Below are 139390 nucleotides of genomic sequence, written 5' to 3' on the forward strand. Positions count from 1 at the left end.
TGTGACTTTTTTTGTCCGATTTTGACGCCTTACTATACTATGACGTTTTTTATGACTTTTGGAGGTCAAAAAAAATTTTGACTTTTTTTGTCGGATTTTGACGCCTTACTATACTATGACGATTTTTATGACTTTTTGAAGTCAAAAAAAAAATTTACTTTTTTTGTCCGATTTTGACGCCTTACTATACTATGACGTTTTTTATGACTTTTGGAGGTCAAAAATTTTTTTGACTTTTTTTTGGCCATGACGTTTTTTATGACTTTTGGAGGTCAAAAAATTTTTTGACTTTTTTTGTCGGATTTTGACGCCTTACTATACTATGACGTTTTTTATGACTTCTGGAGGTCAAAAATTTTTTGGCCGATTTTGACGCCTTACTATACTATGATGTTTTTTATGACTTTTGAGGTAACATTTTTTTTTGACTTTCTTTGTCCGATTTTGACGCCTTACTATACTATGACGTTTTTTATGAGTTTTTGATGTCAAAAAATTTTTTGACTTTTTTTGTCCGATTTTGACGCCTTACTATACTATGATGTTTTTTATGACATTTTGAGGTCAAAAAAAATTTTGACTTTTTTTGTCGGATTTTGACGCCTTACTATACTATGACGTTTTTTATGACTTTTGGAGGTCAAAAAAAAATTTGACTTTTTTTTTCGGATTTTGACGCCTTACTATACTATGACGTTTTTTTGACATTTTGACGTCAAATTTTTTTTTGACTTTTTTTGTCCGATTTTGACGCCTTACTATACTATGACATTTTCTATGACATTTTGAGGTCAAAAAAATTTTTGACTTTTTTTGTCCGATTATGACGCCTTACTATACTATGACGTTTTTTATGACATTTTGACGTCAAAAATTTTTTTGACTTTTTTTGTCCGATTTTGACGCCTTACTATACTATGATGTTTTTTATGACATTTTGAGGTCAAAAAAAATTTTGACTTTTTTTGTCCGATTTTGACGCCTTACTATACTATGACGTTTTTTATGACATTTTGACGTCAAAAAAATTTTAGACTTTTTTTGTCCGATTTTGACGCCTTACTATACTATGACGTCTTTTATGACTTTTGGAGGTCAAAAAATTTTTTGACTTTTTTTGTCCGATTTTGACGCCTTACTATACTATGACGTCTTTTATGACTTTTGGAGGTCAAAAAATTTTTTGACTTTTTTTGGCCGATTTTGACGCCTTACTATACTATGACATTTTGAGCCATAGTATAGTAAGGCGTCAAAATCGGACAAAAAATGTAAATTTTTTTTTTTTAGCTTCAAAATGTCATAAAAATGGTCATAGTATAGTAAGGCGTCAAAATCGGACAAAAAAGTCCAATTTTTCTTAGCCTCAAAATGTCATAAAAATGGTCATAGTATAGCAAGGTGTCAAAATCGGACAAAAAACGTCATTTTTTAGAACGGCCTCAAAATGTCATAAAAATCGTCATAGTATAGTAAGGCGTCAAAATCGGACAAAAAATGTCATTTTTTATTTTGACCTCAAAATGTCATAAAAATGGTCATGGTATAGTATAGTAAGGCATCAAAATCGGCCAAAAAAAGTCATTTTTTATTTTGACCTCAAAATGTCATAAAAATGGTCATAGTATAGTAAGACGTCAAAATCGGACAAAAAAAGTAATTTTTTATTTTCAGCTCAAAATGTCATAAAAATGGTCATAGTATAGTAAGGCCATTTTGAGGCCGTTCTAAAGTATGACTTTTTTTGGCCGATTTTCGCGCCTTACTATACTATGACGTTTTTTGACATTTTGAGGTCTTACTATATTATGACTTTTTTTTCCTCCAAAATACAAACAATGAATTACCACACAAGGAAGATATTACCACAAAGTATATATTTTAGGCCAATTTCAAAGTATCATATGAAGAAAGATATAATGTAACAGAATTTATTGTTCTAAAACACATGCACATATCTATCAAAAAAGTAATAGATCATTACCGAATATAAATCATTTCATGTGCATTTAGAAAACTCTAAATACAAAATCCTTTAACTTGTGTGATTAGTTCTACTGCTACAATGACAGTCAACAGCTAATATGCTCTGACAATTACACACTAAGTAAGCATAAAATCAGGTTTGTGTGACAAAATGCATCATTGCATCAAAATGTAGCCGTGCAATACAAGCACTGCAGTGTACCACTCATTTAAGTTGCATTGTTCTCACCAACACTGTTTATCCATCTTAATCTGTCATCAACACATGATTTAATGATCAATAAAATCAAAACTACGAAAGATGTTTCTCACACAAAATAAAAATTTTTTCAAAATTCATTTTCTCAGATCTAAAAAAATTTGTTCCATCAAGTTAACGCTACCAATTAAGTATTGGTTGGCAACAGAATCATTGTGACATCCTGCAAAGCCTCAACCAAAGGCAAGAACAGCAGGCTGATTATTCAAAGGTTACTGCAGTAATTAAAAACTGTAATGGTGTAAACATCAAAATAATGTGATTATGAGAGAATTGTCAGTGAGTTGTCTCAACTGCGGCTGAAGCAGTTTCTTACTCAGAGTGCATGTAAACATGTGAGCGCTTATAGAAGAAACACTTGCTTCTGTTCCGAAACCTCATCCTTGAATCTCAGGGTAAGTCACTCAAAACAACCATCTTGTCTAAAAAATAGAAAGAATCTCTTAGCTAAACCTATTCAGACATGTCCATTAACACTTAAAACCTACATCATTTTCTCATTAGCTTATACAGTTTGTTCATACAGAGGTCGATCTACAGATCATACCGTTTCTGGACTCTGTGAAAATGGAAGCAAAAATAAGTGTTGGTGTTACAAATACATCTTTGGAATCTGCCACAACAATTCCTGACTGAGATAAGAAGTGATTGTTTCTTAATTATTCCACAAAAAAAAAAAAAAAGATTAACAATCCACATAACTCACCGCTGTCAGTCAAACCCTGGCCTTCTACATTACCCCTCGACATGACTCTTAAACCTGCTTAAACTTGTCCAAACTGTAGTCCATAAACCCCTCATTCCAACACACAGCACAGCATCACGCAGAGGGGTTCAGCTCCCTCTTTAGGAAGACGGTTTCAAATATTGTCACACTCATATACTGTAAGTTGTCACAAGGTGTAATTGATCAAAGAGCTATAGTTTGTTTAGCCAAGAGATCTGCCTTTTTGGTTAATGTTTAGGAAAGATAGCAAAAGCTGCATGTGATCAACAAACAGTCACAATTAAATGTATATAGTAAATCTGAGACGAGATGAATCAGCAAGGTGGTTAAAAAAAAAGTCAAAACAGAATCAATCTGTGTCTTGGCAGACTTCATCTAGGTGAAGCGAGTTGCTGTAATAACAGTTGACCCTGTTAAATGTATAAATTCATCTATGAAAGAAATTAAAAACAAAAGCAAAATGCCATTTGATCTAAGCTATCATACATATGTAGTAACCTAAAAATAAAAGAATACTAAAAAGATAAAACAAAGAATGAATCATGGATTAGGCTTGGATAAGACTGATAAAAAGAAGTTAGGGTTAAAAAAAAAATCCCTAAACCCCCTTATAATGTGTTTATAAAACAAAAATACAAATCTGATTATTGAACATTAGCTAGAGGAAAGTGTGGCTGATGTTTATGATTAATACAGCCTATTGTGTATTGCTGCATTACAGAAAATTGTTCATGGTGCTCACGTCTCAAAAAATACAACTGAAGGCACTTGATCTATCAAAGGTTTAACTTAGACTTGCTGGCACAGCCAAGCAGCAACGTAGTCGGTCCCCAGGCACAAACCCTCGCCCCACCCCACCCCCAGCAAAGCCAACATGTCCAAACTGGGCCTCACATTACCTTTACTCCAAATCAGTATTGTTCTTTATGCTTCAAATACATCATTTTTGGTTTCTCAGGCTTGTTGAATATAAACAAAAAAAGGAAAAACTTCCAAGGCCAAATATAAAGCTACTTAAGCTAGATGCAATAGTCCCAAACACAGTTATGTAGTGCTGCTTCACGCTATACTGCAAGAAAAAGAGGCACCAGAGACTCCAGGGGATAACTTGTGTGGGCAGTCCTTGCTGATGAGTACATGGACCTGCCCAGCTCAGCTATGAGGGGAGACCAGGGGAAGGAGCAACTCTTGCTCTAGGTAAAGATACCCTAGATTCACTGACAGACCTGTGAAAGATTTGGGGACCCTTGCGTAATTGTCTGTTCATGGGCCAGCCTTGAAGACACAGACAAAACAGAGATAACACACCAGTAAAAAGAAAAGAACAGAACAAAATAATACTGCCTCAAAAGAGGTTGGCCTTACACGCCAAGACAGAGACAGAAGTCCAGAGAGGCTCGCTGAAATGTCTTGTAAAAGCATCTATGAATCCTCCACAGATTAGAGCAGGCAGCAGTTTAGAGTGTAGGGAGAGGAGTAATGAGCACCCCGCTCTGGTCTTCTATAACCATGTGAGGAAGCTCTCCTTGTCAATCTTGGTAGCTGCCAGCACAGACTCCATGTCGTTGAGAATGTCAGAGCTCAGGGCCTCCTGCAGACTGGGCATCAGCTCTTCACCTTCCACCGCCATGCTCTCACCCTCCAGGGTGCCCAGGTCCACATCTGTTCCTGGGATGGTGTCCAGGTAGTCGGGGAAACGACTGGGCTGTGTCCCCATGGAGGGTGGAAGTGGGTCCCCTAAAGAACAAAAAAAATATTTAAATTATGTGACTGTGTCAACTAGAAGCACCATTAACACTCCTATAGTTGACTCAGCTAGGGAGACTCACCAAAGAAGAGTTTGGTTACATCTTGTTGGTTAGAGTTAGCAGGTAACCATCTTGCAATAATGATCCACAGTTGTTAACAACAGGACATTTCCCAGATCTTCCAACATCAAGTGAATGCAGATTTATACACACTCAGCTGGCAGTTTATTTGGTACACCTAGCTAAAACTATGTACTGCTGAATTGTACTGCGTTATACAGACAGGTCTTTCTATTATTTTATTAATCCATTTTCATCAGTGAGCATAAGCTAAATAACAGCAACGTGTCTCTGTATAATGCAATACAGGCCAACAACACCACAAACTACAGCTGCCAAACATATCACACAGCTGAATCAACACCTCTCTAAAACTGTTTCAATAAAAATTGAACATTGAAGTCTTCATAAAGGCAGGATGTACTGCAGGACTGCATGTATTAGACTGCATCAGTTTTAGCTAGGTGTTCCTAACAAACTGCCAACTGAACGTACAGTAAAAATGGGTAGTGATCTGCAGCAGTGTGCAGCCACCGTGGCTCAAAAATAAAATAAATAAATAAAACAGCAAACAAAGCACCATCTACAGAAAATGTAAGTGATGATATTCACTGTGCTTCCTGCCTCACCTGTGTCCATCTCATCTACACTGTTGAGGAAGTCATCTGGAGTGCGAGGGACGCTGTAGCTGCTCATACTCAAGCCGCTGTCTGTGCTCTCATCCCTGGAGTGGTAGGTCCCGCTGAAAATACATAAATAAAAGACATCTGAGCTAAAAGCTCCACAAAATTGCAAAGAAATATGATTTTCAGCAAACAGAAGGAAAATGAAAAGCTGTTGTGTCTCAGCAGAGTTTTGGGATGACCTTAATGACCTTCACTATGCTACTATGAAACTGAACTACGTGAATCTAATTAAACAATCCCACAAAACAAACACATGCGGTTATTAAAAGCACACAGGCTGAGAAGTAACAGTGTGACCTCAATTCCCTCAGGGACCTTCTGCATACATGCACGTTTCAACAGTTATATCTGTTTGAACGACTATGGTGACTAATTCACAGTGACACCATTGAAATTGAGCTACACTTTTTCACCCTCTATTGCAGAATATAGGAAAAAGAGCAACGATGAAAGGGACAGAAGAGACAAAGAGAGAGTGAGAGAGGACATTTGACAAGCCTATACTAATTAGCAGAGGAAAAATATGTAGGCAGAGTATGGCAGAAGCAGGATGAATGAGGCCATTGTGAAGCAGGGGAGTGGAGGCAACAGGGAGGAGGGGAGATTAGGTTGGCCTGTCTACTGACTGGACCACATGTTCTCATGGCCTGCTTGCTATTCAGCTCTTTCCTCACTTCGTCCCCTTACAGAAGAACTAGAGCTTGAACTGCTAGGAATTATTTCCCAGACTGCCATGAAGCAGCTTTCACGGATAGTGAGAAAAACCTCCTGTTCCTTCCTGATCACAGCTGTTCTCACATTTAGCTTCAGTCCATCAGGTTTTGCGTCTTCACTAATCAAGTTGTGGAAATTCTGTCTCCACTTTGAATTAAGAACGGTCTTATGTAATTTTCCAGGGTTACACCACCATTTAGGTTCTGGTTGCCTTTATTGCAGCACTTGTACACCAGAGGTCATCATCGTGCAGTGAACCCCAGCACAGAGCTGCTGGTCTGAATGAGTCATTACCATGTGAAGAGGGTTAAGCCTAGAGACTGGCCTTCTGTTTTTACTACTTGTATAACTCAGGGAGCTCTCACCAGAGCTCCGACTCAAACAGCGAGCACACACACTCCCTCAAACAGGACACGTTCAGTCTGATGAGCTGAACCAGAGAATGGGAGCCCTCTGCAAATACTCTGACATCACCCAGTGCAACTCAGCTGCAATTGTCCTGTACTAGGGGGAAATTTCCTCCATTTGCTCAACAGGAGGACATCTGGGGCTGCTCCATGCATGAAACCAACCTGTTGAGGAATGGGTCAGAGCTGTTGGCAGTCATGGTTCGGGCATCTTGGGCCATAGGGGAGGACACAGGGTTTGTGCTGCCATCTTGATCCATACTGGTAGGCAGCTGATTCCTTAAAGCGAGCTCCTGTGGACGATAAAGCACAAATCCCATGAGCGACACAATCAACCCCACCCCTAACCTCAGAAGCTAATTATACACAGCTACAGCTTTGTGAAAATATTTTAGAACAGGCTTATACACCCACTGCTCTGCTGTCACTGCATAACATGTTAAATTAAGGAATTGCACACAGACAGCCAATATGGTGCTCTCTATTTCACTCCATACGGAGTGTCAAATTACACGAGGGGCCGACCACAGTTGGAGACAATTGTTTTCTACACATGCTGTATCAGATAAGGTTGAGGATATGAAGTCATGTTGTTCTTTTTCACCTCCTTCCCTCCAAGTCCTTGAACAGGAAGCTGAAATGCCTTGACTGGTGTCACTGTTTTTGAAATCTCATTAAAATTTTACAGGGTCATAGATGACAACAAAGAGGCAGCCAATGGGATGTGACGTTTTTTAAAACTGCTGCTGGACACTAAGTGGTTAGTAGCTTTTGTTGGCTGAGGAGAAAAGGACACAATGTTCTGAGGCAAAAGGATGGATAAAAAGCCCTTAATTAGCCCTTCATACAGTAATAAGGTGTTTTTTCCCTTATTTCTGTTTTCACTCCAGATGCACTGGCAACAGTGCTTGAAGGTGTTTCCTTCTCGAGATCTATCCCAGAATCCCATGCTCACATATAAACAATCTGGTTTTGATTAACAGGGATTATGAGGGTTGTGTACTATAAACAACCTTTATGGTTTTATTGGCTCTCTTTTTGTGCTTGAGTGAGCAGCATCAGTGCTCGACTGCTACCATCACGTCCCAGACACTGCAGCCCGTACTTCATCACAGTTTTGCCATGTGGAATACATTTGGGCGTGTCAAGTTTTGCCCCAAAGTTGAACTCCCTACATAAGCATAAAGCCTGCACTATTACACAATTTCCTCCTATATTCATGCTCTACAATATTTGAAAATACACTGTGGCACCCAAAAAAGGTTTTAGGAATTTGGGTTTTACTGGAATCTAGCATGATAGAGATGCTCTTTGAATGTTTATAGCCTGGTCTGCAGTCTTTTTCCCACATTTTATTTTCCATTACACTCCTAGTTTAATTGGCAAGTGTGGATATCTGAGGTTTGGATAACTGAGCTGCTCACTGCATTATCTTTAGAACTGTAATGCTTTCCTTGCATAATTCATTTTTTTATATGCCACTATTTACATGTACACAAGACTCTGGGAGAAATCAGACAGAAATACAGGAAATAGAGAAAACGTGCACTAAAATAACCTGGTTACTCTAAAACCTTTGTGCAGGTGCATGAAGTCTTTGTCATGCACATATGCGCTTGTAAAAAACACAAGTTAGAAACCAATTTTAGGCTTTGTCTCACAGCAGGATCAGGATTCCCTGGCAGAAATCAATCTGCGCTAACCATGTTTTTCTTAATCCCGTGCACCATTATGGAAACCAGATTTCTCCTTCATATGATGATTCACAAAGTTGACAATAACCAGGTTACTTGAGCGTACAGGACTTTCAGTACAGACAGTATAAATTATCTTTTTTTTTTCAACTCACTCAGTTTACTTCCTGCAGTGTGACCTTTAAACAACCCATTGCCAATGTCATGGTAAACAAAGTCACCAGCACTGTCATTCATAATCATAAAGCTGTGTTCCTGGTGTTGTGACACAGCCTTGAGTAAACTGCTGGACTCGGCTGCACCACCCTGTGTGGGCGGCACTGTGACACATCACCGTTAGGAAGTGATAAAATTACCACAGATGACTCACAGGACTTCATTGCAGGGTGGTGTAACAATAAAGACAGATCAAAGGGGCTTAAGATCCACCACTATACCTATGAATGATGACTCATATTTAAAGGGTTATTTAAGATGTGTATTATGTTTTACTACATAAACAGTTTTCTGTTGCCCTCATTCAGCAATTGAGCAATTAAGGGTCCAGTGTCTTGCTACTACACTGATGGACTGATCAACACAAACTGAAAATATTGACCTTGTGACCTTTTTTGATACAGGTCAGCTGTTCCTCCATGAGGCCAGAGTACTTCTCAAAAGGCCTCTGAAGATTTTTGAAATGCTTTAAATCTGATTCCTGACCTGTGGTCTCTGGCGAAGCAGCTCCTGTTGCTTCAGTCTCAGCCTTTCCTTCTCCATCTGCAGTCTCATCTGATTGTTGCCTCCCATGACTCCGCTGTGGGTGCTCGAAGGCAGCTGCCCCCCCTGCTTCACTGGAGCACTCTGGGAGATTCTCTGCTGGTTCAGGGCTGCAAAAGAGACAGGAATTCAAATCTGTCACTACTGTCATTATAGTATGTAGTTCACAGACACCAGTGCTCATTTAAAATTTAAAAAACGGTCTAAATGGCAAATTTAAACTTTGTAGAAATGGGTTGTTACAACTTTATATCAAAGAACCTATAGAGGACATTGGTCTTAAACTGGTGATTCCAGCTTTGTCTAGAACAAACTATACAAGATAACGGTGCATTTTTTTTTTTTTGCCTTTTGTAGGGAAATGTCAAAACTTGACAACAGAATTTCATTTGGGCAAACAGGGAGAATCTGCTGGGTCTCAGTTAAGTGGGATAGGACACTTTTTTCTTCTCCTTCCCCATTCTATGTTTGGTATAATAAGATATATGCAGTTTTAACAATGACAATTTCCATAATTGGATGTAAAAAAAAAAAAAAACATCTAGCAGTCTAGAAATACATTACCGTCTCTGCAACTACATCTTTTAATGCTTGGCTGCACTTAAACGCTGCTTAACAAGCCTAACAACTTGAGGGTTTTGTCTACATGCTGAACTTGTTAAAGTGGAGCCAGTGCAGCAGGTTGTGTAGGACAAGGGAAGTCCCAGCACAAGTTTTCCACCTAGTGTCTGAAACAATCACTATTCCTGTAAGACCTGATCCCCTCCCACTCACTGAGTAAGACAGGCTTTGTTAGTTTTGTACATTGCATCAGTCGTGACTTATCCTTTCATTGTGTGTTTTTTTTCCTTCTAAACAAATCGCAGATTATCCCTCAAGACCGACTGCCTCCTTACCCTGGCCTGATGGGTCCACTTCAGCTGATTTAATGAATGCAATCTGAGCACAGTATGCAGATCAGACAAATTCATTTAAAATAGACCTACATCAAGTTTTGTAAACACTGTACCAATCTAAGTTTAGCTTCAAAGTTCTTTCACCTAACAAATGTAATTACACTGTGCACTAACAAGCTAACTGCATGTTTACAGTATCAGAACAAATGCGTGTGTGCTGAAAACACAGCTGTTCCCCAGAGAAATCTTTGTTATTCTTTACTCTGGTGGGGGGGGGGGGGGTTATAAACATGAGTATAAGGCAGCACAGCAAATGCTGCGATGTATGCATGCAAAGTAGGTCACACGTTTTATCACAGTAGTAGAAAAAGAGAAGCAAATGTGCTTGACCACAAGGGGTGTAACAGTAATGGAACCAATGAGGAGCGCTGTTTGCTTATGCACTTGAGGCACCATCCAAAACAAAGCCTTGACGAGGGCACAATTTTCATGCGGGGCTGTCTCTCCCTGTGCTGTCCTGCCCGCCTCGGCACCTTTCTCATCACCATTCAATCACTGTTTACACTATCTCACGAGCTGAATGGACCGTGGCTCAGGGCTCTCCCTGGGAAGCTCTGGAGGCCCCACCCTGCCCTGCCTTTCGTCTCCCCCCGCCCTCCCTCCCACTCTCTGTCCACGCTGTCTCCCCCAACAACCCCACCCCAGCACACACTCATGCACACGAAAACACACACAGTGACAGAGCAGCCTCCTCTTTCCCACACACATCAACTGAATCCATGGGAGGGTGTGTCACTTCTTATCTTTGGCAGATACTGAGGCCTTTTGTGGCTGGATCACTCCACCATCAGGGCACCATTAGCTGTTCTCAAAACAGAAGTACTGCACATGGGCCATGTCAGCAGCTGTAGATCTGCTAAGGCCTGAGCTTTGAAGAAGCCTGAGCATTAAAAGTGAGCGGAGGCATATGGAGACAGATCCACTGATAAACAAGGCCACACATTAAAGTAAAAAAAATCTGGTTTCAAGAAGAAGTGAAGAGTTGCTGTAAAATTACTGCCTAAACTGTCCACTGCAAACACCCATCAAAATTTACAGACTGTGTGGTTCAACTTTGACCTACTAGACTTTCCATAATCATCTGCAGTTGTATGTGCACAGTTATCCTGTGCAATTATTATTTTAAATGACATTTTGGGTTCAGTTTTACCTCCAAATGAAGTGGTTTAGATAATCTGGATAAAATACCTGTCGGACAGTCTGTCTGCTCATGTTTCATACCCTAACTGATTTATTTTATTGATACCGCCATGTTCTCAGAGTTAAGCATCGCTGTGGTGAATACAATGTTATCATAGCCCATAGAAACAATGACCAAAACTATGTAAATAAAACTCAAGTTGAAATTAAGTGGAATTTAGATTTTTTTTTGAGTTTTGAAGAACAGTATGAATAAAAAGTGAGGGGGCATATGGACCGAGATCCACTGGTAAACAATGTATGTTGATGCATGCAGTCTTACAGCTGCGTGTCTGCTGAACCACCAAGTCAAGGACTACCTCACAGACCAGACAGCTAACAGTAACCAATGTTACTGGAGGAACTATGCACAAACAATGAGCATATCGAAACAGGGAATTACATCTGCGGGTGAGATATGAGCAAAGGACAGGTTCAGCTCAGGGCCAGAGTGATAGCTTAAAAGGAGGCCAGTCCAGGCTGAGAAGACTGTGTATATGTGTGTGTGTGTGTAGTGTGTGCGTGTGTGTGGGGAGGGACTACATATACGGGCAGCAATAGCTGGTGGGCCAAGCAGATAAGAGACAAGTTAATGCCGTCTGCCTTTTGTCTTCTTCACGCACTCCTGAAACACAACGAGCCAGCAACACAGGCCCTTATCAGGCGATCACACTGGCAGGCATGTTACACCACAAGATCACCTGGGGCAGTTAAAGTTGAGGGTGTGCCAGCTGTGGGAAGTTCTCTATGTGACCAGGGCAAAGCACCTTTGAAGGCTTGGTAAATATTTGTCTGCTGTCAATTTAACACGTTTTTAAAAAAAGGCCCCTTGGCAAGGTGTTGTGTTTCTAGCGTCAAGATAAGTAGAGAAACAGTCTGGATATGACACAAACATCTTATACTCCAGTAAGGTCTGAGTAAAGTCAGTCTGTGTTGACCTTGCTCTGAATGGCAAGGAGATGGAAAAAAAACTAAGTCAGTTAGGCAATATCAGCAGTGTAGAGCAACCTATCAGGGAGTTATTTTAATACACAACAGGTTACAATTGTGGTGAATTTATCTGTTTGATTAAAGTACGATCATTCTGTTTACAAAATAAAAGGTTATAGATTAAGCTGAAACACAAATTTAGTACTGTGACGAGTTTTTTCGTTTCTCTAACTCTTGTTAAAATCGTCTGGAAGGTGTCCCTGTTAAAGGGTCAGTTCATCCAAATTACGAAAAAAGTTCTTAATAGGAACTATGTCTTTGGTTCGAAGCAGTTCCAACAAAAACTGTTAAAAGCGAGGACTGTGGATTATCCAAAGTAAATGTGACATTGCTTTTCAAACAAGTTGCTGTAGGCTTTTTCCTTTGCATCAAAAACAAAAGTGAGCTCACCTCCATTGTTTTGGACTGGCTGCAGAAATCTCAGATGTTAAAATCTCAAAAAAAAACAAAAAAAAAAAAAAACAAAAACTTGACCACATGGACGGATACCTCTAGAGGTAAGTGAAAATTAGCTGGCTCATCACACTGAGTATTTCAACATGGTGACACTGATAAAGGTGCCTACTTTTCTGTTGAAGTACTCTGACAGCAGAGGCAGAAAAACATCACATGACAGATAACATGACAATATGTTTGATAAATGGCATACATTAAGGTTTCAAAAAAAATATTAAATGTGTCGCTTTGTACACACAGGTATCCCTCTAGTATGTTTATCCTACTGTCCCTTCCAGAGTAGTATGCACAGAAAACAACATATCCACATAGGCCAACCCCTTCTTGAACTCAGCCACAGTGCACTCATGGCTTGTTCGCCGCTCACCACCTCCTTGGATCTTAAAGAGGATGCATGCTTATCCCGTCGGCATTTTCCCTCTGTTCCTCCGTTTTTCTTTCTTTTCCTTTCGCCTTGCCTCTCCCTGCCCCCCACCTCCCCTCTCACATTGGAGTTCTTTGACTGAAAAGGTCTGGAACAGATTAAGAGTTGGACCACAGAATAAAGAGGCCTGGCAGAGATTCAAGTCTGTCTGGAGCTACAGCAGGATGGGGCTGTGCCTCCACTGGGCCTCACGCAGGGGAAAGCCAGCCGGCAACAACCCTCAGTTAAAGGCACTCTGCTGCTTTTCTTCTCAAAGCTCAAATTAGCCTTCATTATCAAAGCAGCTGGCTTATGATTGGAGACCTACATAGCAGCAGTATAGAGGTTTCTGATGCAGAGGAGCCCATTTCTATGCACAAAGAATAAAATTAGGGTTTTTCTCAAGCACAGAACCATATATCAAATACCAAGTTGTTTGAAGCGCATGACACTTTGAAATAATTCTAAAAATCTAAATGATCAAAAAGAACAAACAGCAGATGAGCAACAACAGGTATAAATGTGTCTTTAGAACTATGCAGTAAAGGAAAGAGTTTAACTAATGTGGAACAAAATTATGTTTGATGGCATATAATGAGTTAACATGGTCTCTTCCCCCCTCTCACTCGCTTTCAGGGGCCTAGCAGCTTTGTGTGTTCAAGACTTATAAATCTTCAAAGGGTTTTGCCGATCAGAGCCGCCATCTCTTCCCAACTGCCCCACTCCCCTTACAACTCTGTTTTGAACTTTCCTGCCTGCCTACAGAGCAGGATACACAACTGCTTACAGAAACACTGCCCTTTAAGTGCCCGGGTTCGATAAGAAGTAATGCTAAAATTAAACAGGATAACAGGCTGCATGCTGATTCACACATGTTGCCTTTGTGAACCAGGGTGAGCTACCCTGGGGAACGCTGCTTTAATGAAGGGATGGCACCTGAAGCGTAAATGAGTCAGAGTGACATAAGCAGGAACCTTCATCTCTTGAAGTCTTCCTGGCACACAGGAGGATTAGCTCATTCCCATGGCCACAGAGAAGTCTCAACACATGTACACGGTCCTGTCACTAATTCACAAACCCTGGCCACCACACACTGAAAGCTAACTGTCAAACTTTAGCTTGGCCTGGGGGATTAATGGCCAACTCAGCTGTTGCTCCAACACTAAAATGGCTGACAAAAGGTTAGGTGCAGATTTTGAGGGTGGGGTTTATGTGAAATCTGGTTTCAACAACCAATACTACTGCTAGTCACTGCAAAACAATGTAGTGCAGTGAACTGAACTATGAATCATACACAACTGAACTCTAAACAAAAACTATTACAATTGCGGTGATATGTCCTTTTTGGATTAGGTTAAGCTTTCTACTGGGGAAAGTAAACTGCTGTCACAAAAACCAAATGTTTAAGAAACTCTTTACTGCAGATATAATTCCAGGCTTGACTCCTTTGTTTAAATTTTTTATATAAAATATGAATATTATTATAATTTTATAGTAACAATGACTTTGAGGTACCTAATAATAAACTGTATTAATGAAGGAATTGGGGACAATTTTTAAGTGATCAAGAGCTAAACAAAAAAAAAAAATCCCCACCTATGCCAAACTTACCATAGCGTTGGTCCAGTCGTGGGTCCAGCCAAGATGTAGTCTTGTTCTTGTGGTTGATGTAGTAAATTTCTCCCTCTGATGTAATGGCTTGTTCCCAGCCCTCAGGGAGAGAACCTGAAGGATGACAGGTAAAAATAATGTTGGAGAGATGCAGGTGGTTTAATCACTGCTCACTTTCTCTATTGACATAACTGCACAACATATAGCAACATTACATAACTACCATATGTAACTGGGCATTATTTCCACATGATGTAGTTATAGATAACTAAGTAGAAGCAGTAATCTCAGATATATATGCCAAGGTGCACATGCTAGGACAAAAAAGAAGAGGCTACATGTGCAAAAGATATCCAAGACATACAGCAGTGTATTATATTTCATCTCTAGGTCTGTAATAAATCCTTGTCATCCACCACTGAAAACAAATAAGCCTTTTCATCAGTATTTAAGGTTATTATTATTTCTCTTATATACTCACAGGTTGGCTTTAAACTCTGATTTGAGAATACAGAGATACTACTGTAAACTCTGTAATCTGTGAGTCACGGAGCTCCCAAACATGTCAGACAGGACCTGTCACGTTCTACCTCAGTCTTACCTCACCTAGGGCAAATTCCAACTGCACAGACAGAACTGAGGTACACTGAGTCTTAGTGACATGTAAGAACTAGACTAGACAGCCCCTGACTTCTACTATATGTTGTATGAAAGTAAGGAAATGCATGGAAATAACTTCAAAAGAAATTTAATGCAATTGTGGTGAAGAAATAACAAAGTTAATGCCAAAAAACCCACAATATGATGAATGTAATTTGTAATACATGTCACATGTTGCTTCTATAGTAAAACTAAATGTAATCTAAGTCAACATGTACATACCACTAGCTGGGTTCATAAGGTTCTGTTGCGGGACTGGCACTGAACTGGCCGGGGCAGCCTGGTTCATCTGGAGCAGGGCTTTGCGAGGATCCTGCCAAGTGGTGGTTTGATCAATGTGGCTGTAAGGAGACAAGATAACCAAAGGAAAAAGAAAACAACAGGTAAGAAAAATGACCATCAATGTGTTTCTACCAATAATCAGTGGTAAGTTCAAAATAAGGGCCATTTCAATGGGGGAAAAAAGCAGGTCACATGCAGGAACTGATGACTCAGAGCAGTTTCAACAAGCTCTTTGATGAAAACACTGGATCTAACCCTTACTTTCTGTAAATGATGACTCTTACAGGAAGCCAAACTCAGCTGTGTCTGTTTGGACCCAGTGTGAACCCACAATTCAATATAGGTTCACACAAGGCTTTCATTCTTAGTTTGGATGTGACTAAGATATTTTTTTCTCATAATTCACATAACATTGTATGCCACTAATCAGAAGGGAGAAACTGCACCTTGTTTTGAACTGAAATACAGTAATAAATAACTAACACAAAACCAAAGAGTGAATGGCAACTAAAAATAAATCAAGTCAGACATCTGTGACTGTAGGTAAGCAGAAAACGTCTTCTTGAAAATGTCTAGGAGGCAACGATTGGTTTCAAAACAACTATTGTAACATCAAACAATGTTGCTCCATCTATTTTATGGCTTGTCTTTGCTGGGACAGGAGTGGGGAGCGGGGGAGGTGGCATTGTGTTGCATTCTGTGAAGGCATTGATAATTAGTGCTTTGTTGGTACTTGTTGCTTGATTAAGATGGAAAGCTAATACAGGAAGCCCTCCTCTCCCGAGCAGGACCCTCTCTATTGAGGGAGGGTCAGTCCCAGGGCTCAACGCAGGGGGTCCTTTTTCCTGGAAGCGGCTCGGACACTGTGGAGTGTCAGGGGCTTTAACAATCTGGCGCCACATTTACAAAGCTTTCACCTGCTTGACAAAGGCACAGACTGAGCTACGACCTAAAACCCCACTATTCACTTGTTCTTTTTTTTTTTGTTTTGTTTTTTTTTTAACCATCCCATTTAAGAGACCCCCCTCATCTCAAACAAATAGGCACCAAACTCCAGCAGCTTGTTTGTGCAACACCATAACTCTTACATTTATGTTGTAGCAGTGGCTGAATGATTTCAGTACACATGACAAAAATAAATTGTTTGTTCTTAATGCAATTAAATATTACCCTCAGCAATCTATTGACAGCCTCCTTTAACAACTGTGTTCTGGATGTTTTCTTCCGCCCACTGTGATTCTTTACAACTCGCTGTTAATTTGATCCAAAAGCGCCATTAGCCCAGATTTTGGAACAGCTGGGTTAAGTGAGAGATTCAGAGAGTTTCTCTTGGCCTCTGTAGTAATCCCAGCCTGCCTGTCTGCTCTCTATCCCAGGCCAGAGAGCGAGAGGGCCTGACTCAGCACTCCCCCCCACCCCATACAATGCAACCCATTTTGAAGCCCCCTCTTGTTTATGCTTTACTGATCAAAGGAGCTGCCAAATCCCCTACCAAACCCTCCCCCAGCCCTCACACACTCACACACACACGCACACACACACACACACAAACACCACAAACCAAGCAAAATAGCTGGAACTGCTCAGGCTGGAGGGGCCCCTTGAGAAAGAGGGGTCACAATGAGCGGGGCGAGACAACTACAGAAAAGAAAAAAAAAAAGAGTGAAAGAGGAAAAAAACATCTACGGAAGAAATCCCTCTGAATTCCATTGGCTGCATGAGTTGCTGCGGTCCTGTTACACTCCAAGCGCCCGCCCTGCCCCCTTCACTGCCTCCTTCCCACTCTGGAAACTATGACATTTATTATAGAGGGGAGGGGAGAACAGGGGAGGAGACTGGGAGACAAGCACTGGGATGAGGGAAGGGAGGCTTTATCGTAAATGAGAGGCCTGCACATCCTGATACACCAACTCCAAACAGAAATGTTACAACTGGAAAACATGGATGGAAATATACAACCTCAAAGCTACCAAGATGTCTGATTATAAATTCTTCTCTGTCCTCCCCCCAACTCAGCTGTGCTTCTCTTAGCACAGATGAAAACACAAATATTGAATTTTCTATCAAACAATAGCTTGAGATGCTAACTTTTGTAGCACAAATCAATCAAAACAGTTGTAAACAAAGCTTCAGTTCAAAACAGAGGAGATGATAATGAAAAAGCCTGTGATATAATCCACACGCTAAGAGAGCTTCCGAGTCAGCGCTGCACTGTATTCAAAGAACCGGTAAGTGGGAACTGAGAGCGCTGGTAAATGAGTTACCAAGAGCCAGTAATTCATCACCAGGTTTTTAAACTAAAAGATAATCCATTCACTCGACCTGTCCCGGACCCTATATGGCCAGGCCTATGCACCGCTTCCTGTAGGCGAAACATAAAACAAAACAATGTCATGGCAACTGTTAGGACGGCTGGAGGCCACCAGTTGCTGTTAGGAATTGCTGATGATCTGCAACCTCCACGGTCACAACTGCTCAGTGTTGTCTTTACATGTCTCTGACACCACAGCGAGCTCAGCATGACAGCCACCGCACCCTCCCCCAAACTGCGTCCCTGGGGCAGGGCAGTGGACACAGAGAAAAATGGTTGTGGGTCAGGCCTCTTCCACACAAATGCTGATACATTTGAAAACACGTGTTTAAATGGTTCACACGGTTTTGCAACCACACAATCATTTGGGTTGTTGTCCAACCTGACATGTCAAAACATTACAAAAGTACTTAAAAGTACCATTCTTTTGAGTCTCCATAAAGAACTGTGGCTGTGATTAGCTTCAATTCAAGTTGATCACATACTGAGCGCAAGGATCAAGAGAGGAGAGCTGGATTAGGATGCAGGGGAGGTCACTTTCCTGCTGCCATTAGAAATGATCACCATTAGAATCAGTTGTAACTGACAGAAATCAAACTATGCTGCTATTTTTCATGAGGGAGCAAGCTACAAACCAACAGCCACCGTCCAAGTCTTCACAGATGAAACAGCTGCTAAATATCACTTCTATCAAGTGGTTTCCATCATTTTAAAGCACTGTTTGTTCACAAAACAGCCATAAATCTGTGACATTAGACAGCATCTCCAAATTAAGAATATGTTTTTGGTATGCTAACATGCAGTCCTATTGGGGATGACAGGACAAAATATAAAAAAACAAACAAACAGACAATGTATCTGTATTATTACGGACATGGGCTCAGTGTGATTGTTTGGTATTCTGTTGTGAACCACCAAAGACAAAATGTAACCCATCATTATGTTCCTCAGGGGAAACTGTCTGTAAATGGCCAGGTACTGTGGCAAAGGAGAGCACTGTGGTTCAAACATGACCCATTATCAAGTCGGTTGACTGTAGTCATCTGTAGGTGCTTTACTTGCTAATTTTTGCTCAAGCTGTCATCATGGTCGATTGTGGCTTAGCAGAGGACAGAGTAGGACTCTTGATCCACCCAGGCACTTGACATCTCCTTGACTGATGGCCCAATTATCAAGCTGGTGTTTATTGTGCCAGCGTTATTTATAATGTGTCTCGCTGTGGAAAGGGAAGGGGGGCCTTTCGCATAAAGGCTAAACTTGACTTTGTTTAAATGCAGCTTTTCTGTTCAGTTCTGATCACATGGAAGCTAGTCTCCATCGACTTGTGTTTCTTTTTCTAATACCAAGATCATTGAAGACAGAACTTATCTCCTATAGAGACATCTATACTGAAAAGACTGCAACTGAATTGTGACTTAATTACAAGTGTTTGCTGGATTCAGCTTCAAAGACTTAGCAGAGGTTCAACACATTTAAAGAGATCCCAGTGAATAAGTATGAATACTGCACTTCTTGTTTCACTGACTTCATTTGATTACAGTAGTATGACAAACTTCCTTACGCACAGATGGCCTGTTTACACCCATGAAAACTGTGGCGTTTTCTCCTGGCTTAAAGGAGAATGTTCTAGCCAAAAATAAGTGAGCTCTGTGGTTTAAATGTCTCTGAATAAGCTCCACTACCTGCCAAAACAGCAGATCAAAGCTAGATCTGAGGCCAGACTGACTGTTTATTCCACTGAAATTGTCTCCCTTCGAAGCCAGATGTCAAAAACTGTGTTTCACTGGTGTAAAACAGGGGAGTGAAGCTATGGGGAGTGCAGCAATGATGAAACACACCCCACAGCTGAGTTGTCAAATGTTAAAAATGGGATCCTCAAGCCACAGGGGCTCCGCCCAGGGAGTATATGCTTGGAAGGTGGTTGAAGCCAATGACTAAAGAGCGCACTGAGGGAGGCCAGATGTAATCAGGCCTCTAAGATGAGGATGACCATCTCCACTCTGGTTGACTTGGGATGCCTGGCTGCCTCTCTATCAGTAGGGCATCATCAAGAGAGATTATTGGGGTGACCTCTGTGACCCTATTGTGGCTTTAAGTTTTCCTTTGAAGGACTGTTTATATCATCACACTTCCTAACGAAGCAACTAATTCACCAGGTACCAGGACTGAGTGTGGCTCAGACGTTTCAGCTGCTTATTTTACAAAGACTAATTAGATAACTAGTTAATCTAAGGTGTCGTTTTTTAATGGAATGCCACATGGTTTTTAGCAGAAATTGCGGCTAACTACGTTGACTGTTCTACATGGGCACCTCATTTAATAGATTAGTAGACTCACTATCACACATAGATTTAAATAGTAAAAACAGTTATAACGCATGCATGATGCAACTGACAACATGAATACAAATGTTCCCCTAATCTGTTATTCAACCACTATTCCGCTGCCATGAGTTGCTATGAGTTTGAGTACTTTTGGGAACTCTAAACCCCACCTGAGAGGGTCCACTTCTCAGATACTACATCTCTGTGGTGATGCCCTCTGCGACAGTGGAGGCATTGATGTCTGGGACAGAGGTGTTACATCAAGACTTTGGTAAACACTAGCCTGACTTTCTCACAGTCCCATTTGTGTACTGAGCTGACAGGCCCCAGTTGAACAGGAAGGGTCTTGTCTGTGTGTGGTCAATAAACCAAAAGTTTGTCAAACACAAAGTTGCTCCAAATGAGTGCTTCACGCAGGCTTACAGCCTGGGCTTCCCAGCACCATTTGGGAGTGACCGAGTGGCACTGGTTCATGACAGCTTAGTTTGAAATCCAATTTGAGCATTTATCACTTTGGGTAAATTAGATGGCAATTGATAAAGAAAATATTTATTATTGATGTTAACACTAGATGCTAAGTATGAGGCCAGTGTTCACCAAATTATAAAACCATTTTAGATCAATTTTATAAATGGAGCAGACAGTGTAACACTGCTGTGATACAAGACATGGATAATGTGGAGTAAACACAAAAAGCAGGCCAGGTAACTGATAACTTCATTTTACACAGCATAAAAACCATCATCATCTGGACAATATTAAATTACTATCAGGTAAAACTGTCTCCTGGAAAGCTCATAATCTTATAGTCAAAATCAGCACTGCACAGATATATATACTGCAAACAATAAGAGCATAAGGTCCAAGTAAACACTCTGATCTTTCCTGCTCTAATAGGGGGGCTCTATTTAGTGCAACAGATGTTCAGGAAACCCTAGATAGTGTGCACTGAGGCTAGAATAGCTATCAGTGTTTAGTGTTCCTGGTTGATTAGTGTTCCCGGTTATCCAGGAGCATGAAGCTATACGGTGTAAAAACACCAGAAAGGATTGATCAAATCTGGTCACAGTGAATAACTTAATAATTTATAATCACTGTTAAATTAGGCATGGAAAGATACAAGTCAGCCATTCTTGTTGTGGGAAACCAGACTCATCAAAACAGTTTAAAATCCAATTGAGAAAAGACAAAAGTGTCCATCAACACACAGCTCTACCTGACCCTGAGGGCAGACAATAGATACTCCCCCAAAGCTTTCCTCTGCTTAGGGCTGACTTCCCACGGACTAAAAGCTCATTCAAAGCTGCATTTAATAAGCGCCCGGAAACAGTGATTACCCCTCCTAGTTCACCGGTGTGTCTAAATTAGAAACCTTCATTAGTTTATGACCCAGCCCTGGAGACCGGCCCTTCCCCCATCCCAGCACCAAGCAAGGTGACCCAACCTCCCTGCCCCTGCTGTCATAAATCAAAGGCCACAGCAAACTGCTGGAAGAAAGAAGAGGAAAGGTCAACAGACTTTGTTGACATTCTCCCAGTCTTCTCCAAGCTTAAGGGTTTTGTTTTTTTATGTAACAACCAAAACAAAAGGGATATATATTTTTGCAGGACTGTTCATATATGACTCCAATTTCTATTAGTGCTCCAATGACAAAATTATTTCCAATGACTATTTAATCTTTAGTTGATTAACATTTTCTCACAACATCCCTAAGCCTAAGACTGCAGTGACCTCCATCTGGCTAACAGTTTCAAATCTAAATTTATGACAGAAAATGGCAGAAAAACTAAATATCTATATCAGATTTGTTGGCAATTAATTTTCCAGGGATTAAATAATCAAATCTGCTAATTATTCCAGCACTAATCACTATTCAAAGAAGAAAAAAAAACACCAGGCCAGCACAGTTATACTTGCACTAGGTCAATCACTTCTTATCAGTGATTATAATTTACACTCCTAGCCTGACATGAGCTTAACATTTCAGGTGTGAAGAACATGGTAAAGCTCTTAAGAAAGCCACTGCCCTCTCTCCCCGCCATCTTCAAACTTCATGTCAGCCATTTGTCTATTTTGGGAAGGCTCACATGAGTCTCAACAGGCCTGTGGTCTGAATAAAGATCACTGTTTCACTGCTAGGACAAAGGGAGGGCCGGAGTTTCTCTTGGCCTCTCTTCTAGTCATCTCCACATGGTTGCCATTTAACTCCATTGACACAAAAGAGGCACCATCACAGCGCCACAGCTCCATTCATTCCAAAACGAAGCCTGGCTTTTAAAGGGAGTGGGACATCGGCATCCGCAGAGCTACTGTGACTCACAGAGGCCAATCATTCCCAACTGTATAATCCTATAGATAGTGTACCAGTAAACAACAGAGCAGGGAGGAGAAACAGATTCTTAAAGTAAAAAAAACCTTCCACCCTGAGTTGATATATCTAAGGACAACAGCGATCAACTGAGTGAAATGTGAGCCCCTGCTCTCTGCTCGGCTCTGTTAGCTGGTGACCAACTCCCCACCCCCACCCGTCCATCCACCCACACACACACTCTCTCGCTCTGCTTCACTCCTTCTGCAGCACGTCTTGGTCAGACAACCCCTGTTTATAAATAGGGGAGTGTCTTTTCCAGCAGCCCTGCCGAGGCTGCCTTTATTCCAGATCAAATATCTGAACCTTGATGTGTGGTGTATGGAAGATGTCTCCTTAAGTTTTCCTTACTTGAACACAAACACTGTCTACTACTGGCTCTTGTTGTACAACATGTGCAACAGTGGAAACACAGGCCTTCACAGAGCTACTCAGCTGTTTTTCCAGTTTCATAAGACTACATCAGTTTTGCTTGTTAGCAGAAAGCTACAGCAAACCCACTATAATCTGAAACCACCACAGCAGTTGTAGGTTTTGCGTCTTATACCGTTAACCAATCAATCACAGCAATTCTCTCTGCTTTCCTTCTTTGGTTTCAGTATAAAAGCAGCAGAACAAACTCAACTCAAACTTCAACAATCACTCAATTGTTATATAACAATGAAAAAAAAAAATCACACATTGTTTCAATTTTCAAAAAAAATAACTGACGTATTCCTATGAACAGCAACAACACTGAGTAGCGCAACAATTGTTTGAACTATAAGTTATACAAGACTGGGCTTTCCAAACTAAACTTTAATTTAGTTTACAAAATTGCTTCGTTGTCTGGAAGGGCATTAGATCAGTCAGTTTCCAAACAACTGCAGTGATCCTGGGAGAGTCGAAAGGATAGTGTTTTCTCTCTCCTACCCCCCAGTCCTTTTGTACAATTTTAGAAGAGCCTCCTCAAAACGGGCCAGATGTTCTCCAGATGTGAAACTTTAAAACATCTGGTACTGAAAGCTCTTTTTTGATCCAAGTAAATTTGAGGCTATCATGTTTGTTCAGACTCTGTGTGAGAGAATAATATTTCCTAGAACTGACAACGTTTCGTCTTTAAGAGGGGTAAGAATGACGACTTTCAGTGTCAAATCATCTCTAAACATGAGCAGCTGAGCATTTCATAAACTTTGGGACATTTCACAATGATTATATTAACATAAATTGCTGACAAGGACATCACATTTATGAATAATTCAGTCCATCTTTTCACAGAACTATAGAGAATGAATGCATTACAAGACCAATACATATACAGGAAAGGAATAGAGAAGAATAACAAAACCCTCACAACCCAAAAAATTACCGACAGACACTGTGACAGGTCTAAAGGGTTCTGGTATACCTGCTACCTTCTATTTTAGACGTTTACTTTGGAGATCTGCTGGGTAGCAGATGAGTTTTGCAGAACTGTCTGTCCTTTGCTGTCTGGGGCAGCCACAGTGGTCCATTGTTTCTACTGAAACCTGAGACCAAGTAAAGGAACACTACATACAGCAGCAGTTCCTCAAAAGACCTCTCTTGTTTGCAGAGGCCACCAAATTTAATAACCTACAATTTAACTATTGCAATTGTCTTTTTTTGAGTACGCTGGGCACCATTGCGCACTGTAGCAGATTTGCAAATTATTGTCAGCATAATGTACAATGAGAGGAGTTGTAGTGTGAGAGTATGATCTCAGGACCACTTCTCAAATAACTTGGATTTGTCTGGGCAGTTGCTGGAAACTAAAGTTTTCCCTTCTTAGCTAAAAATTGTAAAATAAGTTTTCATCATGTGCCTCTGATTCTTTGTAAGTTGCACACTGAAAGGTTCAGTTACATGTAATGAACCTTTAGAAGATCCTCAAATATTATTTTTATTGTACAGACTGTATGTTATTGGTCTTTTTTTTGTCTTAGGTAGGTCTTGACCACTTTGAATACCATTTCAGTGATTTTACAGTGACTTTACAGTGACTCTTCTCAACTCCAGGTTTTTAAGCAGGTTTCCCACTCGCACAAGAAAATCAGGACCTTTCTAATGAATAACATGGTCTTAATTAGTAAAATGAAGAGACAACTTTTCCTAACAGACATAAAATAGTTGATTGGTTAACATTACATATCACACACGCCACACGCACACACATTTATTCCTGATGTTTTCTGGTAAAATTAAAGGTTTTCAAGGACTGTTTAAAGCAAGAAAAGGTCTCGACATTTGTTGCCAGCATACTTACTTGAGGAAGTATCTCTGGCCGGAGGCAGTCTTGGCCATCTCCCACCCTGGGGGCAGGGGCACGTCATCAGGAATCTCATAAGAGGACTGACGGAGATGTTGAGGGGAAGCACCTGCTGAGGCCATGCCAGACAGGGAGCCACCAGAAACAGCCCCCAGCTGCAGGGAGGCCGGGGACGAGTGTGCACGGACATGGTGGGGGGTGAGCGCTCCACCGCTTCCAGCATCAGTGCTGGCCTGTGTTGGGGTTGGAAGAAAGACATCATGACTGCAGTCCCACAGTGTTTCGTAATAATGCAATTTCCCTTAGGGGCCACTTAATTTGACCAAGTTTCATCTTGTATTGTTATGAGGGGAAATATGTCTGTTGAAAACCCAAGTTACACAACTGGCACAACTAAACTATTATAAGTTTTTACAAAAGAATATATAATTGTAAAGTTTCAAAGAGCAACAGGATACACACCATAGAAGACTAGTGATTTTTGTGGATTTGTGTACATACATTATGCAGATGTAACATTTCAGTCAGCTCTCACACGTTATAACTTCACATGTATGTTAGGAAGTTCCACTTATGCTTATGTGTAGGGGGGCAACCCTGTGTGGGACAGAGGAGAGCGCAGACTAGCTGCACAGCGACACATGCGCACTGGTGATAAAACTCCAGAGAGACCACAGGCAACAGTTGTGGGGGGGGGGGGGGGGGGGGGGGTAAATAGGACGAATTCAACAATCATATGATTCTTTTTTTCAATGCAAATCATCATGATGACAAAAACTTAATTTTAGTGACTTCACTTGATCATTCCCACATGCTCGCCACCCTTCTACAAATACACAGTCATCAATCTAACCAAAACATTTACACTTAAGTTTAAATTGACTTATCCAGTGTAGGCTCAGCCAGTCTGATAACTAGTTTTAAGTCTAATAATATTCGCATATCTTCTAGGGCACTAGCTAAGGCCAAACAAATGACTTTGGGAATATTTTGGTTATTCTATAACTTTTACGCACAGGCCTCACGGGAAATGGTTCTTCGCCAGTGATTTTGAATCAGAATAACTTTATTGCTTATCTAATTGTAACTTGTTGGGAATTTTCACTCAAACATACTGTAATAAAATGCATTCGACAGGAGGGTAAATGAACACGTTTTAACCCTTAATGAAAAAATAAACAGTGCATCCTACATTTAGGATGCAACTTCAAATTCCCTATCAAGTCACAGCGGTGCCACAAGATAAAAAAGACAACAAAGTAGGATAAAGTAACTTTTAACACGCTGTACCAGTCACGTACTGTAGGCCTGAGCTCACACAGGATGGGCCTTAGCTTTAATCGTGATTTCTGGGAAGGGGCAAGGGAGAGACAGGGCGGGCTTACTTGTCTGGAATGGGACTTTGGTTCAGGGGGCTTGAAGAAGGAGTCTGGCAGCTTCCTCATCCTCATAGGTACGGAAGGGGGCACGATAGTGTTTTTCGGGTTCATCACGGCGTTAAAAAGCGCCTCCAGGTCGGTCTCAGAGTCTCCCCGTACATGGACGATTTGGTGTCCGGCAGGAGGGTTATGCTGGCTCGGATCCATTGTCCCAAAACAGTCTGCGAACTTTACGTGTCCGAAAATGTCGCCTTCAGAAGTTCACAAAAAAGAAGTTTGAGCCAGCCCCAAACTTTTTTTCTTCACGCAGCAGGAAATCTGGAAATCTCGACGACACTCAGTAAAAGTTATCCCGAGTCATTCTAAAGTTTTTACAGTCGAGTACTTTGTTTTCTTCCAAAGTGTGTTAGCTGTCGAAATCTGTAGTGAAAGACAGCGCTTTCCTGTTGTTCCTTGCTGGCATACTTGTGAATGTAACAAAGCGCATATACTCCACACTGGAATCTATGTTGTCGTCCGACCCCAACTTTTCCCAAAAAAAAAAAAAAACCGCAGACGCAGACTCAGCCACAAAAGACGAAAAACACAACAAACGCTTGGCTGAAAGAGTCCCACTTTTACTGTGTTTCGGCCAAGCTGAAGGCGTTAGTGAATGTTCTTACAAGAAAAAATCATGGTTCGTAGGACAAATCTCAGCAGCTCACTTTCTAGAGAAAAAAAAGTTTTGCTCCAGTCGCGTCTAAACTTTGGGCAGGACATCAAACTTTATGACTCATGGGATGTCTGCTCCAGAGGCGGGGCTTGGCTTTAACTGGGACAAGAGTCTTTAAAGGTACAGTCAGCGAAGACCAAGGCCCCGAGAAGATCCATGGGCCTGCAAACATATTTATGTTAGTATAGTTTTCACTATTTACATCAACCAAACATTACCCTTTATTAAACACAATTTGAACCAAAAAAGACCCACATTTTATAAAATATATGTCACAACTTTTTAATATGACAATCTCCCTCACCTCCATTTGACAGGAGTTTGACAGTCTCCGCATGGCATAATGACTTTTATTATTTTTATTTAATAATGGATGGACAGCTGAACAGTCATTCTCACACATTACTCCGATTACTTCGATTGTTTGATTACTTAATGTAGTATCTATTAATTAAAGTACCCTATTCCTTATTTTTTGGGAACCACTTGAATAAGACAAAGACCTCAGCTGATCCACTTGGGAAAACACTGACTTATGGCTCATTTGTAACACAAGATGTAGAAGTGCCAGAGTGTTAAATTCATAGGGGAAAAAAAACAAAACAAAAAACACCATAAACATGCAAGTTTCATCAGCTATACTGTCCTCACTTTTAGATCCTAAAAATGCATGTGCAGAAGGAAAATTTGTGAGTTGAAGCAACAGCAAAACTTCAGCTGAACAGTTCTGTCAAAACAGACTAATTACTTCACATTGTTGTTCTTTTAATGTGTACAAGTTTATTTATTTTTTTAAAAAGTATTTTCATGAGTTACTAGCATGTTTAGGCTACTACTTTTGGAATATGTTTATTTAGGACACAGTGTGTGTCTTTAGACTTTCACAACTCAAAGATTTAAAAAAGAATTAAAAAACCACACTTTCACTAATAAATGTGTGGTACTGTTTGTTTCTCTCTCTCTCTCTCTCTCTCTCTCTCTCTCTCTCTCTCTCTCTCTCTCTCTCTCAGTTGTTTATTTTTTTATTTTTTTACAGTGTTAATGAAAAAGTAGATCCATGTAGTTCCCACAATTGTTATGCTAATGAGGCCCCTCTTCCATTGAGAAATCATTTTGTCAAGATCCACTCTCTTTGGATACAGAGGCTCTGTTTCAAGCCTTTTTCCCATACATCTACTGAATGAATGATTATGAAGCCCTATTAAATACCCACAGACACTGTAAAGCCCCGATGAACAGATTAAAGAGCTTCTCTCTGCCAGTCACATACAAGTTCGTGTTTCTAAGCCATTTAAGTTATGTTTATTTTTAATTTATTTTCAACTTTTGCAACTTTGAAGCATCACAGATGAGCAAAATAAAACTTTACACAGTTTTATTTTGCTCATCCGTGATGCTTCAATGCATACACAGCATGCAACAGGTTTTATAATAAGGTGTCCTGGTATTTTGGCACTGAAACCCACCATACTTCATTCTGCTTATTCTATTCCTGTATCACTATAATATTCTTATAACTGTCCCACATGAATTCTGATTTGTCCTGTTATTTTTTTATGTGTCATTAGAATTACTGATTCTTACATTATGTGAGAACTTTTTAATGTATACGTGCAATGCTTCATGACTGTACTATAAGCCCACATATTTTGATGTATGAATGAAACCTTATGTGCACACATGCTGCCAGCCAAGAGTTGTCCATTATTTGGGTGAAAGTGGTTATTTTCACATCATTGTAACGCACTCAGACACATTAAAGAGATGGACTGCAGTGTCCCGGAGGCCCTGAGAGGACCACCCACTTAGCAGAGTTTGGTCACTTTTGGTCAACATCTCTTCATCCTTCAGGAGCGACGCAGTCTCGCTGGGGTTTGATTGGATCAGCAGAAACGATTTCCTGGGTCCTTTTTTCACTCAATCAACCTGAACCTGCTGAAATGCAGCGCGGCTAAAGCAAGCGTCCCCTGTTAAAAACGCTTTACTCTGGTGTTATTATCGGATATAGTGACGCACGGTGTTGCTACAGGCAGATGGGCAGATGAGACCTTGAGCGCCCCCTACAGTGTTTATGGGTACATACAGTCCACGGGTTATAGATCATTATAATTAACCCAAGCAAACTTTCTCTCCCTCTCTCTCTCTTTTTTTTACATGCATCCAAAAAAATTATTCAGCTTAATGGAAACTGAGCCAGACCAGACACCCATTCATTTCATGTTAAATGAACTGCAACAAAACATGACAAAAGACTTTAAACTTCACAACAGACCAAAATACAAGCTTGAACTTGCACCTGTGGAAATGTTTTCCCTTATTTTCAGCACTCTTGTCCTTTCATGTTGAGTTTCTGGGTGTTGTGCTGGCAAAGGCTTAAGTGTCATTAAGCTCACCATTCTATGGTATAATGACTCTGAACATTAACGGCAGTAGGCCAAAGGGAACAGATTTCAGAGCAAACCTGCAGTAGAATTTTGAGTAAAAGTTTGGTCAATACAGTATGGATAGTTTGCACAGATGAACATGTACTGCACACGATTTCACTGTTTTGTTTATCTGTGCATGTGCATTCAGATTTATCCATCCACCGATGATGAAATGAGGGTGGAATTAATGAACAGGATGCTTTTTTGTTGTTCCGTAACAGAAGGTAAAATATCAGCATTGAACTAATCAGATAAAATGTCAGCTTTTTGTTCTCTCTCATCACCTTATGCCCATTGGCTTAAAAGTGACATTAATGTTCTCTCTCAAATAACCGCAGTGGAGGATCTCTTTACACACAACCCGTCAAAGGGCTTCTGCTGCTGCAGGCATCATCATATTTTCTCTCTTTGTTTGTTCTGTTTTGGTGTAAGATAACATGGAGGTGATGCATGATTCTACATGGCAGAGAGACACCAAAGCCACATCACTGTTTACAGCCCCCTGTTGAAACATTCAAGAATGTGTGCATGCACAGAACCATAAACCTGCAGTTAAACCAAAAAAGGTTTCATCACGGTTGGGAACCTGACTCTTCAAATGAGCTTGGGCTTCCTCCACCTCTTAAAGCAAGTCCTAGCAGGCTGACTGAAGGGCAAAACCAGACACGTTGGAGAAGGAGGGGCAACTGAACCCACATCAATAATCCCTGTAGCTATTTTCTCCCTGATGCACCCATTTTTTGGCAAGGGAGACAGAGAAACATTTAATCAAACACTCTTATTTCACTCATAAACAATGCAGTAGCTGACAACGAAAATTAAATAAATATAGTCTTTAGTCTACTGGTGTTTCTATAATTTAAGGCCATTATTAAATGAAACAGGACTTACAACACGAGTAAAGTTGATGGCAGATGCAACTGCAACAGAGGGCTGGAAGCCCTGTGGCAGAGGCTTACCCTGTTGAGCCAGTAGGTTGAGTCTAGTGTACAAGACATAATCACCCTTTCTACAGCCATCAAAGAAAGACAAACACACCTTCAACGTTGCCACACTTCTCTTTATAAACCATTTCCGGTCCTCAGTCCATTGACTGTGCCATGCATGGCTGAGGAAATAATGACAAACACACCGCACCCAGTCAGTTTATCAGTCCACTGACAATGAGCTTTATTCAGTTTGCTGCCATTATGGTCTCAAAATAGCTTCCATCAAATTATATTTATAATTATATATAATAAATACAGAATGAGGCAGCTTTAAAAAATAAATATTAATTTACAGTGTATATTTTGCAGTGAATTCTGGTCATGTGTCAATTGTAAGAAGAAGGGCCTATTTGCATTTGTAAAATAAAACAAGTTGAAGCCACTATCATTTTCACAGGCGCAATCAGAATTTGTTTGCTTAAAAGCAAATGGCTTATCAAAAGCTAGAGTAAGTTTTTGGTGGCTATGTGTTCTTGCCTAAGCAGATGGCGAAAATACAAAACTAATTTCAACACACCAAATAAAAAATGCAGTTTGGTCAAATTTTGTGTTTATTATGTCTATGGGCCAATATGGCTGGTCTCTTCAATCCTGAAGACACTCCAGTAGGCACGTTTAGTTTTAAAGGAGGCTAAATCCTTTTTACTGGGTAATAAAGTGCTTGGTTACACAGTATGACGCACAGTAGGACCTCACACGCTTTCTGTCAGAATTTCTTCAGGTATCGAGAGCGGTTGTTAGCCGAGGAAGCACGGTGCTTGTGATGGTTTGTGACTTTCATTTCCTTTGTCTGAAAACAGTGAAAGAAAATAAGGAATAAAACATGTTCAACTAAATCACCTTATGTGCTGAGGCAAACAATGAACCCCTTAGAAATTCATACTTACAGAGGGTGCATCAATGAGTGCGAGGCCTCGCGTGCCTGTATTACTCCCAACATGCTCCCGCACACCTACAAATAGTAACAGTCAGGAGTGATTATCCTGCACTGAAATGACAACATATAAAAACTTTTTTGTCATACAAACATCACTCTAGTCCGTCAGCTCTGGCCCGATGCAAAAAACATTTACAAAGTGCTCACAGTGCAGCTGGTGGTTAAGTCTGTCCAGAGAGAGAAGGATTTTCTGCTCTTCCAAGGATATGGCGGTGAGTCCCTGCTGTTGGCTGCGCTGGTGCACTGTTCCTGGAGCCTGTGTTTGGGCTGTTTCCATGACACCTACAAAATCTCTTTCTTCCAGTAGGCCTTCAGGATGTACATCAGCCAGGTGTAACTGGGCCGCGCTCTCCAACCCTCAGAGCACAGGCAAAGTCACATCAAAGGCATGCATTCTCACCCGTGTCCAGTTTACTTTTGTTGTTTATGCATTTATGTGTAAAACACAGCTGTACTGTCATCTTTCTAAATTTTTGAAGTCCTCTTTGTACTTCTAAAATTATTGTGTGTTGTACTGGCTCAGTATATTAGTTTTGCTTGGATATTATCTCTATGTATTTTGATTTCCAGTATTTTGATTTTTGGTTGCTCATTTAATCACATACAGGGGGGAAGTCTCTGACATTTTTGTAACATTGCTTCTTATAGAAATTAAAGGTTTGTTTTAACTATAATAGAAATCTAAATGTAGATATACAGTTAACACAATACCTTCATTTGTAAAGGCCATGTTGCAAGTACTGGAAAACATTCTGCCTGGTCCTGTGGACTGTTTTGGTGGCTGCACAAAACAAAATGAACACATTGCATAATTTATGGCTTAGATTAACCTTAGATAATAATTATGTAGCCTACAGTGTACTGCAAGATTTCTAGGTGATGGGTGTAAAGCACAATAACAGGGGAAGCAAGCTGAAAACAAAAACACTATGCATCAACGCTTGTTTTTTTATAAAACACTGCCAAGTCAAGTCCATCCGGAAAGGCTCGTCTTGTGAATCATAAATCGTGGCGTCTACTCAGTTCTTCTAACAGCATGAAAGGGACTGCAAAACCAATTTAACGAATTCAAACACACCCATTTACTGATCTTCAGCAATTATTCACAATCTTCCTCCCCACAGGGCAACTGCATGCATGTACCTGAGAAAGCTGAGGAAGCGTTCTGATCCCTGAGCCAGGAGGCTGTCTGCTCTGTTCCACACAGGGTTTCCTCACAGCTCGCCCACTCTCCAGGGCCTGTCTTCTAAGCATGTTTTTTTCTGAAAGAAGACAAATTTGCTGGAATCATTAAAATAACATAAAAAAACAAAACTACATCGGCATAAATGATAATGTTAACTAGTATGTGGCGACTCCAGGCCCTTGTAGTCCCCTAAAGAGAATACATAACCAAATAGTTTCCACTTGACTAAACATCATGACAGGCAATGTTAACCTTGCGAATAAGACCTGCATATATGTAGTATTTTCCCAAAGTGTTACAGAACAAATGGAGTAAAACAAATACATGCTGACTCCAAGGTCAGCGAAATTGAGAAAACAGACCCGAAAGCCAACAAAGTAGATTTGTTTTTGGCCTAAAATGCAATGTACAGGAAAAGATACCACTTAATAACACTGCACTGTAGGTGTTGTTGTTGCTGCTCTCTCTTTTGTTAGGGCCCTGTTTGTCCTGCTAAAAGTGATACCGCAAGCAAAAAATGAATAGCTTTATGTGTTGTGGCCCAACCTGCATCTGTGCAGCTGTGCTATTTTAAATAGCAGTGTGTGAATGTAGGTAAGAGCTCAAATTATGACAAAAGGAAATTCTTAACAGTGTTGTCTGATGCAATGGAAGACTATGGTTTAGAGTCACTCAGGTAGAAGGGGCTGATAACACTATTACCAATGATGGCGGCATGGGACAGACTGGCATGGGTTTGGCAGACAATAGCTCTTTGTGAGGCAGGAAGTTTTTTTTTTTCCAGGTATTACTGGCTTCCTTTTTTCTAGATAAGTAATACTGACTTCACTGACTTCTCAATGTCAAAACTTGAGATGACACCAAAGAACAGTGTGTCAGCTTTCATATGAGTCAATTTCAATAAATAATAAATAAATAGTAATCAACACTATGCAGCAAAGAAAACTTTGCAAACTTTGCAAACTGGCAGACACACAAACACCACACAATGTGATTATGTGAAGACAGTTACAGATAAAAGTACAGATTAAACGGGTCATGGAGACTGTAATTGTATGTTAAGGATAAAGTATAAAATGGAACATTGTACAGTACTGTAGCTGGGACTCACAATGTTAACTTGAACTTTCAAGTTTTATAGCTAATGGGTAGAAACAAATGGGCTTGAGAGAAACTGAATGCAAATTTAAATGACACATCTCTGCAGACACACAATCCAAGCCTAACTTGTGTGAGGGGCTGTCAGCCAAAATATACATTACCATCCTTGGAGGCTAAGGCGCTGCGGACACTGTGCCAGAGCTGTGAGATCTCCTCATCTGTGGGAGTGCAATCTAAACAGAGGCCTTTTTCATTGAACACCATCCCTCTTCTTCTACTGCATCCCTGAGATTCCTGCTGTCCTGAGCTGGGTGTGCCCTTCGTGTTGCCCTCTGCGACGGGGCATGTATAGGAGGGTGGCAGTGGTGTGTACATAACAGTATTATCTGTTCTGATTACATGATGCGTGTATGGTGAGAAAAATCCTTCTGAGTTGTCCTTTTGCAGGGCCTGCTCTACAGTCAGGGCTTGTTTACAGCTGACACTAGCATGATCCATGCCATATGGAGCCATAGTGATATATGGTGTCTTTTCTTCCACCGATTCTATCCGAGGAGGTGGGCGGGGCACCATAAGCCCTTGGATTTTCGCAATCTGACTCACCTCGGTGGCAGATTGAGGTCGTATGACAGTGCCCTTTCTAGTCCGTGAGGAAACAGGACCTGCTCCCACTCTGGCAGAGCGCTCTCTCCGAGGGACCTTGGGGCCACTGGTCCTGGTGCTGCCCCACAGTACCTTGACCTCGTCTGTTCGTTCCTGGGGTAAGCTGACTTGAACCCCAACATCTGCCCACGCTTGCTTTGTAAATTGATAACCAGTGGAGGCTGGAGGGGTCATGCTGGGTCCATGCTTGGAGGCCCCTGAGATTGCAGTGAGACTCAGCTGGTGGTCTTCTGGGTTTTTCTTTAACTGAGAAAGATTGGAAGACTTGCCTTTCATCTGTTTCACTATGTTCTGTTCTTTATCCTCTTTTTGCACATGCACCTCATCAAACCAACGCAGCTTCTTTTTAATGGTGTTGTTGCTCTCCACATCCTTAGTCTTTGCCCTTGTCAACTCAACACTATCTCTCACTGCTAAAACCACTTGTTCTGCAAAAATCAAATGCCCTGAGCCATAGACACATGTGGTATCTCCTGATTTATACTTGGACTGCTTTTTAAGAATTCCTTTAATGAATCTGACCTCACATACTGAATGAGATGTCCCCACTGAAACAGGCAACTTCTGTGCTTCCTCGTCAGGACACTTAAGGCACTTAGGAGTATCTGATTGAATGTTAGACAAGCATGCGTGTTGCAGCAGTGGTGTACTAATAGGCTTCTCAGTTTTGGGTTCTGAGTTTGAAACTTTATTGAGGTTGTTTATGGAAACACTAGGATCTTTCTGGGATGACAGATAGTGGCTTTCTTTTCCTGTTTGTTGAAGAGTTCCTTCTTGTGAGGCATTTTCTGTTGCGCTATCATTCAAGAAAATATTTGGCTTTGGGGGAGCCCCAAACAAAATCTCTTTGCTGTTGCCATTTTTGGCAGGCAAAAGAATTTCTGTAGCTGACGGATGTTTTAACTGTCTGTCATCATGGACCCTCTGCTGTCTGAGATCCAACAGAGCCTCTTGTTTCAGACATGAAGACTCAAGTGCTGCGTTGTCGGGAGAGACTCTGACAATGATGTTGTCACTGGGGCTCTTTTGTGGGACGTTCACCTCAAAGTGCTCTGGGTCTGCACTAAGAATGTCACAAAACGTTAACAAGTTGCAGTTGTGCAGACCAGGTTTGGTCTCAGTCGCCTGCTCAGGTGTGGACCCCCAAGAAACTTTAGAGATGTGAATCGTATTGTTAGGCCTTTTAGAGTCCTCTTGCTTTTTCTGTTTAGGCTCATGCAGTTTTTGTGATTGGGTTAAGTTATCACCAGGAAGCAGCATTTCTGATAAAGATAGGTCTGATGCTGGAAAGAAATCATTTTGCTTTCTCAGATTTGGAGGGGGCTTCTCTGAGTCAAGCAAGAATGATGAATAGGAACACTGCAGATTACTTGTGCTTTGCTTGGGGTCCTCCGTCTCCAAACTGTCTTTACTTGAAAAGCTTTCAGAATTACAGCAATCAGACAGGTGGATGTCCTGAAATATGGAAGCAAAAGAGGATGTAAATAGAAAATAATAACACATTTAATATTTTGATAAGAACCTATGAAATCAAATTTTTGTCTTTTATGTTTCTCCCCTCAAAAAAAGAAGATGAGAAAAGTGATTAAACGTGATTATAAGAGATAAATCTTGATTGTCATTGCACAATCATACTTTGTACAAAAGTACAACGGAAGTGAGGTATTGTCCCACATCAGTGCAAAAACAAAGCCGTACAAATCACAGTATAACAAAATAAAATAAAATATATTAAGGATAAAATATACTGTATACTTTATCCTGAATATATTTTAAATATATTTTATACAGAGTATATACAGAAAGAGTGGACATTGTTCATTGCACATGGCCTGCAGTCAAAAAAGGTAGCTAATCAGATAAGGTCAGGTTAAGTGTTTGCATTGATTAGGGCTATTGTCCGTGCCCTCAGCGCCCTGAATCTCCTGCCAGAGGGCAGCAGCTGAAACACCCAGTGTCCTGGGTGTGTGCAATCCCTCAGGATGCTGCGTGCTGTGTTAATGACCCTTTGTAGTGCCTTGTTATGTGCCATATGTGATATATGGTATTTGCAATTGCTAGGCTGTAGCTGATGTGCACAGAAATTGTTGCTGTAAAAAGGTCAACCTGGGTAAACTGACCTAGAAACCACCCTGGTAAATAGCAGGTTTCAGGCTGGTCTTCTTGGTGACCACTTTTTTTTTGGACATTTTTAATCATATCTGACAAAGACTGTCAGTGGTGGGGGCAGGGATTTTTTTCAAAAGCAAGTCAAGGAACTGTAACAATTAACACAATCTGAAACAATACACACACATTTCACCAGAGGGTGCTGAAGCTTGTGTCAGCCAATAGCGGTGTTACGGGTGCAGGAAAGGGCTTGTGTCCCACTGCTGCACCCTAGGGGTCTACTAGTGTAGGATAATATACAAAAAGAGGCAACTGAACTGCCCAACATCCTAAACACTATGAAAAACAAACAACAAACAATTCTAATGCCTTAAAAAAACTAACCGGGGAGAGATAACACCTCTTTGTGAGAATGCCAGAAAAATGTTTAGTTTCCTGCACATTAAAACGAAATAAAAAACATACTTGCGGACTGTGATCTTGTTGTTTTTCTTGTGTCTCTTCAGTTTCTTGAGTTTTCTTGACGCTGGTCATGCTCTGCTCCTGAAGCAGTTTAGTGTAGGCCTCCAAGGCAGAGAGTGCTTGACGGTGGGAGGATTTAGAAACTGTGGGAGGCTTAGGACAGGGAGTGCAGCTTCTTTAAGAGAAAACAGAAAAACGTAAACAAAATGTATGACATCTCCAGCCGTTAGAAAAGTCTACATAAAAAAAAATATTACAAATCTAAATTTGTGAACAAAGATTTCAACAAAATTTGAGTAACGGTATAAGGTTTTAATCCAACAGCAGAGTTATTTTTAGAGTGCAGGGCACATGAGAATGATATATTTATTAAAGAGAATTTTTTACCTGCTAATGTTAGAGTTGCTAGACAAGAAAGAGGACTGCTGGGTGTAAGAACTCAAGCTGCCTTGCAGTTGACTGAGCACATCTTCAATATTTGGGACATGTCTCCTAAAGGCTAAAAGGAAGAAAAAAACAACTAAAATGTTTCAAGATTGTTGTGTGTTATTTCTCACTTCTAAGAGGCATTTGTCAGATATATCACTAACACTGTCTGCGTCTCTGAGAAGGAGGTAGATGGGCTCTTTGGAAGCGCTCAGTTGCATCCTGCACTCGCTGCCTGCGTTGCTGTAGGATGCTCTCTCTTAGCCGCTGCTCCTGCACATCCCACTGCTTCCGTCTTTCCTCCAGAGCCCTGAGCCATGAAAAAGAGCTGAGCATGTATCTGATGCACATTTTAATTGATTAAATCTAGACTGGCCATGTTTTAGATACAGAAACCTGAGTCTGTTCCTCTAGATGTGTTTTCAACACAGTCATTAATAAATTAAAGCTACCCCTCACTACTGGGTTCACAGAGTAAGCCACTGTAACATGAACAGGGTCAATCAAGTTCAGCATCAATGTTTGTTTGTTTGTTTTTTTAACTGGCAAAAATGTTATTCAATGACAACAAGAGCAGTGACCATTTTTAATCAATGTTGTGAATCAGAACAAAAAGTAACTCAAACTTTTAGATAACACACTACTGTTCTATTAAAATAAAATAAAAAATCTTTATTTTATATCTAGTATCCAATATCTTATACGTGCGTCTTATTGGAGATGAAAAGTTTGAAATTCCATTGTTTAGATTATGGTATTAAATTTGAAATTAATTAGGCAAACACAACCATGTACCATGAAGAGGTGGCACATTAGTTCTTATATTTTGCAAACTTGTACCTAATTACTCGTTTTCACTGGCATGACAAGGAACAAACAAATATGAGCATTACTTTACAGTCAAAACATTTTCAAGTTCAAATCTTGCATTTTTGCTTATCCGATACTATTAACATTATCGGCTGCCTTTGTAAAACCAAAACCTGTCTCTGATATTACATAATACTTGCATTAACCTACTCCTTCAAGCTCTTAGTTTAAAATCAGGAACACCCACTTTTAGCCACTGCTGATAACTACAGAAGCACAAATTTAGAGAGTTATTAATATCTGTAAGGGATTTGTGCTTCATACAGGGCTGACCTTTGAAGCTTTAGTCTTCAGAGAGGTGACACTTCAGTCACTGCTCTGGCCCACAGTTACCCTCTAGGCCAACAGATCTATTTCCAGGTCTAGACCGGTCTAGACTGCAAAATCCTGTCAATACCATCTATCCCTCAAAGGTGCTAAGCCCAGGGCAGAACCCTAAGCTGTCTATTCAGGAGGCGCATACTATCCACTAGCTAAGCAGCATCTGCTTTCAGGAAGAAATGGAAAATTTTGCTCATTTACAAGGAACCGGCCACCTGGGCATGTTAGGACTGCAAAAACTGATCTGAGATGACACACATACCCGTTAATGTTAAAACAGAAAACCACAATAGTTATATTGCTAACCTCCTGCGTCGCTGGGTTTCCTGGGAAAACTTGCGAGCTCGGGCTTTGCATAACTTCTGTTCCTCAACCAAAAGTTGTCTCTCTTTTTCGAGGCCTCCATCAGCTCCAAACCTCGAATTTCTGGACGTGAGCAGATAAGGAAAGGAGTTTGTACCATCAAATTGTACCATCTAGATATGTGTCACCTAAACGTAAGCTTTGACTCGACTGAGTGAACAGAAATTTATTATGAAATTCTTGTGAATTATACAGGCTGGTCATACATACTACAGGTTTTGTCATGATAGCGATTCCCAGGTTAACTGCTTCTCTACATTTGCTTCACATAAATGTAAACATATAATACACATACTGGATAAATAACTAAATGTATTATAGCGACCCTGCAGTAATGTTCATGTTAAATTGTTATGTTGTTCAGGAGATACTGTACGTGGTTACTCGCTGTTTGGGGATGCACTGTATGTGTATGAGAGGTGTGTGATTGGATGTGAAAGGCAGGGAGCTTGATGAGTGTGCGTGAGGTGGGAGCCCGCGGGTGTATGTGCTTGTGTGTGTGGAGTGGGAGCGAGAGAGAGAGACAGCCTGAGTGACTGACTGAAACCTGTGGCAGCTGTATTGGAGTGGTTACGGCTGGCTGGACGCTACAGTATGTAGAATACGAGTGGTAGAAGAAGTTAGCAAGCAGTTAGGTCAGTGCACTTCTGCTGCCCTTAAATCTTCTATTAGTTTGACAGAGTGTTTTAATATCTTGCTTTGTGGGCTCACCGGGCACAGTTATAGAAAATCAAGAGAATTAAAATGAGATATAAACAGTTATATCATCTCCAAAACTGGACCCAAACGTGTTCAACAAATCATAATATCCTGCCTTACAAAACATACCTTAACGCCTGCTAGAAAACCACCCACTGGGCAGCGCCAGATGAGAGTACAGTCTGACAGGTGGGAATGAGCCTGACATGATTCGCTTATACATGAGGTGCAGTTGGTCGCTTTTGGACACAGTTTTGGGTTCTAACGACTTATTGAAATGAAAGTGAAGTCTTTTGGTGAAGCAGTCATTGGTTGAGGTGAGTGAACCATCCTATCACTTCAATATTGCTGTAAAACATAAAACATACACACTGAAGATAGTGAATGTCCTTATTGCCTTATTGCTGATCCTGCAGCATCCCATGTTTTGGCACTCCTGTTTTGCCTCTCCTTGACATATACACACTGATGTCTTCTTCTGGGTTGCCTGTCCTGGCCTTTATGTACTGGATAGCACCGTCAATAAGGTTACTTTCGAAAAATACATTGTTCTAACACACACACAAGCTTTTGACTTTTGTTTTAGAAATCATTTTGGACACTTTTAACCTAGCTAAAGGGAGGGTGAGCATTGGATTTACATTTAACATGATTCCAGTATTGCTCTGTGTTTGTTGGATATTTAAAAATAATGTTAATTTTTGTTTGTGTCTGCCATGCCCTTACTTCTCTCAGTTAGGGAAACTCATGTGTGGACCTTTCCTGAAGTTTGTGGCCCATGCTGTTTCCTTTATCATATTTCTTTGCCTACTGGTCCTGAATGCAGCAGATCGTTTTGAGGGAACATCGCTGCTACCTAAAATGACCACCCGCGACCACCCTTCGCAGCTGTTTTGTATGAAGACCACCCCTTTCACCTGATTCGATTCTCATCATATCCTGGGTCACCCCACTCTCTCCCTTTCCCATTCATGTATACAATCACAACTAGCCATCAAATATTTTCCTAAGTTAGTATATTTTTTTATATTATGTTAAATTATTCCTCTCTCATCTTTCTGACACTGTCTTTTCTTCTTGTCAAGATTTAAGTCAGGCTCTTACACAATTACATCACATCAGTCAGTAAGGAGTTATAAACTGCAAACAGCTGTCTTGCTAGAAAATTACCCACATAGATAATTATGTATTCTTACCACATGTGCCATAATAAATCAGACATGTAATGACTTCCCAAAGATGAAAAAGGCAAGGAGACACTTTCCCTAAGTTCTACAGGTGAGCCTTTGGAGCCATATCACACACACTATGCCAATAGACAGCAGCAGTAAATCTTATGTGAACTGACCATCAATTCAAGCCTTATTTATCATGTTTATACATGGGAAGATCTGGGAAGAATATAAAGATATTTGGTCACAGGACATTCGGGAATACATCTCAGAACCTTGGAACCTTCTTGGCTTTAGTATTTTGTCCATATTTATGACCTCTTTCATTGCCAGATTAATGGCTTCCTGGCATGCATATTCTGCCCAGTGTTATGTTGACAAGCACTATACGGACCTGTCCAACAAGACCTTACCCTTTGAGATACAGTATTTTCAGCTGGGTAAGTGGGGAGCAAAGAATTCAAGTACTACAAGTAGTAATTCAATAATTGAGTTTTTCATATATTATAAAATTAACTTTAAAGCCTGAGTGACTGACTGAAACCTGTGGCAGCTGTATTGGCGTGGTTACGGCCAACAGTAACCATTAAGTTCTCGCAATAAACGGTCTGTTGACGACCCTCTCGTCCCTCCCTTCATTACGTCCGACTGGACGTTACAGTATGCAGGATACGAGTGGTAGAAGAAGTTGTCCTGAAGAACTTGCATCCTCCCAGGCTGCTGATCCTCACTGACACCGGGCAAACATACAGGTTCAACTCCCAGCAAACGGCTCTTAACAGCTAACTTGGCTTGTTTTTAGCTAACGTCGGCGGGACTTAGCGGTGCTAACACGTTCAACATATTCCCGGCGAAGATAAACCTAAACAGGTAATGTCCGCGACAACTTCTCCTGAAGAATGACAGCCTCTTTGGTCGTTTAAAATAATGTAATAAATACTCTGTCTACGTTGACGCTTCTCATGTTGTTTCACCTGAGCGTGTCTGTGTACAGTCCCTCCATGATAGCAACTGGGGACGCAGTTCCTTGACAACGGCAACCGTGGTGATTATACCCGCCACGTCCGGCAGAGGGCTCGGGGCTCCATTCGTGCTGCTTTCCAGTACACCGGAAAGTGTCGTAATTTAAACACATCTACAACGGAGCACTAAGAGCGAAACATAATTAAAAAAAAAAAAAAAGGGTTAAGGGAAACAACAAAAAAGATAAACACAAAGAGTAATTCTATTAGGTTCAGACGGTGTTAGTTTATAGTTTAAATTTTATGGTAAAAATAAAGATTAGGAAAAATTATGCGTATGTGAAAGCACCGTTTGACTTGTAATAGTAAAGTATAAGGGTGGCGATGGTATTTTTTTTTTAATGACAATCGTAATTTAGAAAAGCTGTTGATATCAAAACAGTTATGCCCTCTCATAAATAATATAAATTTAATTAAAATATAAATAGGTTAATATAAAAGAAATAAGTAAAATTTTAGAAAATCTGGCAGACTTCTAGTTTAAACATATTTCCAGCCATGCATGCCCAGCATATTCATTTTTAAATAGTTTGAACACTCTCAATTATTTTTGCATAGCTTTTATCTGCTCGATAATGATGCTTCTCATAAAATATTGTAACGTCCAGCCGGAAGTAATGAAGGGAGGAACGAGAGGGTCGTCAACATTTCGTTTATTGCAGGAACTTAATGGTTAGTCGGCCGTAAGCACGCCAATACAGCTGCCTCTAGTTTCAGTCCGTCCCCCGGGCTGTCTCAGTCTCTTGGTTCCGCGCCACATACACACACGCACACGCACCAGCGGGCTCCCGTCTCACGCACACTCATCCAGCCCCCTGCCTTTCACATCCAATCACACGCCTCTCATACAAATACACTGCATCCCCAAACAGTGAGTAACCACGGAACTCCTGAACAACACAATTTAACATGGACATTACTGCAGGGTCGCTACAATATAAAGGTTATTACCTGTTACATTTAATGGCACTGTGAGTTAAGAGGATTTACGAAAATCTGCTTTTTCCAGATTGTTTATGCGGTCCTATGGACAGGGGCCACTGCATCAAATAATCCATTTTCAGTGTGTCCAACACCATATAGAGTATTAGAGGTGCTACTGGTTGAAGCCTGCGTACAGACAATCACAAATAGTTCGTAAGAGAATAATCCCTTAGCCTGACTGAATTTATGGCGCAAGCAGTTAGGTCAGTGCACTTCTGCTGCCCTTAAATCTTCTATTAGTTTGACAGAGTGTTTTAATATCTTGCTTTGTGGGCTCACCGGGCACAGTTATAGAAAATCAAGAAAATTAAAATGAGATATAAACAGTTATATCATCTCCAAAGCTGGACCCAAACGTGTTCAACTAATCCTAATATCCTGTGTTACAAAACACACCTTAAAGCCTGCTAGAAAACCGCCCACTGGGCGTGCCTGGCAGCGCTGTTCGCATCAACGCCCAAGGTGGGACGCCGGATGAGAGTACAGTCTGACAGGTGGGAACAAGTCTGACATGATTCGGTTGTGCATGAGGTGCAGTTGGTCGCTTTTGGACATAGTTTTGGGCTCTAACGACTTACTGAAATGAAAGTGAAGTCCTTTGGCGGAGCAGTCGTCGTTGAGGTGAGTGAAACATCCTGTTGGACGCTTTAATATTGCTGTGAAACATACACAAAACATACACATTGAAGATAATGAAAGTCCTTACTTCCTTATTGCTGATCCTGCAGCATCCCATGTTCTGAATCTCCTGTTGTGCCTCTCCTTCACATATATAACCTGTCTTCTTCTATATTCTTCTACATGTCGAAGGAGTAGAACCATTCCTCTTAGTACAAAAGTGTGTTAATATCACACGCACATGCTCACAGCCCACTTAAAGAAGTTACTTGCAGAACAATCATACAGTGCATCTTTAAAGTAGTGATGACAGTAGTGTAATTTATCCTGCCACAACAATGTTTTTCTTTTTCATCTTTTAGCTATCAGTGATCCAGCATTTTGTTTGGGTCACATCCCAGTTGGCTGTCTCAAGAAGAGCAGAAGAAAAAAAATGAACAAGGCATTCTCACAAATGTAGGCAGGAAAGTGCACATGCTACCTGAGCCATTTTAAAGGCAAAAAACTACAGCAAATTTGTATTTTTGTATTTGTATTTTTTTTATGATCATGATCATGTCACTTCTATTTAGCTGGGATTTTCTCACTAACGTCATGGCACTATGTTCATTTTATCTTGTCTCGGCTGATACAGACTAAATGCCAAAGATGAATAACTTGGTTTGCATTGAAAGAAATTCAGTATACAATACTGCGTGCACTCATCGGTTTGCTCAGTTATGTAAAATTGTGTTAACTCTAATTATGATTGAATGAAGGGACATTTTGATCATTTGTTATCATCTACCCTGAAGCAATTAGCTCTAGAGATAACCATGTTATTCAAATGTAATTACTGAACAGAAAGTAGATTTACCCGTTTGACACTGACACAAAATATAATTAGTATTAAAAATGGTCACTGTTGTTTGATAGCTTGATCACAGTCTAATGAATGGAATTAACATCATACTTGAATCAGAAGATTAAAGTTTACCATGATTAAACACAGGATGGCATTATTGTAAAATATTCCAGAAATGCAAAATAAGTTTGGCCAACTATCAGGCTGAGCGCATGGACAGTGCCAGGCCATGAAATGAAGGAGAGCAGATGATGAGTCTGAGGGTGGTGTCACACATGTAGTGTGAGTTATAATTCAGGTGAGACCAGCTGTCCATTGCACATTGTTGTCCATTCACTGCTTGAGTTCTCAAGGCGTTTTTCAGAAATATAGATGGAGGTTATCTTCATATGTCCAAACCAGTAGAGTACATAAAGTAATGTATCTGCTTAGTAAAAAAATGAATAGTAAACCTTACTCATCCCAAAGCTGGTGTAATTTGGATGTGGGAGTGAAAGTTGTGTTTTGGCTTGCATTAATAATTTTACATATCTAAATTACTAATCTGTGTTTAGATGGAGCAGTGAAGGGAAATCCAGGATGCTGCGGAACGTCATGGCTAAACCCCGGAGACAAGCTTTGCGGGGAGCTGGTTACCTGTTTCATGCCCAGTCCTCCTCCTGCCTTTCCATGACAGAGGAACTTTTCTTAGATGCTGCAGAATATGGCAACATTCCTGAAGTGAGGCGGATGCTTGAGGAACAGCCAGATCTCAATGTCAACTGTGTAAACTACATGGGCCAAAATGCATTGCAACTGGCAGTTGCCAATGAACATTTAGAGGTAGCTAAGCTCCTACTTAGGAAGAAAGACCTCGCTAGAATTGGCGATGCTTTGCTGTTAGCCATCAGTAAAGGCTACGTACGTATAGTGGAGGCCATACTGAGCCATCAGGCCTTTGCAGACAGTCAGAGGCTCACAGACAGTCCAAGCCAGGCGGACACTCATGATGACTTCTTTGCCTATGATGAGGATGGCACACGTTTTTCTCACGACATTACTCCCATCATCCTGGCTTCCCAGTGCCATGAGTATGAAATAGTGCATATACTTCTTATGAAGGGGGCCCGCATAGAGCGGCCCCATGACTACTTCTGTCAGTGCAAGACCTGCAGCGAGCAGCAGAGGCATGATGCTTTCAGCCATTCCCAATCCCGGATCAATGCTTATAAAGGTCTGGCTAGTCCGGCATATCTGTCCCTCTCCAACGAAGATCCTGTGATGGCAGCTCTGGAGCTGAGCAATGAGCTTGCAGTTCTAGCCAACATTGAGAAGGAGTTCAAGGTACAGTTATGTTAAAAAAAGCAGATGATAGCTTTACATCATGTTGATTAAAATATTGCAGGCTATGACTGGATTTTAGGTTCTGACAGTTTTCGTGCTATTAGTGATTTTGAAAAATATAAGAACAAGGTGCTATAGATCTTGCCTTTCTCTGTTACAGAATGATTACAAGAAATTGTCCATGCAGTGTAAAGACTTTGTGGTGGGACTCCTGGATTTGTGTCGAAACACAGAGGAAGTGGAGGCTATCTTAAATGGGGACACTGAATTGTGTCAAAACTCTGAAACCTGTGGCAGACAAAGCCTCATCAGGTTAAAACTTGCCATAAAATATGAAGTAAAGAAGGTAAGCATGTGAGCCTTGCACTTTAATTTTTTAGGTTTAGAATTGATGCCCTTGTATTCAAGCTGAACCTTGTGTTTGAATACGTAATATGTAATCCTTCCCTCTCTCTCTCACACACACCCACACCCACACACATGCAAACGCACTTACTGCCAACTGAGCAGTTTGTTGCACATCCAAACTGCCAACAGCAACTCCTTTCCATTTGGTACGAGAACTTTTCTGGACTACGCCAGCAAACCACAGCAGTTAAACTCCTGCTTGTCCTTGGGGTAGCTGTTGGGTTGCCTGTCCTGGCCTTTATGTACTGGATAGCACCTTCAAGTAAGGTTAGTTCCAAAAATACATTGTTTTAACCTACTAGTTCATTGTCTAACTTTTTGTTTTGGAAATCATTTTGAACACTTTTAACCTAGCTAAAGGGAGAGTGAGCATTGGATTTACATTTAACATGATTCCAGTGTTGCTCTGTGTTTGTTGGATATTTAAATAGGCGAATGCTTCTGACATATTATATACATATCATAACTTTATGAGGCAATAAAATGAGAGGACTATGGGTTTGCCAGCTTGTTGTGGAGTTTTTCTGCTCCCAAGCAGCCAAACAAGATTAATACAGAAATGTCAGAAAGCCCTCTCAGACCTGTGTTTATTCTCCTGGTTTGGATGACCGGTTCAATCATGGTCATGTGTCAACACTCCCTCTATAGAAGAGAGTTTAGTGTTTTGACCTTAAGTATTGATTAATCACTTTGTGTGCAAAGATAAAATGATCTACCCACTACATGTTAAATTAAAATTGAAGAGCCTGGAGCAGCTTAAAATAATGTTAATTTTTGTTTGTGTCTGCCATGCCCTTACTTCTCTCAGTTAGGGAAACTCATGTGTGGACCTTTCCTGAAGTTTGTGGCCCATGCTGCTTCCTTTATGATATTTCTTTGCCTACTGGTCCTGAACGCAGCAGATCGTTTTGAGGGAACATCGCTGCTACCTAACATGACCACCCACGACCACCCTTTGCAGCTGTTTCGTATGAAGACCACCCCTTTCACCTGGATGGAGATTCTCATCATATCCTGGGTCATAGGTCATCAGTGTGAACATGCTTTCCCTCCCACTCTCTCCCTTTCCCATTCATGTACACAATCACAACTAGCCATCAAATATTTTCCTATTAAGTTAGTATATTTTTTTATATTATGTTAAATTATTCCTCTCTCATCTTTCTGACACTCAGTATTTTCTACTTGTCAAGATTTAAGTCAGGCTCTTACACAATTACATCACATCAGTCAGTAAGGAGTTATAAACTGCAAACAGCTGTCTTGCTAGAAAATTACCCACACAGATAATTATGTATTCTTACCACATGTGCCATAAATCAGACATGTAATGACTTCCCAAAGATGAAAAAGGCAAGGAGACACTTTCCCTGAGTTCTACAGGCGAGCCTTTGGAGCCATATCACACACACTATGCCATTAGGCAGCATCGGTAAATCTTATGTGATCTGATCATCAATTCAAGCCTTATTTATCATGTTTTTACATGTTCAAATCACATCAATCACAATTTCATCTGAGAGAGAAACAATCTGACTGTCAACTAAACATGATTTTTTGTCCTTACAGGGAAGATCTGGGAAGAATGTAAAGATATTTGGTCACAGGACATTCGGGAATACATCTCAGAACCTTGGAACCTGCTTGACTTTAGTATTTTGTCCATATTTATGACCTCTTTCATTGCCAGATTAATGGCTTTCTGGCATGCATATTCTGCCCAGTGTTATGTTGACAAGCACTATACAGACCTGTCCAACAAGACCTTACCCTTTGAGATACAGTATTTTCAGCTGGGTAAGTGGGGAGCAAAGAATTCAAGTACTACAAGTAGTAATTCAGTAATTGAGTTTCTCATATTATTTAAAACTAACTTTAAATATTGTTGTTAAAGAGGATTTCCTGATTCAGATTTTAGGATTCATCACTCAATACTGATTTTTTAAAACTATTTAGTTGATAGGCAGCTATGTAAAGAGTTTTTTCTCATTGATGATTTTGAGACCCAGAACCAGAAATCCACAAACATAAAAGAATCATTTTCACCAAGTGTTGTCAAAGCTTTTTGACTACTTGATTTTATGGCTAATTGATTATGAAAACACACACAAGCTAAATTTAGTTCCTTGAATCAGGAATCCTTACTCAGGTACACAGGTGCTGATCTTCATAGAGTGAAAGTTTATTGAATGAAAACTGTTCTCATTCAGCATTTGTTTATTTTCAGCTCGGATCAGCTGGATGCCCTCTGACCCGCAGCTTATTTCTGAAGGCCTCTATGCAATTGCAGTTGTGCTGAGTTTCTCTCGCATTGCATACATCCTGCCTGCCAATGAGAGCTTTGGGCCTTTGCAGATCTCTCTGGGAAGAACAGTAAAAGACATCTTTAAGTTTATGGTGATTTTCATAACAGTTTTCGTGGCTTTCATGGTGGGAATGTTCAATCTGTACTCATACTACCTCGGAGCCAAGTACAACAATGCATTTACAACGTGAGTGTCGACTATAGACTGTTGCATTAATGCAGTTTGCCTGAAAAAGCTTGGAAAATTGAGCCTTTGGATACAATTTGTGTTGAATTAATATGATGTAAGACCAACACATTAGTTGCACTACACTGATTTAATTGCCATTCCTGCATCCCCCCCCCAGGCTTGAAGAGAGCTTTAAAACATTATTTTGGGCCATCTTTGGCTTGTCTGAAGTGAAATCAGTGGTCATCAATATCGACCATAAGTTCATTGAGAATACTGGCTATGTGCTGTACGGGGTGTACAACATCATCATGGTGATTGTGTTGCTGAATATGCTCATTGCCATGTTCAACAGCTCCTTCCAAGAAATTGAGGTATGTCTGAACCATCCACAATTCTAAATTAGATTTTTTGTGTTTTGTATATTGTAAGCAGTGATAATGACTATTTTGTTGTTCAGACTATAATTATATTGGAATTATTTCATTTGACACAAAATGTTAGTAGATGTTATGATTTACTACTGATTCATGCCAAAATTGGCACCTTTCAGTTCAGTTTTGTATTCCTGCTGTATATTTGGTTTACACAATAATACTGCAAATAAAATGTAGATAAGAAGGTGGAAGGTGCACATCAGAAATCTAAAATGATTAATTTTCTGAATAATTACCTGTTTCTCATCAGATGTTTCCCCTGGCTTCTACCCCTTCTTATGCTTTCCTCTCTGTTGATGCAGGATGATGCTGATGTTGAGTGGAAGTTTGCCAGAGCTAAGCTCTGGTTCTCCTACTTCGAGTATGGTGGCACACTGCCTGTGCCCTTCAACCTTATACCGAGCCCTAAGTCTGTCATTTCCCTCCTGCTGGGCATAAGGGAGTTTCTCTGGGCTGTACCTCAAGGCAAAAACAAAGAAAATTCAAATGATGAGATGGAGCTTAACAAGGTGTGGCGTCATCTGCTGACACAAATGATATTTCAAGCAAGGAAATTACCAGATTCATTTTGTTAAATTTCAATGAATGGCTGTACCCATTTTCAATACTCTTGGTAAAGTTGACCTATATTCTTTGATAAAGGTCTACAGGGCCCTCTTGTGTCACGTTTATAAGTTGCAGTTTGAAGTGTATCCCAAAAAAATTAACAGTGCTTCTTCACTTTTTTTCATTGTTTTCTAATCTTAGTTGAGGCAACAGGAAGATCTGAGTGTGGAAGCATCACTTTGTCCAACCCGCCACCAAGTAAAGTAGTTTTTGTTTCCTAATTCTCATTAACCAGCTCATAACTGAGCTGCTGGCCTGACAGCAACCTATCTTTCCTGGGTGAAATTTTATATACATAGACAAGCATGTCATAGCTAGAGGAAATATTAAGAAAAAGGAGAATAGCTGTATATACAATTGCCGAAACAATCAGTCAGTCAGAACCATATACTGTTTAATAAAACATAGTCACCGATCAAATTGGCAGCTGCACTTCTTTTTCCTTAACCAAGAATGTTAAAGAACAATTAGCTCATCAGTTTAAGACTCAAATCTTCTGTTTTTTATTACAGAAGATAATGAATCGCCTCATCAAAAGATATATCGTAAAAGCACAGAGAGATAAAGACAGTGATGAAGTGAATGAAGGTGAGTTCAGCAGGTTTTCTGGTTTCAGTATATATCACCAAATCAGAAATCATTATTTGACAGCAAATCAGAAAACACAGTTAGCTGTTTCACTTACTGTCCTGCAGGTGAACTGAAAGAGATCAAACAAGACATCTCCAGTCTCCGCTACGAGCTTCTGGAAAGGGAGAACCACGACATGGAGACGCTGGCAGAGCTCATCAGGCAACTGGGAGAAGTCATGCATGTTCGGCAGAAAGAAGAACAGAGGCACAAGCTGGCTACACATTTGGAAAAAATGTAAATATTACAGATGTATTTACTGGACACACTATTCTCTTCCCATTACTGGAATAGGGCCCTTAGGTGCAGACTTAACATACATTTTTGGACAAAAACTTACCTGATAAAACTGGATATTCTGTATTTTAAACATAAAAATGTCCTGTTTTTTTCTCCCCCTTTGTGTAAACGTATCCCTTTGGTTAACTCATCCAAATCTTTTTGTTCCTGTCTCTTTCCCTGTACAGTTAACCACATGGTGGCACTAATGGAACTTTTTTCTTGACGCAAAGGCCCTGTTACACTGATATGCACTACAGGCTGCTAATGTATGATGTTTATACAGCTTGATTTAGGGGTGATTTTCAATCATAAGCAGCAAAGAAGTTCAGATAAAAAAAGAAGTATATATTTGGATGTGTCAGTGACAGGTACATAAATCAGACCTAACATAAACATAAATGATAGCCTGTTGGTAATAACAGCCCCGTAGCTTTTTCTGATTCTGAAGTTAAGAGATAATTTTTCCCCTGTAATGTACCTTAAAATCAATCAAGGGGACTTTGAGGTTTTTTTTTTATACTTGACATTAACTTTGTTAGCTTTTTTAGAATTGTGTTTTATTAAATTGTCTTTCACTTAAGCATAATGAATATAATTAAAATTGATGTTGCATTTTCACCTCATGGAGTACAGAGGGTTTATGGGTTTTTAAAATCACTGCAGCAGGTGCTGTTGTGCTCTTTCACGCTTGCTGTGAAGCAAGACAAATGTCTGAGAACAGTCTGACCTGTCAGGTAGACAAACAACTCGCCTCCATCTACACTCAGGCCAGGAGAGTGAAAGCTACCAAGTCAAGTCCCTGAATAGAAGTACTTTGAAGCATTTATAAAAAGGAAAAGAAAAGGGCAGACATGGCAGCTATTAAAGCAGCAGCATTAATCAAATAACCACAAAACTTTTATAAGCAGATTCTTCTGCTTTGAAAAATGTGCTGCCCCATGTGTCTTCAGTATTAGAAATTTGATTTTAAGAAGTACCACAGGATGGTGTTGCACAAAAATTGAAAGCTGTTGGTCGTCACCCTGAGCGATGAGCATCACTTTTACAGATTAAAGTCTTGTCGGAAAGCTAGGCCATTACAGCATTTGAAGAACACATCATGTTGATATGAATGTGAAACTGTTATCCAAGAATTATGTAGGCCACAGCATGAGAATCCCCTCTGATATTGCCAAACACATGACGCAGGAGATAGGGCCAAGGACTGTGTGTGCATCATCACTACATGCATCAGCAACATCCATACTCGACTGATTAACTTGAATAGTAAAAGCCTCTCTGTTATCTAACCAGGATAACAGAAACGTAAATTAGATGAGTACAAAGGAGGTGAGGGTGCTGTTATGACACAGAAATGAAATTCAGAAAGGAAATCTAGAGGACCACCAAACAGAAGACTCATAGATAGATATTCTTCACTTCATCAAGGACTGTTCACGTTTGCTCACAGCTGTTAAGGATAAAAATGAGTTTTGGAATAATTGGTATTGTAGTTTGTCTAATCTTTCAAAGGATCCAACGTTTTTTTTCTCACTTGGCCATGTTGTACCTCATCCATGAACAGTAGGGTGGAGACTAATGGCCCTCGACACTGAAGTGATCCATTCTTTATTCTCCTCATTGGCTGACTATTTCACTGCAGGTCTGCTGTAAAAGTAGTATAATACATTTCTCTAGCGTGGCTCTACATTGATTCTTCCCCTGGCATCTGTTGGAGAGTTGGCTAGTCTGAAGAGACTATTGGAAATCTGTGAAAAGGGGAATGAACCTCCATTCAACTTTGAAACAGGACACCCACAGGAACAAGGAAATACACTTGTAATTTTCTAATAATAATAATAATATGACACGATTTTCTGAAAGGGTCATATTTGCGCACTCTCAATCCTTCTTGATCAACATAGAAACTAAAAGTTGATTTTCCTTTCTTTTCTGATCAGCTGTCAGATTTCATGGAATAGACTCTTATGCGAAAGAAGGCGAAGTCACAGCCTTTCTCGACAGGGAGGAGGTTTACAGGAAGGTCTCTGAGCCACAACTTATCATACACCTTCCAGCCTCCGGACGCGCTCCACTCTCTGCTGTGCGCTTCGCGGTTCAGAAAATGGAAAATAAGATAAACGGAAGAATGAGCACCATCAGTACTCCGATGGCTGATTCTACCGATACAAGAGTAAGTGATTTGATTGAAGCTGGGTACAGCAATACTAAATTATCTAACGAGTCACAGTCTCAAACTTGCATGTCCTCCTCCGTGCGTAATTTTGGAAACGCCGGCACACTGATCCACGGGGTACATTCAAGTGGCGACGGCGCAGTTTTCAAAGAGTGTAACATACTCGATGGTTCACTTGCTACAAAACACTTTTATGACCGTGGCAGTGAGTATCTCAAGTGTGACAGCGTGCCTTGGGAAGATCTTGTAAAAATTCAGAGGACTAATGTGGCTACATCCGAAAGTTTGCCAGGAGCAAGTGTAAGCCTCTCCACGACAACCGGAGCGTGTAAGTTCATCAAAAACGAAAATGAGCCTTCTGTAATTATGGACACCCCCTGTCCCAACTTTGATCCGTCATCGGAGATACCTGCGCTTGATACCTGCTGTGACACCGACAGGAAGCAGCAGATGGGTCTTAGTGACGGGGAGTCAACGAGCTTCAGGTCAGCCACGGCGGCTCCCCGACCGGGGCTGGAGGGTTCTCCAAACTTTCTGATTGACCTGAACCAGTCTGAGCAGCTACCGGCTCTGACCCAGATGAGGACTGACTCCAGGTGTGGTTTGTCCGGGAAGTCTGTCCTCAACTTTGATGCTAACGCGCAAGCAACCTCGCAACAGGCGATGTTCAAAAACGAGGTTCCCCGTTGGCAGATGCAAACGTCTCCGGCTGATCCTCAGTACTGGTGCCAGTCCACAGGCGTGACTGAGGACCCGTTCACACACAGTGGCTATGATGTGATCCAGAACCAGACCCTGTCCCAGAGGAACCCGTCACCTTTCTCTGCATTCCCCGGGTAATAAGTTTACTAGTACTACAAGCTTTCACACTGAAATCACTAGCGAGATGGAATCAGACCTTTTTAATCAAAGTCAAATAAATACATTTTGAAAGTATGTTTGCAAAATGCTTGTGTGACAGATGGAGTTAAAAGAAAGTAAAGACGGTTCTGTCAGATCGGACTACATAAAGTGATAGCCATTAAGTAATTAACCGAGTGTGAGAACAGATTATTTGTCAGTGCGCAACAATGAGCTATTTATGAGTCAGTCAGGTTATTTCTGCGTCTTAGAAAGTGGAAAAATAAACTTGTCTGATAAGGTGTCACTGCTGTCATCTGTCTCATGGAAACGTTCGGAAACTTGTTTATTTGTATTAAAAACAAGTAAGAGTGAATGATAACATCTTATCCCGTTTGGTCTTCCTCAGGAAAAAAACAAAAAACTGTTCTGTCACTTTGGGACAGCAGAAAGCCCCTAAAATGTTAAAAACCCTTTTTAACCACTTCTTACTTTACACTTATATGCCTTTATACAAAGGATCCTTAAGTTTCCTTCAGTCTTTTCTTACTCTGTAAACATGGGAAAAGGGCCCCTTAAATAAGCTTTTAAATCACTCAAGGGTTAAACAAGCCAATCCTTAACTTACTTAAGAGCAGACTGCAAAATTAAAGCAACATTTAGTTTTTGCCTTTGATCTGGTAAGGATCAAACTTGTATGAATTTAGATTATCAGATGAGATCATTATTGCATGTTTACATGTTTTCCCCAGTATGCCACCTCAGAGACTGTGTGTGATCTGTGGTGATGAGGCATCTGGTTGCCACTATGGAGTCTTAACCTGTGGGAGCTGTAAAGTCTTTTTTAAAAGAGCAGTTGAAGGTGAGCACATTTTACCTGCTTCTGGACATTGACATTGATTCATTATTTCCAGTTCATTTCAAGTATAAGATCTTTGTTTTCTTTCTTTCTTTTTTCTTATCTTTTTTTGTACACATTCACAGATCGGTATTTTCCGGGCCACAAATATTCTCTATTGGGACTGTTATAAAAGGGAAAGACCTAAGTCCTCAGCTACCACTAACAGTTTGACTGTTATTTTTTCAGATTTTATTCTATTTCAGGATGCCCTTAACATCTGGTCAGTGACAGCAGATCAAACGTGCATGGCTGTTTTATCAGGCCGCCATGTTTGTTTTTCATCTCTTTTTCATGTGTAGTTTCATGTCCACTGTTTTTGCTATATTCCATTATACATACTGTATAATGTGTAATTGTTGATTTTTAGGGCGACGGCAAATTAAAGTTTCCCTCCTATGCTAACTTATTTAGTTTTTCTGTTGATCATTGGTCATGGTTCCAGACGAATAAACTAAAAGATAAAAAAAAACAACAGCACTGAGGGAGGGATTTCAGGCTGTAGCAAAATATCAGTCTCTAATATCAGCTATCATATGTCCCCAGTGAATACTGTGGTACACTGAAAGTGTTACCACATCAAAATTGACTGACCTTCTGTTGTAGTTGTTAAAGGTCATTAGCAACGGTATCACACTGACTAGTGTTCACCGTGTTCTTCGTCTTGAACTTGTTTTTCTTGTTATCTTGCAATGTGAGATATAAGAACCACTGTGTCTCACCATGGCCGTGTCACTCTGTCCTCACAGCCTTGCCTCTATCTAATTTTCTTCTTTAGATCTCTCCTCAAAATGCTGCCTCAGTGTGGAGTGGAGTAGCCATGCTAATAGTCAAGAGCCCTTCCACACTTTTTCCCATTATATGCCTCTCCGCCTCCTTACATATTTGAAAATAAAGCACTGTTAAAATTGTGTGCATTTTCTGTACCCTTTCACTCAACAGGCCATCATAGCTATCTCTGCGCTGGGCGAAATGACTGCATTGTGGACAAAATCCGGAGGAAAAATTGCCCTGCATGTCGCCTCCGCAAGTGCTATCAAGCGGGAATGATGCTCGGAGGTAGAATTTGGTTGGATTTTTTTTTTGCACAGAGCAAATGGTAGAAACTAAAGTGATTGGTTATTTAGCACCAAGTCACACTTTGAAATCACGATTAGCATCAAAGAGAATGTTCAAAGTGTTTAGATCAGAAAGACAATAGTTAATATTAAAATTAAAATTAAACAGGAGCCTTTTGCAGGAAGAGGTATTGAAGTCCTTTTTTAAATGCAGTTTTGAGTAACTTTACCATTGAAATTTTGAGCTTTCTTGACATAGAAAGAAAAACACTGAAGCTCTGTGATGTGTTATGGGCACAAATTGTCCTCTTCATTATCAAACCTAACTGGGCCTTGTATTTGTGTCACAGGCAGGAAGTTGAAGCGTTTTGGAGCCTTGAAAGCCTTGGGTTTGGCCCCATCCCTGATGTTCCAGTCCCACTTGACCATGTCCAGTGACAGTCAGGCCTTGACCTCCATGTCTTGCATACCAGGCATCCGTGAGGTGCAGCTCACCCAACAGATCATCAGTATCCTGGAAAACATTGAACCAGAGATCATGTACTCTGGTTATGACAACTCCCAGCCCGATGTTCCCCATCTTTTACTCACCAGTCTCAACAGGCTGTGTGAGAAACAGCTGCTGTGGATCGTCAAGTGGTCCAAGTCTTTGCCAGGTAACGGCTCTCTCAGCTCAGGGTCACCAGTTGTCACCATGGGGACCTACTGACAGGACTCGCTGCAAGTCTCAAGCTTAAACACTGACTGAGATACAAAGCTTTGTGACGCCATGAATACTGGATATGAGAGAAGTGATTCCAAGTAATAAATAAAAATGAAATAATTTGATTGTCGCAGGAAATGTTACAATTAAACAAGATTTTGTAAAATCTGGAAAACCAATGTGCTTCATCACCGATGGTGCATTAGTGCAGAGGTGTTGCGATAAAGGTTCTATCTACTAATTACTCTAACTAATCTACTAATTAAATGTATTCTAATACAGAATTTTATTTTCTGTCAAAGGGTTTCGCAATCTTCATATCACTGATCAGATGACCCTCATCCAGTACTCCTGGATGAACCTTATGGTGTTCTCGCTTGGGTGGCGCTCCTTTCAGAACGTCACCAGTGAATATTTATACTTTGCACCTGATCTGGTTCTTAGCCAGTAAGTGACCATCATCACACAAGCCTCTTTTGATTCACAATGATTTCTAATTAAGAGCTGTAGACATGATACATTAACCGTTTTTGTTTTTGTTTGTCAGGGAGCAAATGAGGAGATCTCCAATTTATGACCTCTGCCTGGCGATACAGTTTATTCCTCAGGAGTTTGCAAATCTTCAAGTTACCCGTGAGGAGTTTCTCTGCATGAAAGCCATAATCCTACTCAACACAGGTAAAAGACAGGGGACTTTCTGAAATCTATTCAAGATGACTCACTTTTGTCCTCATGGTGACCTCTTTTGATTTAAAAGCACTGAGTACACAGTGTTGCAAACAATGAAACTATGATGTCCATCTACTGTAGAGCCGCACAGTAAAGGGAGTATTGTACAGGGTGACTGGACCTTGACATAATTTATGTAGCAGCTACTATCAAGTCCAAGTTTTACACAGACTGATAAACACTGGTTTTAATAGCAGCATGCTACTTCTAAAACTATTATTGTTGAACGGCACATATGTTACATTTTCTTAATGTTTGTTTAACCTTTAAAACAGAATCATTTTTCTACATTTTAAAAAATATTATCTTTGGAGAAATTATTTTTTGAAACTACTCGTGTCCTGTTTGCTCTGCTCAGTGCCTCTTGAGGGACTCAAAAGTCAGGCAGCATTTGAAGAAATGAGACAAAACTACATCCGGGAGCTGACAAAGGCTATCCACATGAGGGAGAAGGGCATGGTGGCCAGCTCACAGCGATTCTACCACCTCACCAAACTGATGGACGCCATGCATGATGTAGGCCCCCTTGTAGAGCTGAGTACAACAGCATTAATTCATGTCTTAATATAACTGCTGCTTTGCTGAGCACCAAGACAAACATGGATGTCTGTTTTCTGACAGATAGTGAAGAAGGTCAACCTGTTCTGTCTGAGTACCTTCATCCAGGCAGATGCCATGAAAGTGGAGTTTCCGGAGATGATGTCAGAGGTCATTGCCTCTCAGCTTCCCAAGGTCCTGGCTGGCATGGTGAGGCCCCTCTTATTCCACACCAAGTGACAGTGCCGGCACAGACATCACGACTCTGCGGAGACATCTTGTGACTGGATTATTCGCCCCACAATTACAAATGTAGTCAGTTATCTTTGCCAAACTGCCTCTAACACTCTTCACGAGGTGAACTAGAGTGAACATGCTCCTTAAAAATATGCATCTTGAATATTATAAATTCAGAGGCATCAATCAATAAAGCTCCTGTTTAATTCTGGTGTAGCCACCCTTTCCCATCCTACAACTTGTGTACAGATGGTACTTACTAACTGATATGCAGTAGGTTTTGAGAACCCCTAGAGATACTGATATTTTTGTACTAAAGCTGTAAAAAAAAAAAAAAGAAATCAAAGATAAAATTCAAATATTGAGTGTGTCTAACCAGAATTGTGTTCTCAGTGAAGGAGAATTGCAGGAGACACTGAAACCTGCGCTTAAAAAACAACGCACCTACTTCAGGGAGAAACTGGGAAGACAAGTATCTTTAAAACATATAAAAAAGAAAAGAAGAAAAGAATTGACAGTGGGCTCAAGTGATTTTTAAAGAACTCGGTTGGTGCACACCTGTGCCAGCACTACACAGTGCCCTAAATGAGTTATCTTGAGTTATTATATAACAGATTTTAATCTGGATCTGCATCAAAATACACCCAATGGCAGATGTTAATAGGACGCATGTAACAGATTTCATTCGAGTGCAGCAGTTCATGAAAAAATGAAAAAAAAAAAAAAATAGCAAAAGCATTCAGTGTATTTCACAATGTTAAGAACTCCTTTAAAAATAATTTTGGAACAGCATTCAGATGTGTACCAACAACTAATCGCAACTACTTTGTGCCATGGTCTCACTTTACATCTAAGTCTATTTAAGTCTATTAATAAGTTAATGAGTTCTCTAGCTAACATGACAAATGGGAAACAAAACATAACTGCCTGGACATAGGTAATAAAAATGTGCAATAAAAACAAATGGAACCTATTTCACACTAAAAGATAAATATATTATCTGTCAGTCTATTCCTAGATTTATTCAGTAAAAAAAACAAACCATGTCTGCAAATTAGGGACACAGAGAGACAAATGCCTTTTACTTTCCAACAGTTAATATACTTAAGGGACATTCTCACTCTCAGCCTCTTTTACGTATTGAATTTATGGTTCCTCACTGCAGTGAGCACAAGTTATACACACTAACTGTGACAAAGGATTTGGATCACAGGTCTAATAAATCACTCTGTTTATTCATAGACATGTCTATGCACCATCAAGATACAGTAGATGATTGCAAGGAAACAAGCTTGCCATACAAAAAACAGATGCCTAATGTTACATATTCAGGATATGAATGTCATTTCCATGATATGGCCCTCTGAAGGGAGTATTATTCCAGCATCACTGTTCAAGGCCACTACGCATTCTTAAAAGATGTTAATGGAAAAGAACATCCTGATCTTGGCAAGCGCGAGATATCAAATGCCTCCCCAAATACATTTTTAGCCACCCGAGAAAGTCTTACTCTAGAGTGATTCTTCAGTTTGTAATAACTGAGGAACAACAGTTTTTTTTTTTCTTTCAACCTTTTCTGAAGTAGTATCAGTTTTTGGTAATCATGGACTTTGGAAATGTTGTGACAGTGATAAAATATTAAATGGCATTTTTATCATAATATAATCTGATACATGTCTAGTTGTCATTACTAGCACACCAGTGTACCAGTGAGTACAGTACCACAAACAGGTATTAAAGGTGAAGGTTCCACCCTCATGGACAAAGCATTCATGACATTATAAAAACCACATTTTTACATATGGCATATATTTGATGTGATAATTTATAGTAATAAACAGTTACAAGAAGTAAATATTTTTGATTAGCAACTACAGAAGAACTTATGAGTATTAATGTACAGTACTGTACTGTGTAGCTAACCAGAAAGTGCACTGCAGCAGTAAGCAGGATCAGTGGTTGAACATTGATCAAAGGTCATAAACATGAAAGTTAAGGTGCAAACCCATTATTTTTTTTCTAATAGATTAGTATCCTTACTTTAAATCACAGTTTGTTCATTTTCAGTTAATACAAGATGTTAATGAAACTGCAGATTTCCATAAAAACCGAATTAAAGTGTTATGTTGCTATAATGGAGAGTTAAAAGATAACATATTTCTGAGAATAAAACTTGTGAATTGAGATCTGATTGTTTTGTGATTCTGTAAGCAAATACTGGGAATAAAAACATCAGTGCAGTCGATGGGTAATATATTTACATCTTACGTCTTAACTTCTGAATCTCTGCAGATTCCCCAGCATTTCACAATGAAGTCATTAAGGAAAAGGAGGTACATTTTTGGACTTTGTAGTCCAGCACTGTTAAAGCAATTACTGCCCAACTTAAAATCTGCTAACAATGCATAAAATGCAGAAATTTTGGTTACCAGCACTAAGGGGAACATTACAAAAATCAATCACATCTTGTATTTTTTTTTCCATGGATACCATGAAAAAGATGCAATGTTTACCACCTGTTAGAGGAAGACAACATAATTCTCTGGGATTAAACCTGTTTTTCCCTCGTGTGTTGCTTGGAGCCAGCCTGGTTCAACAGAGGGGTAGACTACAGGACAAAAAGAGAGGAATAAACACTTAAGTCAAAGAGAAAAAAGAAGCAGACTCTTAATTAATTGTAACCTGTTTAGAATCACTGAATATGTATTTGGTTGCATTATTTCCCAGACTTGGTTAATAGTGGCAAAATAAATAACTAAATACAAGATGCTAGTGGGCAGACAAATACACATTTATAGCAGAAGAAGTGTCAGGGTCAGGCTGCTCTTTAAATTCAGTTCCCTCTGAGTATTTCATCAGGCTTGAAAGCAGGATTGGCTAGCTTAATCACACTCATATAGTAGAAAACATAAAAACAAGGTAAATCATTGATGAGATGTACCAAAATTAAGAAGAACAGCTTAAAGAATTATCACCAAAAACAATCTAGCAGATATATGCTGAACAAGGAAATAGAGAAAAATGGCCTGTTAATGTAGAGAGCAATAAAAGTGCTCTGCCCGCTGGTAAATGGAAAGGGAGCATTTGTTGACGTTTTTACGTTTGGCTGCTGGCTCTGCTGGCTGCGTTAACAGGGAACAGGCACTGGTGCCTTCCATCACTAGGTTACAGTGACCTGCCTGCACTGGTTGTGGGCCAAGTTATCTCTTCATGGAAAAAGCAAGAGGCAATAAAAAATCCTGGGGCTGTTTGGTTTTTAGCAATGCATACGGGGGTGTCACGCTCAGAGCAAAATTATTTTATGCCTCCACATAACACTGGGAATAAGCCAAGTGCTTGCAGTGTACTGCCAGTACACAACAGACAGTCTGTGTACACTGCTCAAATGTCCAATCAGCCCACGCAAGGAGGCATATGTGCTGTTGTGAGCACTGCAGCAGCAAAGTAACTGTCAGCTCAAGCATGTAATGTTTGCCTTCTTCTGGTTCTGCTCACCATTTGAGAAGTGCGCCCCCTGGGGGAAACTGAGCTCGTGGCTGTGCTCTGCCTCACAGGAATACATTGCCTTGGCATCTCTGCAAAGACAACAAGAACAGGCAATGTCATGGCAGATCTGAAGAGATGAGAGTGGGATTAATTAGGTCAAACTGTTGTAGATGGTGTCATGTTTTTTCAGCACCTTCCAACTGGAACAGACTGCGAGGAAGAGGCATTTTCAAAAAGCAGTGCTCTGGCAGCAACCCTGCACCAGTAAGAAAAACAACAGAGTTCACTCAACTTGATCGTATCAAGGATATAACATAAACAGCTGAAAAACAAAATGTTTGGTAAATTATGTCATCCAAAGAAGGATGTGTCCTGTGATCAGATTAGATTAGAGTAAGTAAAATACTAGTGTTATCTACTTTGATATATGATGGTCTATAACATCAACAGTGCTGCCTCAGTGAGAAAGTCAAGTCTATCTGACCTTTTCTGACCAAAACAAGTCTGTCCACTTTTTCTTGGCCTTGCCAGCATTCTCCATTGTTTAGAATGAGGTGAAAGGCGTAACGACACAAAGTGGGAGGTTTCCTTCCTCCGGGTAGATTAAGCTTCAGAATGGAGATAAACTGAGTTTAACTATATAACATGGCTGCTCTTGACCCTGCGCACAACAACCTCAGAGTCAAGGGGACAACAGAGCCTTGGGCAAGGTGGGTGGATGCTATACAAGGACACTACTTAAGGCACCATGTGACTGGCTTCTCAGACATGGCAAGTCAAACAATCTATTTGTCCCAAGAGAACAAGTGCAGACTGCTGCTGGGTCACATCAACCCCAGAGCAGGCAGAGCATAATTAAAGCCAGCTCTCCCACCACAGAGGAAAAGACATAAATCTCTTAACACATACTCATGTGATCCTAGAGACCTCTCAATGCTCAATGCTCATAAACAGACGAAGGAGGAGGCTGAAGACTCAGAAGGGAGATACAGAGAGAGGGAGGAAGACACATGCTATATATATATATATACACACACACACACAGCAACTGATATCATAATTAGCAGAAGCAATAATCTGTAATGAGAAAAATTCTTAGCCTTTCTGAAATCATTACACTGAGCCTGGTCTTTGGTAGCCATTGCTGACTGAGGTGTCCATCTTGCGGCGGATCACTTGTTTTGGTGGCAGGTCTGGGTGCTCAGTAGGCTTTAAACTCTCTCTGGGCTCCAGTGTTGACAGACTTTGGACAGATCCAGAGCAGCTCCTGTGGCCTGGAGGGAGAGATGCAAATAATAACATCTGTCTACAAGTAAATGACACACAGACACTAAAGCTTGACACCATCAAACACACACACTGCACCATGTAACTCAGGAAATGAGCCACGTAAATAATATTTTAATACTGCTGTTTAAATCATGCTTAAACCAAGGGGATACCGTCAGTTTCTGAAAGTGCTAAGTCCTGGAGGAATAAGTTATGATGATAAAACTATCCAGTTTATGAATTTGGTCCTGGAAATGACACTTTCATGATGTTACTTTCCACTTCATTACTGCAAAGGAAACAGAATAAATGGACTAATGACAGGCAAGCTCCACTGATTACTTGATGATTATTCTACCTTCAGATATATGCAGTGATTTCAGAGAGGGAGCAGAAGAGCGATTCAGCAGTGCTGGCCGGAGGTCAGTGCGGAAGTGTGGGGCTTTTTTGGGTGCAGGAGACAGCCTGGGTGCTGTGCTGACTGAGGACACGCTGAGAGCATCCTCTGACTCTCCATCTGTACGACCTGTGTCCTCCCTGGAGCTAGACTCAGGGCTGCTGACACACACAGTGCTCCTGGGGCCGTTTGAGAGCTGTGAAGGCGTTCGGCGGAGGTCCAGGGGGGACTTCTCCTTGACCTGAGCAGAGGAGGCTGTTTTGGAGGAGGTATTTTGCTCAGAGGAGTGGGAGGACAGAGACTCCATGCTTCCCATGGGGGTGCTGCTAGGACTGCTGCTGAAAGTGTCACCTATGCAGGGACCAGAGAAGAGGCACACAAAGCCCTCATTAAAATCTGCTGGCTTAAAGAAAATTCCTTTTTCTGAGGAGATAACATTCATTCAGCTTTCCATTGAAAAATACTTGAAAAATCAGCTCATATGAGGTGAATCTTTCAAGAACTGTGCAGATGTCTGAGTAATATTAAAGGCCACTGACAGATTTTGGCAAATTTTGGTGTGATGACCTGCAGAGGTAATCACTGCTTTGGTACTCACTTTCTGCATCTGCCAGGCACAGCTTTGGGGTGTAGAGGCTGCGGGGCTTCCTGGGCCCTGTGGACAGACAGATGGCCCTGCTCCTGCGAGAGCCTGGGCGGCTCTGGGGTTGGGGCAGGGGCACATTGGGGTCCGGAGGCTGGTGGAAGATCTGGAAGTCCAGGCAAAATATTTTAAGATGTTCGATACCCAGTATACCCAGCGCTGGATCAAATGACAACCTATATCATGACACTCAAAAACTTAGTCAACGATCAGGAATTTAACAAACAGAGATATCGACACTGAAATCTCTTACTTGATCCATAAACTTTATCTCTCTCACTCCACCTTTCCACTTCTCTTTAAAGGGGAAGCGGTCTCAGACTTTTGGATCCCACTGTATATACAAGTGATAAAATTACAAGCATTCTATGTCACACTGACTGACCTTATTGAAATTCTCAATAAGTATTTCCACCACAATGTTCTGGAACTTGATGTTCATCATAGCGGCCACAGTCTCCTCTTGTGACCGCATCAGGGTGGGTCCAAAGATGACACCCAGGTTGGACACTGTCATCAGGTTGTGCTGGCTTTGTGTGGAAACTCTGCAGGTAGAAGACACGGGAATTACATACTACTCAGTGAAACACACACAGTTTTCTGCTGATGCATCCGTAACGCACTCTTCACCATGTGCTGACAACTTCATTCTTTACCAGATACTGACAGTTTTAGTGACACCTACAAATGCATTAAGATGTCCCAGAAATATGACGACAGTATAACCAGTCACGCAATTTTTCTCATCTCTCATAGGGCTGCAATTTTTTAAGGCTGTAACTGATTGACTGCAGAGACACGTACGTGACAAGGTGTTGTATTAGTAGCTCCAGCATTTGCCTGTTCCTCTCGGGCAGCTTATGAACCAAGGCATGGACAGCACACACCCTGTAGTTCTGGTCATCTGACTCTGACGAAAGGCAAAAGGATGTTAAATAATCGGGAGGACGGTTTATGAACACAAGACATGCCAAGCTTCCAATTACTGACTTTAAAGTGGAAATAATTTAGATCTGTCTGCTAAGTATTACAGTGACTGTGATCACAGAAGAAAATATCCTATAACTAACGACATTGACATGGTAATGTCTCCCAAGTATAACTGCAGTTGTATATCAAATTTTAAAATTAGATTGTATCAAATTTAACTTGAATTTTCACATTCAAGATGAGGCACAATATCCAGAGGTGCCAGCGAAGCAAATGAGAACAGATTGAACCAATTGAATTTCTCAGTTTGACATGACATGAAGGCGAAGTGATGCACATGGCATGTTGCCATTTTCTGAGATGGAAATGGTTTAATTGGTTCAATCTTTGCTCATTTGATTTTCCTAATGTTAGCTCCTGGATGTAGTTCCCACAAAGCTATTTCATTTTAAATGACTTATTTTGATATAGAGTTCAGTTCAAAGTCTAACCCTCTTTCAAAGGTTGGATACAAATTCACAATATTATTTTTCAAATTCAAATGAGATCTTCTGGCACAAATACTGTTTACCCATAGACATCCTTGATTAGACATATTTTCTACAGCAAACAGATGTGCCTGTTTCATTAGTGATAGGTGTTTTGCCAACTTAAAAATCTCTCTTTCATGCATAATTATGGAAGTAAAGAGGGTAAACTATCTATTACATTATAAATGTTAGTAACTTTTCATAACTTACTGACAGCCATGATAAAATCTTTGTGGAGCTTGAAGGTCATTAGAGGCTCAGAGAGACACCTTGTGAAGAAAAAGAACAATTGGCATTTATTTCCTGAGTGACGTGGGTCTTTTGAATGCAGCCACCTTCCTTTGTGAGTCAGTGGCAGCACTGAATGCATGACTAACACCAGGGAGGTTTCGAAGAGACATTATGGAGGTAATGATAATTCCTGACAGCTAAGGACACGCAGCTGGTGGGGCAAGCTGACCTGAGGTAATTCTTCAGACCGCTGGTGATAGTTTTGTTGTCCCACGTCTCCGGATCCAGGTCCATGTCCACAGATGCCTTGGATGCTATTGGAAACACACTTTTATTTTTATATCACCACAAGGATTAAGCAGTAAACTGTCTGAAGAAAGCACTACAACCTGACAAGACCTGATGGGCTGTTTAAATGAGCATTAAAAAACACTGACTGTCTCCTTTTGAAAAGAGACTCAAGAGGAGAATCTGAAATAAATATATAAACGTGCACGTGAGTACATGTGTGGTGTCTCATAGAGACCACGTTTTAGAGACGTTAATAAATCACTCAGACATTTCCTGTTAAGATTTATGAAATGTATGCAAACAGGATTACCTTGGGTCATCTAATAAGGAAATGACAAAGTAATATGAGGCCAGGTGGCTGTTACTCTGTCACACCACAAGGAGGACCTCTTTCCTCACTCTATGAGTTTTACATTATGTTTGATAAACCTGAGACAACGGTAAAAGATGGTCATTCAGACATTTAGAAAAGGCAAAATTATCTTCTTTGCTATGTGAGAATGTCATTACATATGTACAATACAAAGAAGCAGTCCAGAAAAACTGGACCAAAAAAAGCTGGATAATTTTAAGTTCGATAAACACACTCTAGCCCCAGTCCCAGTTTGAACACATGACCCATTAAGCTATGAGTGGGAATATATGTGGGGTTTTTTTTTTTATATCAGAACTACTTACAAAAGACTGTGGTCATTAGCCTCTGTACTTTGGAGTTGACCCCTCCAATTCTGTACAGCCCCATTGTATTTATGCCTGCATGACAGTGAAAAAGGAAATGAAGTGGAACAAAGACTTGTGTTCAGTTATGTCAGCGCAATATGTTGTCAGGTCCACTAATGAATGAAATGCATTGTTATTCATAATCACTGCCACATTGACAGATTAAAGCTAAGAGATTTAAATGCCTCACCTCTCATCTCCACCAGGTCAATGCATTTCCTTACAAAGTTAAATCCTGCCTCATTAAGAAACGCTGCAATACAACAGGAGAATAGGGTTGACATGTCAGTTACCGTCTGGGTTAACTACACATCATGCAGGAATAATAAGCTCTCCCCATGCTTGTGCTCTGACTAATAGGATACAACCCCTGTGCTGGAAGGCTGTGTCAGCTGAGTGGGCGTATGTCAAGTAATTGTGTTAATGAACAGACGTAGCTATAGGTAACAAAGTATGCATTTGATATGTGTTCGTTGGGGGTTTTATCTCAAGTCTTAAAAAGCGTAATTTACACTGACGAAAGATGTTTGGAAAGATTAATAAAAAGACTTACTCTCTTCCTTTTTGCTTAATATGGCTGGCAGGTTGTAAATCTAGAAAAAGGTTACAGAAATCATTATTAACTCTTTCCTTCAAAATTGAACACAATTCCAGAAAGGGGAGAAATGTGTCACACAGTTTTCTTCTCAGTGCTCCTGGACAGTTGTATTATTAGCACAAGTGGATGGTGAGGTCATGGTTTCTTAAAAGGACCTCAACTGGAGCCACCAGAAGAGGGTGCCAGTGACAAATAATTCAATTTTGGTATTGTTTTCTTGTTAAGCAAACAACTAATAAACATCCTGGCCAAACAGGAGCCAGCACAAAATGAATATTTCAAAGACAAACAAGCAGAGTTCCTCACCGGCTCCTTGCCATCCATGGCCTCCAGCCACAGTCTTCTGTTGGACTCTGACAGTGCCTGCAGTGTCATAACGCCATGCCTGGAAAGATTTCAGAGAAAAGCTGGTCTCAGTCTGATCTCATTGCCTTGGGGGCCCTGGACAGACCATGTTTACGCTGGCTGAGACCACTATAAAAGGACTAGTGTGACTAAAATAGCTTGTGTGCAAATGCTTGACATCAAACAGTGCCCTCGGTCGGCTTGGTGCTTCACATTCCACACACCGTTAAAGGCTACACGTGCTTAATCTTAGAGTGATTAATTGTTTTTGCACCCAAGATGAATATACCTGCATCCTCTCTACAGCAGGTAAGTTCTTGAGTCTCCAGACTATTTGCTTCATAGGCTGAAACTGGTCTACACATTGTCTGCATTTAAGTGGTTGCACTGCTTCCTTTGGCAATAACATGATGATACAACATTGTGTGATGGCTGGCTACAAACAAAATACCTTCACCCCACCCAGTAGTGATAGTTAATACTAGCATGGAGCCATGTCAGGTTGCTTGTGTTACAATGAATGTGTCGTATGAACCATATTACACACACACACACACACACGCACGCACACACACGCACACACACACACACACACACACACACACACACACACACACACACACACACACACACACACACACACACACACACACACACACACACACACACACACACAAAACAAAAAAACCCTCCACATTTTTAATGTAACCTCTAGTGGTTTTTGCCATGCAGATAGTTTTGGATTTATCTGAACAGGTTTTCAGATATCTGTCTCTGATATTAAGGCCTCCAACCCAGTACAGTGGATGTGTGAAGAATTCTATTTATGATGTTAACAATACTTAAAAGATTCAAAAGCAACGTCTCTCTCCAGAAACAGTGACCGCATTAGCTTAAGCCATGTAACAGCCTGTTATCACTTTTCATCTGGGACACGCTTTCTAGAAAGACATGTTGCTGTTGATTTTTTTCAGATAACATTTTTCATTGCTTCGAGGACCTCAAATGAAATACTGTTCATTGAAATGGAGGCAGAAATTTCAGAGATGAATATCTCAAAATCAAAAGCAAATAAATTAACTTCTTAAACTATTTGCATAGCTAAATAAGCTTTTAGTAATTTGGGTAGAAGAAACACTTTAAAAATGAGGCTCTAAGATGGTTGGCCTGATTCTGACTGGGCTATAGGTGTAACAGCATGTTTATTATAATGAGGATGAATGGATGAGCTTGAAGCTGACTGGAGCTTGGCCCACATTGTCCTTGTGGTTGGAACAAGCACCTTGGGGCATCACTGTTTATGATAAATGAGTTGTCCTGCAAATAAACTGCAGTTATTGTCCATGCTCAGCAACACTCACCAAGGGTGAGCAGCGCTGGCCCTGCTGGTGCAGAGCAACAATAATGCACGGTGATAAGCTAAGTCTATATCCTGAAGTACACATCGCAATAATGAGCTCCTATCAAGTTTTTATAAATTACGGCTTGATCAGTTCAGCCTCTGTTAATCAGCAAACAGCCGCTTAAAGGTGTTTGATCTTTGGCCAATCCTTTAACCTACTGCTCAGTAAAACATTAAATTAAATACAAATCAGTTATGAATCTTCCCATGCAGCGTAAAGATTTCAACCTTCTTAAAGAGAGGCAACAGGATCTATTGATTCTCTGAATTACATAAATCAACATATTATTTTGAGTAATTGCAGACAAGTTGAAATAATTTAACAATATGTCTATATCCTTTGGCCCATATTTCCTAAGTGGTGTCTGATTTTGTGAAGTGGCAAGAAGGCAAGAGTATTTCATTAGAGGGTTTGGATTTGCGACTGAGTGAATGATATGATTAGCAGAACACATGCAGCACATGCAACTGCACTGAAAGGGCAGCACTGGTCAGTTCACATACCGGACTTTACAGAAAAACTGAAGTGGTCTGAAAAGAGTTCCACGACAGATGTCACTTCTACATTGACATGAACACAGAGAAAAGACGGAATTGGTTCAAATATAGAGTAAATATTGATGTAGTGGACATAACAACAAACAAGAGCTTGGTAGAGAGAGGACTTGAGGAACATGCAGGACACAAACAGAGCTGAAAACGTAACACTGCTAAACGGGGAGTCTTTGAAGATGTTAATCAAACCTGAACAGCTCTTGCATGTTCAAATGCTGTGTACTCCCATGACAATCTGGGTTAATTGCAAGTATCAGTTGGGTTTAATAGAACACAAAATGCATGAAAACACAACATCCCACATGCGCTTCTTCAATCTGCTTCTTCTTCTTCAAAAAAAAAATCCCTGTTTAACTACATGTTGGTGACTTTTGTTTTGGCAGACTAAAGTTTACGTAAGCATTGCCGTGGTAACTATTATAATTTATACAATTTATCCAGTGGCCTGTATGTTATACTGTATATTGTAGAGAATGTCATGATCAAACTGTTGCATATTGATTTGTGGATACTCAATAATTTGTGATTTTTAAAACTTGTTTTCTTTAAATACACCGTCCAAATCAGTGATGGAAAACAAATGTATTTAATAGCATTTAATATCACGTTTTGTGTTTGTGCGTTTTCAGTCCATGTAAGTCTTAAGACATTTTGGGAACATGTAGATAATTCAGGCAGTCACAGACCTCTCCACCACTTCGATATCAAAGCAGAAACGCTTGTCGATGGAGTCTGTTTTCCTCCGAATGCAGGATTTGAGTTTGAACATCTCTGGCTGGTTCAGGACAACACCATTCTAAAATAAAAACAGTGCATTAATAAATATAAACTGAGATGAAAAACAGAAATATGAATGAACCTGTTAAGGTTTTATCTCTAACTGTGCCCTCAAAATACTAATGTTGATACAAGTCTAAAAACAGTAATTTGATCATTCAGTTAGTGCAGGCAAAAACTTATAGCATGGTGGCAGTTGGTTGATCTAATTCACATAATAAAATAGTTATAAGTTAATTATTTGATCTGCATGAGGTCTCATGAAGTTTTCACTCATTTGTACACGTAAATGCTTGCAAATGAAGGGAATCTGTTCAGTTGATGGCCCCTAGCATACTGTGCTAAAAGGTTATTTTCATTCCTTGAGTTTCCTTTTCTTGTTATTTGTGGATTTTGTTATCTTTCAACCATTTTTGTCTGCCTTGAGTTAGCAAGTCTTTTGTTTTCTGTCCCTCTTTTTTCCCTCTGGGGTTGAAACATTCTTATAAGCCTCAAGGGGGTTCTTTGTGTCACCCACACAGTTTATACTTGCTCAGTCTTTTCTCAGCTTGTATCATTTGTATATGCAACTACTCTAAACTAAATTAAAATAAACTCAGCTATGATGAAGTTGATGAAGATGAAGTTAACTAAGCTAAGTTAAACTAGGCTAAGCTAAACTACCTGTTTCCCAGCCGACTTATTTTCAGTGTTGCTCATGGAGAAGGTCTTGCTGCCTTTCTTGTACGTGCAGTAGTGACGTGTCCAAGTACATCCCAGAGGACCTAGGACAGAAAAACAAAAAAAGAAAATGGTAGCTGAGCCAGAATGTTTTTCTCAGAATCGCAGGCTTCTGGAAAGTCTTCTGAAAATCAATTTGCAATTAAAGTGTGATAAATCAAAAATTGTTTGTTGCTGCTGATAAAAATCTACCATTTGTGGTATTCTCCCCCTTTGTTTGAGAGCACATCAAAGCGAATCCGTAAACAGGATGAATGATGAGCTCTGTGTCTGAGGATCTCTTCTACAGAGGCCTGGGAGAACTCAAGACATGTTTATGGTGATGGATGTAAAACCATGCACTTACAAGTGAGGCGCGGGGGAGAGAGTGAGAGGGCCTGGCTGGCTGGAAGCCCAGCCTGAAAGACTCACGTTTCTCCTGGACGTACAGGAAGCCTTCCATCGTCCACTGGCCTGGGGGTTTATAGTCCTGATCTGCAGACCTTATCCTCTTCATCAGCTTCTCCACTTCCTGCTTGGTGCTCACAAAGTTGTTTCGTGTCTGTGTGGAAAATGTTGGATTGTGTTATCATTGCATTAACAGATGACATGTTGTGAACTGGCATTTTTTTTCTTGTGACTTCCCATCTCAAAAATACCCTTATTTTGCTTCCTACAATGAATAAAGGAAAAATGTCAGCTGGCAAACGCTTCATATTTTTGCAGCTGCATGAGAACACCTGAGAAAAAGAATAACACATTGGGAAACCATTTGGAAAAACTGACATGGCATCTTATTAAAACACGTTAAATTTATATTGGAAAAATGTACTTGAGATGATCCCACATTAAAACAGAGTCTCAGTTGTTAATGCTGCAAGAAATCCTCTTTTTTGGAGTCAAAAAGGTCAGCATGAGGCTGTTCCATATCGCCAAGCAGAGAGAAGCTGAGACAGCCTCACCTTCTCCAGCTCTTATTAGAGCTCTCTGCATCTGAAGACATGGAAAGAGGGTTATGGAGTGGAAATTGTAAGGGCAATGGCATTGACACTTTGGGTCAGGGTGAAATCTGGGCCCTCAGGCTGCAAGTGGTGAGGCCATAGTGATGGAAGCAGGGAACGCGGCAGCAGCTGTAGTTTTACTCCAATCTCTAACTATTTTTTGACACACTAGCATTTAATGGCCTGCAGTAACTGCCTGCAACACAACACTCTGAAAATATCGATCCTCTGTGCTGCAAAGAATCTCTTTTAATCACACAGCTATCCATTTGTGAAAACTCTGCTTGTTTTATTGGGGTATGATAAGCTGCAGAATCTGATTACGTGGCTGGTTGCCTTTGTGCACAGCCCTGAGGTGTCCAGACTTACGTTCTGTAGGTTGAACTGGAGCTGCTGTTTGTATGGCTCAAATTCGTGAGCCAGCTCATATCCTTCATGGTAGAATGTAAACAGACCCTGAAGAAAGGCCAGGAGCTGGAGAGGAACAATATTTAAGTGTGTTAATAAACAATATAAAGCTGGATTACCAGTTCACACAAGGATAGCACATTTTAAAAGTATATTACAACATAAAGAGTCCATTTTGATGACAAGAAACAATGATCACTATTATAATCACACAATTATCATTTTGTATCTGAAAAACATGGGAAGTCCAGTCTGTGGTGATTTTTATTTTTTAACCATGGATTTAATTTCAATGCTGTAATCTGAAAAGTACACAATTTGTGTAAATTGAGTGCTATCAATCACCACATTAATATTCACACTATACATATGGCATTGTCAGTAAAATTAACTTTGTATTACACAACATTGTACATTGTAGAAAAATGAATTAACAAATCTGATGAAATTAAATATTTTCATATCATTGCACACAGGATGAAGGCCAGAAAAAGAAAGTTTCAGGAAGTTGAGGTTCTTTATGGCTGACAGATATTGATCTTACTTCTGTGTAACACAGAAACATCCTTGACAATTGTGGAAATAGAACTGGCAGTAGTGTTGGAGGAAAAAAATGATTCTATCTCTAGCATAGAGGATCCCGTAAACATAGAGCGGCTCTCAGTCAAATCCACAACCACTGATTTGATTTCTAGGATGAGGCCTGGTATATCAAATGTTCAAGGATGAACCATCTTATCTGTTCCCAGATTCATCACAGGCAAGGCTGAGCCCTGTCATTTTTCCCAGCACTACCTGGGCCTGGAGATTTACATTTCTGGCCTGGGTTCTGGGTGAGCTGCCATTGGATGTAAACAAATGGGAGTGGGGGCTTTTAAAACAGCCACTTTGCTCCCATCTCACGTTCCCAGACATTTAACACCTAGAGAACTTAATGTTTCCTGGTAACTTCTCTGCTAAACATGTTAGAATTACCTCCACACATCTCTAAGGTGGGGGCTTTTATAGAGCCTTTGATTTGCACTGCCACTTTGTCTTGTTTTGTTTGACAACAACCACTTTATTTAATTTTACTCACTAGCTTCCCCAAATGGATCGACTATATTACAGAGAATTTGTGATGAAGATGACAAATGCGTGGAATATACAAGCACAGATATATACCTGCGAGAGATGTATAATTGTGTCTGTCTAAACTCAGGAGAAAACAGGAGACATTTAAAAAGCCACTTCCATCAGCAGTAAGTACAAATATTCTGTGCTATTTTGACTATATGCCACTTAAGCTAATCTTTTGACTAAATACCATATATAGCAAAATAGGCATAGCAATTACTGCATCATCAATATGCATTCAACACTGACACTAAGCAAAGAAATATAAGAATACTTTTCTTACCGGCTCAACAAACTCAAATTTCTTCTTTTCTTGCACTTCTTGTATTTTGAAAACGTACTCAAGGGAGGCATCATAAAAAAGCTGTCTCTCCTTATCAATCTGTGTGTCAGCCTGAGAATGAACAAACAAACCAGGGTTAGTGCCATAACAAAGACAGGGGTCAAGCTGGGAGAGTCTGTGTGTGGACAGAGAGTTAATGCTTACATCACCACCTGGAGACCGTGTGTGCTTAGACAGGTAATGAACAAAGAATGGTGCACAAACAATAGCTTTATTTTTAGGAGACACTCAGCCAAGCATAAAACAGCATTATTCAAAGACATGTTAGGGATGAGAAAATTTGTTTTGGCTTTACCTCCTGCAGATATGCCTCCTTCTTTTTAGATGACAAGTTGAGGTGTCTCTCAAGCGTGGAGTAGTACTTCTCTGTTTCCTTATCGAATTTCTTCTTCCCCTCCTAAAAAGGTCCACGAGAAACATGAAAGGCTTAAACATTACCAAAACTGTGTTATGTATTCTTGGTGTGGGTGTGTGTGAGATTGAGCCGCCACTAGGTGGAGGTCTAACTACATATCCATGTGCCATTTGCCACATGTCATTTAAAATTCCTGTCAATAGATTATTACAGGCCATAAAAGTGGCATATGACCGTGTAATGACGAGTAGACGGTGTCGGCATGGTCAATAAGGACTCGGCATTATCAATAGGGCTTCTGAGAAATATACGCTATTATTCTCACAGTGGCCCAGCTGGGGACGTAAGTTCACAGCAAAATACATAACACTGTAAATCATCAATAGCATTATGCATTTGGCACCGTCACAGACAGGACCGGCTGGATGCTGTTTGCATTTTCCTTCCTTGTTATGCTCCACCTGCAAAGACAAGTCAAGCTCTATAGTCACGAGTCCCAGGATTCAGACAGTGTCCCAGAAGGCTCTGTGGAAGGAACAGGAAATGCGCTTTTCATGCCAGATGCCCATCTATAAAGCATATGGACTAAGAGATTGAAAATTTCACCCAAAAAGATCCACTTCACAGGCATTAATCAGACTCTGGCCAAGCATAGAGAACCTGTCTGTGTGAGAGCATTCAAGTGTCTCATCTGTAAGTCTGACCTCTAAATGAAGCTTTGCCCACTTAATGCCCATCTCACTATGCAAGCATTCATAAAGTGGCTAGTGGAGAGATGGAATTTGGGGGTAGGCTGGGTTGTGACGAAAAAAAGCCACTGTAACCAGATCCTGCTTGTTTGTTTTCATTTTCATGGCCCTGAAATTTAGCAAATCTAATCTACTAGCTACTGATATGACCTAGAACAGTGTTCTGCCTCAGCAACCCCCACAGCAGTTAAACACACTGGAAGAATTCACCATAAGACACTGCAACCCTCCTACAAAACTATTACAAGTATAGCACAAAAATCAATAGATAATTTCATGTAGTAGCATCTTATTTCCATCTTTCTTGTCGTGTCTGGTCCAGGAATGATCTTTTTAGGAGTGGAGAAAAAAAAATCAATTGCGGATATACTTGTTATTCAGAAACAAAGAGAAAATAAACAGGTGGATAGCAACATAAACATATGATTAAATATGATATCACTCTGACAGGAAATAAATTTCCCTAAAGGTCTGAGCGTTTTTTTTTTTTTTTTTTTTTTTCAAAAAGGAGCTGACTGACTGCCATTGTGAGAGCTGTTGACGTGACATTATTTTGTGAGGATGCATACAACTGAAGCCGTGGGGAAAATACCAACAAACACGCTCGCAAGCATGGCACAGACACATGCGCGCACACGCACCGGGGATCACATTAAATTAAGAGATTTAGGTTTAGCTGAGGCCCGCAGTCACAGCAGGAATCTCCCAGCACTGCTGACCAGTTTGAGTGTGCCAGAAAACTCCTCAGAAAAAACACTCCTCCGTACATCTGGACTAACTCTTTCACACTTACAAAGAGCATGTAGTGACTCAGAGCTGCAGTGAATCTGTGAGGCAGTGCCAGCCTGATTAAGTCACCCCAAGTGTCCTGCTTTTTTTTTTTTTTTTGATCCAGGCAGGACGTGTATAAACTGGTGCTACCGTAATGATACCCAAGCAGAACACCAGGTGTTTGTTGGTTTGTCCATGTGTTGAGCACCACCCTCCCACCCCCACCACCTCCGGATATGTTTGTGCAATCAGAGTGGAATATGAGCGATTTAAATTGCAAAGACTCTCCCAGAGAAGGGGGGTTGCATTGCAGGCAAAAAGGCTTTGAAGACCAACATGTGGTGGCATAGGACATAGATGTGGATAGATATATACCCTGAAGCACACATGAGGTGGGAGTTTCTGATAGAGACTAATGCCAGCACCCCAGAGTAATCAGCTGGCTGGGAATGGATAAAGCCAAAGCACTTCCCAACACTCTGTGGTGCCCGAAACACACATGAACTTACCACTTGGGAGATTTCCTCATCTGATTGCTTTGTTCGCCCTCATAAATAAATCAGATGCAGGAAGAGAATATTCTGATGTAGATTCCTCTGTAGTGGAATTTCTAACTGGCAAGCCTCATGTTTCTGTTAAGAGCTCTTTGATGCCAGCTGTAGTATGGGTGAATTTGCTAATTGCTAGTATACTAGCACAGAGAGAAAAAAAACTGTAGGCAGCCTTACTTCTGATCATCAGGTGTTCTTGGTTTGCTAAAGAAAGATGCCGAGAACAGGCATCAAGATGGCAGGAGGAATAGTTGGGCGCAAGCAGTACAACGCAAATTTTGACACTGGCCCTAACGAGCCTCAGGGCCATCATTTCTGAGCCTCATCGCCATGGTAACAGATGTAAGTGGCAAGAGAGGTCGAATGTGTCTGTGTGTGTATATAGAGGAGAGAACCCCAGATATCACACACTACCACACAACATTTCCTCACTTCCGACCGACACCCTGGAATAATACAAACATCAATGGGTTGCGAGGCATCGTATGCAGCATATTTCACCACATGTTCATTTTAAATGGATTCTCTGAACAGTGACATGAAAGGGAGAACTCTGCAACCTATCTCTATGAGCTCATTAGAGACATCTAATTGGAGCAGGGGTCCAGAATGGTGATTAAATAAAAATGGCCGGGTTATTTTGATGCTCCACCACACATGAGCTGGTCTCACTTCCACAGGGGAGGCAAGGAGAACAGAAGGATTCGGTTTGAGTTCAGTTACTTTGCTGCAAAGCCAAAAATGTCTCTTTCCTTACCTGAAATCCCACTTCCTGAGGAGACATCACAGCGTGCTAAAAGTTGGCCAATTAACACAAAATAATTACAAACATCTGCTTCTGAGGAGTTGAAAAACAAATACACCGACTTCTATATAGACCACATTTAGAGTGTGGATATGTGTGAGGCAAACTGTAAACCTTTATTCTAAAACTGAACATTTATCAGTGCTTCTGCTCTCTCTGGCACATGATGTAATAAATTTAAAATAATAAAAATAAAAGTACAAAGGCTCCACATACTATGCACACTTTGCAGGTAAACAGTGACATTTCCTTTGTAACTGATCTCAGAGAAACTCTTAACGTCTGAGCAAAGCTGCAAGGAGAAAAAAAAGCTGGGATCTTCATAAGATCAATCTTCAAAAGCTTCTCTTTTGTTACAGTGTCTTTTGACAAGCTCTGCATAAATATAGGTCTATACTGTATCCTATAGGGATCCCTTAGGCTTCTCCCTGTCAAGATCAATCCAAACTTTGCTCTCACCACCTAACCAGAAAGATAATGAGTGGGAAAAGACAAGGAAGTTTGGAAGTCCTTGTTAAGATTACGCATCTGATGATTATTTGTTTTGGACTATGTCACTGGTTAGTGTTGGCCATGACTAAGCCCATGACTGAAGAGCTCCCTCAGACCAGCCTAATTATAGTCGAGGTAACAGGAAGTTAATGTCAGCATCAGGGTTTTTTTTCCCTCATATATCCAGATTTTATAATAGTATCACTTAAGAGTTTGTTTTGATATGAATTTGATTCCAGTGTCCAATCCAATAGTTGCTGAACCCGGATTTGAAGGATAAAGATTTTATTAGTGAAATTTAACTGCTGGCCAGTCCTCTGTTTATTCCTGAGGATTATTTTCAGGATAATTCTGCTTTATTAAACCCAGAGACAATGGCAGGAAAGGTTGATCACAGAGAGGGACTGACATGAAACATAAGCACTCAGCCCTGTGTTCTGTGTCACTGTCAGCTCTAGTGTGTGTACACTAGAAGGGAATACAGTAAGACTACGAGCCATTATGTTAGTTCATCCTTCAAAATGATTCCATGAAGTCACTGTTCCATTGTAGTACACAGCAGATACTGTCAGATAGATAAGAGGTTATTTAGAAAGAAACTGTCCTCCATAAAACGCATGTCAATGTAAACACACACAAAAAGAAAAAAAAAAACACACAACTTCTCAGGTTAACAAGTGCCATGAATACCTGAATTAAAAAACAATAAGATTAGTTATCCAGGATAACCAGTCATCAGTTTTGAAGATTATGTGAAAATACAATAACAGCTATAACAGTAGATAGTGAGTTAGAGGATTTTTTGTTTGTTTGTTTGTTTTTCATTATGTTGTGCATATGATTTCAAAATTACACGATAGCAATAATGTAGAATATTGTTGAATTACCATACTTCCAGGCCCTTTACTTTTAATTCAATTCTGGATAATGTTACTGTTTGTATGTAATCTAATTTAATACATATTGCTTTTGCAAAAGGCAAGAAGCTGACATATTTACAGTGGATGGCTGCTCTGTTCAAACAGGTAAAGACCGACCTCTCAAGGTCTACTTTGACTGCCTTGTAAAATCCTGGTGATTAGGACAAAAAGTAATTACTTTGGTTGTTTTAATGGTGTTTCTGTTTTATTGGGTAGGGCACAGTGAAAAATTAGGCGACAGACATGAGAGTAATGGAAAGAATTCTATTTAATTTGCATCACATTATTCATGCATTTTGGGTTTTTTACAGCATGAAGTTTGAGTGAGTGTCATCTGCAGAGCTGTCATGTTAATTTTTTCTGTCACGGTTATTAGGTTAAGTGTTTTCAAAGCCTGTTGCAGTTTTCTTGTCTTAATGCAGTGTGCATTTCTTTGATGAATCAATAACATATTAACCGACAATCTGCAAAGTTTGTTATGCAACATAATTTGCATATCTCCCGGACATCAGTTCGCTTTTGCCCAAACCTAATTTCCAGTGTTTAGTTGCAACACAAATCAAAGTGAGATGGGTAGAGGAAAAGCCATATGCATAAGGTAGGTTCTTACCTAGGCCTACTGACTTACCACAACATCCTAAGGTTAATGAAAGTATTAAAACATACTGTACATATTTGTATGATTTCAAAGTTTTGGTGAAGCTCACAGCTGGCGAACATATCCCCAAACCACTTTAATTGATCCCTTTACTCCACAGCGTCTTGGTTAGCATATTTTGGGATTATGCATGAATGCAAATGTCACTTCTGCCTCTGGAGACCATAACTAGCCAAAAAAATCATCTGATGTCTGTGCACCCTTTGTAGGATGAGGACAGCTCAAATTATCGGTGGCCATCTGACTCCCATCTGGGTCTGTTTGCACTAATTCTTCACACTCAGCTAGAGGGGGACCCCTATGGTGCCCCTAATGTTGAAGACCCTTGAAGGGAATATAATAGTGTCAAAATTTCAGAAAGCAGGAATGCCACCCGGCAGTTTGACACCCCCTGGTATTTTCTTGAGAAAGTGTCCCTGGGGTTTCTTTAAATTTCAAGGCCTTAAATAATCTGACAACCAACAAACACACAAATACACAACAATAGTGTAGACACAGCTTTAGGCAGTTTACCTCCAATGGTTCTCAGTTTGTGGAAAGAAAATCAACCCGTGTAACCCTTAGAACAGCAGGTCTATGTGAAAGTTACACCCTCAGGTTGAGGTCTGTGTTGTAGGAGATGGGTTAGCGGATGAACAGAAGCTGACCATGTTGACGCAGTGACAGCAAACTGTGTGTCTACTCTAAACTGAAACCAGGACACATTTTCATTCCTTATTTCACTTCTGAAAATATTGTTTTTTGCCTGGGAAGTTATCACCTTTCAGCTCACAAAAAATATATCTGAAACACAAAAAAAGAAGTGTAACAATAATTTCAGTTCTACATCCCACTTTGGCAGCCAGCACATATGGTAAGTCGATGTTCCAGTGAAAATACACTATTGTTTGAGTTCTCATGGCTCTTTCTCGATGTGTATTTGTTGTAGACTGTGCAAAGTTTGAGGGTTTTTCTTCCAAAACATTTAGTACAGCCTTGTGTGAAGCAGACTGTGCCTAATATGTTATGTAGTGCTACAGTCAATCTGTTAGTGTGTTATGGCCATGAAAGTGTTGTGCTTGTGCCTAGGAAGCTGATACACTGGTACGTAACCTCAGTGGGATTACTCGCAGTATACCCATATAAGGCAAGAGCTCCGTGTTTGTCCAACTGACGTTCTCAGACATGAAGCGCAGTAACTAGAAGGGGCAGACAGGCTGCAGATCTCTTCAGATTCTCGGAACTGTGGAAAGTTGCTCAGCCACTCGTGAAGTCTGCCTTTTATCTCACTCTAGTTGGGCTAATGTTTAGCGGGGGATGGGCCGTAGAAGGAGAGAGCCATTAGGAGGAAGTGGTCGGAGGAAATAAGAGGTAGTGGGAGTGACGGGGGCTGTGGCTTTTAAGAAACCATTTCATAAACATACAGAGGAGTTGGGGCAATAACACTGAGCACTGTGATGGGAGAGTGAGGGAAAGAGATGGCAGCAGAATATGCTATTTCATTATGGTAGACACATGTGATGGTTGAGACATGAAGTCACAATGGTTATTTAGTCTGGCCAGTAAAGAGAAGCGTGATTGATGTTCACTCCTCAACACTAAGAAGAGAAATAGCTCCTAGTTACACTGCAGGTTGGCTTGTGAAGACACCAATGAAGAATAGTAAAATACTATTTTTGCAGAACAGTGACTGTCAAGCCATGTAAAATAAATCGAGATGGGCTGGAGTCTGACTTTTAGGCTGGAATGCCTCTCACATGGGTAAGGGTCATGCAAAGATGTGCAAATGATTCACAGTGTCAGGTGTAGAGTTAGCAGTGGACTCAGAAACTCAGTGGGAGATCTGTATAAAGACTCGAGTTCTACCAGCTTGTTCATGTGTGATCTCACCAAGGGAATGACCACAAACAAGCTGCTGTACTTTCATTTTATGCCTTTGAGTTGGCCAGGAATGAAAGCATAGCTTGTAGCAGCAAACCCACACTGTTGTTTGCAACTACTCCAGCTTCAACAACCAATCCACTGTGGAACCAGGATGCCTTCAAGCAACACTCTGCAGAATCCCTACTGATATCAATCCTCTATATCCAATAGGTTAGGGAGGAATGTATGGCATGTAACAGGGTTACAGTAATCTGATTACAAAAATGGTGAATGCAACATATCAGATGCTGTAAGTTTACAGTAATCAGATTATAAATGCATTAAAAAAGTCTTTGCTGCTTGATCAAGCAGAAGCATCTTTGAAGGATGAACAGTACTTGGGCTGTGATACTGAAGATGGTGAAACAGAGCCTTTGCACATCTTCAAATATTTACTATTTGCATCGAAATACATGAAATGAAGTGTGAAATACAGTAATATATTCATTAATATAGTTTTCAAAAAGATAATGGTTTGGTTCAGTACGCCACCCTTAACTAAGCATAAACTAGCCCCCTTAGAAAACAGATGATCTTTTCAATTCTTAATATCTTTTAATATCACGCTCACAAATTGACATCTTTCTTTATGGCCCCTATCAGTCTGATTAATTAGGAGCAGGCCACTTCTCTAAACAGTGTCACGATTTACTTTTAATTAATGATTTACATACTGTAGGGGAGATGAAGGGGGTGAGGTAGAGGTGTCAGAACACATGAAATATTCTCTGCTGTTCAACTGCTAATTGCATGTGTAGGTGGTCTCCTACCTTCGCAGCACCGATTTGCTCCTTCCGAAATTTTTCCAAGGGCGTAATCAAAACATCATCGGCATTCTGAATCTGAAATGAAAAATAAAGAAAGATACAGAGACAGACAGATGTCAGACTGAATGAAAGATGTCATCTGACTCCCTGTAACCTTCTGAATAATTTAAAATGACTATCAGAAGGAAAAATATCACAAAAACCTTTAATCTAGAAGATATTCAGTTGTATTACAAAGCTCTTGCTTTACAAATATGCCACAAAGTGTATGACACACAGGAAATTACAGCACTGAGAATTATCCGGCCTAAGTCAAATACGGACGGATGCACTGAGTCCAAACACAAGTGGAGGATAGAGCAATCACATCCATTAATATCTCTTGAACCAGCAACAATGAACAATGCGTTGCAGTGAGGTACTAAAATGAGCACTGCAGAGATAAGAGATAGAGCACTCAACAATGGTCCTGCTAGATAGAAGAAAATGAAGCCTTTTTATGTGAGCTGTGAAGCACCAGCATTGTCAAACCTCGCTGAAATATGACATAGCACAGCAGATGAGGAAGCTTTACAACTGCAGCCTGCAATGCATTTAAATGTTTGAGGTATGTCTCCCCGTATTGGTGACCTCCGCTGCGTCATGACCGGAGAAAAAGGTCTCTCCTGGAGGCTGTACCTTCTCATTCCAGACAGAAACAGATAAGGTGAGATATATTGTGCCAATTACAGTCTACGCTCAATCTTTGCAGGTGAGCATTTCAGAAAGGTGCCATTAAGGCGCTCCTGAATTTCCCGTGGATGGGCTTTCATCCACCGAGATCAGATGACATCAGACTGCCGGGGCTGCTCTACGGGAGGCACTGTCACAAATGACATGGCTCTTAGGTTGATTTAAGGTGTTATTCTGTGTGGTGAGTGTATGTGATAAACTAAGGGGTGAGCTCTATAATACAGCTATGATACCTGCACTAATTTAGAGGTGTCGGCTCAGATGGACTATCAGCTCCCCAGCTACAGTCCTCTGAACACACACTGTCTCGGGATAGAGTTTTTGTTTTGAACCATTAATCACAGCGCATTTTCATTGTCCCAAAATAACCCTGTCAGCTCCATCAACCAACCAGAACGGGTGACTTCAAAAGGAAGCTACAATCTCTCTGAGCCCACAATTTTTCCTCCTCCTTTTATATGCAGCAATGTTGGATGTTGTAAGCTTGTAGTGTAAATTTGCAGCTTTGTTGTAATAATGTACTTTAATTACACAGTGATATTTGTGGTCCTTCAAATATGGAGAGACATTTAGGAAAAAAGTATGTGCACAAACTGAAATGGCGCTGAAATGGTTTTGATATCTTTATTTTTTGGACTAAATAATCATTTGGTTAATGGAAAAAATATCAATAATGAACAATTAATTACAGCTGAAAGTGTTAACTGAAACAACAATCTGGAGACTCTGGGACACATGGGTTATTTGCAAAGTAGAATTACTTCACACATGTATACTGAAAGATGACATTGATTCTTACAACATTCTTATTTGCATTTACAGTATACTGTAAATGCAAATAAGATGTTTTTTTTAAAAAAGGTGATGATAAAAAATATTTGAAATAATCAGAGGTTATGTTTAAAGCTACCAAGTCTATGAGCTTAGAAATATTATGTTTAACCTTTATTTACAATCACTTGCTTGTTATAAATCTGAATGTGTGCAGAAATCACTTCACATGCAAAACAACCACTCAAAACCCGTATCACAGGCTGCCACTGGATGGGCTATAAAAGCACTGAAAAATGAGAGCACTTCTGTGAGATAAACCAAGACAATTTAGTTACAAGTTACATTCCATTAAGAGTGTGGAGGACATCTGACGGTCATCAAATCTAGCTGTTATAATCCTCCAGTCATATCGAAGCCATCATGTTATCTACTGTGTCAACAGCGAGCATTATACTACTCTGCCAGTGTGATAATGTCATTTCCTCTGTCTTATCTCTCAGTCTAATTGAGCCTGCAGTACTTCCGTGCTTTAAATGTAGATTTCTAATATCATTAGTTTTTTTTTTTTTTTTTTTCCATTTTCAGTTAAATGGACAGGGCAATTAAACATACAGCAATGTAAGCTTTGGAGATTATGGTCTAATATTTAGAAATCAATGGTACCCAAGACCTGACTGTGTACAACATTTGGATGTTTTAGGACCACAATCAGGGTGAAAGTTACATGGAATGAGAACAAATAGGTTATCAATTTTTCATTTCAAAGGAATTAACAGTGGAGCAGTGGTAGTGCCACTTAGTGCACATTACATCCAAACCACTCTGAATATAGAGATTGTTATCAACATGTCCAGATTTAAAATGCTCATGATTTCAGATCAGTTTTGAATATTAAGTTCCAATAAGCTGATTCAGATTTTTATGTTTGAAAGAGGCCAACTTATTTAAGACTCAATGGATTACTTTCAAACTGGCATTGTGCCGAATGCCCTCAGCAACAGCCTCTCTCAACAGGATTAAATCCATATGAGTGAGCACAGTGTGATGCTTGAAAGGATGCAATATCGCTAAGCAATTTCATTACTGGATAAGGGGAAGGAATGTCAATGTGCTGTATTTCCCTTGCTCCTGATTTACTAGTCCAAATATCAAGTGGATCAAAAGTGTTGCTCTGAGGTTCATTTGCACAGAAAGATCAGAATGCCACCAAGACCAGACCAGACTGAACGGTGCAAAGTGTACCAATCAGAGTTTACCTTTGACACGTGTCAAAAAAATATCTTTAGAATTTATTTAAATGCCACTGTCTATTTGGAAACACAACTAGTCCTCTCTCCCACATTCATCTATTTACCCATAAAAAATGTCTGTTTTTTTTTTTTTTTTTTTACAGCTTTTACAATACACACAGTATATTCTGTCTGACAATTTCTCCCCCAGGTCAGTTCTTGATAGTATAGCACTCATCAGGTAGAACCATATGTTTTTTTTATTCTGCAAATATTCATACAGTATATTGTGTTATAGATGTATTGGCATGGCTTTAAGTGCATATACTGTAGGTTGTATGTGTCACATTGTGTTTATTTCTGTTCTTACAGCACAGTATATGCTTGTAGGTTATAGTCATCGTACCATTTAACCATGAATTGCTCTGACTCACTGGAAACAGCATGTCTATAACTTGGTGATAAATAACAGTTACAGGCTTTCTGCCTGTTCCCTTATGACAATGTCCATGCAATGAAAAGCCAAATTAATACACCTCAGGTCCTGCTTCTTCGCTGCAAATCAATCGAATCTCTTTGTATATGGATACACAGAAATACACAGAAATACACACACACACACACACACACACACAGATACAAATCAGTTCTGCCATATTTTGCAGTTTGAAGGGGTGTCATAAAAGCTTGCTCAATCACCGTGCTGGACTATCATTCAAATGAAGAAGCATGTTTTTTGACTCTCACACGGATACCCAAGCAAACTTGGCTCCAGGCAGAGAAGATAGTTCTGTAAAAATGCAACTGGGCTTTGATAAATAAGTGTTTTATCGGTCTGTATTTGCCAGTTAAAATCTGCCAACTGTGACAATTCCGAAAAAAGCCTCTGACAGAAACAGGTGAAAAATTCCCTGACATTTTTAGATCTGATCTAATGCAGGCTTTTGTCCAGTATTGATTTCTTGGTGAGTCTGTTGGTTTGTACAAGCAGATTGAGTAAATGAAGAGATGAGGAGTCCAGAGATGACAAAACACCGACATTTAGCCTCAGCAGAGACAAATCTAGAATTTCTCAAGGTTTGTCTGTAATGATACTCCAAGCACCTGTCATGAAATTCGTTCCATCCTTTTTTATCAAGTTTATCAAGAATATTCTCACAAAGTTTCTCTTCTCACCTTGAAACCACGAAGAGGTCTGTAGGTGATAAATATTAATTTATTGATTTAACTATGCATACTGAAAATGGCCTTCGTTCTTCGAGGCGATTACATTTTCCTCATCTAGGTTTAGTGTCATGTGCGACTGATCGACAAAAGCCTTCAAGACTGAAATGCACCTGATTTGAATGTACAATTGCGTCAATTTATGAACTGCAAAATGCAGCAGTGAGAGGTTCACATGTGTAGCTGAGGAAGTGCCACTGTTAGAGCTTCTGAGTGGGATAACATGCAAGTGTTTTCTTTACGTGAAAGAGACTGCCTGAGTGCCAGACATCTGCACTTCTTTAGCCTGAGTCGTAATCCAGCTAATGATAGCCGGCAGCATCAAATAAAAATATCAGCAACACCCGCACCAATAACCACAGTGACAGCAGCAGCAACCAAAAGGAATTAGCCTAACTCATTAAAGTAGGTGTAAGCAAAGCCCCCACAACCTAATTAATGTGTTAAATGCATAATAAACATTATTGTTCTCATCATTATGACAGAATAAAATGTCCCATTTCACGGTGATGGTGTGATATGACCTTTATTAAAAGAGGGAGTGCTATGGCTGCGTCTTTCAGTCACTTCTGTCAGCAGATTGTTTTGGAGGGTGCTTTTGTGAAAGTGTGTTTGTGTGCGCGCGTGTGTGTGAGCACACGTGTGTGGCAGGGGGTAACAATCTCATTGCAGAGCTAAATCTTTATCTGGTGCAGTGGAACCTGCAGCAAGCTGAAAAGTCATCCTCCCCTTATTTTTATGAGCTATGAAATAAAAACAAACCTTCAGCAGACAGAGTCACACAACAGTGTGAGAGTGGATGTGACACATTTGCCCTACACATTTCATTTGAGAGAGAGCTATTAAGCAAGGATATGAAGCAGCCACTGAAATGGAGACAGTCGCTGGTTTGTGGGTCCCATGAGGATTTTCTGTTGTTTGTTTTAAGTACAGTTTGGTTGCCTGTGATATATTGTAATGCTTGTTGATACCAGAGTTTGAGGGCTGCTATATAGTAGTTGTTCATGTATGTTTTTCCTTTGGCGGTGGTATTCAAATAGCCAAACTGTGTTTCTTGCCACACAAAATGGAAGTAAGTTTGACTAATGCAAAATTATCACATCACATTTTCTATCAAAGGCATCAGGAAATTTGGTGATCATGTGACACCTTTGTTTACATTTAGATAAGTGACTGGGCCTTTAATGCAAGGATTTAAAAAATACCACATTAATAAAACCCTTGTAAAATCATTTGTTGACATCTCGACTACGCTGCTTTGTAATTCTCTGCTTATGCATGTCAACAACATTACAAAGTCATTCATACAATTACATTGTCTAGTAACGAAACCTTTATTATTCTGAACACATAAGCATAGAGCATTGACTTTGAACTCAGCAGGGGGGAAATGACAGCTGGGTAGTTAAGAAATAGTATTATTATTTACTCAAGATACCTATGTGTCAAAACATCAGTCAGATGTGTGAGTGGGCCAAAGAGAGCCAGTGTAAAAGCAAAGCCATCCCCACACTGCAGTCCCAATGTGCTGAAACTAAACATTTACAACACCAACCCAACTGTCGCCATAAAAAATTCAATTGGATCCTAAAAAATGAATCTAGCTGTCAGTAAGTTAGTAAAGCTGGCAGGCGGAGTTTACTGAGAACCCTGAGTGAGGGAGATAATTTGTCTGCGGCAGTAACATAGATATTTAAGTACCATATTTCATGTATTAATTAATGTATGCCTGGTGAACCTTCAGGTTGATATATCGGATCATAAAAACTCTCGCCATGGAGAGGTATTTCAGCAGAGCCTGACTCTGTTGGGTCTGGTCCCTCCTTAGCACAGACGACAGACAGGAGATACTTCAGCAAACAGCTTTTCTGGCGACTGTCTAAATGCCTTCTGTTCTCTCCACACTATCCACAAAACAACTGTCTTAAGACCGACTGTTTGCATCAGGAGAGAAAAGGCTTTCCATCAGAGGAATCCGCGACCTTGCTTTACTGAAGTGACACATAACAAGCAGAAAGCATAAAGACAACGAGAGCAGCAAGAGGGGAGAGGTTCGCTGCAGTGCAGCACGAACAGGCTTGAAAACAGTGACATTCATCAACCTCATTGCGATTCGTTCTTCTGGTTTGTCTCAGCCTACACGTGATCTGGAGATACAAACGGAACATACCAACTCAATATGGCCTGCTTTGTTACTTACTTGGTTTTGCCAGGAACTCTGTAAAATACAAGGTGTTTTCCTCTTTGCCTCAGGTGCTAATCATTTTAACTAGCCTTTGTTGAAGTGAAAATAACGTGAGTTATACATGAATTAGACTGACACACACTGAGACAGGATAAATAGATAAAATCATTTTCATTACTTCACAGTAAGCTGCTACTGGAATAAACCCAGAGCCTAAAAAACCCTAACAGCTGTTCTTTTCATTTAACTAATGGTCACATTTATTTAGGTTCTATAAGACTGAATTTCAGTTCAAATCTTCCATGTGAGCCAGGACTTCTTGAGAAAAATAATACTGTAATCATAGTTTATATACAGTATATCTGTATGTGTTGAAGAAATAGCAGTCTCTGGTGAAGTTTAATATTGTGACTTTCAATATACGTATGATTGAGGTGAATAATAATATACACAATGATTTCCTGGCTTATGCTAACTGAAGTTCATTTTAGCAGTGGGGCCGGGGGTGGCGTGGGCGGGCAAGCACAAAGCTTTGATACTGTTCGTTCCAAATACTTTTCAGACTTTCATTAAACAAGCCACCATCAATGTTGCCTAGAACAATGGCTGCCTTTATTTCACACTGTTGTTTCAGGGTCAACGGGACATTCCTCAGTTCACAGGCCGCCACACAAGGTACCCACAGAGTGAGGAGTTGCTGTACTGTTAAATCCTGAAAAAAAAAAAAAAAAAAGCAGCGGCATATTCCTCACTCGAGACAGAGACACACTTTATTCCATTTGGTTTCAGTTCTGCGGCATAGACAAATTATGTGTAATTGTATGTGTTTAAAGGCTGTTGAAGAAAATGTAAACCACAGGAAAACTCTCAACATGGGAAATAAATGCAACGCAGTGCTACAAATCAGCACTTAAGGGACCACGAGGGCTTTTGTTGTTCGTCTCACAGAAGAGCAGGAAAAGGAGAACAGAATTACAAGACGCAACTTGCACTTATTACTGAGAGAAAAATAACAATGCTACAGTTTGATGAATATTGCAAAGCTGTCTAAGATTTGAGCGATAGCTCTAAAGAGCAAGAGTCTGTCATTCTTCACAATGTTTTCACAATGCCAAGTTTAAGAGGCTTCTTCATATTTACAAACGATTTTTTAACTTTGAAACAATAAGGACTAGATGGCCTTAGCTTTCTTTACAAATCTGTTTCTAATAAAAAAAGATAAAATACCCTCAGACAGCACATCCCGGCTAAAACAAACATGGTAACACTCATTGACTAAGATCACTTTACAAGAGTAGCAGTGGGCATAATAAAGTTACAGGTATTTAAAAATACCTACGACCATAAACTATACATGAGATTTCTGACCATTTTCTTGAAGAATTTGAAAATACAAGACTTCTCTAAAATGTTTTCATACTTTCTTTTGTTAAATTATGTTTTATTTTATATTTTTTCTATATAAAAACAAACGAGAAAAAAAACTACATCTGATTTTTTTATTTGCTCCCTTTCAGTGAAAAAAAAACAACAACAAACAACAATAGGAAAATACAATCTCTTTACACCACAGCCTTAAAAGGCTCTCCCCCAGGGGGATATGATCATCACTGCAAAAGCCACAACATTGGGGCACTGCCCTTCCACTCCTAAATGCCATCCATGCTCAGCAGTGCTGAACCTTCTCAAACCATGCAGAACTTGAACCACTTTCACTCTTTTTATGCTGTTGAAAGGGTTATCAGCAGGGGAATTATAGCAGAAATCTTTTTGAAAAGATAGATTTTGGGAAGTTTTCACATGGAATAACACACTTGGGTAGTTGGTAAGCCCATCACAAAATGCACAAGCAAAAAGATTTCAGGCCTGGCCACCCGCCAAGCCGACAGACAATAAAACACTTCATGCTTGTCAAGGCCTGCAGAAATTGGGCTACTGGTGAGAGCCTCTCCCATGCATCAGAGGTACCTTAGATATACAGTATGCTAGTTAACATTCCACAACGGACAGGGGGCTCGATTTGAGACATACAGGTTTCCTCTCCATCTGCTTTGAAATGTCTGAGTTTCACTAAAGCTTATCAGTCTGTGTCCTTCTATTTTTAGTTCACAGATTCAGTCCAGATGTGAAATGGGAGTAAGGAGTAAGGGGGATGGGAGAGTCTGGGTTTTATTTCAGGAACTGCTGCTGAACGTTTACACCCACTCAATGTATAGTAGTACACTTCCATCGCTGAGAAGGATTTCATACATTTGGTGAACATGTGTTTGTTTGAGATGCGCTAATTGGGATCTGCTAAACAACTGCTTTCAAATTACACAAAGGACAGAATGAAACCTTCTGGTCACCTGCACTTTCATGCTTTTTTTTTCAGACAACCAGATCCACACACTACGTCAGTCCGGATCTGTAAAAAGCTGTTCTATCTCATGTGAGAGTGAGTGAACAGTTTATTATAAACTAAAAGGTGTTCAGTGAAAGTGTCCTGGCAAATAAACCTTTCATCTTTTGTAACAATATTTAAACCAATGAAAGACAGCTGAAAATGCCTGTTTGGCACCTCTTTCCCTGGCAATCACACAGAGCACATCTCTGTATTGCAGTTTGCATGCTGTCAGTCCTGAACTTCACTTAAGAACTAACTCTACTGTTCACTTTCAAACTAAATGTCAGAGAGTTAAGAAACAACCACAAAATTTCTTTGTTGTTTCTCTATTCTCTGCTGCAACTTTGTTGAGCTTGACTGCTTCTTTATCAATGAATACATTATGGACATGGTTCACTGTTACATGAATGTAAGTCATGAAAGGGAAAGTTATCTTCAAATCTCTGCTTTATTCCTCATAGAGTCTAAACAGTTAGCGTGTTGCCTCCAACGTGTCTTTTATAGTAAAACAATGAATTATTTAACAGCTGTACAAAACATCAAATAGTCTGTGTGCTTTGAAAGAGGCTGGAGATCTGATTGGTGAAACAGTGATTTAATGGCTGGCGGCAGAATATAATATGCTCACAATGGGTTTATATAAGAACTACTGTGCTGAATGCTCTTTGTGTTTATTCTACAAAAAGAGCACAATTCAAATTCCTGAACTGTTACTGGTTGCACCACTAGAGCCATTTCAACTCCAGACTTTATGATGGATTCATTGCATTTATTATACAACACCTGACAACACTGGATCTTACTTGGCAGACATGATTTGTACAAGCTGTTTATCCCAGTTCTTCGATATCTGAAAATTATAGGGTATGTAGAGTGTAGTTAGAAAGGTTAGTGCTGAGTGTTTGCTACTCACTGGATGTATTTGTAATTTGGCAGCACATAATACAACCCGGCAAGAATACGTACAAGACTTTTAGAATTTAAATTAAGTATAAATGCTCTGGGTGGATTCAGTCTAGAGGCATGTGAAGCCTTAATTTCCAATATGTTACATCTGAATTACTGCATAACTTGATGTTCATTCAATTTCCAAAAACAGGAAGCTATTACAGTATTTCAAAACTGTTCACTGAGCTTATTCCCATTAGAATTAATATCACGAGTGGTGATAAATAAGGAAAAAAGGCCTGGGAATTGAACTATATAAACTATATAAAGAACACAAAAGCTGTTGAGCTAGTTAGCTACCTTAGTTAGATTCTAATAATCAGCTGTAAGGCTGTGGATCACATTCAGTGGTGAATCTGTGAAATGATAATGGTTTATCCAATTTACAAACTCTGTTTAATGTTCATCTTGAATTACAACATCAGGACAAAGCTTAGCTGTAGTTCTGGGTAGAGTTTCTGACCTCAGGTTTGATGGAAGCTTAAATTGCTATGGTGTGAATAAGGTCAATTAATTTTAATTAATCCGTTTCCAATGCTGAGTCTATGTTTATCTGGCCTAGATTACATAAAAGAGCATTTTTAATTATTTATGATGGAGCTCAATTTATGCCAAGGTGGCAGTGTTGTGAAAACTGTGAATGAGAGAGAGATTTTTGGAAACTGAGACATCGAAACATGCTTAGTGAAAGTCATGGTGATGGAAACCTGCTAAATAATCACTGAACTTGGTGTACACAGCCTGTTTCTATAAAAATGAACTTGAAAATGAGCATAGTACCTACAGTAGCTTATTAAGCAATGTCAATCACCATGTTGCTCTCAAGTGAGGTGAATCATTAGCAGCCTACAGTTCATTTATGGGAGCAGCAAAAAAAAAAATGTTGCTTTCATTTCAAAGTAAGGTCTAGTTTAATCTTCTTGGAAAACTTTAGCAAAAAGTTGTTTTTCATATGATGGGGCTTTTAAGAATGTTATGTTAGGTTTACATATAACACTACTTACATTGCTGAGACTTGTATCCCACAGAGATTTAAAATACGTGCAAGTGGAGAACAGGCTTTACTCAACCAACACATCAACCAACAGCTCAAAGGGCATAGATGAGAACCGTCTTCCTGCATATTCCTGTGATCTGATGAGACAGAAGACTGCTAGGTGAAAAAAAGCGAGATGATGCAAAGAGGATGCTTTACACGTAAGTAGAGAGAGATCCAGTATATGAGTGAGGATGTGTGTGTGTGTGTGCTATGAAAAGGTTTTTTCTTATTAAATCTATCACAGCTGAATGAAGGTACTGCTTCCTATAACATCTGTGACTAGTCATAGCTGCTTTGATTTATTAAGTGTATTTCCATTACTATGCAATCATGCATTTTGTTGTTGTCTTACAGTTTTCCTCCTACTCAGCTGTGGTGTCATTTAATTTCTGTTATCCTGTTCAGCCGTGTCTCTGCTTGTCATCTTGATTTGTTTTTGTTACTTTGCACTCTTTGAAATTAACTGCTTTAAAAAAAATAAAGAAAGAAAGAAAATAAATAAATAAATAAAAACCTAAAAACACATTCATTAATATGTATTTGCCATCAGTCTGTGTTTCGATTATTTGTGCATAGAAATGCAGTAAACACATCAAACTGTAAAACCTCTTTCCAGATTTCTGACCCACAAATTGTACTGTATGCATTCCCCTTTGTGACAGACATGCACACACCCAAAAAAGGCTGTTTTAAGTGTCATGAAACGGTGACCAAATCTGCCCTGATCGTCCTCGACAGCCATCAAATGACCACCACTTCACCAGAGAGACAGAGTCACAACCATATGCCAGAGCCTAGTTTGAGGCACAAGGGACAGAAAGAGCCAACCAGCCCTGTGTTACGCTGAGTTCACTGGCGACTATGTGACATCCTGTTTATGCATCCAAGATGATTCTGATAAACGTGTCGTAATCCAAAACATTCGCATAGAAATGTATTTTCCTTTGCTTATTTCTTCTATATGGCACAATAGTGACTTCTTAAGGTTTGACAAGTGCAGTGCATCCAAACACATTTGTTTTCTATAACATAATATTACTAAATCCTGTGAATTACTTTCACAAAATCTTTTCACGTTCCCCTCTGGCTCCATCACAGGTAAGGAGTCCTACTCTTCAGGCTATTCTGATGCTTCATATCTACAAGGTAACCTGCACTATTTGCTGTTTTTCATGCTAGAGGCTACGCACACAAAGACCAGGATTGACAAGTTTGTTGCCAGTGGAGCTGTATGTACACAATCAGGCAATTCTGAATGAGTGTGGTTACATGCATTTTGAATGCTTAAGATACAGCAGGCCAAAAAAACTCTCTATCACTCAACAGGCAATATGAATCTATGAAAAGTGTCAAACTGACAATATTCCACGAAGCTAAATGGCCTACACAGAGATGACCCACATCTTCAAGGGGCAACTTCTTCTGTCATAAAATTAACTGCACTATGAATGTCGGGAGGAAAATACTCACACTGAGATGTTACATACACTTGAGCCTTTATATTAACATCTATAGGATGAGCCTGTGTTTAAGCAACTACTACTGAAAGACTTTACAATGCATAGCAAAACAGTGGTACAGTACTACTGTGGTTCCTCATGGAAATGATGCACTATGTAATCATATTCTCATATTCTTAGAATTAACTTAAAATTGCGTTTGTCCATAAAGTCCCATCTGTGCTCCCCACTTAAGGAATTATTCCAAACTAAATCAGTATCAACCACTCAGCCCCTGTAGTGTGAAAAAAGTGGCTGTAAAAAGTTTGTAGCCTGCTCCTTCACAGAGAACAGAACCCTAATGAAAATGTTTCAGGTAGTTGCAGAAGCTATGACTGCAAATTTGCAGCTGATCTCATTTGCATATCAGACTTGGTAAATCAGATGCACAGCTGAAGTATGTGGACTAAGCTAATTCCTGCCTTAAGGCACTTTTCTAAATTGTCTGCTTTTACAAATCAAATGCCAAGTGCAAGCCCGTTTTTTTTTCTGCACACACAGAGCAACACAGTGATAAAGCTAAGAAAGTTGTACAGTGAACTATGAAGAAGGTAAGTCAAAAAGAAGTAAGAAGAAAAAAAAATCACATAATATTTAAGAATTACTGTGAAATGAGTACATACAAGGAAATAAATGCAAAACTTGACATATATTGACTTGATATATCAAAGTCCAAGGCACTCAGTGTATATTCTGTACCTTTTTTCTCCATCTGTTCCTACTACTGTGACTTTGGGATAGTTCCAACTTTACTTTATTTCAATAGAACACCATTGTCTTACCACAGATGAATAAAGTATCTGATTGGTATACAGACAAAGAAGCAGAATCCACAGGTTGTATTGATTGCTCTGTTTGGGAAATTGGAGCCGATAAACCTGAAATCCATTCTTTTCACCAGATATCTCTACACCAGAACAAAATAGTACAAATATCACAGCACAAACCAATTTCTGTCAAAAAAAACATTTCTCACACAGTATTAAAGCCAGGCAAGTAGGTAAATCAGTCTTTTTTCCCCCTTGCGTATTATTGTTTGGGAGCAAGGGGCCAATTCTGCAACACTCTCATACTGGCTAGGACATACTCACCCCATCTTCATCGCCCTTGCCCTTTACATCATATCTGGTTTATCTGATATTCAGAATAGTTTGAGGCTTGTTTTCCAGCCTTAGACAGAGCCATAGCTGCCATTTTTTGCACAAAATGAACAACAATGCCCATGAAAATGATCTGATCTGACTGTTTTACTGTGCTTACATTAAGCATTTTCACATTACTGAATACTGTTTTATGTTATGTAAATCATCAGACACACATAGGAACAAATGCCTCTGCCAAGAAAAGCCTTTAAAGTATCTCAGATCTTGTCTTCACAAACTACAATAATACCTGCGAGTTACTGATCATCATCGTCATCAAATATAATTCATTTCATTATGGGACAACAAATGATCATAACTTTGTGAATTGAAACCGAATACTCATTAGTGTTCAGGCAAAACATCAACCCTCACTACCCCTAAACAGGATTGGAGAAACCAAAATTGGAGTGGAGAAACATTTTCAATTTATTCTATTTTTTTTTTTCTGTTTCAGAAATACAAAAAGAAAACTGCATTCTTACCAGGCGTCTTCTTTCTTCCTCAACGGTGTTCAACAGCTGAGAGAACTCTTTGAAAGACTGGGCTGAAATACAAAGAAAGATCATTTCTACAATCCATCCACATTAAAGGCAAGATACTGAATATTTGGTCAATAACAACGTGTGTGATACATCATGCACAATATGTTTACCACTGAGCAAGCACGTGGTGAACTACTGTGTTGTTGCATTCAGATGATTAAAAAAGATATTTTAAAAAACATGGTGGCTCAGTCATTAAACATCAGATGTTCCTGGCACCCCACAAGCACTGTAGTAGGGTGCTAAAATGTTTATTTGCACTGCGGCTTCAGAGATTTCAGCGCAGCACATTTTAGAACCTAATAAAATCATGCAGCTGTCCAATTTAAAACCAAGACTAGCAGTAAAAAACAATGCTTTAATTGAATGGAACCCACTGATTGCTTCCTTTTATTCTCTTCCCCCGCTAGACTTTATATACTGTCACAATGTAGGGAAGACTGATGTGGTAGAGATATGTTCATACCATCTGGGCTATACTTCAGTAGCTTATATTACACTCTGCAGGGCCAGATGAATTCAGCATACAGTACATCGAACCTTATCTGCCAGAAAACTGTGCCTTGATAGCTTCACAGCTTCATTAAATGGAGGGCCAGATACAGTGTGGCCTCTGTTGGTCAGCCCCTGTGTCACCCTGTGTCCAGCCATTTAGCAGCGGTCGAGCAGCTCTGCTTGCCAACACAGTAACATCATTATCGGCCACGACGGCCTGGCATGGGGACCCATGCATCATCTCAGACACTTTGTTCCATTTACACACCAAAGCTTTTAAAGACCAGGGAGCAATGATTTTGTGCCAGTGATCGTGCAGGCAGGCTGGCCGCCTATTAACGCCACCAGCTCCTTTATCAACAGCGCAAACCTCTCAGGGGGTAAAGGGCACAGCTGGAGCCGTTGATGGGACAAGATTAGACTCCAAAGAAAGGAAATGGGAGTCAAAGTGAGGTTACAGCTTGCATATCATTCACTGGTAAATGGAAGAAAGGCAATAGACGTGATGAATCACTGAATGAAATAAAATTTAGTACCTCAAGAATGGATGAATATCAATGATGAGCTTATACGAAAACTTTCATCGTAAATTTTTTCTGCATACTATAAGAAGATTTATTTATTTACATCATTTTTACGGGCTTAAATGTTGCCTTCCCACTCGATACTTAACTTTTGTCAAGATCTGAGCTCATCTCAGAACACTCTGAACAGTTCTCGGAGACTACAGGGTTGACCTTCTGAGAAAAGCGATTGTAGGTTTTCTAAAAATTTAAATTTCTATAGCCACATCAATCTTTTGGCCCCATTGATTCCTAGATAACTGCCGTGGAATGTGAATGTCACTGCAGGAAGTCATAGAGTGAAATCAATAAAAGGTCAGGTGAACCTGTCTGGCAGCACATACAGGATCCCGATCTTATGTCGGGAAGTTGGGAGCATCAAAGTGAACTATACCAATACTGCATCAAGATCATGGCTGGCATTCACACAAGGGTCTAGCTATGTCAGTCAGAAAACTCAGTTTCATTGATGACTAGATTGATTTCAAGAGGCTGTTTCATTTTTTTTCCTAAAATAGTAATCATGGCCTTTTCTCTCAGAGATGGTGAAAGAACACAGAGGTGTAGCTTAGAGTGTGAGGAAATATCATTTCAGTTCTTTAAGAAGATTCTGAAACTCAATTCCTACACGCAAAATAAAACATTTAGTCAAGTATTACACAGTGTTAACTTATTTCACATTTTCAATTTTATTATGTTATTTGTGCCCATGCTGCATCCACAGCAGTCTTGATTAGGAGCCTCCCTAGTGAATTTACCATTGTCTGCACACAGTCAACAAAATGTTTCCAAACAGATGCCATGGGCACAGCCAAACCACTGGCTTCTATTGTGCCAGTGACTTGCGCTGTAAATACTGTGCAGGTCCAGCTACATAACAGGTGGGGAGCTAAAATATCCATTGTTCAATCTGAGATCAACACAATTCTTGATTGAAAGCTGGGGAAGGGGCGCATTGCCTCAAATTAAAGCACACTTGATTCTAACAAGGCTTGGATTCGGGTGTGGATTTTTCCAATAATCATAACTGGTCTCCTCCACTCCTGTCCATCATACAGCCGCTGCAGCTTTGTTAGAAAAAAAGGGAAAAAGGACTATTCATTACGCATTCAGATGAACATTACAGCCTCATGTAGAGGAGGTCGATATCCAGTCTAGCCCTCACAGATGGACAGTAATTCAGCAGTCTCCAGCTCCACACAGCGAAGGACTCAAGCTGGGTATAATGAGCAGTGCAAAAAAAAAAAAAGAAGAAGAAGAAGAGGAAGAAGAGGCCAGACTGGGAGTCCTGCCCATTAGAGCCAGAGAGACCCTCTGCACAGCTGCTTTCATAATCCTGTTGGAGGCTAGGAGGTTTGCACCTCCATTAATCTCTGACACTGATCACAATTAGTCCCTTTGATCCCTTATAGGCTTGAAAAGATACAGAGGAAGCATCATAAGCAAATCAATAGCATTAATTATACATGCATCACAGACAACTTTAAGATCTATACTCAAAGCCAAATCCCATTCCGAGAATTTGCAGACTATGCTTAATTTTGTCTGAAAACAGCTCCCAAAGACTCTGATAAAGCGTTTCCCCTTTCTATTACCTACTTTCTCTGATGTAAAATTGCTCAAATGTGATAATATCATATTTGGAGCAATTGGTCCTTAACCACAGGGCATTAGCTCCTCTGTTACATGTAAGAACTACTGTGTTCAAGTAGCCCCCCACCCCCCAAAAAAAAGATCTTATGGAAATGTCAGAAAAGGTCCTGATTAAGGTGAGGAATTTGACTAATTGTGGAGACTAGAGAGGAAAGTTCATGACAGACTGAAAAGAGAGAGAGAGATCTGCCCTCATGGGCCTCACCAAACTGAACTTACCAATGTTCACCTCGTCATCGGTCTCTGCATCACCAATGCACTCAAACTGGAACTCCTGCAGGGACTGGGAGAACTTCTGTACGGCAGCAGAAAGATCTAGAAAACAGGAGGGTCTGAGAATCAGAATAAAGCACTGCACAAATGAATCAGACATTAAAGACACATGGGTAATGTGCTACATATGTGCAGTAGACAGCTAACTCAATGAAACCTCCTTTGCTATCCATGAACAACTTATTGTAAATTTCATGGAGATGGATGTCAGCTATGTAATTATTCAGAGGTTATAGGGTTTTACCAGTATACTGAAGTAGAGCTGGCATCACAAAACATCCTTTCAATTATTGACAAGTTGGCAGCAGTGTAATTAGAAAGAGAAAGTAGAAAATCCAAGCTCATTATTACATCCTATTAGCACAGTTAATCATTTTCACCAGGGTATGTGTAGATTTCGATCATTCCTCCTGATGTGGAAAAAGCAGTACTTTTGGTATATTTACACACACAAGCACAGCAGTTCTAGTGTTAAGTTTGCTATTTGTTATATTAACAACTATAGCAACAAAACAGTGGAGCTTAAAAAGACTATTGTCTGACAGCTTGTGGGAGCAGAAGAGCAAAGAGAATGCGTTTTTATGATTTGCTGAATGTCCAATTCCATGCCCACTGACATTCATACAATAGCAGGTCCATGAGTGACTGCAATATCTGCTATAGTTACTTTATCACTTGTCCATTGATCATAATGCTCAGTTCTGTCCAGAAAAATTAAGCCCAGCTGAGTCGCCTAACCTTTGTGTCAAAAATGATATAGTATAGATAGTGAGTAAACTTTCTTAGAAAAATTCCACATTTGGACACTCTCACACTGCTAGATATAAATTTATGCTGTTTACTGCATTCCACGAGTTTAGTTGTGATAAAGTGCCGTCCTAGTATTTTTCAGTGACATTTGACAACCTCCAGAGAAAAGGCTTTAGCCTTTTCTAGTCCATAAGCTTCCAGCTGAGAAAAAAGTGAGTCCTGTCTTTCATTCCAATATTCACCAGTGATGTGATGTTTTTCCAGTTTCCAGTAAATTTATATTTTACTGTTCATTTCTTATGACTTTAAAGAATGAGTTTAAAAATAGAACATACTATGACTATGACCTAGCTATGCGTTACATATATTTCAGTTCTGATAAGGAGAATTTTTTTCCGACATGCTGAATGGCTCTAAATACTACAGTACACATGGGCTTCAGAAATCATTGCTTTGGAGAAGAAGCCAGCTGAAGGTGTGAATTAGTCCAAGAATATTCACCGAGTTTCAATGCAGTAATCAGGAACAAATCACGGCACCATGGCTGCTACTGATCTAAATATGATTCAAAATGAGAAAGAATCGATTCAAGCTGCTGAATGTATATAACTAGTGTTCTACGAAACTCCACATCTGCTTTCATCCTGCTATTAGAGCCACACGCAGCAGCGCTGTAAGCTTGTGTCTGTGTGGCAGAAAGATCTTTGGGAGTGGTAGCTGACTTCTCTCGTAAAGTTTTTCTGTACACAGTCTTACACAGGCTTATCAACGAATTAGCCGAGAGCGATTTCTCATTCTTTGGATGAGTCAACTAGAGCGTTGCATGTCCATTCAAGAATTAGATGTGCTTTAACAGCCTCTCAGCTGATACTGTCTATGGAAAAAACCAGACAAGGTTTTCATTTTCCAAATTTTGCCTGCCTCATCTAAAACCTCCCACTTTATTTCTCAACAACAATCATGACCTGTATTTACCTTAAGTTAAAAATTACAGTTAGTTAATGTGATAAAAATGTTTCATATTTAATAATGTGCTGGTACTCAGTTTTTTGTTGATTAATGTGCTTTTAATTGCAATTTGTAATGTAATTTGTAATTTTTTTGTAGTGCTAACTGTCTTAATGTGAACATTCAACAGACGTTTATGTGGAGCATCAAAAGCTTAAACTCCCCAATTAGGCAACATCAAGGCAAAACTGCTGAACTGAACTGCTCAACAACTGATTTTTAAGGGTTCAGACATTTTTTCCTCTCTGAAATAAGAGCATGCATAAACTCAACCAAATCACTCTGTATTTTGAGGCAACAAAAGGCTGATTCCCTTTTTAATTTATTGAATAAATTTGTATAATAGCATGGATTCTGGGTTATGCTGGGGAAAATAATTTCTAACAACTACTGTACAAGCCCAGACAAAAATAAACACTAGTTAACGCAACTAAAATCTGGACTGTATCTTTAATATGACCAATAAATGCATGAGATGTGCTGTGTAAAAGATGTATGCACGCAGAATCTAATGATCTGCATGCTAGAAATCAGGCACAAGTGGAGAGAGGAACTGATTGCAGTCAGATTCACGAGAAATTCAAACACGCTGGGTAGAAAATCAATTCAGCCGCATTTTAAGGCAAGGGGCAAATTAACTGCAGTGCTGACCAAGTGCATGAACCACTGGTAATTTTATTTAATTTTTTATTATGCAACTGATTTCAATGTGTTTCATACCTCAGTTACATTAAGGTTAGTGTGTGGGTCTGCTGTGTACATTCTTGCTGAGGTGAAAGTAACCTGTGTTTACAAGTACTTTAAAGAGTGGGATGAAGCTTCAGCATGTAATGGAGGTTTCTAACACTCCATAATTGCACAGAATTTATAATTAAAGGCAAAACAAGATGGAGATTCTAAAATACTCTGACATTTTAGTTGTCAGCCCACACAGTTTGAAATGTACACATTTTTCTCATATCCACTGTTGACAAGGACACACTAATTGCTTCTCTCATTTCTTCTCGCATCAACAGTCATGTCTTTACTTCAAACAATTGTGAACGTAAAAGACTCTTGCCTTGACAGTAAGAAAATGCACACAGTAATACAGTATATATACTGTAGACACTCAAACCCATTACTTCTAAAGGTTGTGGGGTTTGGCTTGCAGTTTGTAACTTTGCATGCAAGTTAGAAAATTACTAACCTTTGGATTTCTACTGTGTGCTATAACTTGATAATCCTATGTAATGTCCATTATGAACTGTAATCTTTGACAGTTCATAATGGACACTGGGTTGAGAAATGTACAGCTCCTACTCTAACTACAACAGTTTATCTAACAGACAACAAACAGCCTTAAAAGCTCACAAAAATCAATTCTCTCATCTCCACAGGAACATAAATTGCTCGGAAAGCCTGATAAAAAAAAAAAAGAATCATATGATATTTGCTGGTCATTATCTTTTTCTATACCTTATAACCAGCATTGTTATATTGTACTTCATTGTATTTTAGTTATTGGACGAACAGAATAAAAAGACTTAAAACTCAGTGAGACCACAGACTGAAAGGCTCTTACAGACATCTACACTGTCGTGAATGAGTGTATCTGACCACTTGCAAATGTTGCTGAGGCTGAGCGTTGTGCCAGTGATGTGTTCATATCATTCCTGCTTTGACTCTAAAGCTGCTGATTTAAGATCAATACCTAGCTGAAGCTGTCTGGATATGCTCGCAGGACCATCAATAATGGATGATCTTTTAGCCCTGACACTGAGACATTGCCCCAACGTAACAACTGTTTTCAACTGTTGTCAACTGTTTTCTTACAGCCACCAAAAACCAAGCAAATGAATACACCTATCAGAAAGAACACAAAATTAAAATGTTGACCACAGAAGGACATGCTAAAAACATTATTGGAATAAACCATATTTTTAATTTTAACATCTCTACAAAATGTCAATTTCAGTCATTTTACCTGATACACATTCTAGGATGCCACAGCCACAGGGTAGGCAAATGTGTAAAACACTTTCCTAGTATGTGTGTAAGTTATTTGTTTTCTAACTTAGATAAATAATGATTATTTTAGCATGTACCATTAGCATTTCACAGCTACAGCTCCCATTAGGTTTAAACAGCACTTCTGTGTCAAGGACTCAGGGGAGATGTGGTTGACACAGCAGCTGGAGCAGAAGGTAGCTCGAAAGTGCAGCTGCATCCTGCACATGCACCTATGCATTTTGCTGACTATAAATTATTATTATTATTATTATCATTATTACTGCTGCTTTTTGTGGATTATTTTGTTTCAAAATACATTTATTTATATTTTCATAAATACAAATGGGAGGAGTGACTGGGAAAAAGGACCTCTTGAACCTGTACACACACCTGTATATAGTAATAAGCTAAGAGTTGTGTTTGCTACAGAGGATTAAAATGCTAACTTACTTTTGCATCGTCACTCTAGATGAACGCACATTAGTGCATTAATTAAGCACAGTGTATGATTTCAGTCACAGCAGAGATTAAGGAAATAGATTGCCCAAATGATGAGGCTCGCTACTACTAACATCCTCCTGCAGCTATACCTCATATGTGACCATATGCATGAATAAATATTTATCATATTTTAATTAGGGCAATGTTGAAGAAAGACCTGCAACAGCAATTTTGTTTATTTTCTATTTGTATGCATTATTTCCTAGGTTTGTGAATAGCAACACATGATTTTAGCCCATTAGGGGGAACTGCAGAAAATATTGCTTAACCAGTTACAAAGAAACCGCCTCACTTAAAGTGATCACCAGGCTGAGAAACAAGATAAATGGAAAGAGAATAAGTGTAAAGGAAGATAAATGAGCAGCTTAATTTTTTTAACCTTAGGTAAGCAGCATAATCAGTGTAACACATTCCAGGTTGTACGTCTGCAGGTCTTGGTGGAAACACAGCAGAGAAAGACCCTCTGCTTTCAAGGTGTTTATCAGTTTAAATGTCAGTGCTTACTGTTGGCCTTCTGCAACTAAATATTTAGGTCTACTAATGAATTACGTTTTTGTTTATCAGCTTTTTAATTTAGCAAAGGTGACGTGTAGCTTCCAAAGCTGAAAATTTAATTTGTAGGGCCAATTATTTAGGAGTTTGGCAATGACACAGTGTTGCTTGACCATGTTGTAACCAAATCGAATTATAGCACACTGAATGGCTGAGCAAGGCAGCAGATTAAACCACAAATTTAAAAAAACACAAATCTGGTATTTTGTGCCAACAAACATACTGTCCTATTTATAGTGACATTTACTAGGATTAGGGGTACTTCAGTTTTCATGTTTATGGTGCTCTGTGCAGACTTATGTCATTGCTAACCATATTACCATGATTAGAGAAAATCACACATCACAGGTGTTACTGATGTAACACAGAGACGTAGAGCAGCAGGCCAGATTAGCTTCTATTCAAGAAGAGAGGAGTGAAATAAGCAATATATGACAGAAAGGAAGAGGCACCTTTGTTGTGTGTATAGGAAGTACAGACAGTTGATAAATTAACCTGAATAAATGAGTGGAGAAACATTACAAATGTAGATGCCTTCACACAGGTTCACTGCATGGTATAATTAAGTAATTAAAATTCAATCATGCTCTGTGGTATGTATAAAAATGCTGAGTAGGCCCAAGTTATTGTGATTTTGTTTCAAGATGGCAAAAGGAAGAGATCGAAGTGACTTTGAAAGAAGGTTCGTTGTTGGGTCACGGATGAAGTGACATCTGCATCTGGATGCATGTGAAAGACATCAGTAGAAATGGTTGGAAATTGTGGTCAACAGTTCACATTTGATGACCATGATGTTCGTGCATTAGTGCAATATGTAAGGAAAAACAGAAGACCAACGACAATTACACAGTGAGGGACATTATGGTAGAGCTGCAGTGCATAAACCCCTCATCACAAAGATGAATGAATGAATGAGTGCACATTTGAGAGTTCAGTGGTGCAAAAACCAGAGACACTGGTCTACAGAGATGTGGGAAAAACTGATATGGTCAGATGAGTCATCCTTCGCCACATTCTCGTCAAATGGGAGAGTGGGTGTTCGAGAACAGTACAGTCCTGAATGCTGAAACATTTAGCTCAACATTAAACATAAGCTAAACAATCCAACAAAGTAGGCCTATACACACAAATCCTTACCAAAAGAATAATTCTGAATCATCATCAGCCTAATAAGTGATTAATAGCACCTGTACACACAGCTTTGTCCTAGATCTCCCTCAGACCAATTTAACTGAAACAGGAGCAGTCTGTTGCATTTCCACATGCACATCATGTGAACACTGGACTTGTTACAGCTATACAGTATATGTTATCACAACAAAAAGAAGTAACAATAACAAACTAACATTTACAATCAATAACATCTTCCTTATGTTTCTTTATTCTGTGTCATTCTGTTCATTCATAAACCAATAGCCACCTTGGGCTTGTATACCTCTGACCAGGGATGGGATGTCAGGTGTGATGCCAGTGACAGCCAGCCTGAAGTCCTGGCTGACAACCCTTGCAACTGTGTGTTTGGCCAGTCTGGGTGCAACAGTGTATTCTTTCACAATACAAAACTTTGCATCCGTTCACCTGGAAATATTTATTTGACACTGCATTGGCTTGAGGGTGAGCAAGGTCATCTTCACAGCAGAGGTATTCCAAGTTCTTGGGGCTGGAAATGTAGTGGTCCATCACCCACAATTCCTTTGATAAGCACTCCTCAACATCGGCAAAACAGGACTTAATTTCTGGCCAAAACATGTTCATGTGGCGGATAAACGCAGTGCATAACAACAGTTTCATCAGCAGTGGAACTTGTTGTTGCTACCCTTTAGACATTTTTCCCACTCTGTACTCCAGTTTGAGCACAAAGGCTTTGAGAGCATCTTTGTACCGCATGACATTTGATTCAGGACCCTGTGAAACATGTCAGCTGTTTATGTCATGCACCAAAACATGCATCTTGCAAGAATTTCTTTATTTACTCCTGCTGTTCCACAAGCACTTGTTCACATGACAACCAGCATATGTAGCAGCAGTGTTTGATGCACTTCACCCTCACACAGTTGTGCAAACAGTCTCTTGTTAGAAGGGCGAGCCATAATTAAGTTTACAACTTTAACAACAGTTGCTTTGGTGTTACTAAGGTCTTTGGAAAGTTTTTCACTGGTCAGTCCTGGGCGATGTAGCATGCAGTGGAAAACTGTGCAGCCCAGGACTTTTTCCTTCAATTATGTTAAATCCCTTTGCCCATCAGCGCTGCAGCCCCATCAGTGCGGCATGCAATGAGATTCTCATAGACTCACAGACTGTTGATGAGTGATGAAACCACAGCCATAAAAATATCTTGGCTTGCTGTCATTGTGTCTAGATTGGTAGACATAAGAATGTCTTGTTTTAAGTCATCACTGTCAGTGTACTGCACATAAATGATGAGCTCAGATTCATCTGACACTGCTGTTGTTTCATCCAACTGAATGGTACATTCAAGCTGAAGGGAACATTCCTAAACCTCTTGTGCATCTGGTTTTGACAATCTCCAGCCACTTTATCAATTCTCTCTTTGACAGCGTTGTCAGAGAGTGAGGCGTTTTTCACTTTATCCACCACCTGTGGGCCACAAAGCTTCTCTTTTCAGTCTTGGCGATTAATAGCAAACACTCAAATGACACCTCTGTGGCTCTGTGTAAATCACTGCCGCTCTTTCAAATGTTTTTCTGACGTTTGTGGATCTTTTTGATAGCACCAACGGTTTTTTACTCTCAAAAAAATTGTTGACCTCCAACAATAGTCTCCTTTTTTGTCCTCCTTGGTTTTGTTTCCTAGTGCTGTTTCATTTTGCTTGGCTTCACGCTGTCATTATTTAGCTCCTCGCCACATATGACACATTCTGGCCGAGTCTAGTTCTTCCGCAAAACCAAAGTTAAGGTAACTCTTGAGATACAGCCCTACTTTCTTTTTTTTTTGATACAGTTTCTCAGACATTTTGTTTCCTTCATACAATAGTGATTTTTTGACTGCAGGAAAAACAAGAACGAGTCTCGCTGTGTGGGGGGTGGAGGACCCCAGGTTGGGAACCATGGTGTTAGACAGAGCTCTCCACCACCATCATCACAACACCAGCTGAGGGTGTCTTTTGGAAGAAAGGTGTTCCATCCCTCCAGTAGAGCCCCAGGGACTTGTAGAATCAATGCCAAGGTGTGTTGAAGCTGTTCTGGTGGCTTAACACCTCACTACAACACTTTAGTTTTGTTTTTTCCTTTAATTTGTCACCTGTCTGTAGATACTTCATGGTTCTCCAGATAATTCATCTTACTCCTTTCCATCTCCTCTGACAGAAGCATGAATTTGGTGCATTCCACTTTGAGAATGTGCGATGAAAAAGAGCTGTGCCGTTCAGGGGAGTAATAAAAGGAACGAAGCGTAACTTTGATAAGGTCTGCATCTGGAGAATATCTTATTTACTACATGGAGTGTGACACTGAAATAAGAAAAGAAAGAGCTACTGCGTTCCAGCACAAGGAAAAGGAGAAGCAAACAGTTTTATCTCACCCTGCATGCAACTTTCCTAACACAGTATTTGACCTGCAGTAATGACTCTTCACACAGCAGGTATGCACAAAGGGGCAGGAGAGAGAACAAAAGCTATGGTGTACCATCCTCCTGTGCAGGTTTTAATCAAAGAGCAGAGCTCTGACCACCCAGCCAAGACATGACTGGGTGGAGCGGTTTCTCCAGTTAGTGACCAGTGTGTGAGATGTGAAAGAGGACAGCAGAGCCCCCTGGGTACTCCCTTTATCTTGTCTCCAGGGCAACCACATACTACAAAATTCCATCTGCTGACACCCCTGACAAAAGACAAACAACACTGCAGGAAAGTCTGCAGTTTTCCTGCAAAATACTGAAGTGCATGCTGACTTCAGTAGCTATTAGGATGTGAATTATTTATTTTAGGACATGCATAACTTAGATTTTCACAGTTTTGGAGCTTTGACTTCCACGATTAACATGTAGCTCTGAGGTTCTATGTAACATTTGTGCAGCATATCTATATGTATCTGTGTCATACAGAAAAATATTGCAAAATATTGTATTTATATATGTATGTACATACAATAGGCTCCAAAAGCCTGAAACTGCTTTCCCATTCACTTGAATGGGAATTAAATGGTATTGAAAAATACCATTATACCTAATATGGCAGAACATTACCCAGCCATAACCATATAATCATAATGGAGTATGTTACTTTATGCCTGTGTTTTTACTCTTTTTCTTTTTTTTGCTCAAGTACAACATTGAATATTAGAACCTCAGTATCTCAGAAATGCACTACAAATACAAATGTGGGTTATACTAAGATAAATTCCAATTCCAATATTCCAATTAGCAGCATTTTTCTCTTAATTGCTTGATGTTTCAATGTAATGTGAGAAAAAAAAGCCTCCAAGTACACTGAAGCATTTGTATCTAAATTGCAAGGGCATTGGTCACAAGCGGAGCAGAAATAAAGCCAGAAATAAACCAATCTTAATCTAACAAACAAAACAAAAAACTAAAACAAAAAACAGACAAAAAAAAACTATTCACTAAGATTTTACTTCACTTTGTGTCACCCCCCTTACAGAGAGAAATGTGTAGCTGCAAGCTCATAAAACATATAAAGAAAGCATGTAAAAAATGTCCTGACACGTGACTCACACATGCTGAGGCATGTCAGGACATCAGTCTACTGCACTTCCAGCACTCTGTGTTTTGTGACGGACATCCTCATCACAATGCTAATTACTAAGCAGCATCCTCTCTCTCCTCTGAGTAGTCTCAGGGGTTCTAATGAAGTGCTTTAACACAAATTAGTGCAGAAAGGCTTTTAAAACCTGAAGTCACAGGCATAAATGTGTTCCATTAAAAAGCAACAATCCTCACAGTAAAGAATTCATCTTCGGCTTTTGTTAAATAGCTACATGTTTACACTTCCCTCCAAATGACTCAGAAAGCACTCAAGGTATTTTCTGTTTAGCATTTACAAGGCACATTACCAGCCTTTACTATAAATCTTTGTCTTTTATCGAGGCAAACAAACAAAAACAAAAGCATCCTGCAACAACGCACTTCTTTTGTCGAGACAGCACACTGCCTGCCTGTACATCAATATTGTGGGGTGAAGCACCATAGCTACTTTATCTTGTGAGCGAGACGCTGCTGATTTCAGATGAGAAGGTCTTCAAAGGGGAATGCTTCTATGCACCCAGCTTAACGAGAGATGAGGAGATCTCTTTGATGCAACAGTAGGGTGCATTGTGCCACTTTGATTCCATTTGGAGGGATTGTAACGGGGGAGCAGCCCCTTCAGGTAAGGCCTCGTCCACCTGCTTACTATTACGTTCGCCTGTCAATCGCCCGGCAGGGGAGGGAATGTGGCTGTGTGAGGAGAGCCAACCAGACAGGCCCTCGCACTCCCGGAGCATACTGAACATTTCCCACCACCAGCAGTTGCCTGAAACAAAGCCTTATCTAATAACTCCACACTCACTTTTGTAGTATCAGGCAGTAACTCTAAGTGGCAGTTGGTCAACCTGAGAACTAATTCTCAGGCGAAAGAGAGGTCTTAAGGCTGAATAAAACATGAACGGAACAGACTACAACACGTACAGTAGTCTCTGGGGTGCAGTGATACAGCCTATACAATGCACTTTACAATTAAAACTCTGTTGGTGATGCCTTGTGATGTGATTAAACAGTTTTCCCACCACTTCTCCCTATTCCCAAAGCAAGAAAGCAAGTTTGGCGTGGTGTAACTACATGTTAGGGACAATCCAACTATGTCTCTGGTATTTTGATGGATTAAACATCTATAATAACTTTCTAACTAATCTGCTATATGCATGTGGACTACAGGTTAATTGCTTAAATCACCTGATGAAAATAAATTGTATGAATGCACGGGTCACTGATGAAAAGAAAATGACAGGGAGAATATACTGTTAATACCCACCTACTCCTACTGAATACACGTCTGCATTGTTTTCAGCTATCTAACTTGTTAAAAACAATTGACGAAAGGGAAGATGCTGACACTCTTTCATATGAGGCTGATGAAATGCTACAGCCTATTCTTTAGCTCTAAAGAAAAAAGATCAGAGTTATTAGCCCCGCAATTGAGCTGGAATGAAAAAAGCCAGCCAGGCCAGCCTCCTCCATTTATCACCAAGTCTGCAGCCTTTAGACCGAGTTGAGAGATTTTCGCTCAGAAGGCACAAAGACAACACATCTGAGACAAGTTCTGACAGAGACAAACCTCCCCTTGAAAGAAAAAGCACTCAAAAAAAAATAAGCAGGACTTCACATATGTTGCCACCGGACCTTTCACAAATACAATTTTCCAAAAGATCTGTTTTGTGAGAAGCCGACTTGCTCTTATCAAGCCAAGTACAATTAGCCAAGAAAACGCTTCCAAGTTAGACAAAAAACAAGAGGTGTTCAGAACTAATTTAAAACCCCCATTGTCCAAACACTGCCTGATGAAACTTGGCAACCCACAGGGCTAGGTGCTGGAGACTTTCTAATGTGTCATCCAAAGTCTGAGTTTAGCATCAGCGTAGGTAGGCTGGGTTGACATGCAAATTCGCCATCTTTTGCTTCATCACAGGAATGTATAACATAACTGTTATGTTTACCAGCCAAGTCTGCATGTGTTGTTTTTAATAGGTAACCCCCACAAATGATGTGTTTACCAAACAAAATTACTGCAAGACAATGGGACTCAGGCACAGTGATTTCATCTTAATATATAGTAGCATTACATTTTGGGAGACATAGCACTTAGCTTAACAGTCTTTGCTCTCATCACACCGTTAATTATGGTGACTTTCAATAACCTGGACAACACTGTATTTCATCTACAAAAAAAAAGACATTAACATATACTAAATAATGCAACGATAAACATGTCCAGCTGAAGAGAATGAGTTTGTTTTTAATGTTGTGGAGGAGAAACACAAAACATCACCTCATCCTTTTCAGTCTGAGGAAGCAACAAAAGCACCATGCGTGCAATGTCATGCGACTGTAAGCATGAGAATGGTGTGCTCGGTGTGACAATCACTTTGACTGACAGAGTAACAACAGAGTACTTCAGAACAGACCTCAATCTGGAGTCTAACACATTTCCCTGCACAGTCTGAGGGGAAGCAGCTTTTAGGAATACAACGTGTAATCCTTTTATCAAAATCTGTCCACAAAACAGCCGAGCCCCTCGCAGTGCTGCATGAGCTGTGCTTACCGCTTCGCTCAGCTTTATTGCTAAACAAGTCACATAATTTACTCCCATATTTCATTTCCATTACATGAGTTCAAATTTATCAAAGTAGTCAAAGCAGCAGCAATACATTATAAATGGTATAATCCTGCAACACACAGACTGCTTTACAGCCACAGTCCGACAGACACAGACAGAAAACACACACACACACACCCACACACTGAAGCAGAATGATGTCAGGCCAAATGCTATCTGAGAGAGGATGGGGGATGGTTATACAAGCATGTTTACAGGACATTTCCTGTGGCTGAGCCTTGGGAGCATCATCTGTCCTCAGACAAACAAATACTTAGAGTTCCCAAAGCTGAAAGCTATTGTGAAATCACTTTTAACAAAAAGTCTACACGTCATGTCCCCCTTTAATAAAATAACTGTCACTGATTACAGCTATATTAAGTTACATAAGTACCTCAGAATTAAGCAGGCATAGTCAGAACAAGTAAAGATGCTGTTTACAGACTTGCTAAATACTGTAGTTTTTATAATAACAACCCCCAATGCGTGTCAACCATTCATTACAGCATGTATCCCGGGAAGGAAGCATCGCTCTGTAGCTTGTCAACAGGCGTGGGCATGGGGTGGTGGCAGAGAGACACAGTCAGCTAACATAATAATGGGCTGTCTTCTGCTTTAGACCAGAGTTAATCTGACTGCACTTATTAAAGCTTGTGAAAATTAAATACTCAGATTTATTTTTAAAAAATGGTTTTAATAATAACTTTGCATAGAAGTAACTTTAACATGGACAATAGACCCTAACTCTGCAGAAAATTAAACAGCAGATGTTTTCAGGAAGGTCAGTGACGCATTATGTCCTAAAGTACATGCCCCTAACTTCTACCACGAACTGAGAGGAACAAGCAGTTGGCTTGCTGTTTTACAAATTTGTACAAATTATGTGTGAAGGACACCAGCCATCACCCAGAGGCTGCCCGAGCCTGAGCGGGTCTCTGAGGATTCCTTCGCTGCGCCGGGACCAGCTATCGGCCTTTGGTGCAGTGATTTACCATGTTTTTCATGCACATTTATCAATGTCATTAAATTGTGATCCACATTGTGTAAGGTCTACAGCAAATACGTATTATACCACACAATAAGAGTTTGTGGTTCAGTGGTGTCACTTAGAACAGTTTTTAACAATGCTTGATTTTTTTTTTGCCAGTAACTCAGTTTTAAGTGAAATACAGATGGAGCCTTCTGAATGTTGTAAAGCTTGTCGTTTGAATTAAATGACCCAGTGTACAGTAGCCACTCTGAGCACACAAGCTCACATACAAGCCAACTGTTGGCTACAGTCTCAGTGTAAAATGACAAAAGCCAAGGAAACAAGTGGTTGGTGAGCATTTAATGAGCCAAACAGCTCAAATATTTTTCTTGGGAGCTAAACAGTCAATCCGCGGCTAAAAGGCTAATTAATACTGGACTTAGAGTACTTGACAGGTGGTGAGAAAGAGGACTGTAAATGCCCACATAAACAATAATACATGATGAGGTAATCTGATAAATAAAAATAACCTGCCAGCCAATCAGAAGGAAGCATTTTCTGTGGCAATGGTAGTAATGTAAGTAATCAAAGCCCTAAAGCCCTAAGCTCTAAAACAACTTGTTAACTTGATAAAACACAGACTGAAAGAAGTGAGTTTTAAGTACCAAGTATCTAGCAAGCTACAGTATGTCTTAACACAGTATTGTGTATTTTTAAGAAATATGTTTAATTGCTTTTTCTGAAGTTGAAAACTAATATCACTCTATCATATGGTAAAAGTAAAGCTGCACCCAGCAGCCAGCAGCGAGATCTACCTACTACAACCTCCAGAGCTCACTAATGAACATCCTACTACCTGGTCTGTCAGCTGGACTGGAATACATCCACGAGCATGAATACATCCATTATAATGGAGAATCTCATAACCATGTTTACACATATAAGAGGCAAGAATATAAAAGACAATAAAAGGACAAAGCTTGTGTTTTATCCAAGCCAAGTCAAGGCTACCTTTATTTATGCTTCATTATTTCAGCATTAAACTATAGAGTCAAAGCTGTCAAATGTAATTACATTTGCCAACATTACATGGTTAATCCTATAAAGAAGTAACAAATAAACAAAGCACTGTTTCAAAACCACACATACCGTCTTTAAACATATGACTGACTTCCCATTCACATCCCATATATACATGAACACAAACTGTACTAAGTGCGGTTTCAGTAATGTGTCCAGTCATTTTACAGGTAATGTATTAACATGAAAGTCAACCTTGGCTCAACAGGCCTCATTCACAGACACACAGCACATTAAGACATAAATTATGGTATATCATTCAGTGTGGAAACATGAGACTATTACCATTAAAAAAAGGGTCCACTGAAGGTCTTTTAGTAATGTCACCACTGATGGCAGGTCATAAAGGGTCATAAACCTCTGTGGCGTCCTCAGTTAAAGACCATCAATAATTTACTTCCGTCTCTTCGCTTCCTGCACTCTCACTCCGCCCCTGACTGAAACTGGGCTTTCCAGTCATAGGACTGACCCACCACAAAGAAAAGACAAATAGAAACCAAAATTCCTTCCAAACAGCTCTTTAGTTAGTTGAGTTGAGTCTTTATGCCCCACACCTGGTGGGGCATAAAGTTTTCCTGTATCAATAACATAATCAAAGGTGATCAAGTGTCTCAATTCACTCGCCAATGTCTTATATGGATAGTACAACCTGGAGCATTAAGGTCTTATTTGGTATTAAACTGTCTGCATCGACCTTTGACATCCTGCTATGAAGTATCCTCACTGCCATGAATAAAACATTTGCCCCCCACCTGTGGTTCCCTGCCCACTGCAGTTTTCCTACAAAAAATGTATGTATAAAATAAATGTAATGTATGTAATAATGTAATGTATTTCAATGTATGAAACAGGTTTAGAAATAGTAATTTTTTTTTTTAACATACAGAGATAAGACATGATGATGATCCAAATACAAAGTGCTGCTCACTGTTGACATCAAATATAGCTGCAACATGGAAACAAGGAACTGAAACAACAGTGTGAAAATATGCTAGTATCTGACTGTAACAAGCCTCAGGATACTATTATGAAAGCACTAACTGGGGGAAATGCACCATAAGAGCAAGTGAGGAAATCCAGCAAAGTCCAAACGTTTCTGACTGGTTCACTCTGTTGTATCCACCCATTATGATTAAAAATCTAACATGTCAGACTGGATCCTGAAGAAATTTTGTGAAATATGAAGCATATCACTGTCTCATTTTTAAAATGACTGATTGGTCAGAGTTACTAAGAAGTGTCATAACTCAAAACAGGCACTTCATGGTTTAAACCCATATAGTTTGATATACACCGAACAGGGCCTGAACATTTCAGGCACAAAAGCACACATACATGAACACACAGTCATATACACATACAGACTAATAATGTGGCACATTCTAATCCTCATAACATGTTCATATTTGATTTTAAAGTCAAAAAGGTTTGATATCGTGCCCTTAACCCCCGTCAAGACGCCCAATCCTAGGTGGTATTTCAACTTCAGTGACTTCACAAGAGCAGCACAGAGCAAAAACACATACTGTACATGTACTGTGTAGGAGTAGTAATAAAAAGAGTGGAAGCATGAAAAGAATTATGCTTTCGCTCACTAAAGGTGATGATGGAATCATGCACGGCTGAATGTGAAAAAAAAAAAATTTTGTTATTATACAATTCACTGCGGTGGCCTTCATATTCCAAGCCAGTTATTTTCCTTAGGCCTATGTTTCTAATCGTTCTCCATTTCACAGACACATTTCTTATGTTAACAGACCAAACTGTCATCCCTACAGGGATACAGCAGAACAGGAAATCCACTTTAATCAGTGTGTTGGAATTTTAGCTTGAAGTTTGAGAGGACAATGACCCCACGACAAAGTGTTGGCATCCTCATCGAGACAGTCACACAACTCTCATTTATGCAGTTATTGAATACAGAGTATAATTTCTCTACTTCTGATAGATGACTTGAAAGCCCTTGAGAGTAAAAGAGTCTTTCATGAATAGAGGTAAGTTAAAGAAAATTCAGAGCCTGCACGAATAGTTTCCCTGTGCCTTGCTGGTGGCCTGTGATTAGATATTAGAGCAGAGGAAAACCATTCAAATCAGTGAAACCGTTTTGACGGTGGTCTTTACTTTAGGCTCTGTTAGACACCCCTGTGCATACAGTGTAGCCAGGGAGGCAGACAAAAAAAGAAAACAAATGTCCGGGAACTAGAACAACCTTGGAATAATGAATTACGTGTTTGTTTGTTTGTTTTTTGTATAGATTCAAGGCTTTTCACCAGCGATATAAATGTTTCCCAGTGGGAGACCACATGCTTATTCAGCTACCGGTGGCTTGAGTTCATGGAGGGACGGGACCACTGAGACGCAAACACAGCAGACTTAAATAAGCCGTAATGAATGCATCCTCTAATTACAAGACGCCTGTGGGTTTCAGGTAACTACACTTACGAACGATGATTTCTGGACCCGTAGGAATGAGAAAGGCCTCGTTGAACTACTTACTCTTGAGCGCAGTGATGAGCATATTCCCGTCCTTGATGAGCTCTTTGATGAATTTATTTGTCCGCTCCAGCTCTATTTCATGGCATTTGAGACGCTCTCTGAAGTCCGGACTGTCCAAGAAGGAATCACTGAACTCCAAAGTGGGGAGTCCCATTGCGGCTCAACGACAAAGTTGCCTTTCAAACTTTCTAAGTCTGCATATAAAAGTTTTTACTTCTCATCACGTAGTTCCGATGTATTACAGCCGTCTCCAACTCTGCCCCCCCTCGCCTCCCCAAAAAAAAGAAAAAAAGGAAAAGTTTTCCTGCTCCGCTTAAGTTCCTCACTTCCGCTTTGATTTTCTCCGCTTTTTTTCGGCTTCTCATCAGACAGAATAGTGGTCGTGTGACTCCTGCTGGTTATTTGAGGATAGTTTATGGCAGTTTATGTAGGCCAACGCTCAGTCCACCTCTGACTAAAAAAGTTAATTCAGGGACTACACTTTATAGATGCATAAAACCTCGGAAATCACAGGGGCCACATGCTCATCACATTAATTATTAATGCATTTAAATAACCGCAGACAATAAAACGTGTACATGTAGGCTGCTATAGGCTTATTTCCACAGTTAACAATTTCACAAAATATTTACTCTGTTAAAGAGACCAGTCTATAGGCTGTTAAACATTGCTCAATGCTCTAATTAAACACTTAAGTTATTGTTTCTATATTAAACTTTTTAATTTGATTTACTCTTATTATTACACCTTCTGAGCAGTGATTCTGCCCCCCATCTTAGATTTTTGGTTAAATTGTGCCAGTGGGCCTACATTTTGAAGTTGTGAACTCACTGTATACTGTGTAGAAATTATGGGTGACAATGCATCATACTGGAATTAGTGAGGATTTGAAGAGAGGGCTCTGAATTAATACCTTGGTAAATGGAAGTAATTAAACTAGAACCTAATTGGAGTCAGAGGAATTTGTCACATTCTCTTCATGCAACAGGGAAGGATAGTGATAATGATGTCAAACTCCAAATGAGTATTTTGGTAGGCACGAAGCAGAGGCGCTGTCACCAAAGGCACTAAGTCTTTTGGATGACTCTTTCTACTTATGGTGCTTTGCAGCATCAGGGGGCTGGGAAGAGGCTTTATCTTTGAGCAAAGTGTAAAAAAACAATCTCCATGGAGAGGCGGATGTTGCAGCCTTGGCTAGAACCAACACACACAAATGAAAATGCATTAATAATTTAATGCTCCACTATCATGAGCAGACCATAAGCTCTGCGAGTGGGGATCAGCTTTTGCTCAGTGCCATTTGGAAGGCAGTCTCGTACCCTTCTTCCCTGATAACTAACTAGCAACCTTTTCCTAATAAGACAGCTGATTTGACTGTAGGTAGCGGTGAGATAAATCATCTGAGACAGATAACCTTCCTGAGCAGCGTCATGTGGCTGCAGCTGAGTTGTTAGTGTGTATTAACATCATATTCCAGCAATGGCCACTAGGCCTATGATCAAACTGCATTTTCACTAAATTAAATTTTTTAAGCGCTTACTGTACTCATGAGTGATATTAAAGTCAGGGTGCTTCATCTGATCAGACAGAAATAATTTAAGCAGTGTGCCAGGTATATTTTCTCAGAACTTTGACAAGCATGTCCTGTTTCACCCTGGAGGACCCCAGTTATGTTATGAATCTGCCAAGGCAAGGGGGCTGAAAATGTTGTATCCTTTGTGTCCTGTAACTGAAGCAGACAGGTCTGTTACTTCAAAATTTTCATTTCCAACTTAGAAATATTATATAATAGGATGGGGACCCTGTCTCAAATCCCAGAAAACAATCCAGAGTTATGACAACAGTGCGTAAGAAGATTTGGATCTGAAGAGCACAACAGATATAGACTACAATGCAGAGGTTCCAGATTTAAGGTCATGCTGGTCCTTAGGTCTGCCTGAAATATCTGCATCCCCTGATGAAATAACCCATCACCATCTTTTAAAACCTCCTGCTGGTTAATGTTTCACCTCTGATTTGACACAGTTTTATCCCATTTCTGACTCTGCGACACACATACCAAAAATTTCTCAGTTGTGGCAGGAGTGAGCTACAGTCAGACAGCTGTGAGGACGTGGAACTGGAACGAAGACTGGCCTCTGGCTGCACCTGAGGAATTAGCAACAGTGGCTGCATCTGTTTTCTTACACATATGCATTTACAGTGATGAAATTTCAAGTCTGGTAATGAAACTGAATAGAAACCCAGAGTGATTCACTGGGAGGTGTAATGCTCATCATGGTCACCACTAAAATCACGTTAAACCTACATGTGACAAAGCTGGCCAGAGAGCCCAGTTTGCCTGGGGATATGTAATTATTGCAGTCATAATAATGCCCTTGGTTCAGCAATGGTTGAGTGAACAGGTAATTCTCTGAAAATAAAGCTAAATATGCAGTGCATTCCAGCTGTATGCTGCTTTTGCAATAATTATGCAGAAAAGTAGTCTAAAATATTGCTTCAACAACACACCAGTAGAGACTTGTGGAACAGTGGTTAGCTGTATGAAGCATGGCTAATTGCAATCTAAAATAACTGCCTGTAGAGTCTTTGAGGGAAATTTGGTTTAATTAAGATGATACTCAACAGAGAACTGGGTCCCTTTACTCCTTTCTCATAAAGGCGTTTGCACATTCATACTAGTCATGAAAACATCAGTCTACTGAGAAGCAATGTATGTCTTTCTCTGTGACTGCACCTATGGAGACCAACAAAAAAACACACAAAGAGACTGCATAGGAGCATGCACACACACACACACGATACACTCGTGCTTCAACCACGGGCTTTTTGCACACGCTAAGTGGGTGAGACATCTTTCACATATCTTACAGGAGGGGGGAAGAAATTAGATATGAGACACACGTCTTCCCACGTCCTCAGTGTTGCTCTCACTGCATTAAACAGGGCCTCTCTGGTCTTTACTGATGGAGAATCAACAGCTCAAATGGAAAAAAGGCTTGGATTTCACAACAGATATCAATAATCCATGCAGAATAAGCATCGATTAGCTCTGCAATGAGTTATGCACAAGTCAGACGGCTGCTGATTAGATTTCCTCTGATATCACTGCATCACACAGTGGGGCAGTCAGTGTCTGTTAGGAGATGTCTGGTCTGCTTGTGGTGAGAGAGGTTGGGGGTTGTTGGTTCCTAACATGCCCCTGTCAATTCCAGCTCTTGTGCCATCATTCTGCAGCAGCATCCCTCAGGGGTGCAGTTTGTTACATCGACACAGTGAGCAGAGAAATGTGATACATTAGTGGGAACCCTGTTGCTCCGAGTTAATTGCTGTGTGCACTCTGCAGTACTGAACTGGGTTATTGGGTGAAAGATGATGACAGTGAGATGGACTGCGAAAAAAAAAAAAGTTTCTGCTCAATGCACAGCTCTCAATTTTCCATCTGAAAGTGCAGAAATGATAGCGTTTAAGATGTCACACTTGACATGTGTATTACTGGCTGGGATTTGGCTAACAATTCTGACCATGCCAAGGGAAGACATTTCACATCACATTCAGTATCAGCCGTAGCTGTACAGTGTAAGGCAGCATCGGATTAAAGTGAATGGCAATGCTGCTGTGATAACTATGCATTCGAGACAAATGGATGCATCGTAAAAAAAAAAAAAAAGAGAAAAAAAGACAGGATTAGATAACTAGACTTCTTGTGATGGCAATTACCTCTAAATAATATGAGCTGATTTCCCCAATTAACAATTGACACTGCCATGCATACTCTTCATTTAAATCAGGTATTAAGGTAATTGCACAATTTCCGGGTGGCACTCAGCTTAGTTCCAGAGGAGAGCTTTTGAGAACAAGACCTGTCACTGTTTTTTCCCAGCTCATGATTAATGACCCTAATTTAGGAGGTTTTTTTAATCCAATCATGCTCTGACATTTCCTATCAGATGAGTCCTTCCTCATTCTTTCCGTTGTTTACCTCCTGACAGTGCAATCTGCCAAAGTGGCGAGCGCTGGGCTCTCGTTTATGACTCCCATGTCCAGATGACGTTTGAGCGGTTATGCGTGATTACCTCCTCTTTACACAAAGAGGCATCTCTAAAGCATGCAAGTGTCCACAGGGATTGCATTTATTGCTATTCACTGCACAGTGAAAATTGGGATTGTAAGCTTTTCTAGCTTGAAATGCCAAGGCCGCATATGAGTTGAGTCTGGTGTCAGGTAAAGGACACATCCTCTAGAAAATGCTGGAGCTAGAGAGTAAATGCAATCCAGCAAACATGAAAGCCGAATCCGTGCCTCTGAATTTGTAGCTTTTGACTTACAAATCTTCTCAGCGCACACAAGAAAGGCTGTCCTCAGGACAAAAGCGGTTTTATTTTTTGCCTCATTGACCTTCATGAGGTGATACCTGTCCAGGTGGACCCCAGGCGCAAATTTAAGTCTGGGTGATAAATTACAAGTGCTGCTCCATCAGCTTTGTAAGCAAACAGTTTGTGTGCTTTGCTGGGACTTTGGCTTTAATTTGGAGCAGCAGAAATTCAAAAGGAGACCTTTCAACTGCAACGCGCCCCTGTCGAGCCAAATAAACTACTCTTTGGCGTGTTCATCTGTTGGCCCCACACTGTGAGGATGTTTTTATACATCACCAATCATTGCACTGAATGTGAAAATCTGAAACTGTGGAGCAGAAAATAGTGCTTAAGAGATTTTAGCGTTACTACACTAGAGAGAAGCCTTTGTTCTTATTTTTAAAACCAGATGTAGGATGCAGGTTAGCACTTCAAGTGTTGGCAGCTGCTTTTGATTTCCGCTGAATCTCAGAAAAGACTTTGATTCCATTTTAGCTCAAAGTAGAATATTTCACATCTAATACATCATTGAAAAATGAATGATTCACTTGTCTTTTTGGCACAGAAAACAGATTCTTTCCACTTTGCCCTTTGACCATAAAAAAGACAATTCTGTTTGGAAGAAAGCAAAAAGCCAAACTGTGAAACTTTTAGAATTTGTGTATTAAATATGATAGGAAAACAGGACTATTTCTTACAGTTTTCCTTTATAGTCAGAGGAAGTTTTTTTTTCCTGTACTCTCTTGATGGGTTTATTCTTATCTCCTTACACTTAGAAAAACATGAACACAATGGAGTAATTTGTGTTGCTGTCCAACCCAACAAATATGCTAGTTCATTACTTGTGAAAGTGATAGTTTCAAAGAACCGTGGTTAAAAACCAGCCACATGCAGTAAGTGGTATAATTTATTGGACAATTCATTTTAACCATCTGGGAGTTAATAGCATAGGATCCAGTCGACATCCTAGTCCCAACAGAAAACAACAGATTGCATGTAAAACTGGATCATTCTCGCTTGCAGCTTAGTCCATCTGGACACCCTGCTTTTGACCAGACACCCTTTTTGAGTGCCATTTCGGTTGGAAACGATGCCATGGCTTTTCCTTTTTCCTCATCAAATACTCGGCTTTAGCAGCTTTAGTGGAAATACTTGAGACACAGATCATTTTTGGGCAAGTTTCTGCATAAACTTTTTCCCCTAAAAATGAACCCCATCCGGTGTGTTATTTAACATAAACCTGAAAAATATGAACTGAATATGAACTGTTTTCCTCTCTGTTTCAGTGGTGGTGTGCACTTTTACAATTTGCTGTTTTTTGTGTGTGTGTGTTTTTGGGCTGGTTTTAACAATTTCAGTTCCCAGCTTAATTTCTGAAACTGTTTCACATCAGGTTTTTACTTCATCTTTTAAGTGTCTATATTAAAAGAAATACTGTTGGCTGAAAGTTTTTTTTTTTTTTTTTAGCAGAGGCACAATAAACAACAGAGCTGAGTAATAAATTGTGGGTGATCAAATAGTGCACCTTCAAATGATGTTGTTTGTAAGGCCTAAGTCCTGTGCTATTCACTGCCGAACAAGCCATTTGGTTGACTGGTTTATTAATATTCCTCAAGCAGACTTGAGAAAGCTGTTGAGACGCTCTTGATCAGATAAATCAGTATTAAGGGTTTTCATCAGAGAGAGAATTACACAGGTCCTCCAGTGCTTCAGACTCTTCCACAGGGAGGCTGAATTATAATTTTACATTCTTCAAAAAGTTTTCCAATCATCCTCCCTTCTCATGGTTGAATTTAAAGCCCATTAGTTTTATGTCACCTGAAGTTTCCCTATCCAATATATTCTTTCTGCTGACAGAGAGAAAGGGCCAATGAGATTAACTTCCACAGAGCATGCTAAAGGAGAAATCAAGCAAACAATTCTCCCAAAATTCAAATTAGCAGCACTGTGATAGTACCAGTTCCCAGAGGCAAAGAAGGGCTATTAGGTTTTGTAAGTGAAGCAGTGTAAGCACATACGGTAGGTGAGCAGTTACATGTGGTGACAGTGGATGGTAGTGAGTTACAGAAAAGATAAACTTCCTCTGTCATCTCATAGAAAGACACTATTCAAGATTTTCAGGACCAAAGACATTTTCTGTATAAATGTTTGTGACCTATTGTAGGTATATGTCTCATTCAGTAGCTGAAACAAAAGCAATCTTTGGCCATTGGTGATGAAACAAAAATTACTTTGGAGCTCGGGCTGAATAACTGTTACTGGGGCTATTTCATGTTTGAAAAATATCAGTGAGTTGGGGAAAGCTCCCTCAGAACAGAACAGTATTTCTTGCAGAAGAATGTGCTTTGAAGGAAAGCCTTAATAACTACGTGGCTTTCATTTTTAAAGGCACATAAGTACATACCTTCACTGCTGGTGACTGAGTGATAGAAGCTTTGTGTGCTGTCTCTGGCATCCCTGTAGCTTTGAGCCAGGTAATTGAAAAGGAACAAAAAATGTCTTTGTGTTGGTCAGACCTGAAAAAGAACCCACACAACTAAAAGCAGTATGTGGCTGAAAGTCATTGCTGTTTTTCTGTTCACCACAAATATTAATATAGCCTGGGGGTTCCATGCTTACAATGCATTCAAATTAACTTAATATTTTCACAGTCCATCAGCATGGTGCATAGAATATTATCTGACAGACTAAAAGCTGCCACAGAGCAGAAAGGAAGGCTAAATCCTGAGTGTTGGCACAGATGAGAGACAACAAATCCATAACACTACCAGCCTCATCAGCAGTTACGTAATTGTGAATGGGCTCAGTGGTGTGCAGTATGTGCCACACTGCGTCATGGCTGTGCCTTTCAATCAAGCTACTTGAGACATTTTGTAATGACACCAAGAAACGGGAAGTTTAACGGCAGGTAGTTACACTTTCCAAGTGGCCACGAACACAAAAAACAACAACTACAACTACTATTACAGAAAAGAAAATGATTTGATTAAGTAATCAAATTGATCAATTTGATAACCACATTTATTTTTTTAGAAGTATACTAATCAAAACTGGATTTAGATCTATGGCTACACTAATGCTAAACTAATGCTGCATTAAAAATGTAGAGATGACTTTGTTATGCTTGGCTCCTTGAAGCTAGTGGTTACTCTATGCAACCTTTACTAAATGGAGGCCACTGTGGCCAAAAGTGTCAAGATGGGATGACAGGAATTTCCCTACATTTCCCAAGATTCCCTTCAGTCCATTTCTTTAAAGACATCATCATAGGTGATCTGAAAGAGCCATGTATTAGAGATAAAGTGACTCAGTAATGTCAATTACACCAGTCTGCAAATATTAGCCACCATAAGCTACCGGTCATACCCTGAGTGAGTAAGGGTGAGTGTATTGTATGAAGCAAAGATGTGATTCATTGCTTACTGAACGCTTCCTTAGTGAGAGAAAGACTATAAAGTGTCTGTTATCAGAACTTACATTGCTGAGCCTGACAAGGATAAAGTGGCAATAAAGTGGAAATTTAGACCTCATAGTAGCATCAAAATAAAGTGAGGATGAATCCCATAACCGTCAGTCACTATGATTTATGTCTGTACCAAATTACTGTGTATGGGAATCAAATAAGAGAAGGCAAAAGAAAAGTTCATACAATTCCAAATATGACAGTGCTGTAAAAGCAGACTCAAGATATAATGAAATGTCAATGTCCATTATCAGTATTTAATAAAATGCTGTAACTTCATATGACACTATTTGTAATATAAAATGAATCCACTGTTTAGTCTTTGGAGATGGAGGACTTTTCCAAAGCACTGTAAACCAACAGGCAGCTGCAACAAGCCCTGAATTTATAACCGCATGGTCGTGTTTTGGTACATTAGTCAAATCAGTTTGTATCCAAGCAGGCATAACTTCAGTGAAGTAGGCACAGTGACATCTGGACCCAGCCATTTCTCAATGCTGTCCAAAACATTTTCACAAAATGGACAAATAAGACCACATTCTCACATTTCTCATCACGGTGCTCGCTGTGCAGCAGATGCTGCTCCCAAATGTCAAGTTATTATTTTCACTCTCACAGACATCATGTTAAACATTGCAAAGTAAGCCTCCCAGCTTACGTCCGGGTGCCAGGTGAGGTCAGGACTAATGACTGTTGTGAGTGTCTGTAAAGACAGCTTCAAAACTGTCACCCATTTTCTCAGCAGAATGTCCTTACTCAAGCACAAAGCTGGTAAATAAGCAACGGGGAATGGAGACTGCAGTTGACAGAAACTCAATAATCCAAGGTCAGGGCATTTAACAGGCAAAGACAAAAGGCTTATCTAACCACTTTTCGTTTGCCTCATTTCACCAGCAATGCCAGTCAAACCAAATGAGTGACAGCTTCCACTTTAAAGATTTATGCTAATCTGAAAAGTTGCATTGAACTGGCCAAGTCAGCTATTGTTACAGTGTCAGGTTTTATGAACATGTGAGGACAATAGATGCCCAAAACAATTACAACGGCCTTTCTTATATTTATCTGGATGTAGCTTGATTCTGTTGAGAAAGGCTTGATTTTAATTTCTGTCTCCAACATTTTTCTGTTTATGTGGGAAATATTGTGTGCAGACAAAACATCAGAGCAACCGCACTATCAATACCTCACTTTCAAACCCTGTGTGTCTGGATTTATCCTTTTCTTGAAAGCAGATTATACCCTTAGCTTTCATGTGTCATGTGATTTGATGAGCTGCTTTGCCAAACATCTCTCGCTGTTAAATGTGAGGTATTGTAGGAAGGAGTGCAGAATATTCTGATGCTCAGGTGTGACAAATCCCTCTGTGAATCTGTCATAAAACAGCTGCGGATTATAAACAGGCTGCTTAGAGAGGGATGTGACACAGCTGAGTGATACAAAACAATCAAGTTATATGATTCTGCATTATTATTCATTCCTCCTGGACATCATATGGGTTACTTTCAACAGATGTTGTAGAACAATGTTTTTTCAATTGAATAAGTATTATCTTTTTTGGATGCAGAGGATGGTAAAATAACTATATTTTGAGATTGACACATTCGGTGAGTGTCCAAATCAACCAGTGTTGTCTTAATTATAAAAATCCAGCAGCACTGTCCAAGAGTTTGAGCTGAATAGCATAAATATAAATGTCGAAGCTCATCTTATACTGCTATAGTGTATATATTATACAGTTCACTTTAGTAGCACATAATGCAAACAGATTATTAAATCCTTTGCAAATATGCAATGCCTATATCATGCTAAACAGATATAGCAGTCTTTTCACAGAAGAAAAGACTATTCTGTGTAGACAGAGTGATCTGACTGTGCATTCATTAGACAGCCAACAGAGGAGCAACATGAAGACACAGACAGAGAAAATGACGTAGAAAAGGTCCCAGGCCAGATTACGCCTCAGCACACTGAAGGTTGATGGCATCGTTTTTTTTTTTCTTTTTTGTGGATTTTAGAACTTCACGTTTTTGCTTTGGTTTCCTACAAACCTTTCAACTTTTATTTTGTGATCCCAGTACAAGTTAAAAATAGCTGGCGAGCACAGGATTTGTCAGTTAGCACAGGGTTCATCAGTATGCACGACATGAATGATAAACAAAGTATGGATTTCAACAGGGCCCAGTGGAAATGCTAAGCATGTTATAACATTATGCTGGTGCTGAAGAGTTGCTGCACAGTTTTTCTTATCACTGCCAGGAGCCATCAAGTATGTGTTCAGACTTTCTGACTGTTTCAGTGACTGGAGTGAAAACATAAATGATCAAGCCACTGCAGTTCGGACACTGGAATCACCTGCCTGAGGAGCTTAGTCTGACTGAAGATACATCAGCATTAAAACAAATAAACAACTCAACCCTATGCATATATGCAATGTTTGTTTATTAATTTGCTTAATTTGATTAATTCTGGTACTTCTCTTTAAAGACATCCTCATTTGAAGCGTGTATATTCTGCAATATTGTGCATAAATATATATCTGTCACTGCTGTCTCCACAAAATGACTCAAAAACACGGCAGCACCCATGCCAAAGGATTAAGGCCTCAGGGACAGTCCAGTGGGAGACCACTTGAGCTGCAGCTTACATGTGCAAACTGCCATTTCAGAAAGATTGAAACTGAGGGCTATATGTCATTGTTTTCACAAACGGCCTGATCTGAGGCTTCTCGTGGTCTGCCATTGTTTGAGTAAACACAAAGACAGCTTTTGTGTGGAAATGCTAAACTGAGATTAGCTCCAGCAGTCAAACAGGCTACACGGAGCCTCAGAAGAGTGCGCAGTAATCACACAGTTGCTCTGATGGTGTGGAAAGCCCTGTAACTGAACCACTTAAAACAAACGGTACAGCTGCTCCAAAAGGAGCCCAAAGGAAATCTCAGAAGATTATCCACCAATTGCACAAGTTAAGAAATCCAGCAGGATATTCTGAAGCCTATATTACATTGATTTTGTGCCAGTGTGCAATCCAGTAAACATACCAGTGGCCCTATTGATTTCAGTGGTTCTGTTTTTGTAGGATAAATGGTCGATTTGATATCAAGTGCGTTCATGCAAAACCTCCATTTTATTCATAACCTCTGGAATCCTCAATATAGGTTGAAAAATGCCCATTACAGCTGCACTTTATTACAGTCATCTATCAGTACATGAGTTTGACGTTGGTGCTTCCATGCAATGCCTTTACAATAATTTAAATTTCACTACAGTATCAGATCATTTAGATTTTACTAACATAAAGAGGATATCCATAAATCATTCTTCTTTGTGCATTCAAATTGTTTTCCCCAACCCTGATAAGAATTCTCGGTTGTTAAAATGGATAAATGGTCTCTCAGCAATACACTTATCTTCTCATGTGCAGCATCAAACGTGTGCGTGGCCATTTTAAAATGAGAGGCATCTCCTTTAATGTGAGGAGTTTGCATGCTGTGATGTGTGAAGACGATAGCTCTGACAGCTCCCACCATTATTTGATGATTTATTGTAATTCTCTCAATATGGGCATGTGCTTTGTTTTCAAATCTTTACTTTCCAGCTCCCCATGGCTCTTTCCTGTCGTGTATTTTTGCCCACGCTTTGTCACAACCATAAAGGAGCTGTCCAACGCACTGATTAGTCTCCGAGACAACGTTAATCAAGAGGCCCTCTCAACAGTAAAGACCTTGATGTCCAGTCCACCTGAAGAGACAGCACTGCCATCTGTGGCCAATTCCAGTTGTTTGTAGTGTGATTTCACATTTAATTCTGTTTCTGTTTTCCTCTGTACAGGAAAATTGGTCTGACTAATCTACCGTCCAGGGAAACACAATCTGCACATTTATGTGACATACTGGCCTGAATGAAGGGTAAAGTGCACCGCTCTTGAGAGCAATTTCCTCATTTGAGCTTTAAGTCAATAAGGTCAAACATAGGACATTAATCACCAGAGTCAAAAAAAAAAAAAGAAAATCTCTATGTCTCAGTACAAAGAGAAGTGGCTCTCTGCTCAACCTATGAGTGAAAACCTAGATTTCCAGCCTACAGCTCATTAAATCTGAATTGAATTTCTTCTCAGTTGCCCGTGTTGCAGATCTGTATTCACCTCGGGTGATAAACCTCTTCTGGCTACCAATTAAGGGAAAACATTTACATGTAGAGCCCAATTTAAATGCACCACCATCAGAGCAGACATGCTCAATCACCTCCAGGTCTGTCTCATTCATCACGGTCTGACTTAGAGCTGCAGTCTCCTTGTATATTGATTCTCCAGCACATGTGTGTACCTCTTTTCACTCACCAGTGTGGGAGGACAGTACAGCTTGAGTAGGACCACACCTCGCTTTGCTGTGAGGCTTTGATGGTGTGCAACTGTCATACAGAGAAGACATACAGACAGCACCTTGTGTAAGACACCAGAGGTGAATGATTTAAGCCTTGAGCGTACTGGCAGTCTGTTTCGGTATTGACGCTGGCATTGATCCTACAAGTATCATTGTTGTATCCGCCCTTTAGATGCTGGTTTCCTGCAGGGCATTTGAGGTGTACACTGACATGACCTGCTGTAGCCAGCTAGTTTATACAATAAAGTATTCCTCTGGTCAAAGAGACAGGAGTTTGGAAAGAGTTGAAAGCTTTTAAAGGATTGGTTCAAACAAATTACAAAAAAACTCAACAGTTTTTCTTTCCCCTGTTGGTTTCAGGCCGTGCAGATAGTTTCAGTTCTATACACATAAGTTTTGAAATGTAAGTCTACGAATGCTCTGCTGTCATCCCCAATGCAATAGTGATAATTTTATTTGTACTCCTGAGAGCACTGAAAAATTACATTTGAAAAACTCTCCATCAGTGTGTCTTTCCAGAGACTGTATCTTGGATCCTGTGGATAAACTACTGAACCTCCATGTGAACAGATTTCATTGGGCCTATTTCTTTGTTAAAAAGAAGTTCCAGTGCAAACTGTTCAAATCGAGTTCTAGGGATTGTACAGAGCAACTGTCATAGTTTTTGGAAAGACAAACTGATGCTGAGATTTTGAATACGGTGAGCACTGCAAACAAAATCTTACTAACCTAAACCTGTCTGCATGGCCAGACAACAGTCTGGACAAATTCCTGTTTTTAAACTAATTCATTCTAATTCAACCAATTCATCATTTTTCTTAGTTTATCTCTTTAACTGCATTTGAGATTTTTCACCTTTGTTTTTCTTTTTAACTGTTAATGGCCGGATCAGACCACACGCTATGTGGATAAACAATACAATCAGTTCACAACTGGGATTTTTCATATAGCGAAAGATGAAAATACATCTCACAACAGACCTTCCAATAAGTATTTGAATATAATGAATTAATAATAATGTGCCTCTGTGTTGAATGGTTCAGTGGGTTTTTTTCAGCTATGTACTGCATGCTTTAAACAATAACATGAAATGGAAAGAGACTTCACTGGTGCTTTCAGCTAAACTGAAAAAGGAGTTCTCTTATCTCTTTATTTGCCTTTTAAAGTCCACACTGTAAAACTTTATGTACATGCACATTCTCCTTTGTTTTATTCTCCTCATGGCAATGCTTTATACTTGTTAGTGTAGACCTTCTGAATAACATAATACAATAAGCTCATTCCTCTTTTTACAATACGTCATAGCTCCAAGGAATCTCAAGAGCTAATTGAAATAACTGAGAATAGAGTGAATAGACACTGTTTTTGTCCCTTCTGTTTTCTTTCATTTTTTCTTTTTTTTTTTTAACCGAGTGCAGATTTAATGAGTGGTTAACGCTCTACACATTCTACACTTTGTCAGATAATACATTAACAAAACAAAAAGTGCTTCATTGAATTATTTGAAATGCTCCTTCAGTAACATCCTTACCACAAACACTTGGTGAGCATTCAGTGTCAGAATAATAGTCAGGCAGCTGCTATTTGAATGAATGAGCACTGAAATGACACAGCTGTTGTTACTTTACACATTGCCAATTACATTAGAAAATTAGACGTATTTCAGTCAAGCTAAAATAAGAGCACAGTGTTGCAAGTGTGAAAAGGCTTCGACTTTATTCTATCAGTCATGGAAATTCTTAGATCTCTTCTACTACAGAATCTGAAATGGGCAAATATGGGGCTTTCTAATAATCCAGCCAATTTAAACTTAGAAATGAACAGCAAAAAGCAGCACGGAGATGAGGAGGCCTCTTTACTGTTTTATTACTTAGTTTCACTTTGGAGGAACTCTCAGATTGCTTCAACTGATCCAGGTTTTACTGTGGCCTGCCACCCAGGGAATCTTTAAATCAGGCAATATGTCAGCCCCATGAAAGGTTCGCTGCACCTGGCTTTACTGTAAAGTAGGCAATGAAGCTGTAAAAGGCCAAGCGATGAACTGGATGCTCCCTTGCACAGCCATGCTCCAGACCAAGGATAAACCCAGCATTTACCTCTCTCTCCTTCCTCCATGGAAAATGGAGGGTGGGGGTTGCAGCAACGTCTTAGCGACAGGTCAGAACAGTTCAATCCATAAAGAAGCCAGTGCATTAAAGGAACTGATGAGACTTTGATTCATCTGAATCTAAAAGCAATGAATAAAACATTGGGTATTACCTTCAGACCCACTTGTTATTTAGATCTTTAAAAAAAAAAAAACCCTCAAAATACCCAGGACACAGGAATAGGGAAGCTGGACTGATTCAGTACAATTTAAAGACAACAGGAGACCTTTGAGAAGTGCTTGTAGTCCTGTCAGCGCACACCACATATCCAGCTGTATAAGATCACTGGTGCACTATTAAGGAATGACCCAGAGAATCTTATTTTCAGCAGGAAAATTGTTACCTTAAAAAAGGGAGAGTGGCTATAACAGCATCTTTTTCTTTTCTGCAATGGGGTAAATTCACTGGGAAACCTTGACACAATTAGATGTGACCATCTGCAGGCACCATGCAGTCGCTGGCAGCCAGATTGGTGACAAATGTCAAAAACTCATGCATGTGACATTCTGGTGATATACTTCTGTTCTTTTTTTTTCACAATGCTGAACTTTCTCATGTTCACATTCTTAAAGCTGGAGAGATTATCTTTCTTTCCCATTAAAAAGTAACTTGGATGACATCTGAGCTTCGAACTAAAAACTGCAATAAAATTATTGTTGCCTCTTCTTGCAGGAAAAAGTAAATATCACTTGAGTCACGCAGTTAAAAATACTTAAAAACAATTTTAGCCTCAGGACAGCACAGTCAGTCTCAATCAAACATTTTGGTCCAGACCTGCTGGATGGACCACCATAAAATGTCATCATCCACCAGCAGGCAGAAATTTCCACTTGTGTCTTGCACATTTAATTTCAAAATATCTCTAAAAATGAATGATTGAATTCTAGCGATATTTAGTGTCACAGTACAGACAGCTCATACAGAGACAGGTCTGACCATTTTCTGAGTCAAACCCTACGATAGATATGCACAAACCCATGAACCAATGATGGAAAAAAAAAAAAAATCAAACCACAAGCAGAGCAAAGTGACTTCAGCAGCATCAGATACACACAGCACTCTTCTCTCTATCCAAGAATATGTAAGAGGTGGAGGTTTAGTGGGTGGATGAACTTTGGGAATTTTAAGATTAAGTCCTTTGCCCTGTGCCAATTGTCAGAAGTTTGCAGTGATTAACAGAACCTCACACTCAGTTAGCTAAAGCAACATTTTCATGCAGTAAAATAAGTCACAGCTGAAACCCCCCCTGGCAAAAATGTAGCCTTGATAAAGTTGGTGTGTTATTGGAGTAGTTACCTGAAGTAGTGTAGAGGAAGTGTAGTGAACTCTATGCGATGGATGGAATGGATATATCCCTTTCCGATAACAGTTCCTTAATGATTTGTCTGTGCATGATATTCAGCTCAACAGTCCAAACAGGACTTTGGCACCTCCAAGGTTAAGATAGCTCAGTGGGTATTAGTCTCACAGATTAAATGGACCTGGTCGCCCTCCTCCCAGGTGAGTAGTCTTCACAAGGTACACAGAAAATTAGTAGGCGTGTCTGAACCAAAGCAAGAGTTTCCTTAAAGTAATAGATCCCCACAATGCTTGGTAGGTGAAATTGTTATAGTTATTATATTTATGAACTGGCAAGCTAACAAGCTAAACATTACATTTTAAAGATTAGTATGTTATCATGTTAACACACCACCTTCAGGCCATGTTTTTCACTGACTGAGTGAGCCTCAAGGTTTTCTTTACAGTTTTAATCTCAGTTTCTTTCTCCTGGGTGAGTACATTATAAATAATAGATCTTTGGTCTTGTATTAACTATTTAGTCTCACCTCTAATGGCACCCAAACCATGTTGTCATCACCTTGGAAATAATCTTTGGCTACTGTCATCATAATCCTCCCCTTAAGCGACTCTTTGCTTGGAATCTGTTATTTCTTGTTTTATTTTGAAATTACTACCTTGTGTGTCTGTTGGTTATTCTAGTTCCTGTCTTGTCTTCTTCCTTGCTTCTGTGACTGCCTGCCCTGCCCTGATGTGTTTCACCTGTTCCCAATTACCCCCAAATCTCTTATATATTTATTTAATTCTCATGCATTCCTGATACATGATTTAGTGCTGTAATTTGCTTTATGTCAGGTTGAAGCTCTGTGGTTCCTTGGGGTGACAATTAATTTGTTTTTTTTGTCAATTAGTCTGGTGAATTGGCAAGATGAGGCTCATTGTTGATGGGGAATTTGGCGGAGATGCCGAATTTGACCATGAATGATTTATTTTCTGATGTTCAGCACCTTTCTGAATGTTCACAGAAATGAGAACAAGGCCACAGTCAAGGATTCATACCCCCTTCCCTCGTTGGACTCTCCAGCTTAGGGGAGAAGCTGCCTTTGTCTGTCACAGAGGCTTATACCAATTTAAGATGATGCCGTTTGACTGATGAATGCAGTTCTGGCTGGTGCCACCTACAAACTGTGTGGTCTACCTGGATGATATAGTCCATGCTTAATCTTCTTTCTCACAACACCTAGAGGACCTCAAGAAAATCTTCACTCACCTGACAGATGCTGGGTTGTCTGAAATTTTCAAAATGTCACTTCTGCAACCCCTCCCTTCGGTACCTGGGCTACATTGTCACTCAGGCCTGAGTTGGGGTTGCATGAACTGCAGAAAAAGCATTTAACCTTCCAAATTCTGTCTTCACGATGACCCAGACCCAGGGCCACCTCCAGAAACAGGTGTACTGGCCTGACATGAGAGATTATGTCAAGAGGTATGTCCTGTCTTATATGACATGTCAGCATCAGTAAGCTAACTGACCGTAAGTCTGGAGGACTCCTACAACCAGTGGTGGCCTCTTTCCCTTGGGAGCTTCGCTGATGTTGAATTTGTGGGTCTTCACGGGGCAATGAATACATTCTGGTCTTCATAGACTATTTCACTGGGAGGGTGGAGATCTGCCCAGGGCAGAAAGTGACTTCTCATGTGGCTGCTAATAAATTCCTGTCTGAGATCTTCACCTGTCACAGAGCAGCAAAACATCAAGTGTCTGACAGAGGTGTCCAGTTTGTCAGCGACATGTTCGTGTCGTTTGTGGCAGCAATGCGAACTGTCCACAAGCTAACCCCAGCCAATCACCCACAATCCAACCAAAGTGAGAGAGTGAACACTGAACTCAGAGCTTATGTTGGATCTAAATTCAGGGCTTCTTATGGTAAGGCCGGGACCTCAGTGCACCACTGGACCTGTGGATGCAGCCCATGCTGGAACCTTCTTTATGTGATCGTGTGCGCCAGTCATTAATGGCCACTCATTAAACATACAAATGTCACACACTTCGTACGGCTGAGAACTCATCTGTGCTCTGATACATCTGCTGGGTTTCTCTCCAAATTGGCCCCCTTGTACAAAGATGGATCAAATGATGGCTAATTTGAATTTCAAGTTGTCTGGAGTCTGAGAATATTCCGATGCTGGTGCTCATCATGTGTCCAACCTTCTACTCCGAAAAACCCTTTTCTGACTGCTGTGGAGACTGACCCCGGCGAGTTGGATGGCTGGAAAGCTGATGACGTGGAGGAATATGGTTTTGACCTCATCTGTGGCAATGAGGAAGACATTGGCCCTCTGGCTACATGGCTACAGGACTGGAGGAATTAGTTTTTTGTTTCTGTAAGGGTTCACAATGTTGTGTTTTGTTGTAATTAAGGACCTGTTTACATGCAAGGTGTTCTTTCTAGCCACAGGTGTTTTTTTTTAGTCTTTTGATTAGTTGACTAAGTAGCTCAAAGTGCAGGCACATTCAATGTTTTTGACATGTTCTCTGTTTTCTTCAAAGATTTTACTGCGGGGCCTTTGTGTTCCACATAACAAAAATGAAATAGCCTTCAACTGTATGTACCTGTAGTGTGTTGGATATGGGGATACTGGTTTTGATCTTTGTGCTGTGGATTTATTTTGTTAATCGTACCACTTTGTAGATTTATTCTATGCACTCGAGTACTCTCGTGTCTCTAGTGAGGCCTGGGAATGGCCCTTGTTTTGGAGTGGGGGACCAGGTAATGATCGCTGCTTGGATGTCTATACAGTGACGTAACACTTCCAGAATCTGAGTTTACTTTCATGTCGGGAATATGCTCATCTGAGCCATTGTCACTAGTTTTGTTTTAGAAGTCTCTTTTTGGGCGCTGAAACCATGACCTGTATCACAACAACATCTGCCCTCAATAAAACTACAGCTGAGGTATGAGGTTTTGTCTGGTGTTCATCTATTCTACTCTAATTACTCCCTGGAGATCTACTGCATCACTTCAACAGGAGACTGAACCCAGAATAAACTCTGTCTGTGTAACCTAGATACAGTATATCGTAATCCATTTATGGATTTGCATAAAACTTGTCATGCAAATTAGTGCGCTTAGAGTATGTCTGTGTCACCATCAGGTCGACTTATGTCCACCCTCATATGACTATTGACTGCAAGGGATCAAAATGGTATAAACAGAACTGTCCAGCACTTTGCTATGTATCATGTTACCTTGACGATGCCAAAAGATGTCTTATACCATTGTGGGCCTGAGACTTTTTATTTTATGTAAAAAAAAAAAAAATAAAAGTGGTATGGTATGTGTTTACGGTACATGAACACAACCAAGCTTCACGGGATTGGGTCCTATTTTCGATCACCTGATCTTCCCTGCCCACTTTCACACCTGTTCTTCATTTCCTTGATCTGTTCCCTGGTATTAATGCCAGTCAGTTGTTCGACTGTCTGCTTATACCTCCATGTCTTTCCTCATGTGCCTGCTACCTGCATGCAGTAACCTGCTGTCTGCCTACCTGTTTGTCCATCTGTCTGTAAGTCCAGTCTTCTTCATTTTACCGATTAAAGTTTCTTCACTGCACCTCCCTGCCTGTGCTGCTACTACCAACCGTAACAGACGGGTAACTGGGCAGATTATAAGGTCTTGGCAGAGGTCGGCACTGAGCTGACTACTTTCTTGCCTGACCTTTAAATCTCCCTATGCAGCCCCAGATTTACAAATCCATTCCTTTATATTTCCTCACACAATTGGTCTGGAGAAAAGTAGCTTGAATCTTCAAATTGAATCACCACCTTCATCTGCAGGGATCTGCAGGGATTTGGCTGAATTCCAATATCTCTATAAACAAATCGCAGTATGTGACTTTTATGTCCCGAAAGGAATTACACCTGCAGGGAAAATTCTTGCAAGTGATTTCTTTTGAGCTGCATGACGCAACACATCACTTTGGGAAAAAATAAAAATTAGTGGTTCAGCAAGGGCCAATTATTTTGGTGTACCATGATAGCTGACATACCACACAAATACCTGGAACACCTTGCAGCATAAAGCATCCAAGATCCTTGCAGTAACTGTTGCCTTTATGAGGCTTTCAGTGTTCAGTTTTGGTATAAACCATGTCAGTGGACTGTTAATTCGCCTCCTAGAAATAAAGCTTTGTGTAAGTATGCATACAACATATTCCATGCCTATTTCAGTGTTAAATTTGGCAAATGTTTGGGAGTAGAAAAACACAAGGCCTAAACTACAAGGGATGAAAAGTTTAATCAACAGGATTTGTTTTTTTTTCTTCTCAGATTCACTCTTAAATGTGCCTCCCTAATGAGGCCTCTCAGCAGGGCACTTTTCCTTTAATTTCTTATGAGGGAGGATTCACAGTATATCAAATTAGCTCATGTTTCTTAAGAAGTTTCCCTCTAATAGTACACCATCTGCCAATATACAAGCAAGAGCATTTGTTTGAAAATAATATAACCAAGTTCTGCAACTAGTGGACCTTTAGCTTTATATGCTGTATGTTTGATGGCAACTGTGTTCTGAATTCCTGGTCCTAATAAAACCATTCCTGCATTCGCATGTATGTATTATGTATTAGTGTCATATCAGGACCAAATGAGGCACAAAGCAAACGCACAAACACTATCATGCTGAGCCCAGAATACAAAAGTGCTGTAACAAACAATCTACTGACAGTTGTCAAGTATGTTGAGCCTCTGTAATGCAGCTAAAAAAAGTCTGTCCTGTGTGCGGTGCTAGATGAAAGGCCACTGGCTCATTACAGTCACAAATGTTTATCTCTGTGGGAGCATGAACGTAGCCAGAAAATGCCTCTAGTTTCCAATCGAAATGTAAACATTTTAGCCTGAATGTGAAGCTAAAGAAAAGGTCTGTCATGGAGTGTCTGGAATTACACTCTGGGGAGCTTAAAATGTTATGTGAATGCAATTGCAAAACCTTTTAGTAGATTTTCATATGAGTAGAACTATAATTTTTTTCCTTGGTGTGGGGCTGCAGGAAATATCATAAGGTTCACCAAAAACATTATAATTTAACCTTTGGGGGCCATGACGATCCATATCAGATTTTCGTGCCACATTGAACAGCAGTTGTATAGCATTTTTTTCTGACCTCTTTACTAACTGTCAGAGGGACTGGCCAACCAACTGAGATCGTTATCTGGCAGCTAGTTGGGGGGAAAAAAAGGGAAGAATAACAATCTGAGGAACAAGTTGTTGATGTTACAAAAATGCTACTGTAAACAAACCAAAAAGTGGGCATGGTTTTTTAATTTACTGCAAAGCTCAGCAGCATAACACATTGTGCACAGTGGCTTCCTGATGGTACTTCTCCAGTACAGCTGGTTTTAGAGGTCAAAAGACAACTTCAATAATTACTGGACTGGTGCAATTCGACGCTGGATGTTGACTCTCTCTGCAAAGCCGCTCCTTTAATCCCTGTGTTCACAGTCTTCAACAGAACATGGCACACTTCCCTAATTCTCATTCCCTGCCATCCCTGCCACTGCCAGGGGGAACCAACAGGCCAAAAATCCAAACATCACAGAACCTCCAACAGTAAACACAAATTCGCTAGTTGTATCAGAAGACTCAAGAGTTATATTTTTTTACATTTATATACCCTCCACCCCCAAAAAATAAATAAAGAAAGAAAGGATGTCTGCAGCAAAGTCAGGAGATAACTCAGCTGATATCTCACTCCGCAGCTTAGAAATGATCTCATCTGGAGAATGTTTCATTACCACAGAAGGTTTCACACCACATATAAGCTTTTAATTATAATATAAGACTATTAACCAGACAAATTCGTAGAACATTATGAATTGAGAACATTTAATTAAAGCTTATTGAGAAAAATTGAAGGCAAAATTGAATTAGGGTGAAACCACAATTATGTTTTTTTTTTTTTTTTTTTTAAATTCAGTGGAATCTGTTAATGGTCTTGAGAAGTCCCCCCAGTCAAACCCACACACCCACACCATCTCCATCTTCCTAATGCCGTACATAGTTGACAAAGAGCTGACTTTTGCCTTGACTTGACTCATCAACTTCACAATCCTTAAACAAATGTAATATTTTTTACCACTATTTTACCACTTTAATGTCATTTACAGTATCAGCTGTGGAAAAACTCAACAGATTTATCAAAAATCTAACAGTTTTGGTAAATGCAACTCAGTTCCTGTGCAAACAGTGACATCAAATGTAAGGCAGAAAATTATACAGTGCACAGAATGTCTTTTACTGTATGATATATTTGAGTTTACCTCCTACTGTAGCAGCACAGGCTGTTGGAGGGCCCTACTCTTCAATTTCAGGATGAGTGTTAAACTGTGACCTGCCTGAAAAGCAAAGTCACAGCTCATCTCTCAATCACAGAGCGAATCCTCCAACAACAATGACACCGAGACAATTTAATACTTGACTTTAAGTTTTAGAAGGCTAAAGGACATTTGGGAATGGATGAAGATAGAAGTAGTATCAACTGATATTTAATTTCAAATAACACATTTTTGGTGTATTTAGCTTTAGGCTTCAGAGACAGCACAGTCAAAATGAAGTGGAAAGAACAGAGAAACGTTACACACCACATACTCTTACACAACCACTTCACGTATGTTGAAATGTAAACTCCAAAAACATTATTTTCAGCAGCAGCATTATGTATGAAGAAGCGAGAATGTAATTTAGCTTGAAGTTCCTGTCGTCCTTACAGTGAGTGTCATCCCACTGAAGTGTCCTTGGAGCAGAGATGTTGAATCCTTCAGCTTCAGGTTTGCTGCTAGATTGTGTGTGTTGCTAAACCTATCAAGTAAAGAGGTTTATTACATTTCGGTGTACTGTGACTTCTTAAGCCTGGAGCTTTACTCATTTGACTCTTACCCCTTTAAAAAAAACCCACAGTGAAGCATGAAAGAAGCGAAGAATAAAAACATTGGATTAATTTAAAACGCACAATGACAGTAAATATATTTTTATAGGACCACATTTATATTCAAGTTAGACAACTACACATACTTGTCTAACTTGAATATAAATTCAAGTTAGTAAAAAACAAAAGAAAACAAAAAAAAAAAAAACATTTAAATGCTAATAGCGACCCACAAAATATATTTTTCTTGTACAAAGTATAATTGCAATTGGGATGATCTAAAACTGTAATTATTTGTTGATTTCAAGGAACATACATTAAGCCCTAAAATAATCTAACATGCTGTAGCTGACTAAAAAGTACAGTATATCCCAGCGTACACTCATGTGCACAGACACACACACACAGACACTGACATTAACCTAAGGGGAGTTCATGTTTTAACTGCTGACACTATAACTTCTGGCTCTCTGAACCAAATGGGTCCCCTTGCAGGATACATAATCCATTATCATGAATCAGATGTGCCAACACAGACAGGTGCTGCATGAATAATTAAAGGTCGGTACATTAGCACTTGTGTGGAGGTATGTGTTTGAGCCGACATCATTGAACAGGCTAAAAGCACCGCAAAAACCCCTCCATCCACACTTAACAGCTTAATGCTTTGCACTACAGATGGAAACGATATACAAGTTAGAAAGAGGAGACCAACCTCACATCCTCCATCTCTGAATGTAACCGAAACACAGATGTCTGAATCCACGGGATAGACACAGCTTGGAGCAGTGTTCGTCCTCTGTTCTCCTGTGTGGTATGTCTTGTGGTTGAGCTGGTACCCTTGACTGAACCTGAGCAGGTGAACCAGGTTACTTTGACTCTGTAATGGAGAGTCCAGGGAGCTGGAGGCAGAGCAAGCAAAAGGTCTGCTCAAGCAAGCAGGCTTTAGGACTACAGATCTCCATTCTAACATTAATTACACTTGAGGCAAATTCATTTGGATTTCTGCCCAGTGAGAGATAAGCTTTTACTGCAGACAAGGCAAGAGAGGAGCCTGAGAGGAGGGAGAGATACTCTTGATGCTGCCTGCCCTATTTGTCTCTGCAGCGGTTCTTTTATCACACAAAGTTTTGTGGCCTGTAATGCCACGTGTGTGGAATTCAATCAACCCCCACTTTCCATAACACGTGGGAAAGCCTCTCAAAGTGCACAACTGTCTGAGAGACCAGCAACAGTCTCACAAGTACAGATAATAATTACGACAGTATAGAATAAACGTTATGGTGTTATTTGTTTTGTTTAGAGTGATATAATTTAAGTGCATTATAGTGCTAAAGTTGATTTGTCTATTAGTTGATTGTTGAAAAACATCAACAATCAACAATTTTTATTATCCATGAATCATTGGCTATTTATCAAGTAATCAAACCCGTTCTTTCTCCACATTCTCAAATGTGGAAATTTGATGCCTTTCTTTGTTTTATTTAATTGTAATTAAATATCTTTGGTTAAGGAACAGCCAATCAGACAAAGCAAGCAATGTGAAGATATCACCTTGGCTTTGGGAAACTGTGGTGTTTTTCGGTTTTCTGACACTGTACACACAAAATTATTAATTGGTTCATTATGAAATAAGCCTGCTTAACAATGAAAGGGCGAAAAAGAAATGGTTATTTTTAGCCCCAGTTCACTGTTAGAACTATTTCTTTTCTAAGAGTTAGAAATTACAAACACCAAGTATTTAAAAAATATACATCACGTTTATTTGTACTGACACCAAGAGTCCGTACAGAGTTGTCTTTGTCTATCGACGTGTTTGGGCACTACAGGTAAGTACCTGTTTCCTACTTCCATACATCCAACAGTCAACAAACTGTATAACCAAGCATTGCTTAATCGCTACCAAAAAACAGAGAGTTTGACATAGCTGACACACACCACTGTGTTTTTTTCTCTAAAGGTAACACAATGTACAAAACGCAAGTCTGGAAATAGTAAGATTCTTGGTTCCATAAAAAAACTTTTTTTCTCCTCAATATGTGAATAAGAAAACAATGCACTTATCTCTACTGAGCTTCTGCTGCATTGCTTGTTAGGCAGCCAAGGGGTAAATTGATGCAGATAAGTAATGAAAAGAAACAGGCCGGCTGATCCCTGTATTACTACCACAGCAGCTTTCGAGGAATTGTTCATGCTCTGTAGAGCCCCAGAGCAGTAAGAGCCGTCTGGAAGTGGTTAGATGCCAGTCAATGAGAGGAACACATGATGTAAAAGTAAATTATTATGACAAATCTTTCCACACAAT

General features: G+C 39.9%; 5 protein-coding genes across 10 annotated transcripts; 2 read left to right on the top strand and 3 right to left on the bottom strand.

Annotated features, from left to right (window-relative positions):
* Positions 1–1858: 1858 nt before the first annotated feature.
* On the bottom strand, positions 1859–27073 carry yap1 (Yes1 associated transcriptional regulator). Its single transcript, XM_041046245.1, has 8 exons — positions 26232–27073; positions 24844–25079; positions 15518–15636; positions 14636–14749; positions 8984–9150; positions 6753–6880; positions 5410–5522; positions 1859–4709 (listed from the first exon to the last, which is right to left on the bottom strand). The coding sequence occupies exons 1-8, from the start codon at positions 26430–26432 to the stop codon at positions 4474–4476; spliced, it is 1314 nt and encodes a 437-aa protein (XP_040902179.1). The 5' UTR covers positions 26433–27073; the 3' UTR covers positions 1859–4473.
* A 3478-nt stretch (positions 27074–30551) lies between these two features.
* cep126 (centrosomal protein 126) lies at positions 30552–41376 on the bottom strand. Its single transcript, XM_041046743.1, has 11 exons — positions 41335–41376; positions 38734–38853; positions 37401–37546; positions 37198–37309; positions 36814–36985; positions 33738–35694; positions 32433–32551; positions 32001–32070; positions 31437–31646; positions 31240–31304; positions 30552–31142 (listed from the first exon to the last, which is right to left on the bottom strand). Exons 1-11 carry the CDS (start codon positions 41367–41369, stop codon positions 31059–31061), a joined length of 3090 nt encoding a protein of 1029 aa, XP_040902677.1. The 5' UTR covers positions 41370–41376; the 3' UTR covers positions 30552–31058.
* Positions 41377–43238: 1862 nt separating this feature from the next.
* On the top strand, positions 43239–50768 carry trpc6b (transient receptor potential cation channel, subfamily C, member 6b). 2 transcript variants are annotated; one of them, XR_005894624.1, is made up of 13 exons: positions 43239–43288; positions 44684–45452; positions 45613–45798; positions 45963–46127; positions 46669–46885; positions 47430–47657; positions 48088–48352; positions 48513–48708; positions 49074–49280; positions 49519–49575; positions 49890–49965; positions 50073–50327; positions 50358–50768. XR_005894624.1 is itself a non-coding variant. In XM_041047183.1 (13 exons), exons 2-13 carry the CDS (start codon positions 44709–44711, stop codon positions 50476–50478), a joined length of 2517 nt encoding a protein of 838 aa, XP_040903117.1. In that variant the 5' UTR covers positions 43239–43288; positions 44684–44708; the 3' UTR covers positions 50479–50768. The 2 variants fall into 2 exon arrangements, 1 of the variants encoding a protein (XP_040903117.1); XM_041047183.1 differs by having other exon boundaries at positions 50073–50244; positions 50475–50768.
* Positions 50769–51953: 1185 nt separating this feature from the next.
* Positions 51954–57830, top strand: pgr (progesterone receptor). 2 transcript variants are annotated; one of them, XM_041047186.1, is made up of 8 exons: positions 51954–53301; positions 54058–54167; positions 55146–55262; positions 55612–55917; positions 56267–56411; positions 56512–56642; positions 57052–57209; positions 57315–57830. In XM_041047186.1, the coding sequence occupies exons 1-8, from the start codon at positions 52394–52396 to the stop codon at positions 57468–57470; spliced, it is 2031 nt and encodes a 676-aa protein (XP_040903120.1). In that variant the 5' UTR covers positions 51954–52393; the 3' UTR covers positions 57471–57830. The 2 variants fall into 2 exon arrangements, with proteins under 2 accessions (XP_040903120.1, XP_040903121.1); XM_041047187.1 differs by having other exon boundaries at positions 57319–57455.
* An 853-nt stretch (positions 57831–58683) lies between these two features.
* LOC121187770 (rho GTPase-activating protein 42) lies at positions 58684–114802 on the bottom strand. Of its 4 annotated transcripts, none has more exons than XM_041047180.1 (25): positions 114539–114802; positions 97812–97907; positions 94822–94883; positions 81182–81253; positions 73504–73605; positions 73149–73259; positions 71711–71815; positions 70773–70902; positions 70305–70405; positions 69551–69660; positions 68814–68870; positions 66869–66947; positions 66518–66557; positions 66155–66217; positions 65923–65997; positions 65183–65267; positions 64933–64991; positions 64067–64172; positions 63648–63807; positions 63218–63368; positions 62581–62970; positions 62071–62227; positions 61147–61209; positions 60963–61042; positions 58684–60075 (listed from the first exon to the last, which is right to left on the bottom strand). In XM_041047180.1, the coding sequence occupies exons 1-25, from the start codon at positions 114690–114692 to the stop codon at positions 59987–59989; spliced, it is 2697 nt and encodes an 898-aa protein (XP_040903114.1). In that variant the 5' UTR covers positions 114693–114802; the 3' UTR covers positions 58684–59986. The 4 variants fall into 4 exon arrangements, with proteins under 4 accessions (XP_040903114.1, XP_040903113.1, XP_040903116.1 ...); XM_041047179.1 differs by having other exon boundaries at positions 62581–62982; XM_041047182.1 differs by lacking the exon at positions 68814–68870.
* Between the last annotated feature and the right edge of the window lie 24588 nt (positions 114803–139390).

This window comes from Toxotes jaculatrix, chromosome 9, assembly GCF_017976425.1.
Source record: "Toxotes jaculatrix isolate fToxJac2 chromosome 9, fToxJac2.pri, whole genome shotgun sequence".
NCBI classification, from domain to species: Eukaryota; Metazoa; Chordata; class Actinopteri; family Toxotidae; genus Toxotes; species Toxotes jaculatrix.

Bases quoted from the DNA above. Each gene is read 5' to 3' on its own strand.
- trpc6b (XM_041047183.1), top strand. From the start codon at position 44,709: ATGCTGCGGAACGTCATGGCTAAACCCCGGAGACAAGCTTTGCGGGGA. The intron at 49,281-49,518 runs GTGTGGCGTCAT...TTCTAATCTTAG, and splicing joins ATGAGATGGAGCTTAACAAG to TTGAGGCAACAGGAAGATCT. The intron at 49,966-50,072 runs GTGAGTTCAGCA...ACTGTCCTGCAG, and splicing joins CAGTGATGAAGTGAATGAAG to GTGAACTGAAAGAGATCAAA.
- LOC121187770 (XM_041047179.1), bottom strand. From the start codon at position 114,692: ATGGGACTCCCCACTTTGGAGTTCAGTGATTCCTTCTTGGACAGTCCG. The intron at 70,406-70,772 runs GTGAGTCTTTCA...TTTCTGTCCTAG, and splicing joins CCTGTACGTCCAGGAGAAAC to GTCCTCTGGGATGTACTTGG. The intron at 64,173-64,932 runs GTAAGTTATGAA...GCCTTTCGTCAG, and splicing joins AGATTTTATCATGGCTGTCA to AGTCAGATGACCAGAACTAC.
- cep126 (XM_041046743.1), bottom strand. From the start codon at position 41,369: ATGCAAGTTCTTCAGGACAACTTCTTCTACCACTC. The intron at 37,547-38,733 runs GTTAGCAATATA...TTCATGGCTCAG, and splicing joins GAAACCCAGCGACGCAGGAG to GGCTCTGGAGGAAAGACGGA. The intron at 32,552-33,737 runs GTAATGTATATT...GTCTTCTTTCAG, and splicing joins CGCCTTAGCCTCCAAGGATG to AAAAAAACATGCTTAGAAGA.
- yap1 (XM_041046245.1), bottom strand. From the start codon at position 26,432: ATGGATCCGAGCCAGCATAACCCTCCTGCCGGACACCAAATCGTCCAT. The intron at 9,151-14,635 runs GTAAGTTTGGCA...TCTCTTTTGCAG, and splicing joins ACGACTGGACCAACGCTATG to CCCTGAACCAGCAGAGAATC. The intron at 6,881-8,983 runs GTCAGGAATCAG...TATCGTCCACAG, and splicing joins TGCTTCGCCAGAGACCACAG to GAGCTCGCTTTAAGGAATCA.
- pgr (XM_041047186.1), top strand. From the start codon at position 52,394: ATGGAAAATAAGATAAACGGAAGAATGAGCACCATCAGTACTCCGATG. The intron at 55,918-56,266 runs GTAACGGCTCTC...TTTCTGTCAAAG, and splicing joins GTGGTCCAAGTCTTTGCCAG to GGTTTCGCAATCTTCATATC. The intron at 57,210-57,314 runs GTAGGCCCCCTT...GTTTTCTGACAG, and splicing joins TGATGGACGCCATGCATGAT to ATAGTGAAGAAGGTCAACCT.